Below are 109,966 nucleotides of genomic sequence, written 5' to 3'. Positions count from 1 at the left end.
CAAAATGGATTAAAGATCTAAATGTAAGACCAGAAACTATCAAACTCCTAGAGGAGAACATAGGCAAAACACTCTCCGACATAAATCACAGCAGGATCCTCTATGACACACATCCCAGAATTTTAGAAATAAAAGAAAAAATAAACAAATGGGACCTAATGAAACTTAAAAGCTTTTGCACAACAAAGGAAACTATAAGCAAGGTGAAAAAACAGCCCTCAGATTGGGAGAAAATAATAGCAAACGAAGCAACAGACAAAGGATTAATCTCAAAAATATACAAGCAACTCCTCCAGCTCAACTCCAGAAAAATAAATGACCCAATCAAAAAATGGGCCAAAGAACTAAACAGACATTTCTCCAAGGAAGACATACAGATGGCTAAAAAACACATGAAAAGATGCTCAACATCACTCATTATCAGAGGAATGCAAATCAAAACCACAATGAGGTACCATTACATGCCAGTCAGGATGGCTGCTATCCAAAAGTCTACAAGCAATAAATGCTGGAGAGGGTGTGGAGAAAAGGGAACCCTCTTACACTGTTGGTGGGAATGCAAATTAGTACAGCCACTATGGAGAACAGTGTGGAGATTTCTTAAAAAGCTGGAAATAGAACTGCCATATGACCCAGCAATCCCACTTCTGGGCATACACACCAAGGAAACCAGATCTGAAAGAGACACGTGCACCCCAATGTTCATCACAGCACTGTTTATAATAGCCAGGACATGGAAGCAACCCAGATGCCCATCAGCAGACGAATGGATGAGGAACTGTGGTACATATACACCATGGAATATTACTCAGCCATTAAAAAGAATTCATTTGAATCAGTTCTAATGAGATGGATGAAACTGGAGCCCATTATACAGAGTGAAGTAAGCCAGAAAGATAAAGACCATTACAGTATACTAACACATATATATGGAATTTAGAAAGATGTGTAACAATAACCCTATATGCAAAACAGAAAAAGAGACACAGATGTATAGAACAGACTTGTGGACTCTGGGAGAAGGCGAGGGTGGGATGTTTCAAGAGAACAGCACTGAAACATGTATATTATCTAGGGTGAAACAGATCACCAGCCCAGGTTGGATGCATGAGACAAGTGCTCGGGCCTGGTGCACTGGGAAGACCCAGAGGGATGGGGTGGAGAGGGAGGTGGGAGGGGGGACCGGGATGGGGAATACACGTAAATCCATGGCTAATTCATTTCAATGTATGACAAAAACTACTGTAATGATGTAAAGTAATTAGCCTCCAACTAATAAAAATAAATGGAAAAAAAAAAAAGAAGAAGAAAAGAAGGAAAAAAAAAAAAAAGAATAGTACCTTAATGTGGCCTACCAGAATGTGGATTTGGCCAGCCCCTCCACTACCATCCTGCCTCTGTTTTCCACCTCTCTCTGTTCCAAATGGTAGTCTCTGAATTCCTCAGATAATTAAGGTTTCTTAGGTCTTTGCATATGTTCTTTCTCATTTTAGCTTGCCAATTTCCTCTCTTTCTTTAAGACTGTTCAAATATGCCTTTCTCTTGGAAAGTACTCTTGTCTCTCCCTGCCTCAAATCCATGTACTTTGTGTCTCTATACTTAGGAAAAATATGGTAGTTTTAATCAGATGATTAGTCAAGAGGAGAAAGCAAGCTGTCAACGTGTCCATTTCTACCAGGGGATTACAAAGCGTATGTGCAGAGTGATAAACAAGGATGAAAGCTAAATGATGAATGATTTCAGAACATCATAATTGTAGCTTCATCAGTGTCCCCACTCCTCTTCATAGTTCTGTTTTCTGTTTGAATGGAGAAGGGTGATTTGAAAAACACAGTGGTAGAGTACACAGCAGTAGAATACACAGCATTGGACTGAATGTAACTGAAGGAGCACATGTGAGGTTTTCCCAACCCAGGAATCAAATCAGGGTCTCCTGCAATGCAGGCCAATTCTTTACTAACTGAGCTATCAAGGAAGCGCAAATACAGGCGAGTATCCAAAATCTGAGTTTGAAGCATGAATAGATGAAGATTTCAGATTTCTTTGGAATACAGAAATAGTGACCTGTGGTCAATTATTATCCTCCAGGCCATGAAACTCCTAGTACTTATTCTATTTTACACAGGTTGTAGGTTGGGGCAGTGAGGCAATAAAGGTGTTACTGGGGTGCTACCTTAGCATTTTAGGTGAGGTCTCCTGATCCCCAGTTAATACTATTTTTTGTACCACACTGTGAAGTTTATTGCAGGTACTCCAAATTTTCCCTTTCAGTATTCCATCCTCATTTCTTGTGGTTGAAGTTCTGTGTGGGTTGGTGGAAAACATTGCAAGCAGTCATAGAAGCCTTCACTATCTGTCTTTTTCTAATTTTCCCCAGTGGTCTAAGAAGGAGTAGCGTGTGAATGAAACACATACATCCACCTCTTTCCACTAGTCTTTCTCAACCGACCTCAGTGCCCCATACATACTGGGTTGCAAACTGCTCAGTTTTATTTTTTGTGATCCTCTTCTCTCCCCATCAGGCGTATGATAAGACATCTTAAACAGCATGAGTACCTAGTAAATATTCATTAACTTAAATTCCAGTCATTTTTGCTCTCTTGTCTCTTGATCAAGGCCTAGCACTGAGATGACAGACCTGCCTGCCTCTCCTGATGTATTCTTAGGAGAGGATAGGCAGTGAAAGGAAAGTTGGCACCAGGGACAGATATCTCGTTTTTTGTTGTTGTTGTTGTTTTGTATTCCCTGTTTAGTGTCTGAAGTGAAGGGGCTATGAAAACTATGCACAGAAGCATTTTGTCATTCATTGTTGGATAGTTTATGAGGAAAATTGGTCATCAGGGAAGTTTTATTTATTTTTGTTTGTTTTAATTAAGGACTTCTTTTGGTAATTTTGTTTTTGGCTTTGCTGGCTCTTTGTTGCTGTGTGGGCTTTTGTCTAGTTGTGATGACCAGGGTCATCTCTAGTTGCACTGCACGGGCTTCTTAATTTGGTGGCTTCCCTTGTTAGAGCAGAGGCTCTGGGATGCGCGGGCTTCAGTAGTTGGGGCTCCTGGGCTCTAGAGCACAAGCTCAATAGTTGTGGTGCACAGGCTTAGTTGCTCTGTGGCATGTGGCATCTTCCTGGACCAGGGATCAAACCCATGTCTCCTGCATTGGCAGGTGGATTCTTTACCACTGAGCCACCAGGGAAGCCCAGGGAAAAGTTTGAAAACAGAAATTCTTGCATAGACCAAACTTAGACCAGTGTGCAGAAGGGTAATCCTGAAATGGTTTCGGAGAAATGCTAGCTTTTTAGGATTCTCTTTTAATTTTTACATCCTACAACTTAACGTTCAAAATGACAGCAGGCGGAAATAACTGAAAGGTTCAGAGCCTGTAATAGTGCTTTCTCTACAGCTGTAAGCTATTTAAAATTCTTCTCACGTTACCGTTTGCCATTCAGATGGCTTTCTGGCACTGAGGCAGTTCCTAGATGTGAGGACTGTTGGGTAGTTACTCACCAGCCTCCCTACACACTTGTACCATCTGGTTCATGACTCACCCCCACAGCACTTATATGTGGGTACCCTTTGCCATACGGTAATTTTTGATTGTTTGATGTCACTTGTTATAAACAAGTACCGTACTTGATTATGATTTCTCAAATCAAGATTTGGTGTCATTTAAAAAGAAAAAGGAAAACCCACCCTAGTCAATCTGTTGGTTCCATTGCTACTAGACTGAAAAACAGAATAGTTAGTTGTCCAGACTATGAAACTTTTGTCTAAAGCATGTATCCCATAATAGGTACAACAGTGTATCCACTAAGCCAGGATTATAATATTTGCTTCACTTTGCAGTTTGTACTGTTACCTAAAATCAGTAAAATGCAAAGAAAGGCTTACCACAGAGTTGTGCTGAGAGATGAGGGAGGCGGGTTGCTATTTGGACGGACTATCTAAGGAGTCTCTGAGATGCTGGCAGTGTTCTAATTCTTGATATAGATGGTGTTTTTTTAAATAGTAATTTGTAAAGTACTTTTCTGTTTATGTATTATTTTAAGTAAAAAAATATTTGAAATAGAAGTACTTGTACATCATGTTGGAGAATTCCACTAGCTGTATCTTTAATGGTTGGAGAAGACCCCCATATATTAGGAATTGGTAGTGAGTCTTTGTCCAATTAATTTGATATATTTATAAAAATAATCACATGTACTCTAAATCATGGTAATGGTCCACCAGTGACTGAAGCAAATTTAGCAGTTAGTTCTTGTGCCTCAACTACTATTCATTGGAAGTGGAAGAGAAGGGACAGGGTGAAGGGAGAACACTGTGGGGATGAAATACATCTTCTTGGTAATAAATATCCAATTAAAATAATGTATTATTTTTTTTCTTATTGGTGAGTATGATTGAACATTTAGATTAAAAGCCAGGAGGGCAGACTGAAAATTAGGAACACTGGAAAAAATAATTAGCATTATTTAATAAAAAATGGAAATATTTCAGGACTTCCCCTGCCTGGCAATTTGGGGGAATGCAGATTCGATCCTTGTTCTAGGAAGTAGGATCTCACGTGAGCCCTCAAGCTCTCCACAGCTGAAGAATCTGTGCACCACCTGTAAAGATCCCCAGTACTGTGACTAAGACCCAACACAGCCAAAATAAATTAAAAAGTATTTAAAACAAAACAAAAAATTAGAGGGAGGCGGGAGGGGGGATCAGGAAGGGGAACACATGTAAATCCATGGCTGATTCATGTCAATGTATGGCAAAAACCACTACAATGTTGTAAAGTAATTAGCCTCCAACTAATAAAAATAAATGGGAAAAAAAAATTTTTAAGAAGAAAAAGTAATAAAAAATAAAAAATAATTAAAGAATAAACAAAAAATTAAATATTTTAATGAAAAATATTTAAATAATTTTTGAGTATCTTTAGAAGCTAACAGTTTGCAATATTTTGGAATAATGGACTGATTTTTTTTTTTCAATTTTTGTAAGAAGATTAACATTCTTTAGACCTGGTAGTGTGCCAAACTAAATTTTTCATTAGCCCATTGAGTGTGAAGAAATAATACCAATAATCTACTGTCCCCACTCACCATGGGAGTACCATTGTTACGGATTAGGTATCTAAATTTCTATTGATACTTTTATCTGACAGTAATGACTTTTAAAAGTCATTGTGGGATTGTGGGAGTTATTTAAAATTTTCTACTGCTTTTTAAACAAACAGTGCTAATTTATATGGCTTGTTTCAAACTTATTCAAACGTTCAGAGATTATCAGTGGAAGGAGCAAGAAAGTTAAGGTGAAAGTATGAATTGTGGAGCTACCCTGTGGTTTGATGATCTGCAGGCATTTTGAGATTCTTTGCATTTCTGTTTGTGTGTGCTTCGTCTTTGCAACCCATAGACTGTAGCCTGCCAGGTTCCTCTCATCCCTGGAGTTTTCCAGGCAAGAATACTGTAGTGGGTTGCCATTTCCTTCTCCCGGGGGAATCTTCCCGACCCAGGGATCTAACCTGTGTCTTTTGCCTTCTCCAGGGGGATCTTCCCGACCTAGGTATATAACCTGTGTCTCTTGCATCTCCTGCACTGGCAAGTGAATTCTTTACCACTGGCACGACTTGCGAAGCCCTGTCCCCTAAAGCATAGACTACTGCTGAGATTCTGCTGCTCTATGTGATTTGAAGAGTGTAATTCTCAGACTGTAGGCCTCTGGGATTACCTTTGACTATTACTGATTCTGGAGACACCCAAACTCTTACCACATAAAAATCCTCAACAGGGAAAGATAGCATACCAGTTGGAAATGAAGAGCACTGACACTCCAAAATGGGCAGTGGATGACAACAGTTGGTTTAATTTATTTTAAAAACAGAATATCTTTTATTTGAATGCTGAAAGCATTATGTTAGCACACAGAGTATGCTGAGAACAGTTTTTTTAAAAATTATTTATTTTTGGCTGCTTTGAGTCTTAGTTGTGGCACATAGGCTCTTTGTTGCATTGTACACGCTTATCTCTAGTTGAGGTGCACAAGCTCAGTAGCTCTGCGCCACGTGGGGTCTTAGTTCTCAGACCAGGGACTGAACCCACATCTCCTCCTTTGTAAGACGGATTCTTAATTACTGGACCACCAGAGAAGTCCCAAGAATGGAATTTTTAAAAGAAAAATTAACCTCAGTGATTCAATTAAAATGGACAAATATAATTCCTAATAATTTTTAATATAACATGAATGAGAAATAGATATGTCACCATTCTGTGAAGTTCGCTTAGGGCGTTACATTATCTGATAAACTGTTGTTCAGCCGTTCTTTGCGACCCCATAGACTGCAGCATGCCAGATTTCCCTGTGTACCACCATCTCCTGGAGTTTGCTCAACCTCATGTTCATTGACTTGGTGATGCCATCCAACCATTTCATCCTCTGGGTCTTAGTTGTGGCACGCAAGATCTTTGATCTTCATTGTGACATGTGGCATCTAATTCCCAGACAAGGGATCGAACCCTGGTCCACTGTATTGCCAGTGGGAAGTCTTCGCCTCTGGACTACCATGGAAGTCCCAAATCCTTTCTTGAAAGTACCTTTCTAGTTTGTTTTGCAATATATATAAAGAATCTTAAAGAAATTTATAATACAGATTCTAAACCCTGTCAGACCCAGCCCCCCTTTTGGTAATATGTTTTATTTATTTTAAAAAAAAATGTATTTGACTGCATCAGGTCTTGATTGCATCATGTGAGACCTTTCATTGAAGTGCATGGGCTTAGTAGTTGTGGCACTCGGGCCTTCTAGTCATGGCACGTAGGCTTAGTTGCTCTGCGGCATGTGGGATCTTAGTTCCTCAACAAGGGATCAAACCCGTGTCCCCTGCATTGCAAGGTGAATTCTTAACCACTGGACCATCAGGGAAGTCACTGTGGTATGTTTTATAATACTTATTTTACTATATTAAAAAAAGAAATTTATAGGTAATATCTGCTTACAAACATTAAGAAAAATGTGATTTAACTAAAATAAAGAAAGGTCATTTGTGATAAAAATACTTTGCTATTTACATGCTGAAAAACAGTGTGCTATTTACATGCTAAATATACTCAGGTACAATTGTGGTAGACCACAGTGTTAGTTGCTCAGTGCAACTCTGTGCAGCCCAATGAGCTGTAGCCCACCAGGCTCCTCTGTCCATGGGATTTCCCAGCAAGAATACTTGAGTGGGCAGCGATTCCCTTCTCCAGGAATCTTCCCGAACCAAGGATTGAACCCTGGTCTCCTGCATTGCAGGCAGACTCTTTACTCTCTGAGCCACCAGGGAAGCCCATGTAGTAGACCATGCTGCTGCTGCTGCTAAGTCGCTTCAGTCTTGTCTGACTCTGTGCGACCCTATGGACAACAGCCCACCAGGCTCCTCTGTCCACAGGATTCTCTAGGCAAGAATACTGGAGTGGGTTGCCATTTCCTTCTCCAGTAGTAGACCATGCATGAGTGCTGTTGCTTCAGTTGTGTCCAACTCTTTGTGACCCTATGGGCTGTAGCCTGATAGTCAGATGCTTATATTGGTAGTTCAATCGCTTGTGAATATATTGACAAGTAAAGACTGACACTGAGATATTGTGTTGGGAACTAAAATACCATGAATAATACATGTAGCTGCTACTTTTGAATCTGTATCATGGATCACAAAATAACAGACCAAAATGAAAAACCCTTACTCTGGTTGCATGGCTTTTCATTTGTAAACAGAGCCAAATGTCACTGAACACTTCTCCCTCAGGAACTGTAATAGACACTTCAGGGGTTTGGGGCTTCATAAACCAAAATTTCTACTAGTGTACACACAAAGTAGGAAACACTCTGTCATGTTGTATGCTATTGATATTATGAAAATCTGCAGTTTAGAGATACTGATGAACACAGACATTAAGAATAGATAGCCTAGCTCTGATCTGAGTTCTTCCTTTGGATTATTCTAAGTGTCCTGAATAGTAAAACTTTTTTTAAAAGTCTATAATCTGTATGCCCTCATTGATGAAATACTGAAAAATAAGCAAATATTTATTTATAGTTACTTTTGAACCATATTAATGTATTTCCTTCCAGCCTTAATTTCTTTCATTTTTTTCTTCTAGTTTTATTGAGATATAATTGACATACAGCACTGTATAAGTTTAAGGTGTACAACATAATGATTTGAGCTACATATATCATGGAATGATTACCACAGTAGGGTTAATGAATATCTGTTATCTCATATTGAAACAACCTTAAAGAAATAGAAAAACTATTTTTTCCTTATGATGTGAACAGTAGTGTTACTTATTTCTATCATGTTATATATCACATCTCTAGTACTTACTCATCTTGTAAGTGGAATTCTGGTACCATTTTACCACCTTCATCTTATACCCCCTTCCTCTCTCCCTGCCTCCCAGATTCTGGTTTTCCAGCCTAAATTTCCATGCATTAGGTTGTACTCATGATTTTTTCCTTTTTGCCATTAACAGAATTCTAATTGTACTTACTGTACTGCTTTATATGTTACTGTATATATCATCCATAAACATTTCTATTATACACATTTGACAAACCAGTGTAAATAGCTGCTTAATATGCCATCACATGGGGGTATATCATTGTTCTTCTATTTCTTCATGACTGGACCATTGGTTTACCTGCAAGTTTGTCATTTGTGTATTTTGCTTTGTGTATGAAAATTTTTCTGAATTCAGGTTTTTAAACTGATAATTAATGATCTAGTAGCTTTAAAAAATTTTCAAGACTCAATGTATATTTGCAGATATTTTCCAAAAGCTCTTTAGAGTGCCATCTTTTTCTACGCCCTCCAACCAAATGGAATTCAGGAGCTTGGTTCCCAACCAAGCTGTGTCCTCTGCAGTGGAAGCTCAGATTCTTAGCTGCTGGACCACCAGGGAAGCCCCAAAGCTTCTGTTTTTAGATGATAAATTTGAATATTTTATTTCAATACAAATGATTATATTGAAATAACTGCTAAATGATTTAGCAATTTTCTTTAGTAATTTTTAGAATTATTTTAGAGAGAGCTTTTACATGAAATGATAATGATTCAGATAAAATAACCATCTTTAACAAATGGAATTCTATACTGTTCAGTTTTTCAGTGTTCAGTATAATGGACACTTTATTGTAAATGAATCAATAAATAAGGCTGATAGACATGGGGTGAAAGAAATCCAGATAAATCAAAATCCTGTCACTTGTCTGTGATTAGAACCTGCAGGTTTAGATAGTAAATGTGGTGTTCATGATAAGTGCACTGCCCCTTCTAGTCTTTTTTTAAATGATCATTAACTTGTCTTCTAGCTATATTATGTAATAGTAAACAAATAAACATTGAGTAAATACTATTCCATTTAATATTTTTTAAAATTCCCTTTCAGTGTCTACCAAATTTTTTCCCCATGATTTTCTAAGAAGTTTTTGTCTGAACTTCTTGTTCATCTGTATGAGGTCAATGTTGGTTTCTGCTTATCACTTTATTGAGAGAAGTAAAATCCAGTAGTTTTGCTGGCACATTGCTAGGGAAACTGAGAATGTTTAAACCCCTTCCTCTCTTTCTGCAGTGAACAACTGACAGGATACGGGTTTGCAATTATAGTCTAAGGGCTTTGTTGAGCTAATTGTCACTGCTCAAGTTCCTTTGCCCTCTGATAGCTTCCTTGAAAAGTTGTTTTCATAAGTAGTTTCATGCTTGTCCGCAGCCTTTGATCATTTGCTTAATGCTCAAACTAAAGAGCCATACCTGACTGAGGTAGGGTCTTGTGCTTTCTGTGCCAGGGTAAGCCTATGCCAGAGTAAGCCTGTGAAGGGTTGTTGTGCTAGGGCAACCCCGTGAGAAACATTTCCTTTAAGGAAGGGGAGGGGAAAAGGGGAAAGGTAAAGAAGAAATAATTATTAAGTATGTTAATTGCTTGGAAAAAAAATCTGACTTTGGTCTTGGCTGTGTCTCTGTGTCACCGAGGTAATTTACGTAATTTCTCTGGGCCTTAGCTTCCTAATTTTTAAAATAGGAAGGGCCTGCCGTTCCTAAGGTACCGCCCAACCTGAAACCATGAGTTACTTCTCAGGTTGGACTCTTGGGTGTGATGCTTTATATAAGATAAGGGTGCCTTAGGGGAATAGGAAACAGAATACATTTATTTTTACACATTGCAATTATGTAGCAGTAATTTAATTTTCTTCAGAATATCTTTATAAAAGATTTATCTGATACCAGTTGGTTTGTTACCTTGTTTTAGGTCAGATGAAGGACATACTATTTTTAATTTCAGCACAACACATTTTGTGAGTATACCCCATCTCTCAGTACTTTGCTTAAAAGTGTTGTGAAAGAAGCTCCTAAGTGCTGCAAGTTACCCTGTGATTTTAAGTAGACTACCCCATCAGCTGCCACGGACGACGGACCGCGCAGAAGCGCGCCGGCTGCGACGGACCGCGCAGAAGCGTGGCCGTGAGGAGCTACCCCTCGCCCAAGGTCAGGGGTAGCGACCGAGAGCGCCAGGCTGCGACAGCGCAGGAGCGGCGGCCGAGAGGAGCTTCCCCACGTCCGAGGTCAGGGGCGGCAGCCGAGAGGAGCTTCCCCACGCCCGAGGTCAGGGGCCCCGCCCGAGAGGAGCTACCCCACCTCCAAGGAGAGGCTGCTGCACGGGCGCAGGAGGGCCGAGAAGAGCTATTCCACGTTCAAGGTCAGGAGGGGCGGCCATGAGAAGATACCCCTCGTCCAAGGTAAGGAGCAGCGGCTGCGCTTTGCTGGAGCAGCCGTGAAGAGATGCCCCACGTCCAAAGTAAGAGAAACCCAAGTAAGATGGTTAAGTGTTGTGAGAGGACATCAGAGGGCAGACACACTAAAACCATAACAACAGAAAACTAGCCAATCTGATCACAGAACCACAGTCTTGTCTAACTCAATGAAACTAAGCCATGCCATGTGGGGCCACCCAAGACGGCCGGGTCATGGTGGAGAGGTCTGACAGAATGTGGTCCACTGGAGAAGGGAATGGCAAACCACCTCAGTATTTTTGCCTTGAGAACCACATGAACAGTATGAGAAGGCAAAATGATAGGGTACTGAAAGAGGAACTCCCCAGGTCGGTAGGTGCCCAATATGCTACTGGAGATCAGTGGAGAAATAACTCCAGAAAGAATGAAGGGATGGAGCCAAAGCAAAAACAATACCCAGTTGTGGATGTGACTGGTGATAGAAGCAAGGTCCGATGCTGTAAAGAGCAATATTGCATAGGAACCTGGAATGTTAGGTCCATGAATCAAGGCAAATTGGAAGTGGTCAAATAGGAGATGGCAAGAGTGAATGTCAACATTCTAGGAATCAGCGAACTAAAATGGACTGGAATGGGTGAATTTAACTCAGATGACCATTATATCTACTACTGTGGGCAGGAATCCCTTAGAAGAAAAACTGGAGTAGCCATCATAGTCAACAAAAGAGTCCAAAATGCAGTACTTGGATGCAATCTCAAGAATGATCTCTGTTTCCAAGGTAAACCATTCAATATCATGATAATCCAAGCCTATGCCCCGACCGGTAACGCTGAAGAAGCCGAAGTTGAATGGTTCTATGAAGACCTACAAGACCTTTTAGAACTGACACCCAAAAAAGATGTCCTTTTCATTAGAGGGGGCTGGAATGCAAAAGTAGGAAGAAACAACTTAACTTGGGATGTTTTGAAAGAACAGCATGTATATTATCTATAGTGAAACAGATCACCAGCCCAGGTGGGATGCATGAGACAAGTGCTCGGGCCTGGTACACTGGGAAGACCCAGAGGAATCGGGTGGAGAGGGAGGTGGGAGGGGGGATCGGGATGGGGAATACATGTAACTCCATGGCTGACTCATGTCAATGTATGACAAAACCCACTGAAATGTTGTGAAGTAATTAGCCTCCAAATAATAAAAATAAATGAAAAAAAAAAAGTTGGCTTAAAATTCAACATTCAGAAAACTAAGATCATGGCATCTGGTCCCATCACATCATGGCAAATCTATGGGGAAATAATGGAAACAGTGAGAGACTTTGGGCTCCAAAATCACTGCAGCTGGTGACTGCAGCCAAAAAAAAAAAAAGAAACACCTGGAGTGACAGGCAAATTTGGCCTTGAAATACAGAATGAAGCAGAGCAAAGGCTAACAGAGTTTTGCCAAGAGAATGAACTGGTCATAGCAAACACCCTCTTCCAACAACACAAGAGAAGACTCTACACATGGACATCACCAAATGGTCAACACTGAAATCAGATTGATTATATATTCTTTGCAGCCAAAGATGGAGAAGCTCTATCCAGTCAGCAAAAACAAGACCGGGAGCTGACTGTGGCTCAGATCGTTAATTCCTTATTGCCAAATTCAGACTTAAATTGAAGAGAGCAAGGAAAACCACTAGACCATTCAGGTATGACCAGGCAGGTCAGGTGGTCTGGTATTCCCATCTCTTTCAGAATTTTCCACAGTTTGTTGTGATCCACACAGTCAAAGGCTTTGGCATAGTCAATGAAGCAGAAATAGATGTTTTTCTGGAACTCTCTTGCTTTTTCGATGATCCAACAGATGTTGGCAATTTGATCTCTGGTTCCTCTGCCTTTTCTAAAACCAGCTTGAACATCTGAAAGTTCTTGGTTCACGTATTGCTGAAGCCTGGCTTGGAGAATTTTGAGCATTACTTTACTAGCATGTGAGATGAGTGCAATTGTGTGGTAGTTTGAGCATTCTTTGGGATTGCCTTTCTTTGGGATTGGAATGAAAACTGACCTTTTCCAGTCCTGTGACCACTGCTGAGTTTCCCAATTTGCTGACATATTGAGTGCAGCACTTTCACAGCATCTCTTAGGATTTGAAATAGCTCAACTGGGATTCTATCACCTCGACTAGCTTTGTTTGTAGTGATGCCTCCTAAGGCCCACTTGACTTCACATTCCAGGATGTATGGCTCTAGGTGAGTGATCACACCATCGTGATTATCTGGATTGTGAAGATCTCTTTTGTACAGACTATGTCTAGATAAACTGTGGCGAACCCATTAATCCTTTGAGAAATAGTAGGAATTATTCTAGAGCAGTGATTCTCAAACTGGACAGTGTGAAATGCCTCCTATAAGGTGCTTCTGAAATTTGTGGACAGTGATTTTGTTGTTCCTGTTGTTACAGTGATTGGGGAAGGTACTACTATTACATAATGGTTAAAAGTCTTATTATTATCTGAACCTATATCTGAACTTTATTTACATAAAGATATAATACAAAGTATTTTTACATGATTTTAGTACATTAATTTTGGAAGATAGAGATTTTTTAAATCTATGGCACCAGTGGCTTTTGTGGCATTTAATCAGTCTGTATTTGTAGTTGTCACATCCATGGTGATTGTACGTATAGATTCAAACCTCTGACTACTTTATTGTGCACAGAATGGTTATATCCAGTTTTTCACATTCTGAAATATACATTTTTATTTTCTTTTATTTCCTCTTTGTATTATAATTAGAAGATCATATGGGTTTACTTTCAAATCAAGTATATATGTATGTAAATTATTTAATATTCATTTCAGTTTTTAAAGTATTTGTAAATTACGTAAAAAGTACTGAACATGAGGATTGAAAACCCATTCTCTTAGGTAGTATTTAGCTTGAAGTACTTTGAAAACCTTGGACCTGGTCTAATAAAAGTACTTTTATTAAAGTGACACAAATACAGTGTTAGGCTGTAATTACATACTGTATGTTTATCTGGAATATTTACAAAGCATGACAACCATTCTAGCTCAGTTACTAGTAAATGATTAATATGAAAATATAAAGGTAGAAATTTATATACATAGATGTAACTTTTCATTACAGTTCACCTGCAGTATCTGCAGAAGTTTGATTCCAGGAGCCTCACAGATAGCAAAATCTGCCAGTGTTCAAGGCCCTCATGCTATATTCAATATTGTATGATAAACCATAAAGGAAAAGCATATGTAAAAGAATGTGTGTGTGTGTGTGTGTGTGTGTATGTGTATAACTCAATCACTTTGTTGAATGGTAGAATTTTGCACAACACTATAAATCAACTATACTTCCAAAAGATATATTTTTAGAAGAAGAAATTAAAGATAGGGGCATTGATTTTGGAGACTGGTGTGATGTTGCTTTAGTAAGCAAAGACCATGGCTAACTGTAAAGATAAAGGATTAAACTTTATAATACATTTTGAGATGGCAGGAAAAAATATTTGATCATAGAAATTTATATTTTGCCAGTTTTTAAATATTTAAGGTATTATTATTATTAAATATAGCATATTCTGAAGTAAAATTCTACTTTCTTTTCCTCTATATTAAAAATAGTGGTTTTCAGTTGACACCAGATTGGGTGTCAATCTAAATTTAATAGAAGATGTCATTTTATGAAATAAACAGTTCTATAGTCAAACATTAGTTGAAAATATATCATTTTTGGTAATGGCTGTAACATTATTGGAACAGTGGCACAGAGGGAGTATAGAACTTGGTAAGACGTATTTCATGTTTCTCTTCACATGACAGGCATTTATGGATTGGAGACAAGATGGTATTAAGTAATTGGAATTCTGAATGCTGGGACTTCCCAGGTAGTCTGGTGGTTGAGAATCTACCTTGTAATGTAGGGCACCCAGGTTTGATTCCTGGCTGGGGAACTAAGATCTCACATGTGGTAGAGCAAATAAGCCCACAGGCCACAGGTTATTTCGCCAATGTGCTCTAGAGCCTGTGCTTCACCACAAGAGAAGCCTGTGTGCCTCAACAAAAGCATATGTAGCTAGCGCATGAAAGACCCAGCAAATAACTGGCGCCTCCCCGATGTGAAAAAAGTTGTATCTGTTTGGAAGCCGTTTGTGGTATTTGTTATACTAGACACTGAAAGACCACATTGATGGCACAGTTACTTTTTGCCTGTCCAGTTCAGTTCAGTTCAGTTCAGTCACTCAGTCGTGTCGACTCTTTGTGACCCCATGAATTGCAGCATGCCAGGCCTCCCTATCCATCACCAACTCCCGGAGTTTACCCAAACTCATGTCCATCGAGTCAGTGATGCCATCCAGCCATCTCATCCTGTCGTCCCCTTCTCCTCCTGCCCCCAATCCCTCCCAGCATCAGGGTCTTTTCCAATGAGTCAACTTTTCGCATGAGGTGGCCAAAGTATTGCTTCAGCATCAGTCCTTCCAAGGAACACCCAGGATTGATCTCCTTCAGGATGGACTGGTAGGATCTCCTTGCAGTCCAAGGGACTTTCAAGAATCTTCTCCAACACCACAGTTCAAAAGCATCAATTCTTCAATGCTCAGCTTTCCTCACAGTCCAACTCTCACATCCATACATGACTAGGTTGGTCATAACTTTCCTTCCCTGTCAAGCATGATATAAATCACATTTTTAATGGGGACTTCCCTGGCAGTTCACTCAGTAAGATTCAGTGCTTCCACTGCAGGGGGAGCAGGTTCCATCCCTGCTCAGGGAACTAAGTTTGCATGCCGTGCTTTGGGGCAAAGAAAAACAAACAAACAAAAAATCACATTTTTAATGATCAAATATAATTGTTCTACTAGTGATTTTCATGCAATATGAATCCATTAATTCATTCAGCCAGAAGTGTTTATTGAACCGGAAATAGTAAGAGGCTGGGAAACTATCCCATAGCAATGAATTTTAGTATAGTGTACTCCTTCGTTGACACAGATAGGCCCTGGTGCTTGAGTGCACAGAGGAGTATTAGGGACAGATTCCAAGTAGAAGTGTGAGAGTTGGTCAGGATGACATGCTAGGGAGAGGAATGATAGATTTCAGATAGAAGGCAGGAAAGAGTATGAGACATGGTGATAAGTGTCAGCATTTCTGCAGGGCAGGATTAAGGATAGTATGTGTGGGAGTGTTGAATGACAGATCTAGAAGAAGGGAAGAGGGGCCATGAATTCATTCCTGTAATTCATTTTAGATCCAACTACTTCATCAAGAAATTCTTAAATCTACTGTAGTGATTTTCCCTTTAATACCTAAGAAGTTTAGAATTTTGAATCTGGGGAGTTGATGCTGTTGGGTAGTGAGGTGCAGTTTCTTTGCGCTACTCTAGGCTCCAGAGGCTCAGGAAGCCTCATCATTTCTAGTTGCTGGTAAGGGTGAGGTTTCAGAGTTTTTGTTTTTATAGTTTTGTGCTCCTGTATTACTATCGATATTCATCAGGTGATTTGGTTTCAATTGTGAGAATCTTGCCAAAAATCTATGCTAAAGAAACCAGGGGAGTATACAGGTTTATCTTGATTATAATTCTGATGTTTCATAAACCCATCTCAATTTTACATGCTAACTTGAGTTTGTCCTCTCAGTTTTTGCTGTCAACTCCTGACTCTCGTAATGTCTCCTTACTCTCGGTGTTCAGGAGATAGTTTTTTCCTGTTTGTCTTTGCATGGTGTTATTTGAATATAAGCAAAGCATGGTCTTTAAAATTTGATGTAGCACATTTTCAGTATGCAGATGTTTCTTGAATATCTAATACTTGAGAAGCTCCTCCACTGCAAATAGTTTCTAAGGCTGTTCTGCAGTGATTTGCTTAAAGCATTTCCAGGATCAGTGTCTGTTAATGACATCTTGTAGTAACTTCGTGTGGTTTTTTCCTTGTCTGTGAAAGTTATCAGTTTAAAGTTACTAAATATAGTGATTTCACTATATGCTGTGGTGAGATACAGTCTTTTAAAAAGCTTGGCACAAGATGTCAAGGAGGTTACTGTTAGGTAATGTGGTTTATTATGGTAAAATGTCTCAGACTTCTTTTCTGGTGCTTTAGCAGTTATTATAGTATATTATAGCATCATAGCTCAGTGCGTGAAGAATCTGCCTGCAATGCAGGAGACCCAGGTTCTATTCCTGAGTCAGGAAGATCCAATGGAGAAGGAAATGGCAACCCACTCAGTATTCTTGCCTGGAGAATCCCTTGGACAGAGAAGCCTGGCAGCCTGCAGTCCTTCGGGTTGCAAGAGTTGGATACGACTTAGCGCCTAAACCACCATCAGCAGTTATTACGTAGAGTTGGGCTCACCCTCCAGAGTTAGACCTAAGTTTGGACTCATTGGAAAAGACGTTAATGCTGAGAAAGATTGAGGCCAAGAGAAGGGGGTGACAAAGGATGAGATGGTTGGATGACATCACCAACTCAACGGACATGAGTTTGAGCAAACTCTGAGAGACAGTGAAGGACAGGGAAGCCTGGCTTGCTGCAACTCATGGGGTTGCAAAGAGTCGGACATGATTAGCGACTGAACAACAGCAAATGTTCTCAGACTCCTTTTCTGGTGCTTTAGCAGTTATCATGTAGAGTGTAGAGTTGGGCTCACTCTCCAGAGTTAGACCCAAGTTGATATCCCAAGACTGCTACTTTTTATCCATGAATGAGATCTCAAATTATCTAAGTCTCAGGTACTGTCTTAAAGAGTAGTAGTATTACCACAGGGTAGTAGTCAGGATAAGATAAAGTAATGCATGTAAAGATTTTAGTAGAATCCTGATACATAGTAAGTACTTACCTTTAGTGTTATAAATTCCATTACCCCTTGAGCTTTTTAAAAAATTACTGTAGGAGTAGCAACAATAGTATTTGGTCTTAAGTTCATTAAACAATTGCAAATGGCTACTATGTGTAATCACTTTTGGAGAAACAAAGTGGTTGAATATATATAACTCACACCTCAAAAGAACTTTTGTTTTTTGAATAAAAATAAAAAAATATTAAGTAGCAACAAACCTTGGGCCTATTATGGTTGGGCAGTCTTTTCTCAGTTTTCATAACTATGATATGATGTAGTTACTGTTGTTTTCACCATTTCACAGGTAAGGGAACTTAAGTAGTAAGATTTGCCCATGACATCTTCATTAGTGAGTGATGCAGCCAGGTTTACAACTCAGGTGTTAGACTCTGAGAACACAGTCTTTAATTATTGTCTGTTCTGTCTACAGAAACAAGGCTGGCATGTCTGAAAAATTCAAAAGCTTTAACACAGTGTCAGTGTGCTGGATCTAGGCTATGACTTGTAAGAGTTAAGAAGGAGGGATCAATCATGGCTAGGATGTTGAGGGGAGGGAGAAAGCTGTCATTGCAATGTGTCAGGCACTCCGTTTTAGCTCCTTCAGTTGTCACAGTTCCCAGGAGAAATATTTTAGTATGAATCCTGTTTTTTATGTTATTGAAGGTTCAAGAAGTTTAAGTGACTAAAAGAAAATAACATAAGTGATAGATAGTGTAGGTGGAATCTAACAAAACCTTTTTGTTATGAAAAACAGAAAACATATAAAATATCAGAGAAGTAATACAGTTTACTCCTCATATCCCAACCTCAGTTAATACCAATGTTTTGCCTCTCATTTCATCTATTTCTCTCATTTTTAAAAATGGCTTTTGAGGTATGGGCTTCCCTGGTAGCTCAGATGGTAAAGAATCTGCCTGCAATGCAGGAGACCCAGGTTCAATCCCTAGGTCAGGAAGATCCTTTAGAGAAGGAAATTTCAACCCATTCCAGTATTCTTCTTGCCTGGAGAATTCCATGGACAGAGGAGCCTGGTGAACTATAGTCCATGGGAGCACAGAGTTGGACATGGGACTAACACTTACTGAGGGATAATTGACTTAAACCACACATTTAAAATGTGTAATTTGATATATTTTGACATATGTACATATCCCTGAAACCATCATCTAACAAGATAATGAACATATCCATTACTCCCAAGAGTTTCCTTGTGTCCCTTTGTAATCCTTATCTTTTACCTCTTCCTGCTTCCTGTCCCCCTCCCATACAAGGAAACTACTCATCTGTTACAGTAAACTAATTTACATTTTCTAGAATTTTATATAAATGGAGTCATATGTGCTCTTTTTTTGTCAGGCTTCTTTCACTCTGCATAATTATGTTGAGATTCATCCATATTGTTGCATGTGTCCATGGTGGAGTTTTGTTTGTTTTTTGTTTTTTGACCATGTAACATTCCCTTGTATGAATATACCACTCTTTAAAATGTTCATTCACTTGTTGATGGGTATTTGAATTTTCCCCAACTTTTGGCTAGCTAAATAAGACTTCTGTGAACAGTACCAATATGCCAGCAAATGTGGAAAACTCAGCAGTGGCCATAGGACTGGAAAAGGTCAGTTTTCATTCCAGTCCCAAAGAAAGGCAATCCCAAAGAATGCTCAAACTACTGCACAATTGCACTCATCTCACACGCTAGTAAGGTAATGCTCAAAATTCTCCAAGCCAGGCTTCAGCAATACGTGAACCGAGAACTTCCAAATGTTCAAGCTGGTTTTAGAAAAGCCAGAGGAACCAGAGATCAAATTGCCAACATCCGTTGGATCATCGAAAAAGCAAGAGAGTTCCAGAAAAAACATCTATTTCTGCTTCATTAACTATGCCAAAGCCTTTGACTGTGTGGATCACAACAAACTGTGGAAAATTGTGAAAGAGATGGGAATACCAGACCACCTGACCTGCCTCTTGAGAAACCTGTATGTAGGTCAGGAAGCAACAGTTAGAACTGGACATGGAACAACAGACTGGTTCCAAATAGGAAAGGGAGTACGTCAAGGCTGTATACCTGCTTATTTAACTTATATGCAGAGTACATCATGAGAAACGCTGGACTGGATGAAGCACAAGCTGGAACCAGGATTGCTGGGAGAAATATCAATAACCTCAGATATGCAGATGATACCAGCCTTATGGCAGAAAATGAAGAAGAACAAAGGAGCCTCTTGATGAAAGTGAAAGAGGAGAGTGAAAAAGTTGGCTTAAAGCTCAACATTCAGAAAGCTAAGATCATGGCATCCAGTCCCATCACTTCATAGCAAATAGATGGGGAAACAGTGGAAACAGTGACAGACTTCATATTTTTGGGGGCTCCAAAATCACTGTAGATGATGACTGTAGCCATGAAATTAAAAGACACTTGCTCCTTGGAAGGAAAGTTATGACCAACCTAGATAGAATATTAAAAAGCAGAGACATGACTTTGCCAACAAAGGTCTGTCTAGTCAAGGCTATGGTTTTTCCAGTGATCATGTATGGATGTGAGAGTTGGACTATAAAGAAAGCTGAGTGCCGAAGAATTGATGCTTTTGAACTGTGGTGTTGGAGAAGACTCTTGAGAGTCCCTTGGACTGCAAGGAGATCCAACCAGTTCATCCTAAAGGAGATCAGTCCTGGGTGTTCATTGGAAGGACTGATGCTGAAGCTGAAACTCCAATACTTTGGCCATCTGATGTGAAGAACTGACTCATTTGAAAAGACCCTGATGCTGGGAAAGATTGAAGGTGGGAGGAGAAGGGGATGACAGAGGATGAGATGGTTGGATGGCATCACCGACTCAATGGACATGAGTTTGAGTAAAAGCTCCAGGAGTTGGTGATGGACAGGGAGGCCTGGTGTGCTGTGGTCCATGGGGTCACAAAGAGTTGGACATGACTGAGCAACTGAACTGAACTGAACTGAACTATGAACTGTACAAGTTTTTATGTGGATATATACCTTCATATCATTTAGGTGTATATATAGAAGTGGGATGACTGGATCATATGGTAAATGTATGTTAAGAAACTGCTGAACTATTTTCCAAAGTAGCTCTGTTGTTTAACATTCCCATCAGCAGTGTATAGAGTTGCGGTTCCTCTCCCTGTCTGCACTTGGTATGGTTGGTCTTTTTAATTTTAGCCCCTGTAAGAGGTGTGTATCACATTATAATTTTAGTTTATATGACTAATGTTATTAAGCCTTTTTGCCATCAGTCTATCGCCTTTGATAGTTTCTGTTCAAATCTTTTGCCAATTCAAATAAACTGAGTTTTCTTATGATTGTATATTGAGAGTTCTTTATGTATTCTGGATACCAGTTCTTTATATGGTTTGCGAGCATTGTCCTCATACTGTGGCTTGTCTTTTTATATTATAAACAGTGTCATCCTTAAGGACAGAAGGTTTTAGTTTGGTGATGTTCATTTTATCAATTTTTTTATTTTGTGAATTATAACTATGGTGTCATATTCAAGAACTGTTTTCCTCAGTGTGGAGATTCCTTAAAAAGCTGGAAATAGATCTGCCATATGACCCAGAAATACCACTTCTAGGCATACACACTGAGGAAACCAGATCCGAAAGAGACACGTGCACCCCAATGTTCATCGCAGCACTGTTTATAATAGCCAGGTCATGGAAGCAACCTAGATGCCCATCAGCAGACGAATGGATGAGGAAGCTGTGGTACATATACACCATGGAATATTACTCAGCCATCAAAAAGAAGTCATTTGAATCAGTTCTAATGAGATGGGTAAAACTGGAACCCATTATACAGAGCGAAGTAAGCCAGAAAGATGAAGACCATTACAGTATACTAACACATATATATGGAATTTAGAAAGATGGTAACGATAACCTTATATGCAAAAAAAGAAAAAAGAGACTCAGATGTATAGAACAGACTTGTGGACTCTGTGGGAGAAGGCGAGGGCGGGATGTTTCAAGAGAACAGCATCGAAACATGTATATCTAGGGTGAAACAGATCAACAGCCCAGGTTGGATGCATGAGACAAGTGCTCGGGCCTGGTGCACTGGGAAGACCCAGAGGGATGGGGTGGAGAGGGGGGTGGGAGGGGGGACCGGGATGGGGAATACATGTAAATCCATGGCTAATTCATTTCAATGTATGACAAAGGCCACTGCAATGTTGTAAAGTAATTAGCCTCCAACAAATAAAAATAAATGGAAGAAAAAAAAAAAAAGAACTGTTTTCCTAATCCAAGAGGATTATATTTTCTCTGTGTTTTCTTCTAGAGGTTTTACAGTTTCAGTTTTTACATTTAGACCTACAGTCCATTATGAGTGGTATAAGGTGTGGATTGAGCTTCATTTTCTTAGCTTATGGATGTCTAGGTATTCGAAACTAGAACTAGTTGAAACACCATTTGTTCAAGTGACTACCCTTTTTCTCATCAAATTACCTTTATGTCTTTGTTGAAATCAGCTGCCCTTTCACTTTTTAAAAAATGGAATAGAGGGAGGAGCCAAGATGGTGGAGGAATAGGACGGGGAGACCACTTTCTACCCTATAAATTCATCGAAACAACAATTGAACGCTGAGCAAACTTCACAAAACAATTTCTGATTGCTAGCAGAGGACATCACGTGCCCAGAAAAGCAGCCCATTGTCTTCGAAAGGAGGTAGGACAAAATATAAAAGATAAAAAGAGAGACAAAAGAGCTAGGGACGGAGACCCGTCCCAGGAAGGGAGTCGTAATAGAGGAAGTTTCCAAACACCAGGAAACCCTCGCACTGGCGGGTCTGGGGGAAGTTTTCAAATCTCGGAGGGCAACCTAACTGGGAGGAAAAATAAATATTAAACCCACAGATTACGTGCCTAAAAGCAACTCCCAGCAGAAAAGTACCCCAGACGCCCGCATCCGCCACCAGCAAGTGGGGGCGGAACAGAGAGGAGCGGGCGGCATTGCTTAGGGTAAGGACCAGGCCCGAATGCCCTGAGGGCAATCGGAGGGAGCTAACGTGAGATAGCAACTTAAACTGTGGGATAGCAAGAGAGAGAGAGAGAAAATTAACCAGCCCGAACACACTGCCGGCCATTCGCAGAACAAAGGGAGTGAGCAACTCCAGAGAAGAGCTAGCCTGCAGTGGACCGGCCCATCCCCACCGGAGGCAGGAGGCAGGGGGAGGGGAAAGGGGCAAACTCGGCCCCAGAGATGGCACCCCCTACCACACTGCAAACAGGCCTCCAGTTTCTAACCAAAGACTTCCTGAGATTCTGGATGGTCGACATCCGCCGGGAGGGTCGCGGCTAAACACAAGGCGCACGCACCCGACTGGCGCGGGCGGAAACTGAGGCTGAGGACCGCGGAGGGGAGAAGGCGCACCGCACCCGGGGAGAGTGCGCCCGTCAAGCTCCTGGCTGCCTGAGCTGCTCGGGCGGGGAAGGCACAAAACGCAGGCCCAACCGAGTCCGCGCTTTTGTGGAACACCCAAAAACTGGAACCGCACGCAACGCAGGGCCCGCTCCATATAGAGCAGCCGGGAGCCTGAGCAGTGTAGACGGGGAAAGCACACACACCCGTGAGCGGGGCAAACCCAGTGTGGCCGGAACACTGTGAGTGCTCCCCACACACAGCGATATCTGTCTGCAGCGCCCCTCCCTCCCCGCAGCAGGACTGAACTAGCGAACCTGAACAAGAGACCACCTCCGCCCGCCTGTGTCAGGGCGGAAATTAGACACTGAAGAGACCGGCAAACAGAAGCCAAATAAACAAAGGGAACCGCTTCAGAAGGGACCAGTGCAACAGATTAAAATCCCTGTAGGTAACACCGACTACACCGGAAGGGGCCTATCGACATTGAGAAGTATAAGCTGGAACGAGGAGCTATTTGAAACTGAACCGAACCCACACTGATGGCAACAGCTCCAGAGAAATTCCTAGATATATTTTTATCTTTTTTTTTTAATTAAAAAAATTTTTTTTTCTTTTCTTTTTTTTCTCTTTTATTTTCTTTTAAAATTCCCTATTACTCCCCCATTACTCCTTAACTTTCATTTTCATATATTTTTATGATTTTAATTAGGAAAAAAAATTTTTTTTCTTGTTTTTTTGCATGTTTTTTTCTCTTATTTTCTTTTAAAGTCCTCTATTACTCCTTAATTTTCATTTTACTATAACCTTTCAAAAAAAAAAAGAAGCCCTATTTTTAAACTGAACTTCATATATATTTCTAAAATTTTTTGTGTTTTTGTTTTTAATATTGTATTTTTAAGAGTCTAACCTCTACTCTAGATTTTTAATATTTGTTTTTCAGTATGTGATATAAATTTTGGACATTTAAGAATACTCTCTCCCACTTTTGACTCTCCATTTTCTACCTCGGAACACCTATATTTCCTCCCTTCCCATTCTCTTCCCAATCCAATCCTGTGAATCTTTGTGGGTGTCTGGGCTATGGAGAACACTTTGGGGACAGAGAACTGCATAGATCTGTCTCTCTCCTCTTGAGTCCCCCTTTTTCTCCTCCTGCTCATCTCTATCTCCCTCCTCCCTCTCCTCTTTTTCATGTAACTCTGTGAACCTCTCTGGGTGTCCCTCACGGGGGAGAATCTTTTCACCATTAACCTAGAAGTTTTATTATCAGTGCTGTATCGTTGGAGAAATCTTGAGACTACTGGAAGAATAAAACTGAAATCCAGAGGCAGGAGACTTAAGCCCAAAACCTGAGAACACCAGAAAACTCCTGACTACACGGAACATTAAGTAATAAGAGACCATCCAAAAGCCTCCATACCTACACTGAAACCAACCACCACCCAAGAGCCAATAAGTTCCAGAGCAAGACATACCACGCAAATTTCTCCAGCAACGCAGGAACATAGCCCTGAGCGTCAACATACAGGCTGCCCAAAGTCACACCTAACACATAGACCCAAAGTCACACCTAACACATAGACCCATCTCAAAACTCATTACTGGGCACTCCATTGCACTCCAGAGAGAAGAAATCCAGTTCCACGCACCAGAACACCGACGCAAGCTTCCCTAACCAGGAAACCTTGACAAGCCAATCGTCCAACCCCACCCACTGGGTGAAACCTCCACAATAAAAAGGAACCACAGACCACAAGAATAAAGCCCACTCTAGACACAGCAATCTAAACAAGATGAAAAGGCAGAGAAATACCCAACAGGTAAAGGAACATGAAAAATGCCCACCAAGCCAAACAAAAGAGGAGATAGGGAATCTACCTGAAAAAGAATTTAGAATAATGATAATAAAAATGATCCAAAATCCTGAAAACAAAATGGAGTTACAAATAAATAGCATGGAGACAAAGATTGAGAAGAATGCAAGAAATGTTCAATAAGCACCTAGAAGAAATAAAAAAGAGTCAATTAAAAATGAATAATGCAATAAATGAGATCAAAAACACTCTAGAGGGAAACAACAGTAGAATAACGGAGGCAGAAGATAGGATAAGTCAGGTAGAGGATAAAATGGTGGAAATAAGTGAAGCAGAGAGGAAAAAAGAAAAAAGAATTAAAAGAAATGAGGACAACGTCAGGGACCTCTGGGACAATGAGAACCGCCCCAACATTCGAATCATAGGAGTCCCAGAAGACAAAAAGAAAGGCCATGAGAAGATACTCGAAGAGATAATAGCTGAAAACTTCCCCAAAATGGGGAAGGAAATGGTCACCAAGTCCAAGAAACCCAGAGAGTCCCAAACAGGATAAACCCAAGGCAAAACACCCCAAAACACATATTAATCAAATCAACAAAGATCAAACACAAAGAACAAATGTTAAAAGCATTAAGGGAGAAACAACAAATAACACACAAGGGGATTCCCATAAGGATAACAGCTGATCTATCAATAGAAACCCTTCAGGCCAGAAGGGAATGGCAGGACATACTTAAAGTAATGAAAGAGAAAAACCTACAACCTAGATTACTGTACCCAGCAAGGATCTCATTCAGATATGAAGGAGAACTCAAAAGCTTTACAGACAAGCAAAAGCTGAGAGAATTCAGCACCACCAAACCAGCTCTTCAACAAATGCTAAAGGATCTTTCTAGACAGGAAACACAGAAAGGTTGTATAAACATGAACCCAAAACAACAAAGTAAATGGCAACAGGACATACCTATCAATAACTACCTTAAATGTAAATGGGTTGAATGCCCAACCAAAAGACAAAGACTGGCTGAATGGATACAAAAACAAGACCCCTATATATGCTGTCTACAAGAGACCCACCTCAAAACAAGGGACACATACAGACTGAAAGTGAAGGGCTGGAAAAAATATTTCACGCAAACGGAGACCAAAAGAAAGCAGGAGTCGCAATACTCATATCAGATAAAATAGACTTTAAAATAAAGGCTGTGAAAAGAGACAAAGAAGGACACTACATAATGATCAAAGGATCAATCTAAGAAGATATAACAATTATAAATATATATGCACCCAACATAGGAGCACCACAATATGTAAGGCAAACGCTAACGAGTATGAAAGAGGAAATTAATAGTAACACAATAATAGTGGGAAACTTTAATACCCCACTCACAACCATGGATAGATCAACTAAACAGAAAATTAACAAGGAAACACAAAATTTAAATGACACAATGGACCAGCTAGACCTAATTGATATCTATAGGACATTTCACCCCAAAACAATCAACTTCACCTTTTTCTCAAGTGCACACAGAACCTTCTCCAGAATAGATCACATCCTGGGCCATAAATCTAGCCTTGGTAAATTCAAAAAAATTGAAATCATTCCAATCATCTTTTCTGACCACAGTGCAGTAAGATTAGATCTCAATTACAGGAAAAAAATATTAAAAATTCAAACATATGGAGGCTAAATAACACGCTTCTGAATAACCAACAAATCATAGAAGAAATCAAAAAAGAAATCAAAATATGCATAGAAACAAATGAAAATGAAAACACAACAACCCAAAACCTATGGGACACTGTAAAAGCAGTGCTAAGGGGAAGTTTCATAGCATTACAGGCTTACCTCAAGAAACAAGAAAAAAGCCAAATAAACAACCTAACTCTACACCTAAAGCAATTAGAGAAGGAAGAAATGAAGAACCCCAGGGTTAGTAGAAGGAAAGAAATCTTAAAAATTAGGGCAGAAATAAATGCAAAAGAAACTAAAGAGACCATAGCAAAAATCAACAAAGCTAAAAGCTGGTTTTTTGAAAAAATAAACAAAATTGACAAACCATTAGCAAGACTCATTAAGAAACAAAGGGAGAAGAACCAAATCAACAAAATTAGAAATGAAAATGGAGAGATCACAACAGACAACTCTGAAATACAAAGGATCATAAGAGACTACTACCAGCAGCTCCATGCCAATAAAATGGACAACTTGGAAGAAATGGACAAGTTCTTAGAAAAGTATAACTTTCCAAAACTGAACCAGAAAGAAATAGAAGATCTTAACAGACCCATCACAAGCAAGGAAATCGAAACTGTAATCAGAAATCTTCCAGCAAACAAAAGCCCAGGACCAGATGGCTTCACAGCTGAATTCTACCAAAAATTTAGAGAAGAGCTAACACCTATCTTAAACTCTTTCAGAAAATTGCAGAAGAAGGCAAACTTCCAAACACCAATCTGATGGTGGTGATGAGGCCACCATCACCCTAATTCCAAAACCAGACAAGGATGCCACAAAAAAAGAAAACTACAGGCCAATATCACTGATGAACATAGATGCAAAAATCCTTAACAAAATTCTAGCAAACAGAATTCAACAACATATTAAAAAGATCATACATCATGACCAAGTGGGCTTTATCCCAGGAATGCAAAGATTCTTTAATATCCACAAATCAATCAATGTAATACACCACATTAACAAATTGAAAGATAAAAACCATATGATTATCTCAATAGATGCAGAGAAAGCCTTTGACAAAAGTCAACATCCATTTATGATTAAAACTCTCCAGAAAGCAGGAACAGAAGGAACATACCTCAACATAATAAAAGCTATATATGACAAACCCACAGCAAGCATTACCCTCAATGGTGAAAAATTGAAAGCATTTCCCTTAAAGTCAGGAACAAGACATGTGTGCCCACTCTCACCACTACTATTCAACATAGTTTTGGAAGTGTTGGCCACAGCAATCACGGCAGAAAAAGAAGGAAAAGGAATCCAGATAGGAAAAGAAGAAGTGAAACTCTCTCTGTTTGCAGATGACATGATCCTCTACATAGAAAACCCTAAAGACTCTACCAGAAAACTACTAGAGCTAATCAACGAATATAGTAAAGTTGCAGGATATAAAATTAACACACAGAAATCCCTTGCATTCCTATACACTAACAATGAGAAAACAGAAAGAGAAATTAAGGAAACAATTCCATTCACCATTGCAACAAAAAGAATAAAATACTTAGGAGTATATCTACCTAAAGAAACAAAAGACCTATACATAGAAAACTATAAAACACTGATGAAAGAAATCAAAGAGGACACAAACAGATGGAGAAATATACCGTGTTCATGGATTGGAAGACTCAATATTGTGAAAATGGCTATACTACCCAAAGCAATCTATAGATTCAATGCAATCCCTATCAAGCTACCAATGGTATTTTTCACAGAACTAGAACAAATAATTTCACAATTTGTATGGAAATACAAAAAACCTCGAATAGCCAAAGTAATCTTGAGAAAGAAGAATGGAACTGGAGGAATCAATCTGCCTGACTTCAGGCTATACTACAAAGCCACAGTTATCAAGACAGTATGGTACTGGCACAAAGACAGAAATATAGATCAATGGAACAGAATTGAAAGCCCAGAGATAAATCCACGTACCTATGGACACCTTATCTTCGACAAAGGAGGCAAGGATATACAATGGAAAAAAGACAACCTCTTTAACAAGTGGTGCTGGGAAAACTGGTCAACCACTTGTAAAAGAATGAAACTAGAACACTTTCTAACACAATACACAAAAATAAACTCAAAATGGATTAAAGATCTAAATGTAAGACCAGAAATTATAGAACTCGTAGAGGAGAACATAGGCAAAACACTCTCCAACATAAATCACAGCAGGATCCTTCCTCTATGAACCACCTCCCAGAATATTGGAAATAAAAGCAAAAATAAACAAGTGGGACCTAATTAAACTTAAAAGCTTTTGCACAACAAAGGAAATGATAAGCAAGGTGAAAAGACAGCCCTCAGATTGGGAGAAAATAATAGCAAACGAAGCAACAGACAAAGGATTAATCTCAAAAATATACAAGCAACTCCTGCAGCTCAATTCCAGAAAAATAAATGACCCAATCAAAAAATGGGCCAAAAAAAAAAAAAAAAAATGGGCCAAAGAACTAAACAGACATTTCTCCAAAGAAGACATTCAGATGGCTAACAAACACATGAAAAGATGCTGAACATCACTCATTATCAGAAAAATGCAAATCAAAACCACAATGAGGTACCATTACACGCCAGTCAGGATGGCAACTATCCAAAAGTCTACAAGCAATAAATGCTGGAGAGGGTGTGGAGAAAAGGGAACGCTCTTACACTGTTGGTGGGAATGAAGACTAGTACAGCCGCTATGGAGAACAGTGTGGAGATTTCTTAAAAAGCTGGAAATAGAACTGCCATATGACCCAGCAATCCCACTTCTGGGCATACACACCAAGGAAACCAGATCGGAAAGAGACGTGCACCCCAATGTTCATTGCAGCACTGTTTATAATAGCCAGGACATGGAAGCAACCTAGATGCCCATCCGCAGATGAATGGATAAGGAAGCTGTGGTACATATACACCATGGAATATTACTCAGCCATTAAAAAAGAATTCATTTGAATCAGTTCTAATGAGATGGATGAAACTGGAACCCATTATACAGAGTGAAGTAAGCCAGAAAGATAAAGACCATTACAGTATACTAATGCATATATATGGAATTTAGAAAGATGGTAATGATAACCCTATATGCAAAACAGAAAAAGAGACACAGATGTACAGAACAGACTTTTGGACTCTGTGGGAGAAGGCGAGGTGGGATGTTTCGAGAGATCAGCATCAAAACATGTATAATATCTAGGGTGAAACAGATCACCAGCCCAGGTTGGATGCATGAGACAAGTGCTCGGGCCTGGTGCACTGGGAAAACCCAGAAGGATCGGGTAGAGAGGGAGGTGGGAGGGGGGATCGGGATGGGGAATACATGTAAATCCATGGCTGATTCATGTCAATGTATGACAAAAACCACTACAATATTGTAATTAGCCTCCAACTAATAAAAAGAAAAAAAAATGGAATAATCTAAAGCACATGCCAAGGATAATTTCAGTTTATCCCTATATATACTTTATTATGCATCTCTGACTGATAAACAGTTTTTCAGAAATATAAAAACATTCTATTATTATACCTCACAAAATGAAGTTTCCTAAAAATTATCTAATATTTAATTCCTATTTTAATTTCCCAGATCGTTTCAAAGCAGCCTTCAAAGTTGACCAGTAAAGGGCTTTTTTCTATTATTATTGTCTCACATTTGTATATATTTGACATGTTTCAATCCATGGATGTCATTATTGGTTTTGATTCCCCAATGCTGTAAATTGGGTCTTGTATCTTTTGACACAAGATTTGGATTTTTTGAATAAATGAGATTTGAGCCTTTTTCTTTCTTTTTGAAATTTATTGCCCATATTCTTCTTAGGATTATTCTTGTGCTTTCCTGAAGGAAGCGCTTAAAACTGATGAGGCTTAAATGGCCCACTTGGAGGGTGCATTTGTTGGAATACTGGTTTGGTAAGGGGAGTGTCAACATGTCTGTGAACACAGGTCTAGCAGCAGGAGGCAAAACTTGTGGCATAAGAGCCTGGACTGTGGAATTGTTGGAGAAGCAAAGAAAAACAGGTCAGAGTCATAGGGCAAAAGGCCTTGCCAGCTGGTTTGTGGAATTTGATTTTTTTAATACTTTGATGAGGGGTCATGGATCGAAGTTCATGACATTTTGTTTCTCACCTCGATTGACAGAAAATTCTTTTTGAAAGAAAGCTCTCTTGATTCCCACTTTTCATGGAGTTTGCCAAGAAAAACTTGGCTGAAGAATCCAGTATCAGTCCTCTAGGATTCTCTGGAGAGAATCCTCTGTTGAGTGGTCATTAACTGAATTTCTCAGGACCCTGTACTTCTTAAACCTTTCATCTTTTACATGTCATATAGTTATGTTGAATTTGAGTCAGTATGGTGTATATACATAATTCATGTAGTGATATCCAAAAGTATGTTAAGTAATATGGCTTAGTCTTGCTTAATTTAATTGGCCTCCTGTTACATTGTTGGTTGTATTGAAATCCAAGGACTAATTATGGATTGCTGGGCTTTATCACGTTTTTGTGTAAAATCTGGCTTATTAATTCACTGAGTTTTACCTACTGATTTCTAGAGCCCCGTGGTTATGAATGTGCTTCTACTTCATGATGCCTCCTGCTATGGCAGACATCCTTGACATCTGGGCAGTGGACTCACAGATAGCGTCTGATGGCTCCATACCCGTGGATTTCCTTTTGCCCACTGGGATTTATATCCAGTTGGAGGTTCCTCGTGAAGCTATCATTTCCTGTATTAAGCAGGTATGTTACTAGGTGAGCTTTCTGTAAACCTAGCTTACTTATCACTTGGGGGATATATTCCTCCATTTTAGAATGTTATTAATGTAAATCATATGGTGAATTTAAGAGTTTATAAGTTATTATATTTTAAAGATTTCAATCCCTATTTTATCTTGGATCTTCTTTTTGGTTTATATGTGTATAGACACACACACACACAGCTTCCCTGATAGCACGCACACACGCACACACGCACACACACACACACACACACACACAGCTTCCCTGATAGCCCTGTTGGTAAAGAATGCAATGGAGGAGAGCCTGGTTCGATTCCTGGGCTGGTAACATCCACTGGAGAAGGGACAGGCTACCTACTCTAGTATTCTTGGGCTTTCTTTGTGGCTCAGCGGGTAAAGAATCCACCTGCAATGTGGGAGGGTTTGATCCCTGGGTTGGGAAGATCCCTTGAAGAAGAGAAAGACCTTGCACTCCAGTATTCTGGCCTAGAGAATTCCATGGACTGCATGCATAGTCCATGGTGTCGCAAAGAGTCAGACATGGCTGAGCCACTTTCAATTTCGTATGTGTGTGTGTGTGTGTACATATGTGTGTGTATATATATATAAACATATTCATTCTCACTCCCACTCACTTTTAATTTTTAAAAAAATCCGTGTGTGATACCTGAATTAAGACACACCAGCTTATGTCAGCTCGTTTGAAAGATTTGTTCAGCTTATCAAAAGGAATTTGACATTATCAGAGAGTGTTTTAAGGTAAGGTCTTTGTACTTACTGTCTTTGTATTTGTCACTTTTTAAAAAATATGACTTTTGGTTTGTTTTTTCTTCTCTCCTTTTCCTTCCCTTTCTGTTCCCCATCTTCTGTCCCCATCCCCACTAGTTTTCATAGTCACTCTGGGGGAAGAAAAGGTTTTCTGCTGTTTACTAGATTCTGCCTCCCCACCCCCATAATGAATGGTATGTCCTCACTTGAATGCAAATTCTTTCATGTAACAAGGCTTGCCTGTTTTGTTGGCTGATTTTTTTCAACTGAATTGTTGAGTGCTGTTTGATTTGTAAAGACTGTGACTTATAAGTGAAATTATTTTTCTAAACTTTCTCTTTAATGTATTTCAAATAGCTGAACCCAATATGGAATCCTTGTAGAGGACTGTGATCCTTTTAAGAAAAAAATATTTATGACAAAGTACTAGAGTTGGAAGAGCCTCTCAACTGTTTTCCAAGCTTCTTCATTAGGGAGCCATAAAATTCTAGAGCTGCATGATCCCTGAAGTGAAAAAAAAAATTAAAAATTGTTTTAGGCACTTTACAGGTGCAGAGAGTACACTTTCTTTTGTAGTCACCAGTGGCAGGTATGGATGACCGTGGCTATAGCTGAAGCTTAATTAACTACTGAAACCCTGCTCATTTAAAAAAAATATATTGTTGTAAAATAAAATTAAAATTCATCAGAGTCATTTTTAGGCACATAATTTCTTGATATTAAGTATACTCACAGTGTTGTTCAATCCATTACCTTTATCCATTTCTAACACTTTTCATCATCCTAAACACAGATTGTGTACTTACTAAATAATAAACTTCTGCTCCCCTAACCCCTGGTAATTCCATTCTAGTATTTATTCTAGCTACCTCATGTAAGTGGAATCACACAATAATCAGCCTTGTGTCTTGCTTTTTTCACTTAGCCATCAGTTCAGTTCAGTTCAGTTCAGTCACTCAGTTCAGTTGCTCAGTCGTGTCTGACTCTTTGTGACCCCATGAATCGCAGCACGCCAGGCCTCCCTGTCCATCACAAACTCCCGGAGTTTACTCAAACCCATGCCCATCAAGTCGGTGATGCCATCCAGCCATCTCATCCTCTGTTGTCCCCTTCTCCTCCTGCCCCCAATCCCTCCCAACATTAGGGTCTTTTCCAACGAGTCAACTCTTCGCATGATGTGGCCAAAGTATTGGGAGTTCAGCTTCAGCATTAGTCCTTCCAATGAACACCCAGGACTGATCTCCTTCAGGATGGACTGGTTGGATCTCCTTGCAGTCCAAGGAACTCTCAAGAGTCTTCTCCAACACCACAGTTCAAAAGCATCAATTTTTCGGCGCTCAGCTTTCTTCACAGTCCAACTCTCACATCCATACATGACCACTGGAAAAACCATAGCCTTGACCAGATGGACCTTTGTTGGCAAAGTAATGTCTCTGCTTTTTAATATGCTATCTAGGTTGGTCATAACTTTCCTTCCAAGCAGTAAGCGTCTTTTAATTTCATGGCTGCAGTCACCATCTGCAGTGATTTTGGAGCCCCCCAAAATAAAGTCTGACACTGTTTCCACTGTCTCCTCATCTATTTCCCATGAGGTGATGGGACCAGATGCCATGATCTTAGTTTTCTGAATGTTAAGCTTTAAGCCAAATTTTTCACTCTCCTTTTTCACTTTCATCAAGAGGCTTTTTAGTTCCTCTTCACTTTCTGCCATAAGGGTGGTGTCATCTGCATATCTGAGGTTATTGATATTTCTCCATAGTATTTTTAATTTCATTCATGTTGTAATATGAATCCAAATTTCTTTCCTTTTTAAGACTGAATATTATTGCATTGTATGGATATACCACATTTTGTTTATTCATTCATCTTTTGTTGGACATTTTGGCTATAATCAACTTGTAGCTATTGAGAATAATGCTGTTCTGAACGTTGATGTTTAAGTTTCAGTATGAATCCTTGTTCTCCATATGTGTTGGATCATATGGTAATTCGATTTTAACTTTTTAAGAAACTGCAAAACTTTTTTTTATAGTGGCTGTACCATTTTACATCCCCATCAGCAATGCATAAGGGTTCTAGTTTCTCAAAATGCTGGCCAGAACTTGTTATTTTCCTTTTTTAAGAAATAATAACTGTTCTGGTTGTGAAGTGGTACCTCATTTTAATTTTGATTTGCATTTCCTAAATGACTAATAATGTCACATTCTCTTCATGTTCTTATGGACTATTTTTAGAATTTTTTGTTCAAGACCATTGCCCATTTTTTAATTTGGTTGTTTTTTTTGTTGTTGAGTCATGAGAGCTCTTTATGGATACTGGATGGTAATCTCTTGTGAAATACATATTTAAAATATTTTCTTCTATTCTGTGGGTTGCCTTTTTACTCTCAAAATAGTGTCCTTTGATACAGAAAAGTTATAAATTTCGATGAAATCCAATTTACCTATTTTTTCTTTCCTTCTTTTTGCCTAGCATTGAGTTTTTCTGTTTTATGTAACTGAATCTGAGGTTTAGCCATTATTTTCACTTTTCAGCTGTTGGCTTTTGTCCTGGTTGCAATTAAATATGTAATCCACCTTGTATTTGTATAGTGACCTTTTATACAATCTCATTTAGGAGAGTTCAGGAGACATGATGAGAGATTGATTGTGCTCTTCGTGACAGGGAAATCCTAGTTAATGGAGATAACTCTGGTGAATAGAAAAGAATTCAGGACAGAAATAATGTAAATTTTGTGTGAAGGTGATAGATGATATACACTTTAAATGTTCTTCTTTTATTAGAAGTTATTATGTTTACAAGAATGATAAATATGAAAGTCTTCATTGATTCTTGCTCTTCATAGATACATACTTTTAATACTTTCGTTTTTGTAAATGTATTTTTTAAATTATACCATTATGTTATTTTACAAGAGGGGAGTAATCCTATTCATATTCTCTTCCAATTTTCTATTGTAAAAGAAACCAACCTTTGCACACCAAAGGAAATCATAAAACCAAAAGACAGCCGAAGGTGCAGGTTCAAGCCCTGATTAGGGAACTAAGATTCCACAAGCTACGTGAGATAAAGTATTTGCAAACCAAGCGACCAAGAAGGGAGTAATTTACAAAACATATAGCTTATGCAAGCTCAATATCAAAAAAAGAAACAACCCAATCAAAAAATGGGTGGAAGATCTAAATAGACATTTCTCCAAACACATACAGATGGCAAAAAGTACATGAAAATATGCTTAACATCACTTATTAGAGAAATGCAAATCAAAACTACAATGAGATAACATTTCATACCAATCACAATGGCCATCATCACCAAATCTACAGACAAATTAATAAATGCTGGAGAGGGTGTGGAGAAAAGGAAACCTTCCTACACTGTGGGTGGGAATGCACATTGGTACAACCATTATGGAGAACAGTAGGAAGGTTCCTTCAAAAAATACAGAACTACCATTAAGAGAATACTTTTCTCTATGATACACCAATTTCCTTCTCTGTTATAAAGTAAGGCTGGCTTTATTCTAAGCAATGGCTTTCATTTATTTACTTTTTTTTTAATAGATATTTCTTTTTTTTTTTTTCATTTATTAGTTGGAGGCTCTTCTCTTAATGGTAGACTTTTAAATTTTAGGCTTTCAAGTATGTTTTTTGAAATGACTGCCTAATATTTAAATATTTTCAAACTCTGATTCAAAAAATAAAATAAAAAAGAATGGAAAAAAAAATACAGAACTAGTCATATGATCCAGCAATCCCACTCTTGGGCATATATCCAGAGAAAACTATAATTTGAAAAGATACATGCACCCCAGTGTTCATGCACTGTTTACAATAGCCAAGACATGGAAGCAACCTAAATGTCCACTGACAGAGGAATGGATAAAGAAGATGTGGTACATATACATACAATGGACTATTACTCAGCCATAAAAAAACTAAATAATGCCACTTGCAGCAACATGGATCAACCTAGAGATTATCATACTGAGTAAAGTAAGTCAGACCACAAAAAGGTAAATATCATATCATACCATTTATATGTGGAATTTATAAACAAAAAAGGTTCAGATGAACTTATTTAAAAAACAGAAATAGAGTCACAGATGTAGAAAACAAATGTGTATTTACCAGGGGGCGGGGGAAGTGGAGTGGGTAGGGAGAAGGGATAAACTGGGACACTGATTATTGATATATACACACTACTATATATAAAATAGATAACTAATAAGGACCTACTGTATAGCACTCTATACAGAACTCTACTCAATACTTTGCAATTACCTATAAGGGAAAAGAATCTGAAAAAGAGATACATGTAATATATAAATGATTTATTTTGCTATACATCTGAAACTAACACAACATTATAAATCCACTATACTCCAGTAAATTTTTTTTAGTAAATTTTAAAATGTTTTAAAAATTAAAAAGCCAACATGATATTGAAAAAGAACAAAAGCAGAACTCAGAGTGCCTAATTTCAGATTAACAGTAATCAAAGCAATGTGGTTCTAGTATAAAGAAAGATTTATATATCAATGGAGCAGGACAGTCCAAAAATAGACCCACACATACACTGATTCTCACCAAAGATACAAAGGCAATCTAGTGGAGAAAGGATAGTTTTTTTTAAACAAATAGTGGTGGAACAATTGGATATTGTAACCTTGGGCTATGAAAAGTTGTCTTTATATACAAATCAAAAACACAATCTATTTAAAAAAACAAAACTGACAGGGTGAACTTCATCAAAATCAAGTACTTATGCTCCTTCAAAGACACTGAGAGAATGAAGACAAGTCACAGGCAGCATCTTAAGAAGTTAACTATACACTTAACTCTTAGCAATTCTAGTCTTAGGTATCTACCAAAGAGAAAAAGAAAGCAGAAGGCCACAGAATAACACAGATTTTGTAAAAGTTTTATTTGTATTAGCCAGAAAGTGGAAACAAGTCTAATGTGCACCAACAGGACAATCAACAAACTGCAGAATATTCACACAATTGTAATAATCTGTTGATACATCCAGCAACATGCATGAATCTTAAAATAATCATGTTGAGTGAAAGATGAACAATGATTTTGAGACAGGAAGACAAGAATACCATTTTAGAAAAGAACCAAGAAAATGGCCTTGAGCAAGTGGCCTTGACAGGCTTGGTAGAACAAAAGTACCTGAAGGCTTGGGCCTCAGAGCTAACACCCAGAGACCCACAGGAATAAAAAATTATCTCTGTTCCACTGATGTATGTACATATAAATCTGCCACAAAGCAGAATCATTGAACTCCCAGTTCCCTGAAAGATATAATAGGCTGACACACATTCCTAAGTTGTTTTTATAGAAGGAAGACCCCCTCCAGATGAAATCTGCTGCCTGCAAGCATGTAGACACCAGAATATTTGAAACCAGAAGGTTGATGATGCTTGAAACTTCACCTTGATGCCAACCAATCCAAGAATTGAGCACAAGCTAATCAAGCACACTGCGGCCCCCTCCTTCACAATCCCTTTAAAACCAGACTTCCCTGAAAGTTCTCCAGAAGTTGGCACTCTTTTCCACCTTTTTGCTTGCGCACAAGCTATCCTTTCACTAAAAAGCTTAAGAATCTTGTGGGAGCAATATTCATATTTATAAGGTATTGTTACCCAAGAATCTGGAGAGGGCCCAATAACAATTTTATTTTATTTTTTTTCCATTTATTTTTATTAGTTGGAGGCTAATTACTTTACAATATTGTAGTGGTTTTTGCCACACATTGACATGAATCAGCCATGGATTTACATGTGTTCCCCATCCTGAACCCCCCTCCCACCTCCTTCCCCATCCCATCCTTCTGGGTCATCCCAGTGCACCAGCCCTGAGCACTTGTCTCATGCATCCAACCTGGACTGGAGATCTGTTTCACACTTGATAATATACATGTTTCGATGCTGTTCTCTCAGATCATTCCACCCTCGCCTTCTAGAGTCCAAAAGTCTGTCCAATAACAATTTTAAAAAGCCCTGCCATCCTTCCTATATCTCTTCCCTCCCTACCTAGATGTCAGTTACTTATAAGGCCATCATACATTAGGAATATCTTACTGATGTTAATAAACATTAGATCTATTTTCTCATTTGGCCCTAAGAAACACCCTGTCTCAGGGTTCCCTGTGTATTTCAAAAAGCTAAAGTTGATAGAGAAATCCAACACAAAAGTAAAAAGAGAAATTGAAGCTAAAGGACTTATAGAGAAGTATACAGAAGAGCTTGGTGGCTTTACATTGAGTGGTTTGCCAAAGGAGGTGGTGTGTGCTCAATCGTGTCCAACTCTTTGTGACCCCATGGACTGTAGCCTTCCAGGTTCCTCTGTCCATGGCATTTTCCAGGCAAGAATACTGGAGTGGGTTGCCATTTCCTCCTCTAGGGGATCTTCCCAACCCAGGGATAAAACTGGTGTCTCTTGCATCTCCTGCATAAGCAGGTGGATTCTTTTCCAATGAGCCACTTGGGAAGCCCACACTGGATGGTTTGAATAATACATAATAATTAGGACAGACAGTGTAAAACTAGATTTTTTTCCTCTGCTTATTAAAAGTTTAAACAACAGGAAGAAAATATTTTGTGCTATTTCAACTGTCGGTAGTAAATAAATGGATACAGAGAATAAAAATACAGAATGAAATATACAACAATAATATAAGTTGGAGAATGTAATAATTATAAAACAATTTTACCAATGTCATAGAATAAGCTAGAAAGTACAAAGTAACATTACATTTTGAGAAGTCAAGAGTGCACATTTTAATTTTTAAGGTAACCACTGAAAGAAGAGCAAAAATCAGCTTTCTGAACCATATATTCCCTATGGAGAAAGAAAAGTGAGAACTACATGCTGATACTGATCACAATGATTTAAAACTAAAATTAACTGCTTAGATCTTTCAGTTCAGTCGCTCAGTCATGTCCGACTCTTTGCAACCCCATGGACTGCAGCATGCCAGGCCTTCCAGTATATCACCAACTCCCAGAGCCTGCTCAAACTAATGTCTATTGAGTCGGTGAACCATCCAATCATCTCATCCTCTGTCGTCCCCTTCTCCTCCTGCCTTCGGTCTTTCCCAACATCAGGGTCTTTTCCAATGAGTCAGTTCTTCACATAAGGTGGCCAAACTACAGGAGCTCAGCTTCAGCACCAGTCCTTCCAATGATTATTCAGGACTGATTTCCTTTAAGCACCTTGCAGTCCAAGGGACTGGTTGTATCTTCTTGCAGTTCAAGAGACTCTCAAGAGTCTTCTCCAACACCACAGTTCAAAAACATCAATTCTTCGGCGCTTAGCTTTCTTTATAGTCCAACTCTCACATCCATACATGACTACTGAAAAAAACCATAGTTTTGACTATACTGACCTTTGTTGGCAAAGTAATGTCTCTGCTTTTTAATATGCTGGTCTAAGTTGGTCATAGCTTTTCTTCCAAGGAGCAAGTGTCTTTTAATTTCATGGCTGCAGTCACCATCTACAGTGATTTTGGAGCCCAAGAAAATAAAGTCTGTCACTGTTTCCATTGTTTCCCCATCTATTTGCCATGAAGTGATGGGACCGGATGCCATGATCTTTGTTTTTTGAATGCTGAGTTTTAAACCAACTTTTTCACTCTCCTCTTTCATTTTCATCAAGAGGCTCTTTAGTTCTTCTTCACTTTCTGCCATAAGGGTGGTGTCATCTGCATATCTGAGGTTATTGATATTTCTCCTGACAATCTTGATTCCAGCTTGTGCTTCATCCAGTCCAGCATTTCACATGATGTACTCTGCACTGATCTTTAGAGGACTGAAAAGTTTATCAAACTATATCCACAGAAGCTAACACATGTTGTCTAAGTATAGAAAAAGGAAAACTGCACTGCAGAACATAGAAATGTTGTCTTTTAGTTTCTGCATTTCCCAGCAATCTCTCAATAACAATCTTTCAAAGTATTACTGTGAAACATCTGTTAATTTCCGTGATCTCTTTGCCACATACACACAAAGTCAATGTTTTCTTTCTCTCAACTGCAAAATATGCAGCACTAAACCATTCTAAAACTGGAAACAAGTGCATGCCAAAAAAAAAAAATGCGCCTCAAACTGTGAAGTAATTGTTTTCCAGAAGCACTTCCACCTTCCCCAAGAAAGCACAAATTAACTAGTACAGAATAGAATGTATGACCAATCGGTGATAGACTTGTACAAAAATTCAGGCAACATTGAGGGGCAGCAATTCCTTGGGAATTGCCCTTGAGGTTTTGCCAATTTCTGTCATCATTCTATATAAAGTACCCTTCATGTACTTAAGAAACAAGCAAGCAACTAATTTCAATTGATCAAATTAGCATAGATACCCTTCCCCGGGGCTTCCCAGGTGGCCCAGCGGTAAAGAATCCAACCCCCAATGCAGGAGACGCCAAGAAACACATGGGTTCGATCCCTGGGTCAAGAAGATGCCCTGGAGTAGGAAATGGCAACCCGCTCCAGTATTCTTGCCTAGAAAATTCCACAGACAGAGGAGCCTGGCAGGCTACAGTCCATGGGGTGGCAAAGAGTCAGACACTACTGAACACACACACACACTTCCACAAAACCAAGTTTTCACACCCCCACCCTAATTCTGTTTCCCATGGCCGACTGGAACATGAGACTTCCTCTGTACACATTTAAAAGCTATATAACAAAACTCTGAAACCTGAAGTAAAAAGTTACATGGCCTATAATTCATTTAGGACAGATGAAATTCTTGACAGAAAATACGTGACACTCCATTCAAATCACCCCTTACCAATGAATACTCAAGCATTTTTCTTTGAATTGCCTAAAACCCTGGTAAATTCATAAGCCTTACATTTTAATAATTTGGCTTGTGATTATTTATAGATCAACCTCTTTAAGGAAAAAAACAGGTATCTTCCTTAAAAAAAAACAAAACCCACACAGATCTCTCTGCCTTCAACTCCCTCTATCAGTACCACCTGATGGCTGCTTCTCACATCAGTAAGTTGATGGGTTAAAGCAACGGTCCCCAGCTTTTTTGGCACTAGCGACTGATTCTGTGGAAGACAATCTTTCTACGGATGGGGAAGGGGGGGTTGGGATGATGCAAGTGTATATATTTACTGTGCACTTTATGATTATTATGTCAGCTCCACTTCTTACCAGGTATTGGATCCAAGAGTCTGGGGACCCCTGAGCTAAAGAACTTCATATTTCTACATATCCTATATCTGAGATGAAGGTCAAAATCAAATGCATATAGCAGTATGTCCAAAATCCCCCTCCCCACAGAGACTTTACAATATACTATTGATGAGGAACGCTACCTAACAAAGCAAACCTAAAAATGTAAATGCTAGATCTTATTGACTGATGAATAACAGAAACAGACTTGGCCAAAGAATGATAGTGTCTTCTCTGGAGCTATGAACACCAACTGGTCCAGCACTGCTGGCCCCAAGCTGGCAGCCTAAATGAGGGCAGAACACCAACTGCCTGCAGCTTCATACCAGAAATTCTTAGTATCTATCGCTGATTCTCTCTGAGCCCTGAAATTTAACTTATCACATCCTTCCAATGCTGCTAGCATAAACTGAGGGGACATCTAGACCCTGCCTAAGGAGTACTGTCCTTTTAGGCAGCCTAAACACCTTGTATGCAACAGGTACATATAATGCTGTGTCAACAAAAAACATTTGTAATGATATACTGTTTCTAAGTATCTGTAATGTCTTATACAACTAAATATTGATTTTCCCTACAAAAGATTTCTTTCTTTCAATTACAATAAACACCCAAGTTTAAAAAGAGGGTTTTTTAAATTAGGAAATTAATATTAGATATTCAATGTTATAACATTGATATTTCAAGAAAAATAAAAGTTAAAAAATTATAATCAATAATTCAAATATCTATTGAGCATCTACAACTAATAATAAAGCAGACATTTTCTCAGCCCTAGACAAAACAGACAAAAATATCAGCCCTCATGGAGCTTGCATTCTAACACAGAGATATGCAAACAAGACAAAGTGTATAGTTTATCAGCATGTTAGATGGTGCTAAGAGTTATGGATAAAACAAAGCAGGGAAGGCAAGAGGATATCTGGGGGACAGGACTGCCAACTGTAAGTGAAGTTGTCAAAAAAGGAATCCCGGAGAGATAGTGATGTGACACTTGAGTAAGCAGACAGAAAACAAACCATGCAGCTAAAAAAAGCACGAATGGTAGAGGGAACAAGGAAGAAGAAAATATACAAAGCCCCTGAGGTGAGAATGTTCAAGGAAAATGTTCAAAGAAAATCAAGAATGTCAGTGTGACTGGAATAGAATATGCAAGAGGGTACAGTAGGTGAAGTCAGAAGGTAACACGGGGACAACCATGTAAGATCATGGTTAAGAGTTTTGGATTTTTCCCTTTAAGAAAAAGAAAAAGCAAAGTCAGAGTGTTCTGTGCTACAGTGTTGAGAGCACACTGAAAAAGGCAAGGCCTGGAGTAGGGAAACCAAGAAAGAAACAGGAAAGAAATGAAAATGGCTTGGACCAGAGCAGATATTAAAAGACGAAAGTTTGGGGAGGAAATCCAGGTATGGTTTTAGACGTGGTAAAAAGTTCTAGATGCCTAATTAGACATCCAATAGAGCTATCAAGTAGGATGCAGGATGTGAGTCTGGAATTAAGGGAAGAAGCCTGTGCCACAGATTTAAAAGTACTATGAATTAGACTGAGCATCACCAAGGAAGTTAGAATTTATAGGGAAAAAAAAGTCTAAGGGATGAGTCTGAGGAAAATTCGAAGAGTCAGCAACGGGATCGAAAAATAACCAGTGGGGTTAGAGGAAAACCAGAAGAGAAGATATTCTGGAAATAACAAAGAAAGAATTTCAAGTCAATAACAATAATAGGTAAAGGAAGATAACGATCACTGAACTAAGCAACGTGGAAGTCACCTTTAACATTGACAAGGTGTTTTAAGACTATCATGTAAGAAAATGTTTAACTCAGTACCTGTAAAGCTTTATGCTCCTTTTGAAGTTCTTTTATTTTATTCTGTTGCTGGCAAACCCTATTTACAGATTCATCCTCCATTTCACCAATTTTGGACTTCACACTCTCCATAATTTGTTCCAAGTCATTAGCTCGTTGTTCCTGATCTGCAGCTCGGCTTTGTTGTTGCTGAAGTTCATTTCTAGTAACAGACATACAATTCCTTCTCTTAGTAATAAAAACAAATCATATCAACCAACATATCCATCTAACAACATAATGACTTTGTTAAATTTTTTTGCATTCTTAAAATTTCTATAACACAAACCAACAGAGGAAACATAGGGTATCATTATATATCAACGCTACTACCAAAAGATTTACCTACTAAAAATATTTTTTACTATTTAATCAATGGAAAATTAAATTTCAAGATTCTTTTCAAGCGATTATTTTTAAAATGCATATCGTTTGTTCACATACAATTCAAAACAGATTTTTTCCATTCTCTTACTTAAGCTGTTTATTAGTTTCTATGAGCTCCTGGATCATGTTCTGTTGACGTGATGTTTCCTCCATCATTGTTTTCAAATTCTCCCTCATTGTTTGTGATAACTGTTTGTCAAAAATGATGAGATCTACATTTTCTGAAATGTAATATACATAGTAAAAATGACGATAAGAAAAAAATTAAGATTGAAAAATTTTAACAAAAAAAGAAGCTTTTTATCTTAAGGAGCAAGAATATAATTTGATTACCTTTCATATCTGTTCTTTTGACTAAAGACAAAGGCTTTAAGCCATGCATCATCAACAGCACATTTATGTTTTCCCATTCTGCTTCTTTCCGCTACAATTACAAGGAGGTAGAAAAGGATCAATGTGAAGATATAGGGTGAAGAAAGGCATTCTTATAAATAATTTCCTTTGTTTTCAGAAAAGACTTTTTCTCCAAAAGCTTTAATATGAATTTTTACACACAATAATGATTAAAATTAAAACTGATTTGTTTCTAACAAAATTAGACTAAAAAGGATGCAAATAAGCATGGATAGTTACATTATATCTGGAATTACATAATTCCAGAGCACACATATAGGTCTTAATGAACAAATTAAAAGCCTTATAATTTCAGTGAATTAAACAGACCTTAAGTTTCTTATTTAACTGAACTTTTTATTTAAGTTTTTTATTTAACTGTCACCTTAACAATGACCAGGGTCACAACAAAATCAAACATATCTGACTGGAAGAGTCAATAACTTAGGTAGTTCCTTGTATAATGGACAAGGTCTAACTATGAAAAGGAGTCTATCCATCTAGGTAACTGATTCTAGTAGAAATATTCCGAAAGACACTCTTTAAGTTTTGTATCCCTGATTCTAAATATGTATTTACCCCATGAAACTGAGAAAGGAACTCTCTCCAGATTAAAAAAGATAAAACCTAACAATAAATAAAAACTTGACAATGGGGAAGAAAAGAACATAAAATACAATAGGAACAAAAACAGATATTTTTTAAATGACATTTAAATCCATAATATTAACATCAACAACAGCTTCTTAAGTACAATGATCAATTTTGAAATCAAGTGTGTGAGATACTTTGCATTCTTTTTAAAAGACCTTAAGTATCTTATATAGTATAACATAAGTATATTTGTAAAAAGGTGATTTGAGTAAATTTTCAATTTACTTAAATGCTTGAAAAGTGTCTAATATATTTTATTAGTGAGTAGCATGCAAATATTATAATAATGTTAATATTAATAATTTGGAGAATTTTCCCCCTCCCTCTCTCCTAGAAAATTTTTAAAAGTTCAAATAAAAGTATTACTCTTCACATCCAACGGAGAAGGAAAGGCAACCCACTCCAGTAATCTTGCCTGGAGAATTCCAGGGACAGAGGAGCCTAGCAGGCTACTTTGCAGTCCATGGGGTTGCAAAGAGTCAGGCATGACTAAGCAATTATCACACTCACATCCAAATACCCCTCAGACATTAAAAAATCTACCAAAATAGATAACAAGGATACACTGTATAGCCAGAGAATTATAACCATTATCTTGTAATAATGTTTAATGGAGTAAAATCCGTAAAACTACTGATTCACTGTTACACACCTGAAGTTAATACTGTAAATCAACTATACTTCAATTTTAAAAAACCTATGAAGACAAAAACCAAATTGTTCTGGTGACTCTTTGATAGGATTATGGCTCACAGTACCAAACAAATCTTTCTTTTTGACTGCTGACTTCCTTCTGTTTCTTTATCCTTTGCCTAACTCTCCCCGCCCTGACAATTTTTTTCCCTATGTCGTCTAGTCACAAAGATTAAAGAAACAGAACTAAAACTATTGCTAGTATCTGTTTTGGGAGCCAAAAGCTCTGTGTGGGTATATATGTGGAAACCTACTATGACTCATTTAAAAAAAAAAAAGCTCTATTAAAAAAGTCACACATTTTGAATGACCAAATTATACAGTGTTCCCTGATAACTTAAAAAAAAAAATTTCTTTTAATGTGGACCATTTTTAAGTCTTTATTGAATTTGTTACAATATTGCTTCTGTTTTATGCTTTGGTTTTTTGGCCAAGAGGCATGTAGGATCTAAGCTCCACCATCAGAGATTGAACCCACACCCTATGCACTGTGAGGTAATCTCAAACACTGGACTGCAATGGAAGTCCTGATAACTCTTTTAAGAGAAATAAAAACATCAGTTCAGTTCAGTCGCTCAGTCGTGTCCGACTCTTTGTGACCCCATGGACTGCAGCACGCCAGGCATCCCTGTTCATCACAAATTACCAGAGTTTACCCAAACTCATGTCCATTGAGTCGGTGATGCCATCCAACCATCTCATCCTCTATCCTCCTCTTCTCCTCCTGCCCTCAATAGTTCCCAGCATCAGGGTCTTTCCCAGTGACTCAGGTTCTTCACATCAGGGGGCCAAAGTATTGGAGTTTCAGCTTCAGCATCAGTCCTTCCAATGAATATTCAGGACTGATTTCCTTTAGGATGGACTCGTTTGACCTGCTTGCAGTTCAAGGGACTCAAGAATCTTGTCCAACACCACAGTTCAAAGCATCAATTCTTCAGCACTCAGCTTTCTTTATATTCCAACTATCGTATCTATACATGACTACTGGAAAAACCACAGTGTTGACTCGACAGACCTCTGTTGGCAAAGTAATGTCTCTGCTTTTTAATATGCTGTCTAGGTTGGTCATAACTTTCCTTCCAAGGAGAAAGCATCTTTTAATTTCATGACTGCAGTCACCATATGCAGTGATTTTGGAGCCCCCAAAAAATAAAGCCTGTTTCCCCATCTATTTGCCATAAACTGATGGGACCATATGCCATGATCTTAGTTTTCTGAATGTTGAGTTTTAAGCCGACTTTTCCACTCTCCTCTTTCACTTTCATCAAGAGGCTCTTTAGTTCCTCTTTGCTTTCTGCCATAAGGGTGGTGTCATCTGCATATCTGAGGTTATTGATATTTCTCCTGGCAATCTTGATTCCAGCTTGTGCTTCATCCAGCCCAGCATTTCACATGATGTACTCTGCATATAAGTTAAATAAGCAGGGTGACAATATACAGCCTTGACGTACTCCTTTCCCAATTTGAAACCAGTCTGTTGTTCCATGTCCAGTTCTAACTGTTGCTTCCTTGACCTGCATACAGGTTTCTCAGGAGGCAGGTCAGGTGGTCTGGTATTCCCATCTATTTCAGAACTTTCCACAGTTTGTTGTGATCCACACAGTCAAAGGCTTTACACATAGTCAATAAAGTAAAAGTAGATGTTTTTCTAGAACTCTCTTGCTTTTTCGATGATCCAATGGATGTTGGCAATTTGATCTCTGGTTCCTCTGCCTTTCCTAAATCCCACTCAAACATTACAAAGTTCATCGTACACGTACTGTTGAACCCTGGCTTGGAGAATTAGTATTACTTTGTTAAGTAGCGTGTGAGATGAGTGCAACTGTGTGGTAGTCTGAGCATTCTTTGGCATTGCCTTTCTTTGGGACTGGAATGAAAAATGACCATTTCCAGTCCTGTGGCCACTGCTGAGTTTCCCAATTTGCTGGCATATCGAGTGCAGCACTTTCACAGCATCATCTTGTAGGATTTGAAATAGCTCAACTGGAATTTCATCACCTCCACTAGCTTTGTTCATAGTGATGCTTCCTAAGGCCCCCTTGACTTCACATTCCAGCATGTCTGGCTCTAGGTGAGTGATCACACCATCATGATTATCTGAGTCGTGAAGACCTCTTTTGTATTGTTCTTCTGTGGATTCTTGCCACCTCTTCTTAATATCTTCTGCTTCTGTTAAATCCACACCATTTCTGTCTTTTATTGAGCCCATCTTTGCATGAAATGTTTCCTTGGTATCTCTAATTTCTTGAAGCTATCTCTAATATTTCCCATTTCATTGTTTTCCTCTATTTCTTTGCACTGATCACTGACGAAGGCTTTCTTATCTCTCCTTGCTATTCTTCGGAACTCTGCATTCAAATGGGTGTATCTTTCCTTTTCTCCTTTGCCTTTCACTTTTCTTTTCATAGCCTTCACAGTAAGGCCTCCTTTGACAACCATTATGCCTTTTTGCGTTTCTTTTTCTTAGGGATGGTCTTGATCACTGCCTCCTGTACAATGTCATGAACCTCTGTCCATAGTTCTTCAGGCACTCTATCAGATCTAATCCCTTGAATCTATTTGTCACTTCTACTGTATAATCATAAGGGATTTGATTTAGGTCATACCTGAATGGTCTAGTGGTTTTCCCTGCTTTCTTCAATTTAAGTCTGAATTTGGCAATAAGGAATTCATGATCTGAGCCACAGTCAGCTCCCGGTCTTGTTTTTGCTGACTGTATAGAGCTTCTCCATCTTTGGCTGCAAAGAATATAATCAATCTGATTTTGGTGTTGACCATCTGGTGATGTCCACGTGTAGAGTCTTCTCCTGTGTTGTTGGAAGAGGGTGTTTGCTATGACTAGTGCGTTCTCTTGGCAAAACTCTGTTAGCCTTTGCCCTGCTTCATTCTGTACTCCAAGGCCAAACTTGCCTGTTACTCCAGGTATTTCTTGACTTCCTACTTTTGCATTCCAGTCCCCTATAATGAAAAGGACATCTTTTTTGGGTGTTAGTTCTAGAAGGTCTTGTAGGTCTTCATAGAACCATTCAACTTCAGCTTCTTCAGCATTACTGGTCGGGGCATAGACTTGGATTACTGTGATACTGAATGGTTTGCCTTGGAAACGAACAGAGATCATTCTGTCATTTTTGAGATTGCATCCAAGTACTGCATTTTGGATTCTTTTGTTGACTATGATGGCTACTCCATTTCTTCTAAGGGATTCCTGCCCACAGTAGTAGATATAATGGTCATCTAAGTTAAATTATGTTTGAAGAAAAACATAACTATTTGCAAATTCCAAAATAGTTGAGAACTGCATTTTCCAAGTATAAACTGAAGACCAGTCTAATGAAACAGTCATCAAGTTAGTATTATGTAAGTAGGAAAAACTGTATAATAAAGTCTCTTTCTGGAGACTGATATGTTGTGAGGTCTTAGAATATGGATACCATTTAACAGTTTTAACCCCTCATGTCCCAAAATGATTTTACTAAAGTAGCCTTTTAAAGTAAGATTTTTCACATTTGTCCATGTGGCATTCTTTGACACATACTTTGATAAACACTGGTTTCAAATATTTCAAGTTTACCTGTTTTTCAGTCATGAGTCTTATCTGATGATTTGCTGGACTCCTTGGCTTTAGGGGCTGCTGTAGATACAATTTCTTTTGTAGAGTCAAAAGAAGTTGAGATTGGCAATAAAAAATTGAATTGCCTAAATTCAAAAAAAGTGCAATAGGTGTTAAAGAAAATTATATTTAAAAGAACATACTACTCTTGGGCAATTTAAGCATTCCTATGCCAAAACTTCTATGACTTCTAAGGAAACTAATTTTTAGAATTTTATAACGTTCTCCTCTAAAATGAAACATTATGGGATTTTACACACATAAACACAAAGAAAACTATTTGTTTTAACTAGGTAATGTGAAAAGCAAATGATGCTAATAAACATTTTTTGGAAACTGCTTCCCAAAAAACTGAAAGAATTGTCTGAATTCATTAGTTTAACAATTAATTCACTAGCCTAACTCAAAGGGTAAATTAAATGCCACATTCTTAGGTGGTCTTTATTCCTAAGTAGATCAAAGGCTAGCAACACAACGTATTCTATTTGACTGGCACACACACAAGTTTATAATTCAGTCTACCCTCCCATCACATGCTCTTGTTGTCTAAGACTCTGCCATTCTATATTTCCTTGAAATCTTATGGTATCTAACTCTTCCTTTGCAGAGGCACAATCATACATACATATTCATTAGCATCATGGAATCTCGCAACGTGAGAGAACCTTGGAAAGTGTTTAATCCAACATCTCTAGCTGTCCAGAGCTGGCAGGAAAGTGCTGGGAGAATTGTACTAATATATCAGATGCTATAACCATGTGAGACCCAGAGAAGTAAAATGATCCTCCCTGCTGCTAGTTCAGTTTTTCTTGCAAATAACCCTTCTGTCCTTCTGCTTCTACTTCAGATAGTGAAACCCTCCAATACTAGTTACCAATAATTCATTTTCAGCTAAATCTAGGAACATGTTGCAAATTCTCCAATTCTGCCATTTTTGATGCTGACATCATAGAGTACTCTCTCCCCTTTAAACTCTGGTCTCTAATGCACTATGTTCATCTCTCTCACTTTTATTTAAATAAAGATACTTTTTGAAAGTATCAGCCAACTTCAATGGCTACCACCTTTCAGCTAGTTTTTAAACTTTTCATTACAGAAAATTTTAAAACTACATGCAAGTAGAGAAAGAGTTAAATGAACCCATGTATATTCATTAACACAAGATCAATAATAACCAACATTCTTCCATATTTATTTCATTTCTCTTACCCACTTATATTTTAGTACTCACCTCCAATAAATACAGACTCATTTTAAACATATTTCAATACCAGTGTCACACCCAATTATATTAATTCCTTACTATCACTTAATATCTAGTCCATGTTCAATTTTCCCCCAAATGTCTTAAAAAATCTTGTTGTTTTTTTTTCCAAATCAGAATTCAAACAAGGTTCACATAGAGCACTTCTAAATGCATATATGGGGAATTAGAAAGCCACTGCATGTACCCAGAGAAAGGTGTAGGATTAAAAACACCTCAAGTTTATAGGTCAGGCTGATCCTCAGCACAAAGGCAGCCACAATTTAAAACAAAGAAAAAATAAATAAATAAATAAATAAATAAATAAATAAAACAAAGAAAAACAAAACCCAGCAAACCATGGCAAAGAAAGAGAATCTTATTTCCATAGATATTACTAGATTCAAATCTCCAGTTTTCAATAAAAAGTAAAGCATACAAAGAATCTGGAAAGCATGGCTCATTCAAAGGAAAAATAAAATAAAATAAAAAAACTGTCCCTGAAAACAAAACAAAACCTGATGGCAGATCTACTACACAAAGCATTTAAAACAACCACCTTAAAAAATTCAAAGAACTAAAGGAAGATGTGGAGGAAAAAATAAGAAAAAATATATGATCAAAAGAGAAATATCAGTAAAGAGACAGAAAACAAATTAAAAAAAATCAAAAATATTCTGGAGTTGAAAAGTGTGATAACTGAAATAAAAAATTTACTAGGGGCATTCAAATGCAGATTTGAGCAGGCAAAAGGGTAAATCCCTGTAAGTGTGAAGGTAAGACAATGGAAATTATCAAGTCTAAAGAATAGGAAAAAAAGAAAGACTGAATAAAAGTGAACCTTACCTAAAGAACCTGTGAGACACCACCAGTAGTGTTAACACACGAATTGTGGGAGTCCCAGAAGGAGAAAAGACAGGGTGGCAGGGAGATTATGAAATGATGGCTGAAAACTTCCCAAATTTGTTGAAAGACACAAACTCCTAGAAACAGAAACTCAGAGACCTACACCAAGAAGTACTACAATCAAGCTTTTGAAAGAACAAAAAATCTTGAAAGCAGCAAGGGAGAAGTGACACATCACACACAAGGAATCATCAGCAAGATTACCAGCAGGTTTCTTGACAGGAACTTTGGATACTAGGAGGTAGTGAGAGGATATATTTCTTACTGAAAGAAAGAAACTGTCAGTCAAGAATCCTATGTCTGGCAAAACTATCCTTCAACAGTGAGAACAAAAGAAAGATATTTCCAGATAAGCAAAAGTTTAAGGAGTTCCCTACCGCTAGACCTGCCCTGCAAGTAATGGTAAAGGGAGTCCCCCTGGCTGAAGTGAACGGACACAGACAGTAAAGCAAAGCCACATGGAAGGCCAAGTATCTCAATAAAGGTGAATGGCATGGGAAACACACGGGCAACTATAAAAGCTGCTACTATCATAACAAAGATGTGTAACTCCACTTTTTGCTTTCTACATGACTTAAGAAACAGATCATTTTTTACAAAACAATCATTAGTCTAAAGCTAATATTATTATAACTTTGGTTTGTAATGTCACACATTTTCTACCTAATTTAAGAGACTAACTCATTTACTAGAATTCTTAATTTGTTTTCAGGCACACATGTATAAAGATGTAACTGAGAAACATCAACAGCTGAAAGAGGTGGGGATAGAGCTGTAAAGAAGCATAATTTTCATATGTTATTTAAGTGAAGCTGCGATAAATTCAAATTAGTTATAATTTTATAATGCTAAATGTAATCCTCACAGTAACCACAAAGAAAACAGTGATAGAATATATAGAAAAAGAAAACATTATGCTACCCCCCCCCCAAAAAAAAATCAGCTAAACACAAGACGACAGTAATACAGGAAATGAGGGGGGGAAGCAATAAGATGTTACAAAAAAATAGCAAAATTACAGATAGTAATCCCCTACCTGTCGGTAATCACTCTAAATGTAAAAGAGTCAAACTCTTGACAAACTGGTAGAATGAATTCAAGAAAATATGATCCAACTATGTGCCTAAAACAAGACCCATTTTAGAGCCAGAGACACAAAGATATTGAAAGTGAAAGAATGGTAAAAGGTATTTCATGAAAATAATTTAAAAGAAAAGAAAGTGTAGCTATATTAATATCAGAGAAAATAGACTTTAAATCAAAAAAGGCTCCTAGAGACAAAAAAGGACATTACATATTAGTAAAAGATTCAATACAGCTATTAGAATACATAACAATTATAAACACTTATGCACTTAATAACAGACCATTAAAACATGTGAAGTAAAAATTGACAGAACTGAAGGAAGAAATAGTTCTACAATATAGTTGGAGATTTTAACACCCCATTCTCAAGAATACAGACAGAAGAAAAGTAATGAAACAGACAACGTGACAGAGTAAAACAACCAGATCTAGTAGATTTATAAAGAACACTCTGGGGAATTCCCTGGTAATCCAGTGGTTTAGGACTCCATGCTTCCACTGCAGGGGCAAGGGTTTGATCCTTGGTCAGGGAACTAAGATCCCACAAGCTGATCAAAAAGAAAAAAAGAAAAGAAAAGAACACTGCTCAACAACAACAGAATACAGTCTTCCAAGTGCATATGGGACATTATCAGGATAGACTATATGTTAAACCACAAATTAAGTCTCCACAAAGAGGTGACCTTAGAAATCAAAAACTAAAACAAAAATTCCTAACTTTATGGAAAGTAGACAACACATTTGTAAATAACCAATGGATGAAAGAAGAAATCACAAGAGAAATTAGAAAACTCTTAAGATATTAATGAAAACAAAACACAATATTTCAAAACTTATGGGACACAGTGAAAGCAATCCTAAGAGGGAAATTTAAGAGTTATAAAAATTTACATTAAAAACATGAAAGATCTCAAATTAACAACCTAAGTTTGCAACTTATGGAACTAGAAAAAGAACAAACTAAACCCAAAGCTAGCAAGAAAAAAATAAAGATTAATTAGAGCAGAAACAAAGGAAATAGAGACTAGGAAAGCAATACAGAAAGTCAATGAAAGACATCTGGAAAGATCAACAAAAATGACAAATTTTACCTGATGAACAGGAAAAAAAGAGAAGACTCAAATTACTAAAATCAGAAATGAAAGTGGGAACATTACTACCAATTATACAGAAAAAAGTATTAAACAATATTATGAACAATTGTATGCCAACAAATTAGATAACCAACATGAAATGGACAAATTCCTATAACACAAAACCTACCAAGACTGAATCACAGAGAAATAGAAAATCGCAATACATCTGTAACTAGTAATGAGACTGAATCAGTAATCAAAAAACTCTCCCCAAAAGAAAAGCCGTGGATAAAGTGGCTTCACTGAGGAATTCTACCAAAGTATCTAAAGAACTACTGACAATTCTTCTCAAACTATCCAAAAAATTAGACAAGGGAATACTTTCTAACTCATTCTTGGAGGATAGCATCACCTTAATATTAAAAAGTCAGACAATACAAGAAAAATAGTAATATCCCTTACAAGCACTGATGCAAAATACTAGTAAACCAAAGGTTTCCCAGGTGGCTTAGTGGTAAAAAGTTTGAGTGCCAATGCAGGAGGCACAGGAGACGAGGATTTGAACCGTGGGTTGGGAAGACTCCCTGGAGGTGGAAATGGCAACCCACTGCAAGTATTCTTGCCTGGAAAAATCCCATGGACAGAGAAGCCTGGAGGGCTATAGTCCATGAGTTCACAAGGGTTGGACATGACTTAAGAAACTGAACATGCACACACTAGTTCAACATATGAAAAGAAATCAGTGTGTTACATATTACATTACATTAACGGAATGAAGAAAAAAACATACAATTGATGCAGAAAAAGCATTTTACAAAATCCAACACCTTCTTGTGATAAACACTCAACAGCTAGGAATAGAAGGAAACTAACTCAACAAAAGATCCCCTGGAGAAGGAAATGGCAACCCACTCCAGTATTCTTGACTGGAGAATGCCATGGACAGAGGAGCCTAGGGTAGGACATGATTGAGGCAAACCAGCACACACACAACTCAGCAAAAGCCATATATGAAAAAGCTACAGCGAACATCATATTCAATGGTAAAAGACTACAAGCTTTCCCTCTGAGGAACAAGGCAAGGATGTCACATTCACCCCTTTTATTCCATATAGAAATGGAAGTTCTCACCAAGCATTTAAGCAAGAAAGAGAAATAAAAGGTATCCAAATTGGAAAAGAAGTCAAATTATCTCTATTTGCACGATACGATTTTATATGGCAAAAACCTTAAAGAATACACACACACACACACATTAGAATAAATGAACTCAGCAAAGCAGCAGAATATGAAAATCAGCATATAAAAACCATCTACATTTCTATACACTAACAACGAATAACCTAAAATGGAAAATAAAAGAACTCCATTTACAACAGCATCAAAGAATAAAAATAGGAGTAAACTTAACCAAGGAGGTGAAAGTCTTATACAATGAAAACTACAAAACATTTGCTCAAAAAAATTAAAAAGACATAAGTAAATGGGATCACATCCAATATTCCTGGATTATAAGACTTACTATTAAGACATCAATACTAACCAAAGCAATCCACAGACTCAGTGTAATCCCCATCAAAATCCCAATGACATTTTTTTCAGAAATAGAAAACCCATCCTAAAATACATACGGAATCTCAAGGGACCGTGAATAGCTTGAATGTAATCACCCGAATGTAATCTTGAAAAAAAAGAGTGAAGCTGGAGGAGTAACAGCTTCCTGATTTAAAACTCCTTTGCAAAGCTACATAAATCGAAACAGAGTGGTGTTGGCATAGACCAACTGCATAGAATAAAGAGCCAAGATATAATCCCCCACATTTATTGTCAAATGTGAGCACCGAGGATGCTTTTGAACTTTGGTGTTGGAGAAGACTCTTTAAGAGTCCCTTGGACTGCAAGGAGATCCAACCAGTCAATCCTAAAGGAAATGAACCCTGAATATTCATTGGAAGGACTGATGCTGAAGCTGAAACTCCAATACTTTGGCCACCTGATGAAAAGATGCACTGGAAAAGACCCTGATGCTGGGAAAGATTGAAGGCAGGAGGAGAAGGGGACGACAGAGGACAAGATGGTTGGATGGCATCACTGACTTGATGGACATGAGTCTGAGTAAACTCTGGGAGTTGGTGATGGACAGGGAAGCCTGGCGTGCTACAGTCCATGGGGTCGCAAAGAGTTGGATACGACTGAGTGACTGAACTGACTGTCAAACGGTTTTCAATAAGAGTGCCAAAAAGCCTTCAAAAGGATATAGTCAGTCTCTTCCTCTGCTGTGAAAACTGTAAAAAGAATGAAGTTGTACCCTTCTTAAGACCACACAAAAATTAACTCAAATGGATCAAAGACCTAAATGTAAGAGCTTAAACTGTAAAAATTTAAAAGAAAACACAGGGTAAAAGCTTCACAATCCTGAATTTGGCAATAGTTTCTTAGATATGACATCAAAGGCAGAGGCAACAAAAAGTAAAAACAAAAACTGGACTTGACAAAAATTTAACATTTTTTTGTGCATCAAAAGATACTATCAACAGAGTAAAAAGGCAATCCATGGAAAGGGAGAAAATATTCACAAATCATTTATGTGATAAGGAATTAATATCCAGAATATATGGGGCTTCCATGGTAGCTCAGTGGTAAAGAATTTCCCTGCCGATTCAGGAGACACATGGGACACAGGTTTGATCCCTGAGTGGGGAAGATCCCCTGGAGAAAGAAATGGCAACCCACTCCAGTATTCTTTCCTGGAAATCCCATGGACAGAGGAGCCTGGTGGGCTATAGTCCATGGGGTTGCAAGAGTCAGACACAATTAGCAACTAAATAACAATAAACAATCCAGAATATACAGAGAATTCCGGAAACTTAACAAAAAAAAATCTGATTAAAAAATGGGCAAGAAACCTGAAGAGACATTTCTCTAAAGAAAATATTAAAAAGGCTATAAACACATGAAAATATTTCAACATTACCCATTAGGTAAATGCAAATCAAAACTACGAGATACCACCTCATACCCATTACGATGGCTAAAAGAAACAGAAATAACAGATACTCGTGAGGATGTAGAGAAACTGAATCACTTGTGCACTGTCAGGAATATAAAACGGTATAGCTGCTATGAAAAATAGCATGGTGGTTCTTCAAAAAATTAAATGTATAAATGCCATTATGATTCAGCAATTTGACAAAAGAACTGAAAGCAGGGTCTTAAAAAAATATTTGAACATCCATGTTCACAGCAGTATTATTCACAAAATATAGCTACAAGGTGGAAGCAACCCAAGTTCCATCAGCAGATGAATAGATAAGTAAAATATGCTATAAACCATACAGTGGAATATTATTCAGCCTTAAGTAGTAGTGTAGCGTATGCAGCTGAGTGGTGTTCAACAATTTGTGACCCCATGGACTGCAGCCCACCAGGCACCTCTGTCCATGGAATTCTCCAGACAAGAATACTGAAGTAAGTAGCCATTTCCTTCTCCAGGGTGTCTTCCTGACCCAGGGATCAAACCTTGGTCTCTTGCATTGCAGGTGGATTCTTTACCATCTGAGTCATGAGGGAAGCCCATTCATCCTTAAACAGGAAGGAAATGTTTACCTAAGTTACAACACGGATGAACCTTAAGTATATTAGCTAGTCACAAACAAATGCTGTATGATTCCACTTAAACAGAAAGTAGAATAGTGATTGCCAGGGGAATGGTGAGTTATTTAATGGGTATAGAATTTCAGTTTTACAAATGAAGAGTTCTGTGTGTGTTTCCAGAGACAGAGCTAGGATAGCTATATCTACCTGTCTACAGAAAAGATTAAAACCATGATAGACTCAGGATCCCAAGAATACAGATTATGATCTTGAAATGCTATTTCCTTCTGGATAAAAAAAAGTTTTTTGAAGATATTATTTCAGATTTGGGACAGAACTGATTCAAGATATCAGACAACAAGGGAGTTATTAAAGATTAGTAGAGCTGGAAGTCCAGCTCTACTGGAGCTGGACCACCAGTCCCTGATGGTCCAGTGGTTAAGACTCTGTTTCCAATGCTGGGGGCACAGGTTCAATACCTGGTCAGGAAATAGCCAAAGAAAAAAAAGACTAGTAGGGTCATATCAAAAGGATAGACTTGAGTAGGCTCCTGTCACTCAAAGATGTGAGCACATTAGCCTTGATAATTAAAATAACTGCAATGACCTGAAACCCATAAAATGTTTCAATTTACGACTTCATACTGATGTTAGGTTTTTTAAAAAAATTATCTTCAGAAAATAAGGAACCAATTCGTTTTCTCAAAAATTGGTAAATAAATGCAACAAATTGTTTATGCTGCCTTTCCTAAAGAGATTTTACTGCTATTCAACTGAGGGGCTAATATTCTAACTAACAAGTAAAAGAAATGATAGGATATCACTATTTTGCAGCCTTCAATGAACATATACAGGCATCAAGTATTAACAGGTGTTGGAAACACAAAGAGAAACAAGACATTCTGCACCTCCTATGATCCTGCCAAACACCACCTAGAAAATTGCCAAAGGAATTGAATCTGAGTCTAATCCAGTCTTTGATCCAGCTACAAATGTGTAGGAATTACCCAGGGCAGAGGAACATAATCAACTGCACATGAGTATGCAAATTGCAAAATCCAGACTGTAGGATATATAGGTCAAATGAGCCAAGTTCTTCAGATAGATTATAAGGAAAAGAAAGGAATAGGGAAAAAACCTACAGATTAAGAGATTTTTTTTTTTTAATATAATGAGCAACAGGTACACTATAATGCTGAAGAATACAGATTTAGGAAAAAACTTTTTTTTTTTTAACACAAGGAGGAAATTACTGTAAAAGTCAGAAGAATGCACTAATGGGAGTACAGAAGTAGTTGTAATTGGGATAGACCAGTCTCAGCATGGCTGGCATGGTCCTCTACCCTGACCTAGGTGGTATCATCACTTAATTTGTTAAGGTGTACATTCAGTATGTATGTTCATTTCTGTTTGATTTCATAATAAAAGTTCACTATCTAATAAAAAAAAAACTTTATTAAATAACAATAAAACCAAAAGTAAAGGAAATACTAACCAAAAGAAGGCTGGTATAGCCAGAATAGTGGGGTTTTAAACCATGGCTTCTGCCACACAACCAGGAAGCCAGTAATCTCTGTGCCTCAATTTCCTTATCATAAAATGAGGATAATAAAAGTACTTAGCTCATAGGTTCTTGGGAAGATTAGAAAAGTTAAAATAGAAAGGACTAATTGAACAGTGCCTGGCACATAGCAGGATAGAGGTGGTGATTAGAATCGGTGACCAGCTATCTGTGTTATCTTAAATACTTAGCCTCTCTGGGCTTCAGTTTCCTTTATGGAGCTTCAAATACCTGATAGGATTATGAGGAGGTCAAAAGGAAATATGAGGAGGTCAAAAGGAAATATATGTACAGTATTCCATAATTAGTAGATTCTTTCCATGGTCTCTCAATTCCTAGAGAGAGTTATCTACCACATCAGACATACCTCAGTCATACCACATTCCTCTTGCACTTTTCACCTTGTCATTCAAGTTGATCTCAATGAAATGATCACTCAGTGAGTCTCACGTCTGAAACTGGATCTTCATCTAGGTTTCAAAAAGATAAGAGATCCAAATCTTAAAATGCTCATCTCCTAGTGAGAAAGGTCTTGTGTTATTCCCAGAGCAGGCATCTATGGTACTGGTGGTAACCACTAAACAGAAGCTGGAATCACAGAATTAACTGCTAATGGACGTTGATGGTCACCACCAAGTGCCTTCACTGGTGTCTTCTTTCCACTTACCTTTCCTCTCCCAGCTGTGCTAAAACATTTAGCTGGGTGTCCAACTCTATCACTGTCTAGCATCAATTCTGATTCTGGTTTCAAAGGCAGAATAATTCTTATTGTCAGGAGTACTCTCAGACAGATAAAAAAACCACTGAATACAAAAAACAAAGGCAGGGAGAACAGCTATCACAATTTCACCTGTGACCAAGACCTCCTTTTCAGGGGCCCAAGCTGTGAAATTAATGTGCCAGTGGTTTGCAGCAGTCTTCTCCCCACTACAAACTGTAACAAGACACAGGTCTGGAACTTTGCGTCAGAAGAAGAGACCCAATGCTTCCCCAAAGCCAAAGCTTGCTTTAATCAGTGTCATATCACACCTAAAGTAAGACTGTAGAAATAGCAGTTGCAGGGAAGGAGTTCATTTATACACGGTACAAAAGACACATGCAGAGAAGAAAAACAAAGTTCTATCTCCTTGCACTGTCCATGTCTACCAAAAATCCTTTGGTAACTTGCCCTTTATAAGTCTGAAGCCCCTATAACATACACCATACATTAAAATGCATTTATTTTTCACTACTTTTGGGCGGGAAAGTGGAAATAATGCATAGTCGGTAGCTGTTCTTTCTCAAGTCAAGTCACATCAAAATCTGTAATAAGCTTTCTCAAAAGTACATATTTCGCTTTACTGCAATAAATGGAACATGAAATGCTTTCAAAGTCTCTATTTAACGTTCCTAAGAAGAACTGAATTTACCGCAAATAAGTAATCTAAATTAGGGCTGGATCTCCTCTAGACCAAATCATTCTGCCCCAGGAGAGGTTACATAAACGGTCAGAACACACCTCTAAGCAAAAGCTGCGGCATTCGCTTGTCAGCCACCTCCTCCCCAAGGTGGGGTGGGCAAGGCTCAAGTCTATTTGGCAATAGCAAAAGTAAAAAACAAAACAAAAACCTCATACAGAGGATTGAAACCAACATGGATAATGCGTGCACAGTGTTTAACCTTATGGTTAGAAAATAAAGTGGTACAAAAACACTTCTGTTTGGCCTGTGTGTAACAAGTCTCTCAGCCGTGCAATTATTTCCAACTCATTGATCAGAATAAAAATCAAATTAGACTCTGCATAAAGAGCCCCGCACTCTGAAATGGGCCTAATAAAACGAAGAAAGAGATAATCATCTACCTACACCTTCACGTATCCCCCACCTTCTATTCTTAGTCTTCACTAGCCAAGCCACCTCCTCAGACACCTTGACACTGAAAAGTGGACACCAGTGGGTAGGTTCTGGCGAACTGTTGGGGATGGAGTAACTACCTACTTATCCAGAATCCAGGGCGCGCCGAAAATCACTCCAAGCTTCACACTCATCGCCTCATTTAATCTTCTCAATCATCATGTAAGGCAAGAATTATCAGTGTGTTCCACAAATAAAGAAACTGAGGCGCTGAGTTGTTACAAGGGGAGTCAAAGACCACAAACGGCGGGAAGCCAGACTCGAACCAGCTTTATCAGGTTACCCGCCTCCCCTCGGCCTTTATACTGGCATTTTAATTGGCGCGAATCAGTCCCGAGGCGGCTCGTCTGACCGCTCTCAAGGCGCAGGTGAGGTCAGTTCCCGGGGTTCCTCAGGCGGGGGCTCCGGCCGACGCCTCCGTAAACCTAGAACGCCGCTCACCTTCCTCAGCCGCCGCCTACCTCCCGCAGCGCGCTTAACCCAGCCGGCTCCGCTGCCTACGGCCCCGCCTCTGCGACCGTTACCACACCGTGGAAGGTCGGCCAATCGAGCAGGAGCTCATCGAGGAATCTGCGTCTGGCCCGGCTGGAACACCGCAGCGATTTTCTCTGACCTCCCGGGGAGGCTGGTCCTGCCTCGCGCCCTCTGGTTGGCTCCGCGACTGGGGGCGGGGCTCACCCTTAGCGTAGACTCCAGTGTGCGGGGGCAGGGGAAGGGCTCTGCGCCTGCGCACTTCCATCTCTCTCACTCCCTAGATCCTGGCTGAGCGCTGCAGTGTCTGGCACTTGGAGGACACAAATAAGTGTGTTGATGACATTTTATCCTCCCGTGAAGCATTTTCCAAGTCTCGACGAAGTGTCAGGCCAGACATCGAGCTCCAGAAATGCAAAAATGGCTGACTGCAGATGTTCAAAGTGTAGTTAGGGAGATAGGTATGCACCCTGCAATTAACGGTGCAGTATGGTGGGCTTGATTAGAGAAAGGTGTGCAGGGCACAGAAGGGAAAGAAAGGGAGGGTTACCTGGGTCGCTGAACTCTTCCTCCTCCTTGAGTGGATCTCAACCCTGGCTGCCCTCTAGAATCACCTGGGGAAATTTGAAACGGATGCTCAGACCCCTGGCCAAGTATATCAGTATCAGACCCATGGGCCAATAGTTTGCTAAAGCTCCCCCGGGTGATTCCAGTGTGCAGCCAAGCGAAGGTAGGGAACTATCGCTATAAACCTGCTGCCGCTGCTGCTAAGTCGCTTCAGTCGTGTCCGACTCTGTGCGACCCCATAGACGGCAGTCCTCCAGGTTCCCCCGTCCCTGGGATTCTCCAGGCAGAAAACTGGAGGGTTGCCATTTCCTTCTCCAATGCATGAAAGTGAAAAGTGAAAGTGAAGTCGCTCAGTCGTGTCCGACTCTCAGCGACCCCATGGACTGCAGCCTACCAGACTCCTCCGTCCATGGGATTTTCCAGGCAAGAGTACTGGAGTGGGGTGCCATTGCCTTCTCCGCACTACAAACCTAGAGAGATGCATAAGAAGAATGGTGAGTTCCCCAACAAAACAGATAAGAAAGACATTGAAACCACAGAAATGTGTTCAAGGGCAGAGGAGGGTGGGGTGGGAGGGGGTGGTCTAAGGTTGTTGATGTCTTAGTGCAGAATGAAGTCAGCCAGAGGAAAAGTGATAGACAAGAAGCGGTTCATTGCAAGGAAGATGGGCAAGGGAGTATTGCTCAGAGAGCTTAACAGGGCTACAGTTTTATAATCAAAGGAAAAGTGGGGAGGGGGAAAACCACCTTCTTCCTCATTCTTGAGTAGACATCATGCTTCCATCATCAGTTCCTCCTCCACATCAGGCTGGGAGTTATTTTGTCCCTACATGGTCTCACTGGGGCTGTCCTGGCTCAATGGAAATAAGGGAAAAAAAGCAGTAATATATTCTAAAATATGGTGAATCATCTCAGCTTTCAATATAATGCCATTCTTCACTTATATTTTTGTTTTTAGTGTGTGCAGAGGTGTAATCATAGTAGTAATACTAGTAATGTCCTAGTAATCATTAATTTACTGACCTCACTGGGCAGGATGCATGTCTCATGCCACCATCATTTTATTGTTTTGGAACATGTCTCATGCTTCTGTTACCTGGCTTTGTTGCTAAGCAAGTCTGCTTTCTTGAGTGGGCATTGACTCACAGCAGTCTCCCATACTTTTCCTTTACCTTCAATCCCCTAGTGGGATTAACTATTTAATCACATACTTTGGCCCTTTACTCTATTCCTATGGGTATTTACAGAAAACTTCATGTGCAAATTAAACTAATAACTCCAACAAAACATGTTATTATAATGCCTAGTTCACAAGTGCTCAGTAAACCTTACTCTTTTTTTTTCTGTAATGAAATCTGGGCTCCTTTGGTACAGCTCATATCTGCTCTCCCTAAAAATCTAACTTCCAAAGCATTGGCCAATATAATAGGCTTCCTGAGGAAGCCGAGGAGTGTGTTGTGTCATTGGAGAGTCAGAGGAAGAAGGCCTTAGCAGATGCACTAAGGAGCTGGGACGTTGTCCTGGAGGTGACGGGGAACCATAGATGAGTTTTCAAAAGAAGTATAAAGTAGAAAGGCTTTTGCTTGGGAACTTTCAAGCCTAACTTTCGTGCATCCTGATACAGAGGTAAAAACTAAAATGAAAAAAAAAAAAAAATTTCACTCCACAGGGTACAAGTACCGCTTTTTTTTCTCCATGAAAGGGAATTATCTAAATCCTCTAATGATCACTTTAATAAATTCAGAATCTACAAATAGGGCCCCTGTCCACCTTTTTCAAAAACTCATGGCAGGTTAAGCGACCCAGAAATTCTCAAGGTAAAACCCAGCTGCCATACACCTGAAAGGGAGGCCTGGCAGCCATTGTCATTGCACCTTGTAGCCACACGATGGCACTGTTGACAACCTGTACCTTCCAATTGCTCAGAGGATGCAGGTCTGTAGCATTAACAGGTTCCACAATAGCCAACAGGGATCTCCCATGGAGGGCATCAGTCACGGTGCCTTTCACAAGGAGGTCTCAGAGTCACAGCTTTTAGGGTTCAACTTTCAGGCCCATACTCAGCCTTCTTCCAGGCAGCTGGAGCCACTGTGAGTTTGATCTCTATGTCTGTCTGCCCATGGAAACATGTCCTCACCTCACCACCACCCCCTGCCCATTCCATACTCAGCTACTTACACTAGCAATGGTTGGCAAATTTTCATCTTCAACACTTGGAACACAAAGAATCTCACTTCTTGACTTCTCCAGGGTAATCTGGGGACTTACCCACTTTTCTGAGTGTCGCTGCTTAATTACAGGTAGGAAGCCAAATATCATTGGTCAATTAGGATTATTTGAGCTATAAATAGAACACTGAATGAAACTGTCTTCTTAAGCAATAAGAAAATTGTTATCTCATATAACTGTCGTCCAGAGGCAACACAGACTTTGGACTAGGTTGACTCAGTGGTTCAACAAGCTATCAAGGACAAGTTATTGGAAAGTAAAGGCTATCAAGTTTATCAAATGATCAAGGAAGAGTTTTCCCTCTGTTCTGCTGTAAACATAGTAAGTTTCAAATTAAAATGAAAGTGCTGGTCCAGATGTCTACCAGGAGCAATCAGGACCACATGCTTCCTTTTCCATCTGAAATCTTTACTTCTGATTTTTTGAGCCAATTAGGTCACTTAGGCACACACTCTGCCTCCAATCAGCAACTGCCTGGCAAACTTACAGATGATTTAAGCCTGAGTTCTAGAAGAGAGAAGGAGTTAGCATAATTGGAATTAGCAGTGGGATGGGTGCTCCTTGAGTCACATGGGTTGTAAGGCAGAAGCATGGCTACGTGGGTAAAACTGGAGTCCTATAAGGATCGAGAGGAAAATGGACACTAGAAGGAGGATCACCAGTATCCTTCACAATTTTCAAAGCACAAAAAGACTGATTATTTTCTAATTACTAACAATACAACCCCTCTCTATTCGCTCCTGGATTTTGTATGTAGCAAGTAGAGGGAAGGAAGCTCTATAACATGTGCTCCAAAGGAATTCCTTCTTATGAGCCCAAAGGCCTTTCTAGCTCTTCTGTTTGCCAGCAAAGGAGAGGACTCTGCACACAAGTTCAGTCTTTAGCTCAGGTGTCCTGCTGCGCTGGTCTCAAGAGTCTTCCATGGGCCTCATCTACCCACCAGGGTTCAAATTGCTCGAACACTCACTTAACATTTGTTCATTTACAGAAACTTATTATGCAACTGTTATGTATCCCAGGTTCAGCTTGATACTGTTATGTGTATGGTGGTGAGTAAACCAGATGCAGTTCCTTCCCACGTGGAGCTTACAGTATAGTTGGGAAGAGAAATATGGAACAAATACAAATAAGCATGCTATTATAATACGTGCTATGTAGGAAGAGAACAGGGTTATGTGCAGGAGACCTCTCTGAAGAAGTGACATTTAAGCTGAGATCCAAAGCCTGTCTTCATTTCATCCTACTGCTTTCCTCTGTGCTTTGACTTCCCAGTAGAATTTACAGCCTATATTAGCAATTAGATCTATTTTCTAAACTTCTAAACTGACTCTCAAATTCTCTCCTGGGTATAGAACTATCAGGTGGCTCCCCACAAGGAGGATACCAAAGATGAGTGGCATTTGGTGATGAGTTCTTGAAGATTCTTTGACTTACAAGTCTTTCAGACTTAGAATCCTTTATTACACTAATACGTTTGGTCTGCACTTCCCCATGAGAATTTGAGCTCCTGGGGACACGGATCATACCTTACTAAACTTTTCCAGAACCTAGCTTAGTCCCTGGCACATAGTAGGTGCTCAATACAGTGCTGAATTATCTTGTTAAATTTGAGTCAGATTTGTTCAGCAGCATTCTGCTTCAGTAGCCATTTTCCAGTATGAAAGACACTTAGCAAACAGCTCAGGCAAATATATTCATAACAAATGCTCAACAATCCATATAGAGCAACAATAGTTGCATGAATTGAGCCCTTAAAATGTTTCAGGCCCTGGGCTAAGCATATTCATTTCTAACCTGTTGACTCTTCACAACTTTAATGTAAGTACTGTTATTATGTTTACAAATGACCAAATTCAAAAGTAGACGTTTAGAAAAATGACTTGCTAAAGTCACACTGCTATTATAGTATATGGCAGACCCAGTATCTGAAACCAGCATTCAGGCTCCATTAACCACTTCATTAACCAGTTGACCATACCACTTCTCACGACAGGCATCTACTCTACTATGAGATTGGTGTATGTGCTTATTCCAACTTGCAGTTATTTCATCTGTCTATTAGTTATCTATTGATGCATAACAAATTACCCCTATTCATAGCAGCTTAAAGCAAACATTTATCTCAAAGTTTCTGTGGGTCAGGAATAAAGGAATAGCTTAACTGGAAGGTCTAGACAGAATCTTTCATGAGATGAAGGTGCAGTCAACACATTGGCCAGGACTGCAGTCATCTCAAGGTTCAAGTGGACTAAAGGATCCATTTCCAAACTCACTTGCGTGGTTGTCGGCTGGCCTCGGTTTGTTCCTTGTTAAGTGGGCCTCTCCACAGGCTGCCTGAGTGTCCACATACATGATGGCTTCCCACAGAGGAAGTGATGAAGAGAATGAGTGAGCACCTAAGACAGAAGTTGATGTCTTTTTCATAACCTGATCTTGGATGTGACATAGCATCACTTCTGCTGTATGCTACTGATTGCACAAACCAAACTTGCTGAAACGTGGGTGAGCATATACAAGGATGTGAACGTTAAGGAGTAAGGGTCTTTGGGAGACATCTTGGAGGAAATCTACCTCAGTCCATTTGCTTATTTTTGTGACTGCCTTCTCCTCTAGAAAGTAAACTTCATGAGTGAGGAAAAGCCATCGGTGCTTCTCATTGCTATATCCCCTCACATGGTGATAACAGACTGTCAATAAATCCTGAATAAATATAATGATGATGGTGATATTGTTATCAAATAAGTTGTATGGACCCCACTCAGCCCTAGCCTGGCCTGCACTCTCTGCCTCAGCCAGAAAGTGTTCTTTTTCCCTTTGAGTCTGAATGAATAAGAAAACCAAATCTGAGATAGACATAGCACAAGCTGTATTCAGTGGTCAAAGAATAGAGAAGTGGGACCTAAGATCACAGATGAACTTCTTGCCTACCTGGTAAGAGACATTTAATTTTAACGAATAAAGACAAAGGGAGGAGGGGTGAGGCTACTGATGGGGAGGCCTATGAATTAGTCTACCAGGGAAAGGGCAGGACTTTTTCCAAGGGAGTAGGGTGCCAACCCATTTTTATCATTTTTGGTCCTTAATGTCCAGTCATGGCAGCTGATAAGTGTGTCATTTAATATGCTAACTATATGTAGTTAAATCAATGCGTAATGAGACTCAGGGTCTGTTGTAGGTCAGATTCATCACCATCGTGGTCCCAGCTGGTTCCATCTGGCTTTTTTTAAGATTTTTTTTTTTTTTTATGTAGACCATTTTTAAAACCTTTATTGAATTTTTTACAATACTGCTTTTGGTTTTTTAGTCACAAGGCATGTGGGATGTTAGGTCCACAGCCAGGGATTGAACTGGGACCCCCAGCATTGGAAAGCAAAGGTTTAATCACTGGACACCAAGGAAGTCCCCATCTGGTTTTTTCGTTTATAGATTCCTTTCTTATCTCTGAACCTTTTAACTTGAAGATTTAGGTTAACTCCTGCTAAAGGCAAGGGCTGGAGGGTTGAGCAAAGACATAGAGCAGCTCTGGCAACAATATGAATGCCAAAGCATGAGCTTCCTATAATCCCATCTTCAGTTCAGTTCAGTCGCTCAGTCGTGTCCAACTCTTTGCAACCCCATGAATCGCAGCACGCCAGGCCTCCCTGTCCATCACAAACTCTCGGAGTTTACTCAAACACGTGTCCGTCGAGTCAGTGATGCCATCCAGCCATCTCATCCTCTGTCATCCCCTTCTCCTGCCCCCAATCCCTCCCAGCATCAGGCTCTTTTCCAATGAGTCAACTCTTCAATTCAGTTCAGTTCAGTCGCTCAGTCGTGTCCAACTCTTTGCAACCCCATGAATCACAGCACGCCAGGCCTCCCTGTCCATCACAAACTCCCGGAGTTTACTCAAACACATGTCCATCAAGTCGGTGATGCCATCCAGCCATCTCATCCTCTGTCGTCCCCTTCTCCTCTTGCCCCCAATCCCTCCCAGCATCAGGGTCTTTTCTAATGAGTCAACTCTTTGCATGAGGTGGCCAAAGTACTGGAGTTTCAGCTTCAACATCAGTCCTTCCAATGAACACCCAGGACTGATCTCCTTTAGGATGGACTGGTTGGATCTCCTTGCAGTCCAAGTCAACTCTTACTCTCAGATTCCCAGTTGGCACTTATGGTACCATGTATATAATTTTTAAAAGCAGAACTATATCATGGCCATGAGTATTAACTCATGTATACTCGCTATTATATACACTGTAAACAGTGACTGAAGTCATGAAATTAAAAGACGCTTGCTCCTTGGAAGGCAAGCTATGCCAAGCTCAGACTGCATATTAAAAAGCAAAGACATCACTTTGCTGACAAACGTCCCTAGAGTCAAAGCTATGGTTTTTCCAGTAGTCATGTACAATGTGAGAGTTGGACCATAAAGAAGGCTGAGTGCTGAAGAATTGATGCTTTCAAATTGTGGTGCTGGAGAAGACTCTTGAGAGTCCTTTGGACTGCAAGGAGATCAAACCAGTCAATCCTAAAGGAAATCAACCCTGGATACTAGATTGGAAGGTCTGATGCTGAAGCTTCAGTACTTTGGTCACCTGATATGAAGAGCCAATTTCTTGGAAAAGACCCTGATGCTGGGAAAGACTGAAAGCAAAGGGAGAAGCGGGCAGGAGAGGATGAGATGGTTAGATAATACCACTGTTTCAATGGACATGAATTTGACCAAATTCTGGGAGATAGAAATAAAATAGGACAGTTATACAGTTAGTTGTAGAAGTTCCAATAGGGGACTACAGATAGAGAAGGAAACCTAGTAAACTTTGGGAGGTCACTGTAAGTTAATGATCACTCAAGAAAGCTACTGGAACATTGCTCAACAAAGCAGGCTTGTTCATTGTTGTTTAGTCATGAAGTTGTGTCTGACTCTTTGCCACTCCATGGACTGCAGCAGGCAGTCTTCCCTTCCCTGTCCTTCACTATCTCCCTGAGTTTGCTCAAACTCATGTCCATTGAGTTGGTGATGCCATCCAACCATCTCATCCTCTGTCATCCCCTTCTCTGCCCTCAATCTTTCCTAGCATCAGGGTCTTCTCCAATGAGTCAGTTCTTTGCATCAGATGGCCAAAATACTGGAGCTTCAGCTTTAGCATCAGTCCCTCCAATGAATATTCAGGATTGATTTCCTTTAAGATTGACTGGTTTGATCTCCTTGCAGTCCAAGGAACTCTCAAGAGTCTTCTCCAGCACCACAATTTGAAAGCATCAATTCTTCGGTGCTCAGCCTTCTTTATGGTCCAACTCTCATATCCATACATGACTACTGGAAAAACTATACCTTTGACTATATGGACCTTTGTAAGCAAAGTGATGCCTCTGCTTTTTGATACAGTGTCTAAGGTTTGTCATAGCTTTCCTTCCAAGGAGCAAGCTTTTTTAAATTTCATGGCTGCAGTCACCCTTTGCAGTGATTTTGGAACACAAGTAAATAAAATGGGCTACTGTTTCCACTTTTCCCCCATATATTTGCCATGAAGTGACTGACTGGATGCCATGATCTTAGTTTTTTGAATGCTGAGTTTCAAGCCAGCTTTTTCACTCTCCTCTTTCACCCTCATCAAGAGGCTCTTTAGTTCCTCTTTGCTTTCTGCCATTAGAGTGGTATCATCTGCATATCTGAGGTTGTTGATATTTCTCCTGGCAATCTTGATTCCAGCTTGTGATTCATCCAGCCCAGCATTTCACATGATGTACTCTGCATGTAAGTTAAATAAGCAGGGTGACAATATACAGCCTTGAAGTACTCCTTTCCCAATTTTGAACCAGTCCATTGTTCCATGTCCAGTTCTAACCATTGCTTCTTGACCTGCATACAGGTTTCTCAGGAGGCAGGTAAGGTGGTCTGGTATTCCCATCTCTTTAAGAATTTTCCACAGTTTGCTGTGATTCACACAGTCAAAGGCTTTAGAGTAGTTAATGAAGCAGATGTTTTTCTGAAATTCCCTTTCTTTTACTATGATCGAATAGATGTTGGCAATTTGACTCACTTAATTAAAAACCACTTCACTTTCTTGCCTTGAGAACTCCATTAACAGTATGAAAAGGCAAAAAGATAGGACACTGAAAGATGAACTCCCCAGGTCAGTAGGTGCCCAATATGCTACAGGAGATCAGTGGAGAAATAACTCCAGAAAGAATGAAGAGACAGAGCCAAAGAAAAACAACACCCAGTTGTGGATGGGACTGGTGGTAGAAGCAACATCCAATGCTATAAAGAGCAATACTGCATAGGAACCTGGAATGTTAGGTCCATGAATCAAGGCAAATTGGAAGTGGTCAAACAGGAGATGGCAAGAGTGAGCATCGACATTTTAGGAATCAGCGAACTAAAATGGACTAGAATGGGTGAATTTAACTCAGATGACCGCTATATTTACTATTGTGGACAAGAATCCCTTAGAAGAAATGGAGTAGTGATCATAGTCAACAAAAGAGTCCAAAATGCAGTACTTGGATGCAATCTCAAAAATGACAGAATGATCTCTGTTTGTCTTCCAAGGCAAACCATTCAGTATCACAGTAATCCAAGTCTGTGCCCCAACCAGTAATGCTGAAGAAGCTGAAGTTGAATGGTTCTATGAAGACCTACAAGACCTTCTAGAACTAACACCCAAAAAAGATGTCCTTTTCATTATAGGGGACTGGAATGCAAAAGTAGGAAGTCAAGAAACACCTGGAGCAACAGGCAAATTTGGCCTTGGAGTACAGAATGAAGCAGGGCAAAGGCTAACAGAGTTTTGCTTTATTGACTATGCCAAAGCCTTTGACTGTGTGGATCACAATAAACCATGGAAAATTCTGAAAGAGATAGGAATACCAGACCACCTGACCTGCCTCTTGAGAAACCTGTATGCAGGTCAGGAAGCAACAGTTAGAACTGGACATGGAACAACACACTGGTTCCAAATCAGGAAAGGAGTCTGTCAAGGTTGTATATTGTTACCCTGCTTATTTAACTTATATGCAGAGTACATCATGAGAAACGCTGGACTGGGATAAAGCACAAGCTGGAATCAAGATTGCCAGGAGAAATATCAATAACCTCAGATATGCAGATGACATTACCCTTATGACAGAAAGTGAAGAAGAACTAAAGAGCCTCTTGATGAAAGTGAAAGAGGAGAGTGAAAAAAATGACTTAAAACTCAACATTCAGAAAACTAAGATCATGGCATCTGGTCCCATCACTTCATGGCAAATAGATGGGGAAACAGTGAAAACAGTGGCAGACTTTATTTTGGGGGGCTCCAAAATCACTGCAGATGGTGACTGCAGCCATGAAATTAAAAGACACTTGCTCCTTGGAAGAAAAGTTATGACCAACCTAGACAGCATATTAAAGAGCAGAGAATTTGCTGACAGAGGTCCAGCTAGTCAAAGGTATGGTTTTTCCAGTAGTCACGTATGGATGTGAGAGTTGGACTATAAAGAAAGCTGAGTGCCGAAGAATTGATGCTTTTGAACTGTGGTGTTGGAGAAGACTCTTGAGAGTCCCTTGGACTGCAAGGAGATCCAACCAGTCCATCCTAAAGGAAATCAGTCCTGAATATTCATTGGAAAGACTGATGTTGAAGCTGAAACTCCAATACTTTGGCCACCTGATATGAAGAACTGACTCATTTGAAAAGACCCTGATGCTGGGAAAGATTGAAGGCAGGAGGAGAAGGGGATGACAGAGGATGAGATGGTTGGATGGCATCACCAACTCAATGGACAGGAGTTTGAGTGAACTCTGGGAGTTAGTGATGGACAGGAAGGCCTGGCATGCTGCAGCCCATGGGGTTGCAAAGAGTCGGACATGACTGCGTGACTGAACTGAACTATAAAACCATAAACAAAACCACAAGATATGCCCCAGGCCATTAGATGGAAGAAAAATGTCACCACCCTTCTAGTAATTTGATAATCCCAGTTTTACCTCATAGGATCAGACACTTCTCTGCCTAATAAGAAGGATAAGCTAATGAAGGAGGAGCTCACAATGTATGCTTTACATCTGCATCTATGTCTACTTGAAGAAGGTGGTCTTGCCCCCATCCCGCTTTTTTTTCATTATAAAATTGTAGCTCACTCAATCCTCGGGGCAGAACTGCCTGCCCGCTTGCATCTCTTATAAGCATCCTATATTAATAAATCTACTTCTTGCCTATCACTTTGCCTCTCACTGAATTCCTTCTGCACTGAGACACAAAGAACCTGAGCCTTAGGAAGTTCAGGCACCAGGTGAGGGATTCTAAATAAAAGATCATGGGTTCGAGTCCCAAGTTGGATTTTGGTGCTGTTTGAGTCCCAGTGACGTGGGTTAGGGTCCCAAACTGGGCTTTGGCTGGGTTTGAGTCCTGGCATCATGGGCTAGAGTCCCAAACTGGGCTTTGGATGGGTTCAAGGCCTGGCTTCATGGGTTCAGTTTCCAAACTACATTTTGGCTGGGATTGAGTCCCAACACGTAGATTCAAGTTCCCATCTGAGGTAAACAGATTCAAGAGGAGCCTGGCATGCTACAGTCTATGGGGTCGCAAAGAGTTGAACATGATTCAGCAACTGAACAACAACAACAAATATAATTTCTGTATATAACTATAGAAGGTGGAGTTAGAAGCAAACATAGCAAATTCACGAAAATGTTGGCCTTTGGGGAGGAGAAGAAAGTAAAGGTATTAGGGTTGAAAGTCAAATAACAATTTATCTTCAATATTTCCTTCTACTAGTGAAACAGGAGGGAAGGGGGAAGGGCACAACCTTTAAAAAATGACATAGCCATAGGACATGATAAAAACTGGCTAGGGCCAACTAGCTCCAAGATGGTGGAAGATTCGACTTCCAATAGACTTAAGCCTCACTATACACTGATTCTATTCATTAGCTAAATGACACACTCAACAGCACCATGAGTTCCAAGCTAATCATAAAATACCAAAAAGTAGGCAGTGCCCAATTCCTGGAAATCTTCACTCCTTCCTGAAATAGTTGAAATAATCCTCCCACTCATTAGCCTATGAAATTACCCAATCCATAAAAACTAATCACACCATATTTCAGAGATTGTCATCTTCTGAGATGGCCCACACTCTATCTGTGGAGTGTTTCTGTCCAAATAAATTCACTTCTTATCTATCACTTTGTCTCTCCCTTAATTCTTTCGCAAAACCTGAGCTTCATTACATCCTGAGATCCAGTGTGTGATCTAAATTAAAAAGCCACCGGTTCAAGATCCAACCTGAGTTGCACAGTTTCATTGGGATTTTTTATTGAGCCAATAAGAATGGACAATGCTGGTGGTGTGAGTATGAGCAGTTTCTCTGTACTTTCCCGTATTTTTAAGATTTCTCAAAGTAAACTAGATGCAGATTTTTGTCTTAAAAAATTGAAACACAAGCCTTGGAATGCTCCTTAGACACTTTAAAGGTGCCTTCCTTTGGTTCTTTGGTCTAAGGAAGGGTGAATCTACAAACCCCACTCTCCAGATGACTCAGACCAAAATCTATTTTCTCCTAAAACTGTCAAATTTTTCTGGTTTGAAGTTTATCAGTCCATCTTGGTTTGATCCTTCTCCACTTTCCGTGTTTTGTGTAGGTAGAGCCAGAGGCTCTTTGCGCTGAAGGAGAGAGGCCCAAGCAGCAGCAGCCTGGCTGGCAGCAGGAGACTGGTTACTGGCACTGGTGCTGACACACAGTCCTCTGAGTCCAGAATCCTGGGCTCTGGGCTCATTTGAAAGTCTCTGGTGCAGCTTCCATTAACACATATCCAACAGTCATGCTGGACCGATACTGGAAGGGCACATGGAAAGTTTTAAACCTGTAGGTATCAGGTGATGTAACTTTTCCCTTTAATTTTGATGTCCATTCTTTCTGTTTAAGAAGTAATTTCAGAAAATCCATTAATTCATTAACAATTCCCTTTTCCAAAGGAGGCCCAATGAAAAAATGGACTATTTTGAATGAAAGCGGTTTTAGGTGCTCTCTTAAAATAAATCACTGATGTCTATGGGTGGGCTGGTGAGAGGTAGTTTGAGAGGTTAGAGAAAGCAACATCCAGGCACTTCTCAGGAAACAAGAAAACAATCTCAAAGTGGAAATAAAGTCAAAAGCAGGATCACCAGGTGAGTATGTTTCACGCTCAGGTCAATACCTTTCACAGTGTTTTGTTCACACTTTCTTTTCATAACAATCCTCTTTGATAACAAGTGACCAGGCCTACCTCCAGTGTGCTGGGCCCAGGGAATAAGTAGGTATAAAATACAGCCTAAACTGGCATGTTCCTTAATTCCAGATATCCCAGAAATTGTACCCAAGAAGGAAACATTGGCGCAGAATAAGCCAGCGGCGAAATCAGACTGCCTCACCTATTCAGGGGACAGACTTGAATGCACTTCATGAGTGGGCTGAACCCCTCTGCACTCTGGGGCCCTTAGGCAGAGGGGCTCCCCAGACCCCTAAGACAGGATCTATATTCAAGCACAACACTTTTCTAACAGCAGACTCTGATAATATGACCTTTGAAAATTCTACAGGCTGGCTTCATGTGCTGGCCCTGCAACTTCTGTAGGGCTTTGAGTCTATGTAAAATGGGAATAACTACTGGACTGTTGTGAGAACTACAGGCAATAATATACAAGGCACAAAGCAAGCATTCAATAAATTATACCTTATTGGTCTTGTAAAAGATATTCTGATTCCCAAACTTTTACAAGAAAATATGATCCTTCATTAAACAATATTTTTGAGCTGCTGCCCAACCAGGGTTTCCTGGCCCTAACCCAACAATTCACAAGTGTTTCTCAGAAGATCTAAGGACAAGAAAACGGAATTAGGGATGCATCTTCATCTATTTCTGGAAATTTCCACTCTGGGGCCTTTTGCCTTCTTCCTTATCTCCCTGGTTCATTCTTTCAATCATCATTTATTGAAAAGTCTCTATTCAAGACACGGGTGCAGAAGAAAATGCAAATATGAAAAGTCTTTGTCTCCAGGGAGCTTTCAATACAGGGTAGCAAACAAGAAATCAGTGCTAAGCAGAATCCCTGTAACATAATTTCCTTGGGAATTCAGTCCATTACTTCGAAGATTAGTTAACCTAATCAACAGATTGTTCTTTATTGTTTCTCAACTGCTGTTCTCTCACATACTTGCTCAGCATCCTCACTACCAATCCCATAGGTGAAACAATCCTTCTTTACATTAACATCAAGCTGAGGGAAGAAACTGGGACCTGCATGTCCCTTTGCCCTCAAATCTTCAGAGCCCCCAGAGAACCCTTTCACGTGTTTATTTTGCTGCTGAATCCATTTTCCACAGGGACCACTCGCTGCTCTTTTCAGATGGCTCACTCAACCATCCTCTCCTCTGCAGTGATTGCTGTCTCTTCCTTAACGAAAATCAAGGCCACATGAAACATTACTCAGGTCTACTCTTCATTCATTCAACAACACTTACCAGAGCATAGTAGGAGCCTGCACTGTGCAGACGTGGGAGCTGCTACAGTGAGACCCAAGCGGCCATGGTTCATGACTTCACAGACCTCAGCCTACTATAATAGCTGCCAGGGAGCCGCGCTCAGTCGCTTCAGTCGTGTCCGACTCTTTGCGACCCCATGGACTGCAGCCCGCCAGGCTCCTCTGTCCATGGGATTCTCCAGGCAAGAATACTGGAGTGGGTTGTGGTGCTTCCTCCAGGGCATCTGCCCAACCCAGGTCTCCCTCATTGCTGGCGGATTCTTGACCGCTGAACCCCCGGGAAACCCTATTATGCTGTACATTCAACAAAGACTACACGAATACTTGCACAACTTGAACAGAACTGAGGAGAATTCCAGGTGTTGCAAGTCTTAGGATAGTTTTTCTTAAGAAATGACATTTGAAGAACAATCTCAATCGCAATGGAGGTTAACTAAGGGAAGAGGCAGGGAGGAGCGCCCAGGCAAAGAGAAAAGCTTCTGCAGAGGCCCTGGGGTGAAGGACTTCACATCATGTGAGGATCTATCTAAGCGAAGCCAGGGGAGACCGGGGCAACATCATGCATGGGGCCTCATGCCCATCCTAACGAGTTTTTATCTTTCTAGGAGTAATCAGAAGCTTTACAGAGTTTCAAGGAGACAATGCCATGATCGAATTTACCTGCCCCGTGCGTCAGAGCAGGCAAGGTCTGGTTTTGCCCACCCGGTTCGCTCCAGCGTCCAGCCAGCGCCCGCTGTCAGCGGGTTCTCACGCAGGCGTCTCAGGAACGGATGAGAGCGCAAAGCCTGCCGCACGGACAGCGGCGGGGGTTGGGTCGCCGCGCCGGGGAGGGGCGGGCGGCGGTTGGCGCTGGGCACCTCGGGGACCTGAAGCGCGACAGAGTCGGCGCGCTCGGAGCTCTCGCTTCCGCGGAGGCTGCGTCTGGTTCTCGGCGAAGGGCCTAAGAGGTCCAGTCGGCGGAACCCACCAGTCTCTGGGCCCAGAGCCCGCAGAGCCCCACGGCGCCCAGGTGAGCCTCGCGGCCCAGGTGGGGCGGCCCGGCCGGCCCGGCCGGCCCGGAAGCCCCTGCGCATAGCGCAGGGCTGCAGCCTGGTTCTTTGTCTTACCAATACCTCCCAGGCCTCTGCGCGCGCTGATGTTTGTCTCCATCCTTTTTATTGGCCGCGAGCGGGTGCTTTGGTGCCAGGTTTTCCGCGCCTGACCAGGGCTGGACGCTTGTTGAGTGACAGAACTGTGATTCACTCCACGGATTATCTCCACGATGGTGAACATAGGGGTGGTTTTCACCAAAAACAATTCGTTGAGCACTGTTCCCTCTGGTTTTTTTATTGTGTAGAGAGGCTTGCGGTACCCATTGGAAAATGCTCCTTGGAAAAGTTATTCGCGTTTTTTGTGCCTCACATTTGGGAACACCTGGCTCAGAGAGCTAACTGAAAGACTTTGCTGGAGGTCCCAGTGCTGACCCCGCAGGCACCGTCAACACCTCTTCGTTAAGTTTGACGTGCCTTGTGCAATAGCTGGCCTTACCTAGAGCTTTGCTGAAAAGAAACTGAATACCTTAGTAATTTTTAAAACCGACTTAGGTTTAGCTTGGATAAAGCATTACAGTCCCCAGTACGATTAAATCTAAGTTAAAGCAAAATTCAGGCTGGGATTAGATAAATAGTGGAAACGTTTTAAAGTCCTACTCTGAAACATGGATGTTGAGTTGCTAGGAGAGGGATTTTAAATGATTATGCTGAGGGATGTGTCTCTGGAGACTCAAGAAACTTGCCATTAAGACATGTAAACTTTCAAGTAAGTGACATTGTCCTTATCAGTGAAAATAAATGGAATTTGTTTTTCCATCCTTTTTACTTACATTTTTAAAACCTGTGTGCTGAAATAGAGGGGATTTTTCTTTGTAATGATCATTTTCCAGTTTGATCTCCTTGAGATCAAAACTGATAATTAAATGTATGTATAAGTTTAAAATGACAATGGATGAATTCCTTTCTCTCAAGTTTTAAAGCATAGGCTTCCCTGGTCTTCCCACCCATTTGGCAGGGCCAGGATCCTTTCTCTGGGGGCCTTTTCTGGTTCTTTGCTGTTGTTTAGTCCCTGAGTCGTGTCTGACTCAGTTTTGAGACTTAGCCCGCCAGGCTTCTCTGTCCAAGGATTTTCCAGGCAAGAATACTGGAGTGGGTTGCCATTTCCTCCTCCAGGTGATCTTCCTGACCTGGGATTTATCGAACAGCACCACCCCACCCCACCCCCCACACCCCCCTGCACCCCCGTCTCCTGCGTTGACACACAGATTCTTTACCTCTGAGCCACCTGGGTAGCCCAGTTCTGGTCTTGACTGCTTCCCTTTCCAAGGACAGTCCCATGGCTGTGCTGTAATCATCTTTTGTCTCTGCAGAGCCTCTCACTCTGAGCTTAGTGCCTGGCATATGAATGACTGATGACTGCTAGCTTGGCAGATGAATTTAGAATATGACATGAATTTAGAATAAGACAATAGCTTAGAGATTTGTGTGACAGGTACATTTATTATTCAAATGAGTAAGGTAGAAACCTGGGACATGTACAGCTGTGATCATCTCTTGGTCATAAGGGAAATCATATTCCAAGAAACACTTCTGGCAGGACACCCGGGTTGTGTTTTTTTAAATAATTTTGTTGAGATATAATTCATATACCATACAATTCACCCATCTAAAGGATACAATTCAGTGGGTTTTTTGTGTGTGTATAGCAGTATTAATTTTTAAAAGTTGTGATCAATATATATGACATAAAACTTGCCATTTAAAAATGTCCAGTTCAGTGACTTAAGTGAACATCAAGTTTATTTATGATGTACAGCCATCACCACTATTTCCAAAACATTTTCAACACCTTCAACTGATAGTCCCTAAGTAAATGTTGAATGTATGAATGAATGTTGATAGTACAGAGAAGAATATTTTATGTGACCTTGATTTCTAACCTCTCTTCTAATTTGTTGTGTTGCCTTTTATGCTTTATATGAAATATAATTAAGATGGTACTAAACCTTATCTTAGTGTGGTAATATTTGAAATTCCTTAAAGTGAAAAATTGGGCAGTTCTTTCAAGTTTGTTGAATTACTGAACTTTCTAGAGTCTCTAAAAGTTGTAGAGCAAAATCTGAGTGATATCCCAAACTCTACTGTGATTTATGAAAGATACATACCCTAGGTTATATTATGCTATTTAGCTTACTTTATTGCTCTGTGTTCTTTTTGCTTTGATAGTTACAGGATACCCTCCACTTTCATAGGAAATATCCTAAGAAGTATTTTTAAGACTAGAAAAATCCACAAATATATAAGATGCTAATTACAAAAAGGGATTTATTTTAGGTGCAATGTATTTTGAATCTTTAGTTTTTATTCTAAAATGTTTAGCTTTTCTTTGCCTGTTGGATTACTTTTATGGGTGACAAGGTCTTCTTTAATATCTTTTTAAAAAGCAGTTTGTCACATTTGGTTATTTCCAGACAAAAAAAAAGATTGACAATCTCCCATTTTTACAAGGAGAGAGCACCCTTGGACATCTATATGGAAAAGACTAGACTAGGGTAGGTCTTGGAAGCAAAAAAATAGTTGAATTTATTATTCAATAGGTTTGGCAGGGGTAAAGTTGTTAATCCTAAATCTTCAAATGTGGATGGTTTCCTATTCATGTGAGTATTACATTTGCTTCTGATTTTGAGCATTATAGCCCAGATACTGTTTAGTTAATTACACAGGTGTTCTGGACTCTGGATTTGGCTTGGACTCTTCTGGTGACCTGAGCAAACCATATAACTTTTGTGAATTCATTATTGGCACTAGTAAATTAATTGGGTTTGAGTAAGTGGGCAAATTAAGTTTGGTCTTAGAAAGCAAACTAGCACATCCCTGGCTGCTTCTGACAAGCTTAACTTATTTTTGAAGTTATCTTTAAAAAATTTTTTTAATTATGTATTGTACAATAATACAGCTTTCTAAATTTTAATATAAAGATTTAATTTTAAATTTGTTACTACCATGTAACATGACTGCCTCCAGAGGATGCATTGTTTATCCTGGGGTTTTCTGTATTCCCTGACCTACTGCCTCATACCCTTGGGGCTTCTTCTCAATTTGAGAAGCAAGAGACCCAGAGGACCTCTACATCTCTTGCAACTCTGACATGGTATGATACTTGAAATAAACTAGAGTTTATTCTCTTAGTTTTAGGAAATTATAAATCCATAACAGGGAAAAATTTGACTGGGTGACTTGCATGATTTAATTTCTTTTCCTGACAATTAGAGATTCCAGTTCTATTGTATGTAAAAGCTGTTTCATCAGAAACTGCATGCATTTTAAGAAATGGATTGCGAAGTTAGAAAAACTCTTTGCACATGTCATCTTTGTTGCTCTCAAGCTTTCTTTGCTGCACTTCTGCTTTTTTCTTTCCTGGCTCCTAATTGGATTAAAGACTGTTTTGCCAACCATGGCATCTGGAGATGACAGTCCTGTCTTTGAAGATGTCGAAAGGTAAATGTCTTGCATTGTGATAAAACTGGGTTATGAAGCTTTAAAGATGGGCTTTAATCATTCAAGAGTATCCAGGCTACTTTTTTTGGAGAACACATTTTGTAATACTGCAGAATGCATAGTTTTGCTTCTCTGTGATTTCCAGCAAGGGTGGTGAACACCTGGCATGGAGGTGGCCACTACTAATGTGGCATCTTTTCCCATAAAACCTGGATATGAGGTCTGCAAATCCCTCTCAGCACAAAATTCTTGGCAATCACTTCCAAAATGATATGAAACCTATTTACTGTTTCTGGTTTAGAGCCTACAAAGGAGATTAGAGTGAATGAAGAGGAGGATGTGGTTAAGAGAATAGACTCTGGGACCAGACTCCTAAAATTACATCCCATCTGCCACTTACTGTCATTGTGACCTTAGACAAGCCTTTAGCCTCTCTGAGTCTCGGTAAATAGTGGAATAATAGTACCCACCTCATGGTGAGGATTCTTTGAGTTAATGTGTGTAAAGCTCTTAGAACAGTGATTGGCACACAGTAAGTACTGAATAACTGTTAGTTATGAACATTACTGCTGTAATGTTACTTCTCTCAAAGCTAAAACTCTGTATCAGTATAAAAATATTACTTATATGTTATATATGCATTTTATATGATATATATTTTATATTAAGACATTAATATAAAATACATGTTTAAGTTGTACCAGAAATGTCACAAAACAGAATCCTTTGTATTTTTAATAAGATTTCCTGTAATAATGACAAGATTGCTATCTTCCATAACATTTTTATATATATAATGGAACATTTCTTCCATGACTCTTTTTCTCAATCTTAGTATTTTTAAGTTAGAACCTTTTTTGTTAAAATGAATCCCTAGTTATTGGTTCAAGTATAAAAGGTTTTAAGAATAGAGTGATAGGATCTGAAAAGATAAAAACAAAATTAAATCCTGTGCTTTTTAAATGACAGGAGGGAGGAGTAGAAACTTTTTACTGACCTTTCTGTGGCCAAGCTTAGAATACTGTCCTGAATAAACTGATTGATTCTTAATCCTATTACTATTAAGGTGACTTTGGAATTATCTGATTGTATACCCATAGATAGTAATTTCATCTTAAAAGAAGAATGCATAACAGGGTGAAAATAGTTACATGTATTGTAAGTAGGCTTTCTTAGCTTATATCACTTTAATATTTTGTAATTTTAGGGCTTTTCAAGATCTGATATTTTCATCTTGGAAGGATTAATTGGTTATTCTGTTACTGTTTTTGCCTATTATAATTGCTTAATTTTATTCCCTTAGCCCTCCTTACAGCCTAGAAAAATGACAGATCTTGTAGCTGTTTGGGAAGTTGCTTTAAGTGATGGAGTTCATAAAATTGAATTTGAACATGGGACTGCATCAGGCAAATGAGTGGTGTATGTAAATGGGAAGGTAAGAAAAAATGTTACTTTGTGAAATATAGTATACCGAGAAGCTTGATTTTGCTAATGTATTTTCTTCCTATGTGAATTGAATGCTTTCCCTTACAGTGGTTATATCTTTACATATTGGCTTGTATCATTTTGCCATGCAAAGCAGACTAATAATAGTTGTGGGATTCATAGACTATAACATCTAATATTTAACTTTAAAATGCCTTTATTTTCTAAAATCTTTGTATCATGAGGTAATAAAATCACATCTAAATAGCACTGCCATTTATTCTCTTTAATTACATTATTTCTGAAGTTAAACATTAAATTTTCTCCCATTTGTATGTTTTTAACTTTTGTATTTTATTACTTAGAAAGTGCTAAGAAAAGAATGGATGTTCAGCTTGATAGACAAAGAAACCTTCTGCATTGGAGCCTCAAAGATAAAAGCAACCATAAATATAAAACCTTGCTGTGCTTCTATTTATGATTATACTCTGGAAATTAACGGGAAAAGTCTCAAGGAGTATATAGAGCAGGAAAAAAATCCACCAATACTTGGATATTACATTTGAATAGTAAAGACTTTAGAGTTGTGTTAGGTAAGTGAAAGCCATTTCTTCAGAATTTATTGGCTTTTTATGATGGCTATTTACTTTAGTTCCTGTAACTCTTCAGACCTTTTATGGGAGCTTTGAATAGGAGAGTGTTACATGCAGGTGTATTTCTCATGTGTCCTCTGGGAATGAAGTATTTGTTGAATTGATTTATTTATATGGAAAATGTGAGAGCCAGATTTTATAGTGGTAGATTTGAAAATTATAAACTTGTGTTAAGAAAATAAATATTGATGTAGACATTTAATTTGTCATTATTTGATATTTCTCTTCAAAGAATGTCTAAAGGCAGTTGGAAATTTAAGGTTTATCAGAAAGAGGGGAATTTTTCTCTAGGTTTAGGACTACAGCAGATCAAAATAATCAAAGTCCAGGTAAAGTATATTAAAAAATAAAAATTAAGCCATTGATCCTTAAGCTAAATTCTACTGTTACAGATTGCCATCTGTGTTCATGATTTTATTGGGCCTACAAAACTTGAAAGACAAGTATTTTCTACCTTTGTTCATTACTGGTTACTCCTAGTATTTTCTGCTTCTCATATCACTGAAAGTGAAAATGTTAGTCACTCAGTGGTATCCAGCTATTTGCAAACCCACCAGGCTTCTCTGTCCATGGAATTCTCCAGGCAAGAATACTGGAATGGGTTGCCATTCCCTTCTCCAGGGGATCTTCCCAATCCAGGGATTGAACCCAGGTCTCCTGCATTGCAGGTGGATTCTTTACCATATGAACTAGCTGCCTATCACTAATTTAAGAGTTACCAGGGAATCCAGGATTATGTAGATCATCTCACTGATTTATTGATTGATTTAGATAATACTGAGAACCTCATAAATGGCAGCTTATGTACCAGGCCTTGAGGATATGTAAATGAAGAGACTTTGTCCATGTCTTTTAAGAGAGTATAGTTTAATTGAATGCTAGAAAAAAATTTTAAGGATGAAAAATACTTATCAAGTAATACATGCACATGGTTGAAAACAAACAAACAAACAAACAAAAAACCTCCTGTATGGTTTATTTATTAAAGAAATTGGGTCAGATTTTTCTTGAAGAGAATAGGATATGGTCTGAATTTTATGGATTCCATTCCTGTGATATTTTTCTATTAGTATTTCCTACAAATTGGTATTTGAAGAATTGATCAAATTTAAGGTTTTTTTTATTTTTCGGGCAAGACCACTTTATAGTTTATTCTATCAAGAGCACATGGTTTTGCTTTGTCTAATTTTTTGATATTGGCACCACTAATACCTAAGTGTCCATATCCATTAATTCATTGGCAGTTGCCAGATGGATATATTCTGATTCTATCATTTGTTGTTCATTAGCTGGTGTACTCATACAGTGAGAAACTTCCTGTGTACAGTGAGAAACTTCCTGTTGTCTACTGTTTAGTTACACAGAGGTACAATTTGTATAACAAATGTAGGATCACAGCTTGTTTTCCTTTAACTATCAGTTTTGAAGATATTAAATTGACTCCTTTCTCTTTCCTGAAGGTGATCATTTAGGTTTTTTGTTTTTTTTTTTTATCCTTGGGCTTCCCAAATAACTTGTGAATTTAAACAAGTTGTGGTGTTTCAGTACACTGCAATTATTATCCATATTGATGCTCAAATTGTCCCATTTTTGGCCAGTGTGGTGCTCTTTAGATTGGCTCCTGAGTCAAGCGAACTGTGCACATGCATAGGTAGATAGCTATCAGGAGGAACGGGGAAGAGAGGGAGAGACTTTATAAAAAGATAAAATAGCTATGAGTTCATACTGATACTTGTAATTCAAATTCTGGGATACCAGTTTTTTTTATTTAATCTCCTCTAATATCTTTGTTCATTCTTCCACACTGAGAATCCTTCTTCTCAGGGACACAGAAGTTGATACAAATAGAATATAATTACTCTAAAAGCATATATTACTTTGTGCCATAATTATGTACATTCTAATTTCAGTTAACAACAGAAATACTCTACCACCATTAATACAGTGACTGCCCAAAATTTGTCTTCCTTGGTGGCTCAGTGGTAAAGAATCTGCCTGCAATGCAGAAGCCACAGAGGCACAGGTTTGATCCCTGGGTTGGTAAGATCTCCTGGAGGAGGGCATGACAACCCACTCCAGTATTCTTGCCTGGAGAATCCCGTGGACAGAGGAACCTGGCGGGCTACAGTCCACAGGGTCACAAAGAGTCAGACACGACTGACGCGGCTTAGCAAGTACGCTTGCCCACAATTTAAAACAACTTTTTGCATATCATTTTCCAACTGTACTTTATCTACATTGTCAGAACATACAGCTGTTATATACTGTGCCCTGTCCCTTCCAACTCACGCTTGGTAAATAAATGTTTATTTTTGCCTTCAAGTCATTCTGTTTTTCCTTCTCTCTGATCATTTTGCTTGTCTGAAACTTGTTCTATATTACATTCCTTAGAAGGATTCATAGGAACAGTGTTTCTTGAGTTCTTGCATATTGGTCACATTTGTCTGTGTTTTTTATACCTGAAAGTCAGTTTGGTGGAAACAACATTCTTGGCTCACATTTTCTTTCCTTGAGTATTATAAATATATCACTCCACTTTCTTCTAGCATAAAGTGTTACTGTCAAAAAGTCTGATGACAATCTAATATTCTCTTAAAAGCACCTATGTTTTTGCCTAATTTTACTAGACTACGTCAGGGTAATAATCATCCTTGGTCAGTTTTCCCAGGTACGTGGTAAATCTTTTCAGTAGATAGGATCAAATCTTCTTTTACTTTGAATTATAGTTTAAGAATTTGTTCTGTTCCTTTGCTTTGGTTTTCTTCCTCATGGATGCCTGTCATATATATGTTGGATCTTTTGGCCTGTCTTCTAAATTTGTCAATTTATCTCACATCATTTTTAAGAGTACTTATCTTTCTTTCCTTTCTCCCTTTCTGCCTGCCTACCTTTCTCTCTCTCTCTTTCTTTAAATTGGTAGACTTACTTTCTAGAGTAGCTTGAAGTTTAAAGCAGAAAGCACTGAGTTCACATATGCTCACTCTGCCGGCCCACCGCCCTCAGTTTTTCCTTTTACTAACATCTTGTGTTGGTGTGGTAGCTCCTTGTAACTGGCAAACCAGTATTGTCTCTACTGGAGACAGTGAAAAACTCATGCCTCTGCTGCCACTACCACCATCTTCATCATCAGTTTTCAAAGTTTCTTCATCCCACCATCTTCATCATCAGTTTTCAAAGTTTCTTCATCCCACCATCTTCATCATCAGTTTTCAAAGTTTCTTCATCCCACCATCTTCATCATCAGTTTTCAAAGTTTCTTCATCCCACCATCTTCATCATCAGTTTTCAAAGTTTCTTCATCTCACCATCTTCATCATCAGCTTTCAGATTTTCCTCATCCATTGAGTGAGATGAGGCCATGAACATATAGCTCCCCTGCCTCTCCTCTCCCACCTTCACCATCTTCAATTTCTGTCTCCCCTGCCTTTTGTTTGACATCATCAGAGTAGTTAATATTTGTATTCTCTTCTGTAGCCATAATTAAATTCTCCTGTGTTTTTTCTATAGATTAATTTTAAAACTAAAAACCAATAAATAGCATTTCTATTATTATGATCTGTAAATATTTTGGAGTGGGCTCTGGTTACATTGTTTCTCTATATTATTGTCACACCACCTGTGCCACTCGAAGTTGTTAGTATCAAGGTAAAATGGCTCTCTGTCCTATAATCTACCAGTTTCTCAAAATGTACCTCATTTTTGTTCTCTTCACAATTGGACCATGATTTTTTTTTTAATTTTTTGTTTTTCCAGTCTCTTCTGGTGGTTTTTGTCTTTTCTTGTTGGAAATGACTACGTATCTTTTCTGTGCTCATGCTCCTAACGTCTGTTTGCATTATTTTACTCCCATTGTCTATTGCCCAATATTCTTAGGCATTTGCTGACTTCCTGTTGGCTTCCCAGGCCTGCTGCCCATTGGCTGTCCTGGGATTGCTCTCATGGAACCCTGGCTTTAGTCCCATTAGTTTTTGCATCCCCAAACTGCCAGTTTTACCTTAGTAACTCCCTAAGGGTGTCCAGGAGTTATATATTATGTGACCATCATACAAAATAAATACTTTGGCTGAGTATAGAGTTTTAGCTTTAAAATGTTTTTTTCCCCTGAGAGTTTTTGAAAGCCTTTTTCCAGTCTCTTCTATCGTCCATGGTTTTGAATGAGAAGTTTACACCAGTCTGAATCTCATTACTTAGTATTTTTTTCTGTCTGGAAGCTTTTGGGGGCTCATTTTTATTTTCCAAAGTTTTACAGTGATGTGTTTATAGTGGCTCACCAGCTGCTTTATTTTTAGATGAAAAATGGTATTTCAGCATTTTTAAAAATTTGCCTTTTTTCAAAATTGAGTGAGGTTGATCCTCTTTTTATATGTAAGGTCCTTTTGTGTTTTGTTTCTGATAATGCCTATGTGTTTCCTGTGACCTGTTTTCTTTTGGGTTGTTGGTCTTTATTCTCCTTGATTGCTAGGAGTCTTTCTGTTACTAAGCGCTGTAACAGAACTTAGTGCTGTGAGTTCTGAGTGCTGTGAGCTTCAGATATTTTTCTATTTGTCATTTATTGTATCACTTTGCTTCTGTGTGTGTGTATGGGTTATTTTAATCATGCAGAAATCTTTTTTACTTTCATGTAGTCAGAGTTGCTCCCTTTTTCTTTTATGGCTTCTGATTAGCAATGTTCTTCAGAGGAATGTTAATACCAGCTATTACAGAAAATCTGAGTACGTGTAACTATTACAGAAAATCTGAGTATGTGTACATGTTCAGGAGGCCAACTAAATAAAATTCCAACTGTCACCTCCATCATGGTTTATTTGAGCACTGTGGGCTCCGGTCGTGCCATGTGAGCTGGGTTTCCCACAACTGTGGCCTTGGATGCTTCCCATTCAGGCTGCCACTGGGTGGCCACTCCCATATCTCCTGGGCCCTCTGCCTTTCTCTCTGTGCCTCTAGCCCAGCTCCAAGTCCTTTCTCCACTCTCCAAGTGAGGCTCCTATCTCGAGATGCAGGGAGAAAAGACCCTGTTCCTAGAGTAAATGGCTTGTCAGAGTCAAGGCACCTCATCCTTGACCCCCAGGCAGCCTTTGACCCCTAGACTCATTGTAAACACACAGGTCCTGCCTCTCTCTAGTCTTTGTTATAACAACCAACGCTTGTCTTCTGGCTGCTTGATGAGTATAGTCTTCTCTCCTGACACTCCTGGGAACCCTGACATTCACAAGTGGTTCTGGGGATCCTCCCCAAAATGCACGTATGTCTGTGCACATGGCACACATATAGCTCAGTTGGTAAAGAATCCACTTATAATGCAGGAGACCCCGGTTTGATTCCTGGGTCAGGAAGATCCACTGGAGAAGGGATAGGCTACCCACTCCAGCATTCTTGGGCTTGCCTTGTGGCTCAGCTGGTAAAGAATCAGCTGGCAACGCAGGAGACCTGGGTTCGATCCCTGGGGTTGGGAAGATCCCCTGGAGAAGAGAAAGGCTACCCACTCCAGTATTCTGGCCTAGAGAATTCCATGGACTATAGTCCATGGAGTCACAAAGAGTTGGACAGTACTCAGCGACTTTCACTTTCACTGGAGTGAGCTGTGGCCACTTAGCTAATGCCCACGTGTATCATGGCAGCATTTTGCTCTATTGTGTCAGCACTGTAGTCAGCACAGTCCATGAAATACTATACCTATATTTCTTCTTATGATTAATAACTTTTCCCCAAAGTGACATCATAACAAAATGAACAGAGATTATTGTAATCTTCAGTATGAAATTTAAGACTAAATTGCTGTCTGTCTATATGAACCCTATGCAGTCTTTTTTGTGGTCTCTTTGTGCCATCATCCAGGTGGGTCAGTATGAGAGGCAGGGAGAATCATCTAGTTTCTGATGTTAAAGAAAATTTGGAGAAGGATAAATTAGGAATTTGGGATTAACAGGCACACATTGCATATTTAAAATAGATAACCAACAAGGACCTATTGTATAGATCAAGGAACTCTATTCAGTATTTTGTAATAACCTATAAGGGAAAAGAATCTGAAAAAGAAAAGCAATATTGGCTACAATCCAAAAAAACAAAAATGAAAAAGGGATAAGTTCAGATATTAAATTACTTGAAATATGTAGGTTTTTAAAAAGCCCAAAGTACTCTTTAATTTGGTGAAATATATTGATATCCTAAATGGAAACATATTGTGATCCTGGGAGTGTGTAAACCCTTCTTTGATTCAATACCAGACCGTCAGTTCAGTTCAGTCACTCAGTCGTGTCCAACTCTTTGCGACCCCATGAACTGCAGCATGCCAGGCCTCCCTATCCATCACCAACTCCCGGAGTCCACCCAAACCCATGTCCATTGAGTCGGTGTGCCATCCAACCCTCTCATCCTCTGTCGTCCCCTTCTTCTCTTGCCCTCAGTCTTTCCCAACATCAGGGTCTTTTCCAATGAGTCAGCTCTTCACATCAGATGGCCAAAGTATGGGAGTTTCAGCTTTATCAGTCCTATCAATGTAACACCCAGGACTGATCTCCTTTAGGATGGACTGATTGGATCTCCTTGCAGTCCAAGGGACTCTCAAGAGTCTTCTCCAATACTACAGTTCAAAAGCATCAATTCTTCGGTGCTCAGCTTTCTTTATAGTCCAACTCTCACATCCATACATGACCACTGGAAAAACCATAGCCTTGACTAGACGGACCTTTGTTGACAAAGTAATGTCTCTGCTTTTTAATATGCTGTCTAGGTTGGTCATAACTTTCCTTCTAAGGAGTAAGCGTCTTTTAATTTCATGGCTGCAATCACCATCTGCAGTGATTTTGGAGCCCAGGAAAATAAAGTCAGTCACTATTTCCACTGTTTCCCCATTGATTTGCCATGAAGTGATGGGACCGGATGCCATGATCTTAGTTTTCTGAATGTTGAGCTTTAAGCCAACTTTTTCACTCTCCTTTTTCACTTGTCATCAAGAGGCTCTTTAGTTCTTCCTCACTTTCTGCCATAAGGGTGGTGTCATTTGCATATCTGAGGTTATTGATATTTCTCCCAGGAGTCTTGATTCCAGCTTGTGCTTCCTCCAGCCCAGCGTTTCTCATAATGTACTCTGCATATAAGTTAAATAAGCAGAGTGACAATATACAACCTTTATGGACTCCTTTTCCTATTTGGAACCAGTCTGTTGTTCCATATCCAGTTGTAACTATTGTTTCCTGACCTGCATACAGATTTCTTAAGAGGCAGGTCAGGTGGTCTGGTATTCCCATCTCTTGAAGAATTTTCCATAGTTTGTTGTGATCCACACAGTCAAAGGCTTTGGCATAGTCAATAAAGCAGAAATAGATGTTTTTCTGGAACTCTCTTGCTTTTTTGATGATCCAGCAGATGTTGGCAATTTGATCTCTGGTTCCTCTGCCTTTTCTAAAACCAGCTTGAACATCTGGAAGTTCATGGTTCACATATTGCTTGAAGCCTGGCTTGGAGAATTTTGAGCATTACTTTACTAGCATGTGAGATGAGTGCAACTGTGTGGTAGTTTGAGCATTCTTTACCAGACCTTAGAAATGTAATTAAAACATTTCAGGTGATGTGAAAAAAAAGGACATTCTCATATGGACAGTCTCTCCTTACATTCATTTGTCTGTATTCTCCTGTATAGATTTTCTTTAACAAGTCTTCATCGGTGTATATTATATCATGATTTTGTCTTAAAAGATTGGTTTCATTTTGATTTTGTGTGTGAACAGAAAAATACAATTTCTTCAAATTTGGAAGAATTTCAAAGCCATGAAAAGTTAATGGAGTTTTCAAAAATCCAGTGTATCAGACTTTTCTTAAAATAATAAAGAGTTAACTTTATCTTTAAATCACAGGCTATAATTTTTTTGTAATCGGTTGCTTTTACAGAGAAAGACACTATGGATGTATGGTGCAATGGTAAAAAAATGGAGACAGCGGTAAGTTGATCGTTTGATTACTGTCACCATGTTCATGAGTGGCCAGTGAAACATTTCTGTGTTTCCTAACTATGCAGATTTGTATAATTAATGAAGGTCCTTTTGGTTATAAACAAAAAAGAGATTAAATAATCCTGTCTCCAGAATCTGAAGCCCTTTTCTTGGCAGTGCCTGGGGTAGTGAGAGTTTAGAAACAACTCATCTTGTCTCAGACTCTGCTTGTCCTCTCCTGGACCATCCTCTATCCTAAAAAGATCTAACCCACATTTAAAAACTTCCTCCCCAAAGGTTGCATCCTCCTGTGTTATCCTGGTTTAAGTGGTGCTTTATACTACTGTTTCTCAGATTTGCATGCACAGAATCATCTTGGATCTTGTTAAAATGCATATTCTGACATGTCCTCAGGTGATGCCCAAGTTGCTGGCCCATGGTCACACTCTGAATGGGAAAGCTTTACACCATACACTCAAAACAGATGGTACTTTCTCAAAGCAAAGGTTGTGAAAAAGAAACGAAGCACACATGTCAGGTGAGACAAAGGCAAACAGGAAAGGGCACTGTCACAAACCCCAGAAGACAAGTGGGATTTGTAGACTAGCAGTGCTGAAAGGCTGCCCTGCTCGTTGTAGCTGAGAAACCCTAGTGTGTTGGACTTTTGCTGCCTTGCACTGTTATGGCTGTGGTGGGATGAGTATAGAAGTGAATTTCAAGTAGGTAGGAAATAATAGTGGTGTGCACAGCAGAAGGAGGAAGTGAAGCAGAGGAGATGGTCCTGGACACAGGGAGTGTGGGCCTAGGAGCTTGAATGACTGGGGGGAAATATCCACGTGTTATGGGATCAGGTGGCAAGTAGCACGTACCATCCTGGGTGTCCCCTTTCATGCTGACTTCAGTTGTGACACCACAGTTAGAGATGATGAAAATTATGAGAAGCTCTCTTTGCCAGGCATGCTGTAGCTAGCTATCTATTGTGGTTGCTGCTATTACCTTCTTTTTCTGTTGTAGGTTTTGGAGGGTGAGGAGATGTCCTTGGAGGGAAGGCCTGAAATGAATTTATTCAGAAGACATGCTAGAATCTGCTGGGCCTTGAAACTGCTTCTAATGAAGTGCATAAGCCAGAAATCAAACGTTACAAAGATTAATGCGTTTCTGTTTCTTAATCCTGATATTAATTCTTGAAGGGACATGCAACCAGGGTTCACTCAAAATTGAACCTCAGTGTTTGAGCCATCCTCCGGGTTCCATCTACCCATTGAGACTTTTATGCAGAGAGGCTTAATGAGCTCTTCAATATTTTAGGGCCTGTTTTGGACCAGATTCAGTGACCATTAACATGGATTGGGTACCTGCTGTCGTGCCCGATGCCATACCTGGTGGTCCTTTCTGTTCTTTCTGTCCTACCACGGAAATTTCTAGATGAAGAGTCAGCAGTTTGGGGTCACATTCCCTCCAACCCTCCAGGAATTCTCCCGTGCAAAAGTAGTATTGTTTCAAGAATGTGGTTGTAAATAAGCAAGAAGTTGAAATAATATCCATCCACAATGTCTTTGTTCCCAACTGACAAGAAGCCACAAGTGTCTGGACAATAACTCTCTCTCACCCAATTGTCTCCTCCTTGTAACTGCAGCCTTCTTGGCAAGGTAGTTTTGGCAGCTCTGTGTCGGGCAGCCTTCCCAGCACTATGCACACCTGCTCTCGCTGCCTGTGAGCTGCAGCTTATTTTCTCCATTTCCTTTTCATTTCAAAGCATCATGACCAGATTATGTATCTGTCAAATTGCCAAGAAGCAACTTACAAGGACTGTAGTACTCAACCCTTGCTCTCCTCTCTAAATTGATATTTACAGAAGTATGCCCTAAAGCCTTTTTTCAAAGCTCAATGTGAAAAGGGCTAAAAGAATACACTGGACTCCAGGATCAGCACCCCACCCCCAGTCCTTGTGGTGGTCAGTACACATCCATGTTGGCCAGATTCTTCCCAGAGCCAAGAAAAAGCTTCCCTCTCTGATGCCTGCTGTGCTTTCTTTGGCTAGACAATGTTAGCAATGGGGCCTTGATCTGTCTGCTTTGGCTGCCAGGAAGCTCATAGCCAAGTTGTACGTCTGATAGTGCTTCTTTTGCTTCTTGGCATAATTCATTTTTATCCTCTAAGCCTCATGCTCTTCTTTACTTTTCTGTGCTACTTGGCGCCTATCTTTTTACTCTGAATCAATGCTCTTTCAACAGAAATATAGTATGAGCCACAGATATGAGCTTCATGTATAACTTTTCTAGTAACCACATTTTGAAAGTCTTATGGTGAAGATCATCTTAATAAAAATTTAAGTCACTATATCAAAAATATTATTTAAAATTTAATAAATATATAAAGTTTTCAATGAGTTTTTTTTTTAAACGATTCTTTGTTTCATACTAAGTCTTCCAAATCCAGTGTGTATTTTCCCCTTTAATAGTGTATCTCATTTCAGAATCACATTTCATGCTCGATTGCCACCTGTGGCCAGGGGCTGTTGTACCATATACATCAAGTTTTGACTTAGTTCAGTTCAGTTGCTCAGTCATGTCCACCTTTTTGTGACCTCATGACTGCAGCACACCAGGCCTCCCTGTCCATCACCAACTCCCGGAGCTTACTCAAACTCATGTCCATCGAGTTGGTGATGCCATCCAACCATCTCATTCTCTGTCATCCCCTTCTCCTCCCACCTTCAATCTTTCCCAGCATCAGGGTCTTTTCCAGTGAGTCAGTTCTTCACATCAGGTGGCCAAAGTATTGGAGTTTCAGCTTCAGCTTCAGTTCTTCCCATGAACATTCAGGACTGATCTCTTTTAGGATGGACTGGTTGGATTTCCTTGCAGTCCAAGGAACTCTCAAGAGTCTTCTCCAACACCACAGTTCAAAAGCATCAATTCTTCAGCACTCAGCTTTTTTAATAGTCCAACTCTCACATCCATACATGACTACTGGAAAAACCATAGCTTTGACTAGACGGACCTTTGTTGGCAAAGTAATGTCTCTGCTTTTTAATATGCTGTCTAGGTTGCTCATAGCTTTTCTTTCAAGGAGCAAGTGTCTTTTAATTTCATGGCTGCAGTCACCATCTGCAGTGATTATTTTTGAACTCAAGAAAATAAAGTCTCTCACTGTTGCCATTGTTTCCCCATGTATTTGCCATGAAGTGATGGGATGCCATGATCTTAATGTTCTGAATGTTGGGTTTTAAGCCAGTTTTTCACTCTTCCTTTTCACTTTCATCAAGAGGCTATTTAGTTCTTCACTTTCTGCCATAAATGTAGTGTCATCCACTGTAAAAGCAGTGGTAAGGGGAAGGTTCATAGCATTACAGGCTTACCTCAAGAAACAAGAAAAAAGCCAAATAAACAACCTAACTCTACACCTAAAGCAATTAGAGAAGGAAGAAATGAAGAACCCCAGGGTTAGTAGAAGGAAAAAAATCTTAACAATTAGGGCAGAAATAAATGCAAAAGAAACTAAAGAGACCATAGCAAAAATCAACAAAACTAAAGCTGGTTTTTTGAAAAAAATAAACAAAATTGACAAACCATTAGCAAGACTCATTAAGAAACAAAGGGAGAAGAACCAAATCAACAAAATTAGAAATGAAAATGGAGAGATCACAACAGACAACACTGAAATACAAAGGATCATAAGAGACTACTACCAGCAGCTCTATGCCAATAAAATCGACAAGTTGGAAGAAATAGACAAATTCTTAGAAAAGTATAACTTTCCAAAACTGAACCAGGAAGAAATAGAAGATCTTAACAGAGCCATCACAAGCAAGGAAATCAAAACTGTAATCAGAAATCTTCCAGCAACCAAAAGCCCAGGACCAGATGGCTTCACAGCTGAATTCTACCAAAAATTTAGAGAAGAGCTAACACCTATCTTACTCAAACTCTTCCAGAAAATTGCAGAAGAAGGTAAACTTCCAAACTCATTCTATGAGGCCACCATCACCCTAATTCCAAAACCAAACAAAGATACCACAAAAAAAGAAAACTACAGGCCAATATCACTGATGAACATAGATGCAAAAATCCTTAACAAAATTCTAGCAAACAGACTCCAACAACATATTAAAAAAATCATACACCATGACCAAGTGGGCTTTATCCCAGGAATGCAAGGATTCTTTAATATCCACAAGTCAATCAATGTAATACACCACATTAACAAATTGAAAGATAAAAACCATATGATTATCTCAATAGATGCAGAGAAAGCCTTTGACAAAATTCAACATCCATTTATGATTAAAACTCTCCAGAAAGCAGGAATAGAAGGAACATACCTCAACATAATAAAAGCTATATATGACAAACCCACAGCAAGCATCACCCTCAATGGTGAAAAACTGAAAGCATTTCCCCTGAAATCAGGAACAAGACAAGGGTGCCCACTCTCACCACTACTATTCAACATAGTTTTGGAAGTGTTGGCCACAGTAATCAGAGCAGAAAAAGAAGTAAAAGGAATCCAGATAGGAAAAGAAGAAGTGAAACTCTCTCTATTTGCAGATGACATGATCCTCTACATAGAAAACCCTAAAGACTCTACCAGAAAATTACTAGAGCTAATCAATGAATATAGTAAAGTGGCAGGATATAAAATTAACACACAGAAATCCCTTGCATTCCTATACACTAACAATGAGAAAACAGAAAGAGAAATTAAGGAAACAATACCATTCACCATTGCAACAAAAAGAATAAAATACTAAGGAGTATATCTACCTAAAGAAACAAAAGACCTATACATAGAAAACTATAAAACACTGATGAAAGAAATCAAAGAGGACACAAACAGATGGAGAAACATACCGTGTTCATGGATTGGAAGAATCAATATTGTCAAAATGGCTATTCTACCCAAAGCAATCTATAGATTCAATGCAATCCCTATCAAGCTACCAACGGTATTTTTCACAGAACTAGAACAAATAATTTCACAATTTGTATGGAAATACAAAAAACCTTGAATAGCCAAAGCTAATCTTGAGAAAGAAGAATGGAACTGGAGGAATCAACCTGCCTGACCTCAGGCTCTACTACAAAGCCACAGTCATCAAGACAGTATGGTACTGGCACAAAGACAGAAATATAGATCAATGGAACAGAATAGAAAGCCCAGAGATAAATCCACGAACCTATGGTCACCTTATCTTCGACAAAGGAGGCAAGGATATACAATGGAAAAAAGACAACCTCTTTAACAAGTGGTGCTGGGAAAACTGGTCAACCACTTGTAAAAGAATGAAACTAGAACACTTTCTAACACCATACACAAAAATAAACTCAAAATGGATTAAAGATCTAAATGTAAGACCAGAAACTATCAAACTCCTAGAGGAGAACATAGGCAAAACACTCTCTGACATAAATCACAGCAGGATCCTTGCGGGGGTCCAGCCTCCGCTGGTCCAGGGAACCCTTGGGATGAGCGGCGTCGGCGAATGCACACACACACACACACACACACACACACACACACAGTTGCAGTGGAAAAACTTCTTCTTCTTTATTTTTTCTCTAACACCTTATATATCTTTTTTTACTACCGGGGCCAAGGTACGAATTATTGTTTTCAGATCTTTCCAGATGACGTGCCCCTTAGATCAACAAAACAAGTCAGGGGATATTTTCCAAGACAGAATTTCCCAGGGTACAAAATCTTCCGTCCCTAGTGGCGCGTGACAAGGATTGTTTTGGACCTCTTAGCCCACTCTGTTTTCAGGTTTAAACGTTCTTCTTGCTTCACTGCTTCACTTGAATGGACAAACGTCAGCTACAAAGAAACACATAGCTACAGGGAAAAAAATATCTTAACAGTTTTACAGTATAATCAATCACTTAACCACTATAGTTTCTATTATAATTTTACCTACTATAAAAACTTAACTTTTATATTATACACATACTACAATATCTTGCTTACTATTTAATCTACAAGCCATAATTCATTCTATTTTCACACAGCCGTCTATGATACCTATAGCACTAACACTACTTCCTAGTGTACTCCCAGGCACACCATGGGCAGGGGAAATGGAGTAGCAGCAGCGTCGCAGCTGCCTTAACCCTTACTCTACAATATGAGAATTTTGGCATTGTGTGGTTATTAAACTTACAACTAAATCTAATGGTGTTTGCGTGTCCAGGGATGGGATTCACAATCACATTTATAAGCAGTTTTAACTTCTAATCTATTTCCATATTCCCTAATATACCTCCTATATATAAAATCCCACATATCTATAAATGGCCTAAATCTAAATACCTCCCGCATACCAGGTTATTCATATGGTTCCCATCTCCCTGGGGGCAGAGTAAGCCTAACTCTTCTGGGAAGCCCCCAGACGTTTACACCCTAGAGATGTCCCTGGGACCTTCCCCGAGGTCTACCAGGAACAGCGAAAAACACCAAGAATTCCAAGAAAGAGTATTAGCACAGACAAGACACATATAGCAAGAATAGGGAGTGTCCCGGAGCCTGCTGGACTCGGATTCCCCTGGGTTCATGGCCTCCTTGGGTCCATGACCTTTACCCAGAGCCTTGTCATGGGCGGGGCGTTCGCTTGTCCTCTTCTTGGCTCCCGACATCTCCCCCTTTTTTATTTTTTAAGGCAAGCAGCTGAAGTTCAACAGAAAGGCGCTGAATACTAGTTCCGAGGATCCTAACAATGCAAGGAAGGATAAGAATAATTACTAAGACAATACATCCTAGAGAAACCCAGGTCATAATTCCAGAAATGAGACCTTTTCCTGAAATGAAGGAACTTAACTGATTAAAGAAATCATGAGCTGTTTCAACCACAGTAAAGTCTAACTTAGCATCTTTTACATTAGCAATCTGTTGATGTAATCTTTCTAAATCTAAGCTAATACTAGAGCTATTCCAAACCCCAGAAATATGATTTTGAATCCGCTCCCAATTATAATCTGTTTCATTTACCTTTAAGGGTGTTACACAAATCCACTTGTAATCTGCATGACAGGATAAAGCCAACTTCGTTTTTAAAGCCTGTAATTCAGTTCCTATATGCATTACTGCCTCTTCCAAAGCATTTACTTTCATTTCTAGTTTTCTATCTATAGCTTCTTGAGTTGCTAGCACTAAGGAAACATTTTTTGACAAATCATTAACATGAGCGGCTGTGTGAACCTGATGTGCAAGAGAAACAGAGGCTAATATAGCAGAAGATATGGCCATAATTAAGGCAGATATTCCTAAAACTAACAATCCTGCAAACCTTTTAATTCTCATTAACTCTTTAACATGTTGTAATACAGCTAAGCCATAATTGAATGGATCTCAGGCTGCTGGGGTCTGGCAGAATCCCAGAGGGAAAGGTAGCAAGTAGGAGCTGGGATTCACTTCTCATGGTGCCACTAGAGGCCTCCCTCCCGGTCACAACTTGTGGAAGCCACTCACTGCCCCACTAAGGCAGTGTGGAGGATGAGGAAATTGTGACCAGAAAAGGAAATGACTTGACAAGGATCTCACTGAAGCAGACCTAGGAACTGGAGCCCAGCCATGCTTCTTGCCTCTCCTGGCTCTGGGGGAGCTCATACCCCATTGTAACAATCACATGTGAGTGTGGCATCAGGAGATTGTTCATACATCTCTTCATCATACTGAAGTACTGGGGGAGATAAGGGGATTGGTTCTTCAGGATCTAGACAGATTTTAAGAAAATTTTACTGATACAGTTCCCCCTAAATCCCAAAGAAAGATTTCTTTTTTGGGGAGATTAAAATGGGTGAAATTTAAAAAAAAAAAAAAAAAAAAAAAAAAAAATATCTTAACAGTTTTACAGTATAATCAATCACTTAACCACTATAGTTTCTATTATAATTTTACCTACTATAAAAACTTAACTTTTATATTATACACATACTACAATATCTTGCTTACTATTTAATCTACAAGCCATAATTCATTCTATTTTCACACAGCCGTCTATGATACCTATAGCACTAACACTACTTCCTAGTGTACTCCCAGGCACACCATGGGCAGGGGAAATGGAGTAGCAGCAGCGTCGCAGCTGCCTTAACCCTTACTCTACAATATGAGAATTTTGGCATTGTGTGGTTATTAAACTTACAACTAAATCTAATGGTGTTTGCGTGTCCAGGGATGGGATTCACAATCACATTTATAAGCAGTTTTAACTTCTAATCTATTTCCATATTCCCTAATATACCTCCTATATATAAAATCCCACATATCTATAAATGGCCTAAATCTAAATACCTCCCGCATACCAGGTTATTCATATGGTTCCCATCTCCCTGGGGGCAGAGTAAGCCTAACTCTTCTGGGAAGCCCCCAGACGTTTACACCCTAGAGATGTCCCTGGGACCTTCCCCGAGGTCTACCAGGAACAGCGAAAAACCACCAAGAATTCCAAGAAAGAGTATTAGCACAGACAAGACACATATAGCAAGAATAGGGAGTGTCCCGGAGCCTACTGGACTCGGATTCCCCTGGGTTCATGGCCTCCTTGGGTCCATGACCTTTACCCAGAGCCTTGTCATGGGCGGGGCGTTCGCTTGTCCTCTTCTTGGCTCCCGACAGATCCTCTCTATGACCCACCTCCCAGAATATTGGAAATAAAAGCAAAAATAAATAAATGGGACCTAATGAAACTTAAAAGCTTTTACACAGCAAAGGAAACTATAAGCAAGGTGAAAAGACAGCCCTCAGAGTCAGCGAAAATAATAGCAAATGAAGCAACAGACAAAGGATTAATCTCAAAAATATACAAGCAACTCCTGCAGCTCAATTCCAGAAAAATAAATGACCCAATCAAAAAATGGGCCAAAGAACTAAACAGACATTTCTCAAAAGAAGACATACAGATGGCTAACAAACACATGAAAAGATGCTCAACATCACTCATTATCAGAGAAATGCAAATCAAAACCACAATGAGGTGCCATTACATGCCAGTCAGGATGGCTGCTATCCAAAAGTCTACAAGCAATAAATGCTGGAGAGGGTGTGGAGAAAAGGGAACCCACTTACACTGTTGGTGGGAATGCAAACTAGTACAGCCACTATGGAAAACAGTGTGGAGATTTCTTAAAAAATTGGAAATAGAACTGCCATATGACCCAGGAATACCACTTCTGGGCATACACACCAAGGAAACCAGATCTGAAAGAGACACGTGCACCCCAGTGTTCATTGCAGCACTGTTTATAATAGCCAGGACATGGAAGCAACCTAGATGCCCATCAGCAGATGAATGGATAAGGAAGCTGTGGTACATATACACCATGGAATACTACTCAGCCATTAAAAAGAATTCATTTGAATCAGTTCTAATGAGATGGATGAAACTGGAGCCTATTATACAGAGTGAGGTAAGCCAGAAAGATAAAGACCATTACAGTATACTAATGCATATATATGGAATTTAGAAAGATGGTAACAATAACCCTATATGCAAAACAGAAAAAGAGACTCAGATGTACAGAACAGACTTTTGGACTCTGTGGGAGAAGACGAGGGTGGGATGTTTCGGAAGAACAGCATGTATATTATCTATAGTGAAACAGATCACCAGCCCAGGTGGGATGCATGAGACAAGTGCTCGGGCCTGGTGCACTGGGAAGACCCAGAGGAATCGGGTGGAGAGGGAGGTGGGAGGGGGGATCGGGATGGGGAATACATGTAACTCCATGGCTGATTCATGTCAATGCATGAGAAAACCCACAGAAATGTTGTGAAGTAATTGGCCTCCAACTAATAAAAATAAATGAAAAAAAAATGTAGTGTCATCTACATATCTGAGGTTGTTGATTTTTCTCCCGGCAATCTTGATTCCAGCTTGTGCTTCATCTACCCCAACATTTCACATGATGTACCCTGCATATATGTTAAATAAGCAGGGCGACAATATACAACCTTGATGGACCCCTTTCCCTATTTGGAACCAGTCTGTTGTCCCATGTCCAGTTCTAACTGTTGCTTCCTGACCTGGTATACAGATTTCTCAAGAGGCAGGTCAGGTGGTCCGGTATTCCAGTCTCAGAATTTTCCAGTTTGTTGTGATCCACATAGTCAAAGGCTTTGGCTTAGTCAATAAAGCAGAAGTAGCTGTTTTTCTGGAACTCTCTTGCTTTTTCGATAATCCAGTGGATGTTGGCAATTTGATCTTCGGTTCCTCTGCCTTTTCTAAATTCAGCTTGAATATCTGGAAGTTCATGGTTCACATACTGTTGAAGACTTACTTGGAGAATTTTGAGCATTACTTTGCTAGCGTTCAAGATGAGAGAAATTTTTGTGGTAGTTTGAACATTTTTTGGCATTGCCTTTCTTTGGGATTGGAATGAAAACTGACCTTTTCCAGTCGAATGGCCACTGCTGAGTTTTCAAAATTTGCTGGGATATCGAGTGCAGCCCTTTTACAGAATCAGCTTGTATGATTTGAAATAGCTCAATTGGAATTCCATCACCTCCACTAGCTTTGTTTGTAGTGATGTTTCAAAAGGCCCACTTGACTTCACATTCCAGGATGTCTGGTTCTAGGTGAGTGATCACACCATCATGGTTATCTGCGTCATGAAGATCTTTTTTGTATAGTTCTTCTGTGTATTCTTGCCACCTCTTCTTACAGTAGTGTTAGGTTTTATGTTATTTACATTATGTATTTATTGTAAGCCACCTTGTAGCCTGAGGAATCCGATTTTCTGAGTGGTGAACAACACTCCATCTCTCACTGACTGGGGTCTTCAGCAAGTTATTTAATGACTGTGTGCCTGTGTTCTCATGTATAGAATATGGATAATAATTATACTCCAATCAGGTTATTGTGAGGATGCCATAAAGCAATGCATGTAAACCATTCTTTGTATAGAAGGAATCACAAATTTCCTATCATTTTCACTTTTGTAAATAGTCTATATTTTCTGTATAGTATATGTTATGGACACATAGCCACGAGGTATACTTCTTTTTTTTTCCCTCTGAAACTTAAGATTCTTAAAGACTACAGTGGTACAAATAAATAAGACTTTCAATTTATAACCGAGACCTAAAAACAAGCTTCTAATCTTGCAAAGCTTACCATTGAGGTAACATGTACTTCATTATGTCTCCCTTTCTCAGTGATGTTAACGCTCTGGACAAATATAAATGTTTCTGGAACACTAATTCCTCCTCCTTTTGTTTGCCTAGGGTGAATTTGTAGATGATGGGACCGAAACTCACTTCAATATTGGGAATCATGACTGTTACATAAAGGCTGTCAGTAGCGGCAAGCGGAAAGAAGGGATTATTCATAGTCTCATTGTGGATAACAGAGAAATCCCAGAGATTCTGAAATGACTTCATGTTAATGAATTTTAATCTTAAGAAGTAAATATCAGGACTTTTAAATTACTGTGGTAATTAAATATGCTTAGTATGTACTTTTCAGTACATCTAGTCACCTTGTTTTTATTTTATAGTTACTTGAAACTAGTGTTTTAAGCATCAGGAAAAAAAATGTATCATAAAAATTGCAATCTATTTTGTAAATAATATAAAATGTTTAAAAGTCAAATGGAAAATAAGATATGGACCAAAAAATCACTAATGTTTTACAGGAGCAACTTTTACTATAATAAATGGATTTCTAACCAATGTATTCACTTTAAACTTTTTTTTTGTTTTTATTTTTTGGCTGCACTGGGTCTTCATTGCTGTGTGTGGGCTTTCTCTAGTTGTGATGAGCAGGGGCTACTCTTCATTGTGGTGCACAGGCTTCTCATTGCAGTGGCTTCTCTCATGGAGCACAGACTACAGAGCAGGGGTTTGAGGCAGGAGACAGTGGGTCTCTGGGCCAGAAACCTGGTGTTTGTCAAGTGGAGTAAAACTGAGCCTTTGTTCTCACCCAGATACTCCAAGGACAAAGCTAGTGGTAAAAGCTGAGCTCTGCTAAAGCAAAGAGATAAGGTGCCCACTCCTGAGGTCAAGGAAGACTTCCCTGTCTCTACATGTGTAGGAAGTCTTCTTGGGAGTCAAAAAATGAGGGGACCCCACTCCATAATCAGTGTGGATATGCAGCCATAGGCTTCTACAGTGGGATCCATCTTAGCAAAAAGTTGTACATACATCTTGGGGTGGATCTATGGACCACTCAGGTGTGAAGAAAGAAACAGTTGGCCAAGAGTAAACAAAGACCCAGAAGGACTGTCCTAATAAGTGAATGACATCACCTCAGTACTGTGCTGCTCCTCCTCACTCAGGACACCCGCATTTCTCTCCAGGTGTGTCTCCGCCTAGTGTCTGATGTACTGCACTCCTCACTCAGGATGCCCACACTCCCCGCTGGGTGTGTCTCTGCCTAGCGTCTGATGTACTGCACTCCCCATTAGAGAGGCTGCGCATATCCTTTCTCTTGGGTGTGCATCTCTGCCCTGCTTCTGAGTTGGATAAACAAACTGTTTTCCTGTGTGCTCTCCCATACATTGTGCTGTGTCTCTAATAATAAACTTTGTTACCTGTTTTTACAGTTTTTGCCTCCTTGAAACATTCTTGCTTTCAAACAGGGGCAAGAGCCAGGGCCACTTTGCTTCTAGCCTCTAGTCCCTGGTGGTCTGGTGGCTAGGACTCTTGGTTTTCATTCAGGCTACTGCTAAGTCACTTCAGTCGTGTCCAACTCTGTGCGACCCCATCCCTGGGATTCTCTAGCCAAGAACACTGGAGTGGGTTGCCATTTCCTTCTCCAATGCGGAAAAGTGAAAGTGAAGTCGCTCAGTCATGTCCGACTCTTCGAGACCCCATGGACTGCAGCCTACCAGGCTCCTCTGTCCATGGGATTTTCCAGGCAAGAGTACTGGAGTGGGGTGCCATTGCCTTCTCCGTTAATTCAGGCTACTCGGGTTTAATTCCTTGCTAGGGAACTAAGATCTCTCTTCAGGACCATTCACTGCTCTCCCTCTGAGATCAGGCTCAGTAGTTGCGGGGCTCGGGCTTTGTTGCTCCATGGCCTGTGGGATCTTCCCGGACCAGGAATCAAATCCATGTCCCCTGCCTTGGCAGGTAGATTCTTAACCACTGGACTACTAGGGAAGTCCTCTTTGTATGTTTTTAACCTGTGCAGATAGATTGTCTAGTTTGAAGCAGCTGTTGTTCAATGATATTAGCTTAATTGGAGAAAATGAGAAATTTTCAGAAACTTAAGGAAATGTCAAATAGTGTCACATAAAAATTTAATTAAGAATAGGTTTCTGAAAATGTAATTGTTTTCATTTCATCACCACAAGGCCCTCCCAAAAAAAGAGGAAGAAGCAAAGCTTCTTTACACCAGACAGCATCAGTTGCATCATCAGGAAGTGTTTAAAAAGTCAGAGTTGAATGTGGAGGTAGCACCAGTGTTAGCATTTTGTGAATGAAGCAGGCCCACCCAGGCAGACTCACAGAGTCTACTCATCTCTGAAGTTCTTTCAAGGCAGGACAGCCTTTTATCAGGGTATTTATTTCATGTCTATTATCACATGGGGAACCTCCATGAGAGGGAGAATACTCCATTTTCTTGACTTGTTCTGTCCCATATAGTAGCCATTAGTCATGTAACTATTCAAGTTAAATTAATTGAAATACAATTGAGTGAAAAACACTCAATTCCTCTATCACACCGACCACATTTCAGGTCCTCAGCAGTCACACAAAACTAGCAGCTACCACGCTGGACAAACAGAACATTTCCATGATCACACCAAGTTCAACAGAACAGCACTGGCCTAGAGACATTTTCTCAAGTTTAGTGAGCTGTTTTGTACTAGCACAGTCAGGGTTTAAGCCCAGGTTTTTCAAATGCTAAACCCCATTAGCTTTACCACTCTCCCCCTGCCATTCACTTATTTCTAAGAGATGTGTGGCAGAACAGAGGTACAACCATGCTCTAACATAAGACAGAGAAACTGTGAGGAGAACAGTGAGGGAAGGTGGCCTTCCTGGCTTCATGCATTGCCTACTCTGACATTTGTTTTATTTGAAGCCTTATGACTGGCAGATCAGCACACCAACGTTACAAAAACCATCCTCTTGCTTTTCCCATGCCACCCCACACTTTCCTTCACTGCCACTGAAAGACCAGGAGATGAACTAAGAGAGACGCTTATTAAACTCATTTTGCATTTGCTTTCAAGTATTTGGGTGTGGTGGTTTTCATTTCCCTTGAATAAAGGGCGTCTTTTAATGGCCATATTTCGTCTGGTACAAAAAATATTTTGTCCCATGTCCAAAAGTAAACCAATTATTTTGAGTCACTTTGTTTTGAACTCTGATTCAGTCTTTTGAAGATCAGACCTTGTGAATGTAGTTTGCCTTTGACTTGGTGAACTCATGTTTTTTGGTTAGTTTTATAAATTTAAAGCAGCATGTTAATGAGGAAGGGATACAGTCTGTGTTTGAACTTCAGTACCAAAGGCTAAGTTCTCTTTTGTTTTAATACTGTATTTTATTTACCTGGTATACAAAATTTAATTGCAACATGCAATCAGAATACAAATTATTTATGAGGCAGTTTATATCTTCTATTTTTAAGTTCTTGAGCCTCAATTTCTCCATCCTAACAAATTAAGCTATTTGTTTTGTTTAGTTTAATGGGATGGTTTAGATGTACGAAAAATAGAAAGTAATATGACAAGCCTTGTATTATTTTGCTGGGTGCATCTATCATCTAATTTAGTAATTAAAGCATTAAAATACAACTGAAGAGCCACATGCCCTTGCTATACCCATACTTCTCCCTTGCCCAAGTAATCACAATCATGAACTTGATGATTATCCGCATGCAAGTCTGTATTCTTTATCTGTATAGGTGTACAGCCCTAAAAATATTACTTAAAATGTTAAATGTTAGATTCTATAGATTCTTCTTGCAACTTGCTTTTTTCCCATTCAGTACTGATTTTAAGACAGATCTGGTGTGTACATGTAACTTCAGTGCCTTCTAACTCTTGCATTCAACCGTATGAATTTGCCATCCACTTGCCTCAGTAGTTTCCAAATGATCACTATAGCATCAGAGCTCTAACAAACATCTTTGTGTCTCTGTGTATGTCCCTTTAGGATATGCCAGGTTTCTCGTGGGCTTAGCTATTTAAACTGTGTCCCTGGACCAGAAGCAATGATGTCACCTAGGAGCTTTTCAGAAATTAAGAATCTCATGAATTGGGAGATTGGGCCTGACATATATACACTATTGTTTATAAAACAGATAAGTAATGAGACCCTACTGCATGGAACTCTACTCAATGCTCTGTGGTGACCTAAATGGGAAAGAAATCCAAAAACAGTGGGGATATATGTATGGCTGATTCACTTGCCTGGCTGTACAGCAGAAACTGACCCAGCAATGTAAAGCAACTATACTCCAATGGAAAAGAAAAAAACCCCAGAATCTCAGATCTTTCCAGCCTAACAAGTCAGAATCTGGTTTTAACTAGATCCTGTGGTGATGTGTATGTACATCAAAGATTGAGACGCACTGCTGTAGGTACACCACAAAGTAGTATTGCTGAATGAAAGATCTTATCAGCGATTTATCAAAATGCTCTTAAAGGTGGCTGTGCCACTATAAACTTTGACCAGCAGTTTTTTACCTCAAATCCTCAAAATTTGATACAATCAGGATCTCAGAATTATGCCAATCTTTTCAAAAAATGGTATGTCATTTTAATTTTCTCTGATCACTAATTGGGTGTCTACATGTTTATTGGCCATTCAGATGTCCTTTCTCAAGAATTACCTTTTTCATTTCTTTTGCCTATTTTTCTGTTGATATGTAATCCCGTGACTGTAGTCTTTCCCTGATAGCAGTACACAATGTGCAACAGGTCAACAAGTCTCCTAGTCATGCTTCACACACTATTTATACCCTCTAATGAGCTCTGAAGGCAGGGCTCATGTACTGCTGTATGCCCAGGATCTAGCACCCTCACAGATGAAGGGCAGTGGGATTTGTATTACTGTAGCCAGCTCAGAGGAGAGATTTGGAATGGAGATATAAAATGAGCATCATTAGCATATAGAAGAGATTTAATGCAATGGAAAGGAGTAACATCAACTAGGAAGGTTGTAGAGAAATGAAAAAGGACAATTAAATCCTGAAGGGCTATAGCACTTAGGCAAGGGAAATCTTCAATGAGGAAGGAAATTCTAAAGCTATCAAGCAAAAGACAAACTTTGATTATCTAGAAATCTAAATGTTCTATAGTAAAGGATACCATAAGCAAAGCCAATATACAAACAATAGACTAGGGGAAGAAACTTGTAATGGAGATGACAAGAATCAACATATATGTAAAAAGCTCTTAAAAACTGGTAAGAAAAGTCAGGCTAATTGTAAAATGGATAAAGAATATTAATAGCCTATTTACAGAAAAGAAAATTCAAATAGCAAATAAATATATTTTTTAATGCTCAAATTAATTTATGATTAGGAGTATTACTTTAAAGATATTTGAAGGAGCAATGACCAAGATGTGGAAGAAAGGGTACCCCCTCACACTTTGGTGACAAAATCAATAAAATAAGCCTCAATGAAATGAGGCAGAAGCCATATGAAAATGGACAAATAATTAGTAGAGGATGGAATAAAAATGGAAAAGGTAATGCTGACAAATCTCTTGCTAACAACTGAAAAACTGGTCAAAATATATGAATGGGCATCAACAGAAATAACCAACTATAGAAAGAGACTTATATGATTTGTAGATTAAGAATTCATCAGATATAAAGTTCAAAATGATTATGTTTAAAATGTTCATGGTAATAAAAAGACAACTCTGAAAAATTCAGAGAACAAAAAAATATAAAAAGGCATAGGAAAATTTGAAAAGAACCATATAGAAACTGTAGAAGTGAAAAGTATAATTATGAAATTAATAACTCAAAATCAGAAAAATAATAAATTGGGAAATAGGTGAGAAGAAAATATCTAGGAGAAAAATACTAATAATACTAGGAGAAAAATATCTAGGAGAAAAGAGATTATAGAGAAGAGTAATTAAAATATAAACTATATATAGTTAAAGGTCAAATATGTGTAAACAGAATTCTAAAAAGACAGAGAATTATGAAAAAGATTTGAAGAGAATTTTCCAAATGAAAAAAGGTAGCAAGCAATAGACTGAGGAAGATCTGCAGACACCAAGTAGGAAGAAAACCAGCCCTGCTAAAAACCAAAGAAAAACATAAAAATTTGTAAAAGTGTCTAGTGGAAAAAAAATGCATATTAAAATATAGTTAATTTCTTAACAGAAATGATAGAAATAAGAGAACATTGGAAAAATTCCTCCAAAGTGCTGAAATAAGTAACTACCAAGCTAAATTTCTGTACCCAGCAAAAGTACCATTTACTAATCAGGCAAATAAAACCTGAACAAATTAATCAAGTGGAGAACAACTTAGGACTTCCCTGGTAGTGCAGTGAATAAGCATCCTCCTGCCAATGCAGGGCACACGGGTTTGATCCCTGGTCCAGGAAGATTTCACATGTCACAGAGCAACTAGGCTGATGTGCCACAGCTACTGAGTCCACACCCTAAAGCCTGCTAGTCACAACTACTGAACCCACTTGCTGCAACTACTGAAGCCCAAGCACCTACAGCCTGTGCTCCTCAAAAAAGAGAAGCCACCACAATGAGATGCCCTCATACCACAAGGAAAGACTAGTGCCTATTCTCCACAACTAGAGAAAGCCCATGCAAAGCAATGAAGACCCAGTGCAGCAGAAAATAAACTAAACTAAAAAAAAAAATAAAAGACTAGAGAAAATTTAGGAATTATGAAAGGGTATTCTTTGGTCTAAGAGAAAAACCATCCCAGATGAAAACTTGAAAATGCAGGATAATAAAAGATAAAAAGTAATGATAATAATAAAAATATACAGTTGACCCTTGAACAAAATGGGTTGGACTTACACAGGTCCACTTACAACAAACTTTCTTTTCCCCAATAAATACATACTAAAGTATACTAATGATCCACAGTTGACGGAATCTGTGGATATAGAACCATATATAGGTAAAATGAAAGTATTAGTCACTCAATCATGTTCAATTCTTGGTGAGACCATGAACTATAGTCTGCCACGCTCCTCTGTCCATGGAGTTCTCCAGGCAAGAATACTGGAGTGGGTTGCCATTCCCTTCTCCAGGGGAATCTTCCTGACCCAGGGACTGAACCCAGATCTCTTGCATTGCAGGCAGATTCTTTACCATTTGAGCCATTCTGCCCTTGGACTGAAGTATACTAAATGATCCACAGTTAACTGAATCTGTGGATATAGAACCACATATAGGGAGAAGGTGACTAAAGTTACATTCAGATTTCTGATTGTGTGGGATATTGGCCCCCACAGCCTCCATGTTGTTCAAGGGTTAATTGTATATTTAATGAACAATGGCTGTATAAAATAATACTTTCTTGTGGGATTTAAGACTGACATATGATTAAAATCAAATACAACAAAATATAGGTTGATAGAAACTTAAACAGATTTAAAGAGTTCTAGGTTCTTGTGTTTTCTGGAAAAATGATACAAGTACCAGTAAACATTATTTTTTTTTCATTTATTTTTATTAGTTGGAGGCTAATTACTTTACAATATTGTAGTGGGTTTTGTCATACATTGAACCAGTAAACATTATATCTGGATAAGTCTATATACTTTCTCATATCTATTGAGCTACTCAAGTTATTTTTTTCCCTTTCATCCATTAATGTGATCAACTTCACTGATGTTTCTTTCTAAACCAGAGCCATCTCTCTTTCCTGGGATGAATCCTACTTTAAATATTTAGCTAGCCTGATAATCTCACTTAGGTTTTAAACACTAATAATTCAAAGTGATACCTACAGCTTATGTTCCCTTGGATTGCAAGAAGATCCAACCAGTCCATCCTAAAGGAAACCAGTCCTAAACATTCATTGGCAAGACTGATGTTGAAGTTGATGCCCCCAAATTTTGGCCATCTGATGTGAAGACTTGACGCACTGGAAAAGACCCTGATGCTTGGAAAGATAGAAGGTAGAAGAAGAATGGGGCAACAGAGAATGAGATGGTTGATGGCATCACTGACTCGATGGACATGAGTTTCAGCAAGTTCCAAAAGATGGTGAAGGACAGGGAAGCCTGGCATACTGCAGTCCACAGGGAAACAAAGAGTCAGACATGACTGAATGACTGAAGAACAAAAATAAATCATCTCTAAATTTGGATTCAATTAATAATATTGTTTCAAACAATAAAATTGTTTCAAACATATTTTCAAAATATGTTTCAAAATATTGTTTATGTCCATTAAAATAAAAATGGACATAACCAGTATAGGTAAATTCAAAATTATAGTAGGATATTTTAACTTACCACTTTTATAAATGCTAGGCAAAAATTCAGTAAAAATAAATAAATTTAATAGCAGAATACTTCTAATGAACATATGTAAAAGTTCTTCTAGTAACTTAAATAGGGATTTTTTTCATATGCACACTGAACATTTATGCAACTTGAAATGTCATAATGACAATATTTTGTCATAAAAAGTAAGTTCCACAATTTTTGAAAGAACTTAAACTCATGTTCTATGAATGCCATCATATCTAAAAAACAGTAACAAAGTGATAATAAAATTCATGTGTATTTGGAAATAAATAAACTTCAAAGTAACCTGCAGGTCACAAAGACACCAAGATGATAATTTTAGAAATATTTTCTACTGAATTGTGATGAAAAGTCTTCATATGAAAATTTATAGGATGCAGATAAAGATTGTTATCATAAAAGCTAAAAATGATGAGCTAAGCAACCTTCTTATAAAGATGTAAGAGAGGAATAATAGCAAAACAAACCTAAATAAAGTACAAAGAAGGAAATAATAAGGGTAAAAGGAGAGTAGGAAACAAATGTACAACAGAGGATCAAAAAAAGCCAAAAACTGATTTTTGTAAGACAATTGAAAAACTTCTAGTGAAAGTAACTGAGAAAACAGAGAAGGCACTAACCAAAACCAAGAATGAAAAGAGGATATCACTATCAATCCTGCAACATTAATAAACTCTTAACATATGGATTATCTTAGAAAAATAAGTTTGAAATGGTAGGTGAAATGGACACATACTAGAAAATCACAACTCTTCAAAACATGTTTTTATAATCTGAATATTCTTCTAGCTATTAAAGAAACTAAATCCATACCTCAAAGAAACATCAGAGATAAGGTCACTACCAAGAAACTATTAAACATTTAAGAAATAATGCAAACCTTACCTGTGTTATAAGATCACAGAAAACGTAGTGACAAAAGCTGAAACACACCTTAAAAAAATTAATGCAACCAATCCAACTGATGAAAATAGATAGAGAAATCTCAAATGAATTATTAGCAAATATAATCCAGGAATATATTTTTTAAAAAATTATACATCACAATCAATTTGAGCTCATTCCAGAAATGTAATTGTTTGGTTAAATATATGAACATGAACC

General features: G+C 39.1%; 2 protein-coding genes across 13 annotated transcripts; one reads left to right on the top strand and one right to left on the bottom strand.

Moving 5' to 3' along the window:
* Nucleotides 1–14,689: 14,689 nt before the first annotated feature.
* Nucleotides 14,690–75,654, bottom strand: LOC110124377 (centrosomal protein of 70 kDa-like). Of its 12 annotated transcripts, none has more exons than XM_070463226.1 (7): nt 60,589–60,769; nt 58,623–58,725; nt 48,752–48,876; nt 43,774–43,864; nt 43,529–43,661; nt 43,036–43,216; nt 14,690–15,416 (listed from the first exon to the last, which is right to left on the bottom strand). In XM_070463226.1, exons 3-7 carry the CDS (start codon nt 48,764–48,766, stop codon nt 15,345–15,347), a joined length of 492 nt encoding a protein of 163 aa, XP_070319327.1. In that variant the 5' UTR covers nt 48,767–48,876; nt 58,623–58,725; nt 60,589–60,769; the 3' UTR covers nt 14,690–15,344. The 12 variants fall into 12 exon arrangements, with proteins under 12 accessions (XP_070319327.1, XP_070319322.1, XP_070319324.1 ...); XM_070463221.1 differs by lacking the exons at nt 14,690–15,416; nt 60,589–60,769 and adding exons at nt 36,924–38,521; nt 75,565–75,654; XM_070463223.1 differs by lacking the exons at nt 14,690–15,416; nt 60,589–60,769 and adding exons at nt 36,924–38,521; nt 61,169–61,258.
* Nucleotides 61,353–101,124, top strand: FAIM (Fas apoptotic inhibitory molecule). Its single transcript, XM_070463217.1, is given in 7 exon segments — nt 61,353–61,679; nt 73,026–75,913; nt 80,737–80,868; nt 81,224–81,386; nt 81,389–81,451; nt 89,402–89,451; nt 100,663–101,124. Coding segments are annotated over 6 exon segments (921 nt in total). The 5' UTR covers nt 61,353–61,679; nt 73,026–75,550; the 3' UTR covers nt 100,813–101,124.
* The last annotated feature ends 8,842 nt before the right edge of the window (nt 101,125–109,966 follow it).

Source organism: Odocoileus virginianus, unplaced genomic scaffold, assembly GCF_023699985.2.
Source record: "Odocoileus virginianus isolate 20LAN1187 ecotype Illinois unplaced genomic scaffold, Ovbor_1.2 Unplaced_Scaffold_44, whole genome shotgun sequence".
In the NCBI taxonomy this organism is placed as follows: Eukaryota; Metazoa; Chordata; class Mammalia; order Artiodactyla; family Cervidae; genus Odocoileus; species Odocoileus virginianus.
This window is presented reverse-complemented; position numbering and strand designations above follow the sequence as displayed.

Excerpts from the sequence above, each read along its gene's own strand:
- LOC110124377 (XM_070463221.1), bottom strand. Across the intron at positions 43,217-43,528 it reads GAAACTAATAAACAGCTTAA|AAATGAACTTCAGCAACAAC; the intron begins GTAAGAGAATGG and ends GTCTGTTACTAG. Across the intron at positions 38,522-43,035 it reads AGGAGCATAAAGCTTTACAG|TGTGGGCTTCCCAAGTGGCT; the intron begins GTACTGAGTTAA and ends CAAACCATCCAG.